Raw genomic sequence first — 109,291 nt, forward strand, 5'->3', positions numbered from 1 at the left:
GAGCTATGATCACACAGGCTACAACATATCTCATCACCTTACTGTTAGAGTGTCCCATGAAGCACTCAAGTGCCGGCTCATCACAAGCTGGGCCTCAGCTTAGAACAGATGTCAGCATAAAAGGTTTCTTTAGCTACTTATGCCTACCTACTGTGCCATCTCCTATTTTACTTGACCTGTGTTCTTCTCCCTTCCTCTTCTAAGGTCCCTTTGGGTCTATCCTATGCATGCATAAATTTGGCCACCATTTTGGACCCAGGTTTCCCATGAAAAGGATATCAATAGAAATCAAACCAAATAAAATATGGAAAAGAAAATAAGATGATACCTTTTTTATTGGACATAACTTAATACATTTCTTGATTAGCTTTCGAAGGTTGCCCTTCTTCCTCAGATTGGAAATAAGCAAATGTGCTAGCTGACAGTGTGTATCCGATCTGACGAAGAAGGGCAACCTTCGAAAGCTAATCAAGAAATGTATTAAGTTATGTCCAATAAAAAAGGTATCATCTTATTTTCTTTTCCATGTTTTATTTTGTTTGATTTCTATAGATTCTACATGGAATGTTGCTATTCCACTAGCAACATTCCATGTAGAAGTCGGCCCTTGTAGATCACCAATGTGGCCGCGCAGGCTTCTGCTTCTGTGAGTCTGACGTCCTGCACGTACGTGCAGGACGTCAGACTCACAGAAACAGAAGCCTGCGCAGGAATGTTGCTAGTGGAATAGCAACATTCCATGTAGAATGTCCAATAGTAGCAACATTCCATGCAGAATCTCCAATAGTAGCAACATTCCATGTAGAATCTCCAATAGTATCTATTTTACTGTCATAGTAATGCTTGAATGTTTTCACTTATATACACTGTCAGCTAGCACATTTGCTTATTTCCGATCTGAGGAAGAAGGGCAACCTTCGAAAGCTAATCAAGAAATGTATTAAGTTATGTCCAATAAAAAAGGTATCATCTTATTTTCTTTTCCATGTTTTATTTTGTTTGATTTCTATTGATAACCTTAAGAGTGGACTAACACGGCTACCACAATCCTCTACCATGAAAAGGAGTAATCCTGAAGGGATGTTCTTGAAATTCTGATGCAGTTGTGATTCATTTGCATAAATCTGCATAAAAGTTACATTATTTAAGAAATTTAACATTGCAGAAATAAATTTTCTAAATGTTCTGGATATTTTTCATTTTTAAATCATTGTTTTATTCCTTTCATTTTGCTATTTTTTTTTCACTTTACATTCCACTCTCCTCTTTCTTTCTACAGCAGTCTTTTCACTTGACTTCTAGCCCTCTATTGTTTTGTCCTTTTCCTCTCTATCCTGCATTTTTCACCCCTTACCTTTCCTCTCATGTAGTTTCACCGCCCAATCTCTCATCTCTCCCGATGTTACCCAGTTATCCCTTTCCTCATTTCATCTTTTCTGCACCGATCCTGGGACCTCTCTTCTTTGCCTCCCATCCACATATTTATTTTCTTCCACTCTTCCTCCCGTGTCCCAATCCCCCTTCCTCTCACCCAAATCCTTTCCTTCCAGCTGGCTTTACCCTCCTCCCTTCTTACCAGGACAGCCAGGCCATATAAATTGTCTGTCTCTTCCTGCCACCAGATGCAGACAGGGTTTGAGCTCTGTAGGGATAAACATATAGGTATTCTATGGTTCCAAACCCCCAAGTCTGGGCTAAGTAGCAAAAGGACAAGTCATGTAACCCTCGACGGCTTCAGGCACAAGCTTAGATTGTAAGCCCTCCAGGGAGAGGGAAATATCTATTGTACCTGAACCTTAATATAACTTGTGTAGAGCTACAACTGATATAAAAAAGGTGCAAACTAGATCTAAAATAAACAAACAAATAAATGGAGACAGATGTGGCATGGAGATGTTGCCCCTCTTCTCCTCTTCCTGAGATCAAGATATGATCAACAACAGGGCAGCGTGATCCATGTGGATAGGAGAAAATTCACACATGCATATAGGTCTGCCCTAGCCTGGATCCCTTTACCTTCCCACCTGCATTTGATTTCCTAGTTCACCTTAATTCTATAAATATTAAACCCCTGCAGCCCTTGACACATTACAAGAAGTCTGGTCCAGGTGTCCACCACTCTCTCAGTGAAAAAGTATTTCCTCACACCCCTTTTGGGTTTTCCCTCCCTTTATTTGCTGGTCCTCGTGTTATTTATTTGGATTTGCTCACACTTTTTTTTTCCAGTAGTAGCTCAAGGTGTACATTCAGGTAGATGCCTCCATCTCATTAATATCCTTCGATTGATGTAGAAAGTATCCAGAACTGAAAAGTCCTCAATGTGGGACCTTTCTTCATGTACCAAAGTAAATTATTAATTTTCTTAACTCCATCACAATTCTTCAGACATGAGGACCCCCAAAGGTCTTTCCTGTTTGGTGGCTGCTTTTAATTTACCTCAAAAAAAAAAAAAAAAAAAAAAGAATCTGACCTTTGGACTGCTGTATTTTAATCTGTATCCCATGTACATGATTTTACATTTTCATGAATTAAAGTAGTCGCTATGTTTTTGACCTTTTTTCCTATCTTTAAATATCAACTTTCATTTTATTTACTCTTTCTGGGATGTTGCTATGCTGCAAATGTTCATGCCACCTGAAAACAGGTACACTTGATCTTTGAACATGTCCTCAAAATTAAGGGGGCAGTCGATATTAAGGGCCAATTGTTCTGCAGTCATATGCTCAACCATTGACATATAGCTCGACTGTTTGCTTGTTCTGTTATTTCACCATCAGCAGCAGGCCTGAAGATGACATGGTTAGACGCTGGAACTCATTATTACCTCTCGCCTGGACTACGGCAACTTACTCCTCACTGGCCTCCCACTTAGCCATCTATCCCCCCTTCAATCTGTTCAGAACTCTGCTGCACGTCTCATATTCTGCCAGAACCGATATACTCATATCACCCCTCTCCTCAGGTCGCTTCACTGGCTTCCGATCAGATACCGCATTCAATTCAAGCTTCTCCTTCTTACCTACAAATGCACTGTCTGCTGCCCCTCACTATCTTTCTACCCTCATCTCCCCTTATGTTCCCGCCCGTAACCTCCGTTCACAGGATAAATCCCTCCTCTCAGTACCCTTCTCCACCACCGCCAATTCCTGGCTCCGCTCATTCTGCCTCGCCTCACCCTATGCTTGGAACAACCTTCCTGAGCCCTTACGCCAAGCCCCCTCCCTGCCCGTCTTCAAGTCTTTGCTTAAAGCCCACCTCTTCAATGCTGCGTTCGGCACCTAACCCTTACCGTTCAGTGAATCCAGACTGCCCCAATTTCTCTGCCCCTATCGGACCGACCGTTCACTTGTCTATTAGATTGTAAGCTCTTTGAGCAGGGACTGTCTCTCTTTGTTAAATTGTACAGCGCTGTGTAACCCTAGTAGCGCTCTAGAAATGTTAAGTAGTAGTAGAAGGTAGTGACAACAGCTGGCCTTGCTGAGTTTAAAGGGGGTCTGGACAGATTACTTAAGGAAAAGTCCATTGATCGTTATTAAATTTTGGGTTTTTGCCAGGTTCTTGGGGCCTAGATTGGCCGCTGTCGCAGACAGAGTGCTGGGCTTGATGGACCTTTGCTCTTTTCCCAGCGTGGCAGTGCTTATGTACTTATAGGAACCCCTCTACTTGTACAATATGCAGCATTTTTTATTTTTTGCATTACATTTCCACCACCTGTCATTTTTTTAAACTACAATATAACCAACTCTATGACTCATCATAATTGTAACCATATTTATTTTCTATACAATACATGCATATATTTTTGAGTAAAATTAATACTTTCCACTTTGCCGGATGGTATCATAACATACGACCTTCCAGTCATATTTCCTTAATGTTCAAATTGAAGAAACGTTTTCTTTATTTTGTTACAGCACATTGGAAATACTTTGTGAGCTTCACATTGTATTCTCTGTTCATTACCACTCTTCTAATTTCTCTCGCACTTGGTAAGTAGTTTAGCCACCTTCTGTCTTGATCTGAAGAAGTCTAAGTGCTGAAAGTTAATCAAGCAACAGATTTTGTCTAATAAAAAAAAAAAAGTAAGGCAATATCATTTCTTTGTTGAACTTTATTTCCACACATTTAAACAAGAGTATCAACACCAAGTCAGCTTCTAAAGCTATGTAAAGACCTAATGGAGGCTGAATAGATTTAAGATGGGCTGGACTGGAGCTTTTCAGGGGCTTTGACAACTTCAGAAATTTTAGAACAAGGCCAGTGCTGGGTAAACTTCTACAGTCTATGTCCTAAAAATGTCAAGGATAAATCAAGATCAGGTATACACATGATGTATCACATCATACCGAGTTTGTCTTGCTGGTCAGACTGGATGGACCATACAGGTCTTTATCTGCCGTCATCTTCTCTGTTACTTGTCCTTCACAATGAGTTTAGGGTTCACAAGACTGTAGGTCAATTTATTAAACCGGAGCTACTGTACAGTACCTTGGTTGAATCTCATCATAAAGGTGGTTAATAAATCCTAATAAAATTTGTGGCTTACAGCTTACCAGTCCCAAAACCTAAGCCATGGGTTTCAGGCAGCAACTACACTATCTCATGGGAGTAGGTTAATAATAATAAAAAAATGAATATATATTTTATTGAAATAAGAAAAAGAAAGCTAGTCAAAAATGTATTAATCTATTTTCTTCTGATTAATCCTTAAAGCGGACTAACATAGCAACTACACTACTTTACTCATGGGATTAGGGCTGCAGTAATATGATATCCTACCCATTAGGCTGCCCTTGTGTTTACCAAATATTTCCTTTGTTACAGCCCCTTAACAGTTCATCTTTTTTATCCAAGAAACATAACACACCTGGGCTTACAAAGAAAAGAAAAAAAGAGGCTAACGGAACTACTGAACTGTATTTCACAGTTCATTGGTCAGACACTAAATGAAAGCACTCTTACAACAATAAGATTCTTTTAGACCATCACGGACAGTAGAAAATTAAACCTGCGACATCTATTAATAAAAACAAAGATACCCAACAACATCCTTGGTATTTTCAATATCAGTCAACTGGGATGTCGGTTCTTTTCACATCAGGCTCTTGTACTTGATATTCTACCTTATGATAAAATAAACAAATTCAGAAATCATTCTCCATCCTAATAAACGACAAACTCACTGATTCACTACCTTTTTTTTTGTAGTGTGCTTGTTCTGAAGACAGATCTCAAAAAAGTGCTTCAAACATTAAAAAATTAACAAACCTATATATATGGTATTTCTGAACAGGGAAACAGAGGCAAATAATCCCAATTGTGCAGCCCCAAAGAAACAAAGTAGTCTTACAAGTCACTTCCAACCAACCTTGAGAGAAGATGAAACTACCAGAGAAAACTGATCCGACGACCACAAGGATCTCCCTGGTTGACAATTTGGACAGGCACAAAGCCCTTAAAAACTAGGATGTGTGACCACTGGGAGCCAGTGCAATTGATATAGAATGGGTGTGATGGAATCAAACTTCTTTGCTCCCGCAATCAGCCTTGCTGCCCTGTCCTGAACCATTTGAAGATCATGAAGATTAATACCTGACCTCCCTAGTACAATAATTCCCAATTTGGAAATGACCAAGGTCTGAACAACTTTCCCTTAGTTAGCCAGTCAAAAATGGTTGCAATTTGCTGAATCTAAGACGCTTTCAATTGTATTGAATTGTCTAGTATGTATAATCCCACTATTAATAATCATGTTATTGTGTATTTCCCAGTTTTGTTTTTATTATTTTTTGGATCAGTTACTCCACACAGAAATTTAAGACTGATGTTTCATTATGACACCAAATATATTTTACTGTCTTTGCATTATTACTTGGAGTTAGGAACACAGATGTTATTGACATGCTTTTTCTCTTAAACATCATTACAAATGTCATCTCCTGCACAGCACACAGGGTTGACTGGCCAGGCACTACACGTGTTTAGCTCTATGTTGTCATTGTTTACCTAAGCCCAATTAATTAGATGACTTCTAAAACTCATGACACTGGATACTGATGTCATTATCCACCTCAATTATGTCAGGCAGATGATTAGAAATTACCTTTATCTTCCTAGTCATTTTCATCTTTACAATTCTCAGACAGAACTTGAAGTAGATTAGAAAGCTCAGAGCTGCTCAGTAATTCATCAGAAAGCCACCCTATCCTGCCAGTGAAACTCAAGCACCTTCTTCATTCAGGCATGATACTCAATAAGCATGACTAGGTACTTGTCGTCTATCCATCATCTTAACATTTTATGTCGCCTTCTCAATTTGACACTGACATAAACAAGCTATCATTTTTATTCATATATGTGCCAGTTTTGTTTTTTTAAATGGCTGAAGCAGGTGGCACCTATTGTCATTTTTGGTAGCTCAGACTAACAGGCCTACCCCATTGAAACTTTTTTTTTTTTTAAGCAAAAGAACTTGTAGGTACTGCCTAAAGTAAATTTGCAACAAGAGGAATGAAGACAACCCCCTTTTCATTTTTTAAGCAGACCAAGAAAGTGAAAGCTTTAAGTTCTAGGGTTATTTAGCCTCTAAACCAGTGTCAGGCAGTCATATGGTAGCACTGATCAATGGCTGAACACCAAGATGGCAATGTTAGACTTCTCTTAGACAGAAAGGCCCTCTAGAATGCTGACCCAGCACTACTGTTTTATCTCAGACATTGGTGCTCACAGTCAAAATTACAAGTCACCGCAACTTAGCTTTTTGCGAAACATGTGTGGGTAACATCAGTGTCGGGCATCAACTCCAGAATCAACTCTCCGCAATAATGACTGAGTGGTGGTTAAGGTAATCTCATGGATGTTAACAGAGAAGGGTAATGGAGATCCTTTCTTTCTTCCCCCACGCCAAATTTTTGACTAATTGTTCTTTGAAAACTCCTGTTTATTTTGGTTATGCCCTTCTTCCCCCAATTTTCTGCATAATCTCAAAGTGTCTCTCCTGTTGATAGCTCTCTCTACACAAGTAACGCTTTCAAGATTACCTCTTTGGCTGATCAGTGATTTCCAATTCATATCAATTTCAGTTTCTATTAAAATCTGTCTTATTAGTGAACAGAGGAAAGATGCGAAGATCTAGATTTCTATACTTAGGCCAAAAAGCATAGTCAGAACCATGAAGACACTATATTTCATTCGAATTGTGGTGAAATTTCTATGATGAGGCGTTGCTAAGTCCTTGTTGTGTGCCCTGCATAATACTCAAAGTCCTCTCAATTCTTTTCATTGCTATAGTGTTCTTTTCTTTTAATTTAGTGGCATTTTGGATTCCTCACAAGATCTTTAGATTGTAAGCTCCTTTGAGCAGGGACCGTCCTTCTTGGTTTATTTTGTACAGCGCTGCGTAACCCTAGTAGCGCTCTAGAAATGTTAAGTAGTAGTAGTAGTAATATATCTTTCACATAGTGATGGATGTTTCTTTGTACAGGAAGGAATGTTGACACCCATAGTATGCAGAAGTAAGACTTTCTGACTGTAGAAGCCAACAAAATCTACCAGGTTTTTATTCAATGCTAATCACCAAACTATGTGAAAAATTCCCAGCAAACACACTATAACAACTTTTTATAATACAGAATAAAAGTGTAATGAGAACTAAGTTGAAGCAAAAAGCCCCATCTATCCCCGAATTGTAAGCATGTTCAACAGAATTAAAATCAGAGCAAGCTGATCATTCCAGAGTGACATTTAAACATTTATTGGAACGTGCTTTAGGTTATAAAGGATTGAAAATTGTTCTAAAAATTATATCATCTGTGTGGTAAATAGGTGCTAGTATAAATGACAAAGTTTAAAATAAGTATACCGCAGATTTTAAAAATAGAATACATAAACTGGATAGAAGGGGGAAAAATGACTGAAATCAGCAAGTTAATCCTCACTTACAACATCTGAAATTCACAAATAAATCCAAAAGCTGGAATAATCATTTTCCAATAGAACACAAACATAAAGCAATAATTTTTTTTATCCTGTAGCCAAAATTACTACAGTCAGAAATACAATAATTCACCAACGCATGACATTATCCAGTCCCTACATTAGAGATTACTGTTCAGAGACAGGGTTGGTATGAACACAAATGACACTGGTTCAGTCTTTCATCCGAGCTGATTGAGGTGCAACTTAAAAAAAAATAGAAATAAAAGTTGTTTGCTTCACATAATTTTCTGACAAAAAGTCTTTCGTGATGTGTTTTGTTCCTTGGTGACAAAGGACATTTGAGGCTCAGCAGTGTTGTGCTGTGCTGCTGGTCTTCAGAGCAAGGCAGCCTTGGCAGGGTTGGTCCTTATTCTGCTGTGGCCAGTGTGTTCTCTTTCTCTTCCCTGGTTTCTGCGCCACTTTCTTCATCCTCAATTTCACCCTCCTCTCCGCTAAACTTATCATGTGCCCATTTGGGGCTAGTACCAGGTTTTCGGTACAAGAAGCGACCTCGGCCCCGGGGAAAGGCACCACGGCCTCGTCCGCGGTTCACCCACTTCTCCTCATTTTCGCCCTCCCTGTCGTCATGCTATATAAAGAGAAGAATAAGAGGAGGAAAAGCCTGGAGGTGAGATGAAGGGAAACAGATGCTGACAAGTGCCACAAGCCAGACAGCATTTCAGCGTAAAAATCACTGATGACTTCATTAAAATTAATGTATGACTGGAAGCTTACATTCAGTTTAAAGATGGAACTGAAAGAAAAACATTTTTTCATCTTTCATGGGTGGTGTAACCATTTTTTGTTTTACCATTTACTATTTCCTTTCAGAAGCATTGTAAAGTGATGTGGTAGCCATGTTAGTCCACTTTTAAAAGTAATAAATAGAAATAAAATAAAAACAGAACAGAAAATAAGATGATACCTTTTTTATTGGACTAAATACATTTTGTGATTAGCTTTCGAAGGTAACCAGATCAGAAAAACATTGTAAAAATTAGTAGTATTGTTTCACTGGCATTTGCTTTCAATTGTGAATAAGAAACTTTTCTTTGTACACACAGCCTGTGCTCCACACACAGTTAACAAAAGTAAAATTTCCTTCCATTTCCAGAGGATAGAGAGGGTATGTGCAGTGTTGCTGTCTCTCGCCATGCTGCTATTACAGAAGTGTCTGGGGAAAGTTGGGGAGGGGAACCAGGTTCCGCAGTCTACAATCACAAAAGGTGCTGTGGAATATTAAGACTGAAAGCTGACTGCTTTAGACACTGACTCACAGGATAAAGCAGCCTCAAACATCATGCTGGTGCACTACTGCAGTGCAGGTGGCACAGTGATGATGCACCTTGAGCCCTCTGGTAAACTGGTCAATTCTACTTGCAAACATGAATGAGTGAAATTTAGTCTCTGAATCCACCTCTCTTCCAAGAAGTGGTGGTAGTAATGGGGGAGTGAGATGGAAAACAATGAAGCATGTACATAGAAACATTGGAAAACTATGAGGCAGGAATTTATGTACAGATGGGAAACGTCAGATCCACCTAATATACACTACGGATATTACTCAGCAGCACAAAAACCTCTGATGGCTATTAATGAAGAGTGACAAGCCCTAGCTAGCACACTGGAGTTATTTTCCATCTTATCACTGACTCTTGTACAATCAAGTAACTTTGAAGCTGTATAATATCAAAATCACATTATACAATGAAGAGCAAAATGATGCAGAGGAGGGCAATACACAGGATTTCGGCTTTAGGATAAGCATAAGTGATGAAGATAAATTAATTAGGCTTGACATTTTTAGCCAAAGTATGAGGACTTAAACTCAGAAAGGCAAGCAGCAGGATAATGAGACAAAGTTGCTTACCTGAAGTAGGTGTTTGAAGACAGAAGTTTAACATGGATGATATAATTTGAATGTGTCAATATAGAATGCATTTTCAAAGCTTTCCAGTGAAGACCCTCCCTTGGCATAAGCAACATTTCTTGCATTCTGTGGTGCACCTCAGTTTTGTAATGAAGCTAATGATCTGAACTCCTGAAGGGGAAAAAGTAAGGTGTGTGTGACTGGTGAATTGCTGTCTTCAAAGGACACCTTTTACAGGTACCGTGTTTCCCCGAAAATAAGACACATATTAATTTTTGCCCCCCAAAATGCGCTAGGTTTTATTTTCAGGGGCTGTCTTATTTATCAGGGAAACATCGGGGTTGGATCAGGGTTGGTCTGCCCGCCCTCCATCGCTCCCGGAACTAACCTTAAACGCCTCCTTTCACCTTCGCAGCAGCAGGGCAGGCCACTCCTTCCTTCCGTGTCCCGCCCTCGCCTGACGTAACGACCGTGAGGGCGGGGCAAGAAAGGAAGGAGAGGTCTGCCCTGCTGTTGCTTGCTGCGAAGGTGAAAGGAGGCGTTTAAGGTTAGTTCCAGGAGCGACGGAGGGAGGGGGGGCCCGGTGACCTTCGGTGGGGGGGGGGGGGGGGGGGGGGGGCCGCCTTGTCCGGCTCTCGGCGGCCCTGCTTTCAAACAAAAATTTGCTAGGTCTTACTTTCGGGGGAGGCCTTATATCTACCAATTCAGGAAAACCTCTACTAGGTCTTATTTTCGGGGGATGTCTTACTTTCGGGGAAACAGGGTAGGCAACCTTGTTTTCTCCATAGACAAGCAGTTCACTGTAGTCATACACACAGGATACCTTAAGGGTCATCGCTTAACATAAAAGGGGAATAAGAACTTTTAAAAGGACAGAAAAGAACAACTGTTTGTACCCCCCTTGAATAATGGCACAGAATTTGGCAGCTAAGATTTAATGCTATAAAATAAAGGGTCATGCATGTGGGCTGCAAACAGTGGCGTACCAAGGGGGGGGGGGGGGGGGGGCGCGCTGCGCGCCTGCCGGCTCTTCGTTTTCATGCTCCCTCTGCCCCGGAAAAGGAAGTAACCTGTTCCAGAGCAGAGGGAGCATGAAAACGAAGAGCCGGCAGGCGCGCGGCACCCCCCCTTCCCAGCAGCGTGCACCCGGGGGGGGGGGGGGGGGGGGGGGGCGCTGCACCCGGGGGGCGGGGCGAATCGTGTCAGCCCCCCTAGGAACGCCACTGGCTGCAAAAAAACAGAGAGAAGTACAGTACAGGGGATGAAGTACTTCTGTGCATGACAAAACAGCAGGATCTGGAGTGATGGTATCTGAGAATTTTAAGGAGGAAACAGGTAGAAAAAATGATTGCAATAACCAGCAGAATGCTTGGGTACATAGGGAGAGGAATGGCCAACAGGAAAGGTGATAACACCGCCGTGTAAGTCTCTGCTCAGACCTCATTTAGAGTACAATATACAAATTCTGGTGCCCACACCATCAAAAAGGTACAACAGAATGGAGTCAGTCCTGATGTCAGCAATTAAATGATCATGATAAAGCATGTAGAGAGAGACAGACTTAAAGATCTCAATACGTAATTTTGAAAGCGAAGCAGGAGAGGAGGGATATGACAGACATTTGAATTCCTTAAGAAGAGGCCCAGTAGAACAGAGTGCCCAAACATGGTATGTCAGAAGTTTCCATCCAAACAAGCGTAGTATGTAAATGTATGCACGGAAGTCCATGCTGTCACCCTCTTCAAAATAAGCTGACCTCAGATAAACCACCACTCCAGCCAAGGCTTTGACATCTCCTTCTCAGACCAAACCAAACTGGATGTAAGTGAAAAACATGTATTCTGCTATCCAACAGCATAGTCTTCCTGAAAACAGCAATTCCAAGCTTAAGGCACCCCACATTGTCCCTCAACTTGCAAATGAACAGGGATAGGACTTTCCCATAATTTGCACAAAATTAGAAGAACAGGTCCTCAGGTGGAAACATACTCCTAGCTTTTTGGGAGAGGGATACAAGGGGGATTTCAACTAAGTCTATCCTTGCAATAGATCTGGACATTTTCTCAAGTTGTTCACAATAGTAACACAATGGATGAGGTATAAAATACGGATACTTGATGCTGATTTTTCTTTGCCATTTTTGGGCCACAGACAGTTGAAGTCTGCCTGGCATTGCCCTTAAGTTCCAACTACTAGAATTGCTGTCAAAACTCTATCCAGGGTGTCCTGAGACTCTTCGTGCAGATGTGGATACTATTGAGGGACAACACACGACCCTCATCTGGATACTCAAAACATGCCTACCCAGTGGAAGCCAAAGTTATGTTTAAATCCTAACCTAACTCTGGCTTTTAAGATGTTTATTAGTTAATTTATTTGGTATAGGCTGCTAAACACATAAAATATCAAAGCAGTTGAAAAGGAAACCATAATAAAATTGCAAAATATGGATGGGCAGACTTGATGGAATGAGAACGAGTAGGATGAAGATGAAGAGGATATGCTCAGGAGTAATCTAAGAGAATATTTCTTATGGAAAGAGTGGTGGATATGTGGAATGGCCTCCCACTGAGGTCGTAAACATGAGGACTGTATATGAATTCAAGGACAAGAACAGAAGATCTCTAAGGGAGGGGAAAGGATTGTGTAGCTTATTAGTTGATATGGATGAGCAGAAAACAATTACAAAATAATAAAATTACAAATTATCAAAACAATTACAATAATAACAACAAATATCTTTACAAAGATTTCAATACAAAACAAAAAATAGAAATGAGATGAAATTAAACTGAAAATTGCTGTTACTCTAATTCATATCACCCCTCACTGCTAGAGCAAATCCCTATTACTTGCCCAAAGCTCATCTAAAGAGCCAGCATTAAGACTCTCTTAAAATGTGTACAAGTGTTTTCAGGTCTAAGATCTAAAGTGATCAATTTCATAAAGTGGTCACAGCCAAACCTTAATCTACAAGTGCTTGTGTGGGGGTGGGGAGGGCAACACTAAATATGCCCTGCTATCCCCCCCCCGCCTACCAATTCCCCAAAGACAAAAAAGGAGCATGCATGGAAAGGAGTTGGTGTGTTGGCAGCCCATGAAAAGTGCCGCCAACTACTAGGCTGCTGGTGGAGGACCTGGCTCCACTGGTGGGGCTTGGGTATAATAAATCTAAATGAAATGAAATGCCTTGTGACGGTCATCTACTGATCACAGTCTGGGCACTTCTTGAAATTGCTGGCCACCTTTTCTGCCATCATTTAAAAAATTGATGGCATAAATAAAAAGAAGAAATTATGATAGATTGCCCAAAGAGAAAGAGACCCCCCCCCCAACTAGATGCTGCCATAATAGGGGCCTAGTGACAAGCCATCAAAAAATATATTTATTTTTTGAAGATATCAAATCTTAAGTAGGAAGATTAAAGATAAAGAAACATTAAGGCACACTATTGTGAAAAGGCAGCTGCAAAACTGGAGAAAAATGCTAAAAATGATTGCAAACAGTCAAAATAACAGCAGAGCTATAAAATGCAATCATTAGGTCAGGGCTTTCCCAAACCTGTCCTGACTACCCCACTGCCAGCTGGATTTTCAGGAAATCCATAATGAATATGAATGAGATAAATGCATACATTGAAGACTTGATGTATGCAAATATCTCACGCAGAATCACTGTGTAGGTATCCTACAAACCCAACTGGCTATGGGGACCCCACCAGGGCAGGTTTGGGGAGCTCTGTATTAGTTCCAACATGAAAGGTCACAATGAGGCATACTCCTGAACATGCCCAGAAAAGTCTTCGAATATTTGCTGGAAAGCTCTGAAAAATGCATGCCATGTTGGCATTGTTAAACAACTTCAGCCAAGCATGTAACTAAGGTATATTACTAGTCGAGAGAAACTTAATGCATTAAGATGGAGAAAATATGCAGAGTTCATCAACAGAAGGTGAAGAAGACAACAAAGTCTTGATGCAAGATGGTTAAATTAGGTCTTACCTGCTAATTTTCTTTCCTTGAGTTCTCCAGTCCAGTCCAGACTCTTGGGTTTGTGCCATCCTACCAGCAGGTGGCGACTGAGATGCTAACAAATTGTGTATCACAGCTTAAGAACTCTGTGCGGCAGCTTGGCCACCCAGTAGTTGAACTACAAAGCAGTGGACAAGTATATAAAAGAAAGAATTTTTTTTTTTTTACTCCTCCCTCTTATCCCACAAGGAACTTAAACAAAAAAAACCACCTTTCAACAGCCAAGTATGAATCCTGAACCTTATAACCATCAGACAATATGTACAATTATTTTACTAGATGCAACAAACAAATCTTATGGGACCCATAAGAAAAAAAGAAAATACATACGACAACTTCAACTACGACTGGATTCTGGACTGCACACACAAAATTTTCTCTACCCCACCCTAACCTCACCTCAAAATATAAGTATTTTAGCTAATGAGGATCCCAATACTCTGTCAGTTAAAGGACTTTCTCTGAAGGTGGCCAGAACTCTTTTACCAAGCTTGGCAGGCAGCAGCGTTCCTAAGCCACTACTGCTGGCTGGCACCCCATGCATGCTTAGTTGTCGGTGGTCAAGGACTGCAGAGCTTGGTAGATATCCCCAGCTATACAGCAACGATGAAGACTGGTGTTAGACATGTTAGGGCCCAGGTCAGAAAATAAAAAATAAAGCAGGGCTCCCATTTCCAATTCCCCGTCTTCCTTGCCTCCCCTCCAATTTCCCACCTGCCATTACTATCACACCAACAGACCCTCACCAAGGGATCCTTTTACTAAGTGGTGGTAAGCAGCCCGGCGGTACTTCCCACCTCTAGTTTGCTGTCATTTCCAGTGTTACAAAATTTTTTAAATTTTTGTAGCGCTGGACTGTACCCGGTGGTAATCGGTTACCGCCGGGTTAACGCAGGAGCCCTTACCGCCACCTCAGTGGGTGGCAGTAAGGGGCCCCCCCCCCTCGAAATGGCCTCATGGTAAGTGCTTTACTTGCCGCCCAGCCATTTCCTGTCGGAAAGCGAGACTTCCCCCTTTTACCAGCTACAGTAAAAGAGGGCCTCGGCATGCATGTAAAACATGTGCAGACACCAGCGCTGGCCCCCTTTTGCCGCAGCTTGGTAAAAGGGGGCCCACATATAGAGTAAAGGATCATAAATTAGAAATAAAACTATTTAGACAAAAAAAAAATGCATTTCCTTCTCTACAGAACACAATACAAAGACATTTGCTATGCACATTTCCCACAGCTAGCATAGCCTATTTAAAATAAAATGCTTTTTTCTACCTTTTTGTCTGGACATTTTATTTTTCCATCACGTTGGTTCCAGGTTTTCTTTTCTGCTTTCCTGTCTGTCTGCTAATTCTCTTTCAAGCAACTGCTGTCCATTTGTCTTTTCTGCTCTTATCTATTCCCTCACTACACCTGCCTCTGACATATTGATCGCTCCTTTTTTTAGCTCTTTTCTTTTATTTTTTCTGCCTGTCAACTCAAATTTCACCCTCTTTTCAGCTATCAAATCTCCATCTTCTCTCATCCACTAGCTGTCGCATTCCCCATCTCATTCCTTCCTCAGCCCTCCATTCCCATATTTCTACCTTCTGTAAACACTATCCTCTCATTCATTTCCTTACCACCTCCCTTCCTGGCTTCTCCTACATGGTTCCACCATTCCCAGCATCTTCCCCCTCCACCCTTCTGCTCTCTCCCTCATAGTCCAACACTTCTCCTCCCGGATCCACCAGCTCCCTCTTTCTCTCCTCTCCACCTCCTGTGTATCTCTTTCCCTCTCATCCCCCCTTTTACCAACATCTCTCTCTCTCCCTTGTGCCCCAGGTCCAACATCTCTCCCTTGCTCCCCTCCATCATGCCCAATATTTCTCTCTCTCTCCCCCATGCACCATGTCTCCCTCTCTTTCTCACACTTCTCCACCCTTTTGCTGCATCTCTCACTTCTTCCCATCCACCTCATATCTAACAATTCTCCCTCTCTTGTGCCCCAGGTCCAACATCTCTCCCCTTCTTCCCCTACAACATGCCCAATACTTCTCCCTCTTTCGTACCCCCTCAGTGCAGTATCTCTCGCCTCCCATGCAACTCTCCTTCCCTCTCTCGCCTCCCCCAAAGCAACTCCTTCCATCTCTCGCCTTCCCCCTTGCAGCAATTCTCCTTCCATCTTGCCTTCCCCCTTGCAACTCTCCTCCCCTCTCTCACCTGTCCCCCCTGCAGCAACTCTCCTCCCCTCTCTCGCCTCCCCCCCCTGCAGCAACTCTCCTCCCCTCTCTCGCCTTCCCCCCCTGCAACTACTCTCCTCCCCTCTCTAGCCTTCCTCCTGCAACTCTCCTCCCCTCTCTCACCTTCCCCCCCTGCAGCAACTCTCCTTCCCTCTCTCGCCTCCCTCCCTGCAGCAACTCTCCTCCCCTCTCGCCTCCCACCCTGCAGCAACTATCCTTCCCTCTCTCGCCTCCCCCCCCCGCAGCAACTATCCTTCCCTCTCTCGCCTCCCCCCCCCCCCCGCAGCAACTTTCATTCCCTCTCCCCCCCCCCCCCTTTCAGCATCTCTTCTTCATTCCTTCCCTCACCTCACCCACCCCACTAATCTCCTTGCTTCAGCGGGTCCCTGACAGCAGCAGCAATTCCTGTATGCTGCCTGCAAATAACCCAGAAGCCTCCCCTCTGTCGCGTGCTGCCCAGGTAGAGAAACAGGAAGCTGCAGCAGAGGAGAGGCTTCCAGGTTAGCGGCAGGCAGTGTATAGGAATTGCTGCTACTTCTTGGGCCCCACCCAGTCTGTTCCGCCGGTGATGTTAAGATGCACCCGCTGCTGGGTGCAAACTACGTGGGCCCAGGCCCACCCGTGGCTATGCCCCTGGGGTCAGGAGGGACTCAAGGAAAGAAAATTAGCAGCTAAGACCTAATTTAACCTACCTGATTGTCTCACCATACCAGTCTAGATGCAGTGAATTATATAGGGAGGGACCTTACAACCCCCACCTTCAAAACTTTAGCCTCAAGGACTGCATCATCTCGTGTGTAAATCCAATCTGTAATGCGAGACAAAGAAATGCATGGAAGCCATAGTTGCTGATTTACAAATTTCATGAGGTGAAGCCAAGGAGATTCCATGACAGGAGACAGCATGGCATCAAAAAGTTGAAGCCGTCTTCCCCGCGCAACCACCATATTGCGACTTCAAACATTCACAGATGCTACTGAAAATAATAGCAAACTTGTGAGGTTTATGACTGCCATCAGATCTAGGACCAGCAGGCCAGACACCAGTTCCTCCCCTGAAACTGAAGGCACAGCGTCAGCTGCAAGAGCACATTTTCCTGCTGAAAGGATCACCATATGTGTTCCACACATAAAGTGAACCTTCTTCCCTTTTTCACGCAGTGCTGCCATTATGGCTTATGAACAACAAAACTCTGGCAGAACAAAAAATTCACATGCGTCCGTATAACAGTAATTTCAAATAAGGCTCAATTTTTTTTTCCCCTCCTAAAGCCAATGCTCACAAGCACACTGTTTAAGAGAGAGAGAAACAAATTGTCTACTGAACTGTATAAATAGGTTGGGCTCTCAAGGAAACGCTGTACAAGGGAACGTCAATGCACAAAAATTACCTATCCCTCAAAAGAAACAGAAGGTTGAGGAAAAAGTGTGTGTGTGTGGGGGGGGGGGGGGGGGGGGGTGGACCTGGAACCTCCAGGTGTGACATCCCAAACCACAGACACAGTAGGTTTTTTTTTTAATGTCTCTCAGTTTAAGCCCGTGGTTTTTTTTTAAGTCACCAATTGAACCCCAAAAACTTGCTTTCAAGAAAAGATAATATATATTCCTACCAGACCACTGCAGACTGCAAAGGATTCACTGATTTACCACCTGCTGGACACTGAGATATATTGGCTGGCCAAGCAGCTGCACTGGGCTCTTAAGCTATGACATCACAACTTGTTAGCTTCTCAGTATCCACTTGCTGGTAGGATGGCACAAATGGACTGGTCTGGTGGGATAAGGAAATAAATGCTTCAAGTTCCTGAATGCTCATCCCATCATTACCAATTTTCTTGGAGTTGATAAGACTGCTGTGGTAAAGACACAACGCTGACATATGGAAAACACGAACTGAACACAAAACTGAAAAGTGGAATGAACATTTTATAAATTAGAGGGTATGGGAATAATAAAAACTGCATTAGAATGAGAAAGGAAAAAAAACACACCAAAAGGAGAGACTTCAGAATAATCTCAAAAGCAAAAGAAATGAAGTTAAGACAAGATTTGATATCTTTAATAACCAACACAGAACTACTGAATTTGTAAATTATTTATATAAAAATCAATGGCAAATGCAAGATGATTTATCTGCAAAGGTTTCAGCAGGAGAAGGAAATTCTTTTCTTAGCCATTCTCAGGGACATACCAAGTAATATTTTTTGCTTTTGGGGGTGTACTCTGGGTCCCACTCTTCATCTCTGTTTCGCTTTTGGAAATCATTATTATTGTTGTTGTTGTTGCTGCTGGTTACAGGGAAGGTTCCTCTGCCCCATCCTCTCCCTCTCGCCCTGAATTGCTGTGGCAACGAAATTAAAAAAGACATCTTTAGATTCATGTTAAGTGCTCTCTTATTCAGGAACAAAACTTCAGTATTGGTCAGATCACAATCAATGAATGAATCAATTTAAAAAATAAATTCAGATTTAGAAAGGACTGGAAAAATTATAAATTTCCATTGAGCCTATGTAAAGATGGCAGTACTTTGCTCCAAATGGTTATTTTTCCAGAAAGCTCTCCTTACAGTAGGTGCTAAGGTTCAATCCAATTGAAAAGAAATAAAAGTAAGGTCCTCAAGGTTAGTTAGAAATCAAAGCTGTAATATGCTGTTGCTAAGAAAGCAGTACATATACACAATCAGGTTATGCAGAGATGAAAATATGCAAGCCACATGATCAGTATCAAATAAAGGCACAGTGCATTAAATTAAAATAAAAAAACGCAACAACAACTTACAAAGTTTCCTCTGGCTCTTCCTCGCTCATTCGGACCAACAAAGTCTTTGGTACCAAGGCGAGACTTATCGAAGCCTGTGACACCTTCCTCCTTCTCTTCACTTTCTGCAGTGGGGTACTCTTCTCCTCCACCTGCTCCTGCTGCTCCTCCTCCCACTCGACAGGAATGGGAAGACTGAGATGATGTGGAAGAGGATCTGGAACGAGCTCGTAACCTTCTATGCTTCCTATTCCATGGGGTAAAGACAACAAGTTGTATGTAACTGTAGCCTAATTGTGAAAGCAGAGAATGCTGAACCAAGTGCTAATCTTGGCTCTACTATTTCCTACTTCTGTGGTCCTCTACCTTATTTAACGGATCTGGATTTTAGGACATGCACAATGCACGAGATATTTGCATACACTGCAATGGCAGTGTGCCTCCAGGACTATAATAAGAACCATTGCCCTATCTGACTTCAAACAGATAGCTTATGGGGTAATCTATAAAGAGAGCACCAAGATTAAGGCAACAAGAATAAATATAAGTAGCCTGAATACTGGCACATGTCTAAATTCCAAAATTCTGCCCAGACTCCACGGCAGGCCAAGTATTCTTTAACAGGATTGAGGAATCCGTGCTTGCGTGTTGGATGGGAAGGCACCAGCCCATGCATAGTATGGACACTGTCTAGTGAAATGATTGTAAAACTTTCTAGCAGTGTCCCACCATGCATGGGCTGGTGCTTCCCACCCAACACACAACCGCGGGTTCCTCAATCCTGTAAAATAGCTAAAGAATACTTGGCCTGCTGTCCATGCAGAACACCTGGTACAGGTAACTTTGCTTTCTCCAAGGACAAGCAGGCCATCCGTATTCACTCATTTGGGAATCCTTCGCCACCAGTCTCACTGAAAACAACGCTAGAACAAAGAAACATCGGGGCCTCAAAAGTCAATTAACTTGAAACTATTCACATACTAGTTGTGAAGATGCAGCCTGGAAGAAAACTACTACTATTACTTATCATTTCTATAGCACTACTTGACGTACGCAGCGCTGTACACTTGAACATGAAGAGACAGTCCCTGCTCCACAGAGCTTACAATCTAATTAGGACAAACAGGACAAACGAGAGAGAGTTAAAAGCAGCCATCAAAAAGTTGGGCTTTTAGCTTAGATTTGAAGACGGCCAGAGATGGAGCTTGACATACCAGCTCAGGAAGTCTATTCCAGGCATATGGTGCAGCAAGATAAAAGGAATGGAGTCTGGAGTTAGCAGTGGAGGAGAAGGGTGCAGATAAGAGAGATTTACCCAGTGAACAGAGTTCCTGGGGAGGAATGTAGGGAGAGATGAGAGTGGAGAGGTAAAACTGGGCCTAGGGGGGTGGAGTTGGATTCCAGACACCAAATGAATTCTTTAGGACTGTCTGACCAAACTGGTTGTCATGTCGGGTATCTTGCTCAATGCAGTAATGATCTAAGAATATGTCGACAGAAGACCACATCGCTGCATTGCAAATCTCCTCTATGGAGGCTAACTTCATGTGAGCTACTGACGTCACCATGGCTCTGACATTATGAGTCTTGACATGACCCTCTACAGTCAACCCATAAGTGAAGGAAATGCAAACTGCTGGCCAATTAGAAATCGTGCACTTGCCGATGGCTACCCCCATCCAGTTTGGGTCAAAAGAAACAAAAAGCTGGGTGGATTGGCTTTAATTTGCTCCAGATAGAAGGCTAAAGCTTGCTTGCAATCTAAGGTATGCAGTACACTTTTATGAGGATGGGCATTGGTTCTGGGAAAAATGTTGGCAGAATGATTAACTGATTAAGATGGAACACCGACACTACCTTAGGAAGGAACTTAGGGTGCATGCGAAGAACTACTCTATTGTGGTGAAATTTAGTGTAACGTGGATCAGCTACTAGGACCTGAAGCTCACGTGACTGCCACCCAAACCACAACTTACCAGGTCAAATACTTCAGATGACAGGAATCAAATGGCTCAAAAGCTGCTTTCATCAGCTGAGTGATGACAACTTTGAGATCACATGGCACAGTTGGAGGCTTGATGGGGGGCCTTGTCAACATCAAACCTCTCATGAAGCGAACAACTAGAGGCTGTAGAGATGGGCTTACTTCCTATAAGGAGATGACAATGATTAATTGCACTGAGATGAACCCTTACAGAGTTAGCTTAGTGGAGTTTAAAAAAGGTTTGGATAAGCTTTCTAAAAGAGAAGTCCATAAGCCATTATTACGATGGACTTGGGGAAAATCCACTGCTTATTTCTAGGATAAGAAGCATAAAATGTATTATACTCTTCTGCGATCTTGCCAGGTACTTGTAACCTGGATTAGTCACTGCTGGAACAGAATGTTGGGCTTGACAGATCTTCGGTGTGTCTCAGTAAGGTAACACTTATGTACTTAGAGAGGTGCAGGAGGTATTCAAGCAGTTTTTGAGTAGGACAATTGAGGGGATCTAAGGTCTTGCCCTCACACCAGATAGCAAACCTCCTCCACTTAAATGAGTAACACTTCTTACTGGAGTTTTTCCTGCAAGTCAGCAAAATGTGAGACACATCCTTCATGGATCTTTGGAGGACAATTCTAGCAGAAGGCTGATTAGCGGCAATCAGGATCGTAGTTCCCTGGTCTTGCTTGAGGATACACATACAGAAGACTTGTCCCCCAGTGGAGGAGAAAGGCATCCAACAATAGTCTGCTGTGGGATTTGAGATGAGTCTGGAACAAAACTGGGGACCTTGTTGTTGAGATGAGTGGCAAAAAGATCCATCGAGGGGTTGTCCCACTCTCGGAAGATCTTGCGAGCTACGCCCATTTTGAAAGACCACTCGTACTTGCAAAACCCTGCTCAATCTGTCGGCCAGGCAGCTGTCCTTTCCTGCTAGGTACGTGGCTTAGAGGTGCAATTTCATAAAGGAGGGCCCACTACCACATTCTCACTGCCTCCTGACACAAGGGGTAGGATCCCATACCCTCCTGCTTGTTCACACAGAACATCGCGACCTGGTTGCCCGTTTTAATAAGAATAATTTGGTTCTGTAGAGCATTCCAAATGGCCCTGAGCTCGAGGAGGTTGATATGGTAAACTGTTTCATAAGCAGACCAAGTACCTTGGGTGTGAAACCCATCCACATGAACTCCCACCCCAAATTTGATACATCAATTGTTAACACCTTCTGAGGTGGTGGAATTTGGAATGGTAGTACCACAGTCAAATTCAGTTGAATTGTCCAACAGAGAAGGGCATGAGTCAACTATGGAGGCAACTAGATGACATCCACTTTCCAGCCGCCTGAGACCAATGGAAGCTAGGGTCCACTGGGCCTCCCTCAAATGGAGACAAATAGGAGTGACATGTACTGTTGGCCCATTAATTTCAACATTTGCTGAGCTATGACCTGCTTTGGGCCTATGAGATGAAAGTTATCAAAGCCTCTGCTCTCGTTTGGGGAAGGAAAGCCTGAGCCTGCAATGTAGTTTATAAATACTTGCTATACAGCCTAACCTAATTGGCAGACATAAGTGGTTTAACAGACTTTAAAAAATAAAATATAATAAAATATCAAATGTAGGAAAAGGAACTACAATATCGGTTAGGAAAGGGCTCTGCAAGGAACACTCATATCTACCAAGAAAAATAAGAAGGGGAAACAAAGAAGATAGTGGAAAAAGGAGAAAGCAGTGGACACAACCACAATACCTCTGTGAACTACCTAAGAAGAGGCAAATTCCTGCACAAATGTATTGAGCAGGGCTCCTATACACTCCAATCGCTGAACTGAGAGAAGGTGGGATTTGTGGTAGTTGATCACGAACCCTAGTAGCTCCAGCACTCGAACAGTTAGGCAAATTGATTCTGTCATTCCCTCCTGCAATGTCCTCTTGACCAGCCAATCATCCAGATAGGGAAACATACATACCCCCACAGTCTGTGCAAAAATGCTGCCAACTACCGCTAAACGCTTGGTGAATACTTTGGAAGCTCACCCGAGGCCAAACGGCAGAACGTGACACTGGCAGCAATGTTTCCCTATTTGGAATCTGAGATACTTCCTGGGACTGGGACGTATCGAAATGTGGGTATAAGCATCTTTTAGTTCAGACAGCATAGCCAATCTTTTTCCTGAATCATGGGAAGTAGGGTGCCCGGGGAAATCAACCTGAACATTTGAGAAGGAATTTTTTCAAGGCCCTTAGGTCTAGGATGAGACACAATCCCCCAGTCTTTTTGGGCACAAGGAAGCACCTGGAATAGAATCCCTTCCCCTTGTCCCCTAGTGGCATGGGTTCAACCAAATTGACCAGTACAAGGTGTAGATTTCCTCTACAAGAACTGCTTCTGCCGAGAGCTGATGAATGATGCTCCCAGTGAGCAATTTGGTGGTCTTTTACGCCAATGCAAGGCATAACCTAGATGGACAATTTGTAGAACCCACCTGTCAGAGGTTACTCCGCCTCCCTCTTACCGATAAAGTTGTCCAGGATGGTTACTTGGACTATGGCTATGCTCTCTGGGAGCCAGTCAAAAGCTCATCCCTTGCTTTGACTAGGGAGCTGGCTGGGACTCCAAATGAAACTGGAGAGTCATGGGATAGGAGGTAGTGTCCTATTGTGGATTAAAAACTAATTAAAAGATAGAAAACAGAGAGTAGGGTTAAATGGAGAAGGGTAGATAGTGGGGTTCCCCAGGGGTCTGTGCTAGGACCACTGCTTTTTAACATATTTATAAATGATCTAGAGATGGGAGTAACTAGTGAGGTAATTAAATATGCTGATGACACAAAGTTATTCAAAGTTGTTAATTCGCAACAGGATTGTGAAAAATTACAAGAGGACCTTATGAAACTGGGAGACTGGGCATCTAAATGGCAGATAATGATTAATGTGAGCAAATGCAAAGTGATGCATGTGGGAACGAGGAACCCGAATTATAGTATGTAATGCAAGGTTCCATATTAGGAGTCACCGATCAGGAAAGGGATCTAGGCGTCATCGTTGACGATACGTTGAAACCCTCTGCTCAGTGTGTGGCGGCGGCTAAGAAAGCAAATAGAGATACTGTATTATTAGGAAAGAAAATAGAAAACAAAAATGAGGACATTATAATGCCTTTGTATCACTCCATGGTGTGACCGCACCTCAAAGGTAAAATTATGTATCATACCTGATAATTTTCTTTCCATTAATCATAGCTGATCAATCCATAGACTGGTGGGTTGTGTCCATCTACCAGCAGGTGGAGATAGAGAGCAATCCTTTTGCCTCCCTATATGTGGTCATATGCTGCCGGAAACTCCTCAGTATGTCGATATCAAAGCTCCATCCGCAGGACTCAGCACTTAGAGAATTACACCCACAAAGGGACACTCTGCCCAGCTCACCACCGCCGAAACGGGGGAGGGGAATCCGTCCAGCTCATCCCCGCGGAGCGGGGGAGGGACACCACACCCGCCGATGCGGGGGGATCTGGCTTTTCCTGCAACCGCAACCGCGGGAGAAGCTGACTGACCCTAACACCGCCGAAGCCGGAGGGGTACAAAGCTGCCCTACAGCCGCACGAAGCGGGAGGGAGCGCCGGCAGAATTTAGGTCTCAATCCAGCCCCGTAAAACGGAGGGGAGAGGAATGCAGCAGCTCACTGTAACACAAAATCGTCTCAACTCCTGAAGAATCCAATTGAAAAAACTTGAACACGAAGTCCTCCTGAACAGGAACTGAAGACTAAACTTGAACCTGAAATGCAACCAGAATATAAACAGTACAGATATCTGGGAGGGGCTATGGATTGATCAGCTATGATTAACGGAAAGAAAATTATCAGGTATGATACATAATTTTACCTTCCATATCATCATGCTGATCAATCCATAGACTGATGGGATGTACCGAAGCAGTACTCACCCAGGGCGGGACACAGAATTCCCTGACCGCAACACTGAAGCTCCAAACCGGGCCTCCGCCCGAGCAGCCACAGTCAAGCGGTAATGTCTGGAGAAGGTATGAGCCGATGCTCAAGTTGCCGCCCTACAAATCTCTTCCAAGGAAACAGACCCGGCCTCTGCCATCGAGGCCGCCTGTGCTCTAGTGGAGTGAGCCTTCAGCTGGATAGGCGGCACCTTCCCTGCGGCCACATAAGCCGCTGCAATGGGTTCCTTGACCCATCGTGCCTTAGCAGCCTGCAGACCCTTACGAGGACCTGCAAACAGCACAAACAGATGATCCGACTTCCAGAATCATTGGTCACTTCCAAGCCGTGGCATTGTCCGACAGGACCCGTACTGGCTTCAGCGCCAGGCCCGGGAGAAACTCCAAAGGCGCCAACCGAATGGCTCTGAGTTCCGGGAGGTTGATAGACCACTCTGCCTCTGCAGGGGACCAGAGTCCCTGCGCTGTCCTTCCCAAGCAGTGGGCTCCCCAGCCCCACAAAGAGGCGTCCGCCGTGACGAAAACCCACTCCGGGGTCACAAGAGGCATTCCTGTGGACGGCTTGTCTGGCCTCAGCCACCAGCTCAGCGCCTTGCGCACCTCTGGATCCAAGGGAAGGCACACAGCGTAATCCTCCGAAGCTGGAGTCCATCGCTGCTGCAGAGAGAGCTGTATAGGTCTCATATGGGCCCTGACCCAGGGCACTACTTCCATCGTGGCCGCCATAGTGCCCAACAACTGCCCATAGTCCCGAGCCCGAAGAGAAGAGGCTGCTAGGAACTTGTCCACCTGAGCCTGAAGCTTGACAATCCGATTGTCTGGCAGGAACACTCTGCCCACTTGGGGGTCGAATCAAACTCCCAGATACTCCAGGGACTGATTAAGGCGCAGCTGGCTTTTCTCCCAGTTGATGATCCACCTCAGGGAGTTCAAAAGAGCAATCACCCAGTCTGAAGCTCTGCCGCACTCTGCATAAGAGGGGGCTCGGATCAACCAGTTGTCCCGATAAGGATGGACTTGTACTCCTTTCTTGCGTAGGAAGGCCGCGATGACCACCATAACTTGGAGAAGGTCCGCGGAGCAGTAGCCAACCCGAAAGGGAGGGCTCCGAACTGGGAGTGTCCTCAGAACTGCAAAACGCGGAAAGCGTTGAAGAGGAGGCCAGATGGGAATATGCAAGTAAGCTTCCTTGATGTCCAAGGATGCCAGGAACTCCCCTGCCTGCACTGCCGCTATAACAGAGCGGAGAGTCTCCATCCGGAAGTGCCGAACTTCCAAGGCCCGATGGACCCCTTTGAGGTCAAGGATAGGCCAGACAAAACCTCCTTTCTTAGGTACCACAAAGTAAATGGAGTAACGTCCCTTGCCGGGTGATCTTCTGGCACCTGAACGACCGCACCCAGGCGGATCAGATTGTCCAAAGTCTGCTGCACTGCCACAGCTTGACCGGAGACTTGCAGGGAGAGTGCACAAACCCGATTCTTAAGGGTCGGCAGAACTCTAGCTTGTAGCCGTCTCTGATGACTTCCAGCACTCAAGTGTCTGAAGTTACCCTGGTCCACTCGCCCAGTAACGAGGATAGGCGTCCTCCAATCTGCTCTGGGCCATGGACCAGCGACCCGTCATTGGGTACGAGACCCTGGGGGAGGACCGGAGGAGGCACCTCAGGGACGGCGGGCTCTGCGAAAGGAATGCTGCTTGGGGGAGAAATTCCTTTTGATGGAAGAGGGAGCAGAGGAGCTCGACTTGCCCGGGCAATACCGACGGGCTTCCTGAAACCGTCCTTTGGAGGAACCGGGGCGGGCACCAATGGCCCGAGCCCTGACCTCCGGTAACCTCTTGCCCTTAGACGTGCCGAGATCGGTCACAATCTTGTCCAGCTCGACCCCAAAGAGCAGCTTGCCTTTAAAAGGCAACTTAGCCAGGCGAGACTTAGAGGCGTGGTCAGCAGACCAATGCTTCAGCCAAAGCCACCGCCGTGCAGAGACTGTCTGAGCCATACCTTTAGCCGAGGCTCTCAAGACATCATACAGCCAGCCTGCCAAGTAGGCCAAGCCCGATTCCAGGGCTGGCCAATCAGCCCTCAAGGAAGGATCCGAGGGGGAAGCCCGCTGCGCGTCAGGCACGCCCTGGCCACATAGGAGCCACAAATTGAGGCCTGTAAACTTAAAGCAGCCGCCTCGAAGGACGACTTTAAAGCCGCCTCCAAACTCCTGTCTTGGGCGTCCTTTAGGGCCGTGCCACCTTCCACCGGCAACGCCGTTTTCTTAGTCACCGCAGTGATTAAAGAATCCACGGTAGGCCCAAGAAAGGCCTCCCGTTCACCTTCAGGCAGAGGATAGAGGCGGGACATAGCCCTAGCCACTTTAAGGCTCGCTTCTGGGAAATCCCCTTGAACCGAAATCAAGGTGTGCATTCATGCACGTGGAAGGTACTAGGCGGGCGCTTAGTCCCCCGCATAATGGCAGAGCCAACAGAGGCTGAGGGAGAGACGTCCTCCGGAGAGGAACTCTTCAAAGTGCTCATGGCCTGCACTAACAGGTTGGGCAAATCCTCTGAGCGAAAGATCCGTGCTGCAGAGGGGTCATCCGCTCCATCCGAGCGGGAATCCGTCTCTTCCAAGGAAGCCCCAAAGGACCGTTGGGAGAACTCAGATACGCTGCCCTCATCTACATCAGAGGAGACCGAGTCCTCTAGGGCCTGGAAGTCCACCCGAGGGCGATTGCTTCCGGAGGCCTCAGCCCCTTGATCAGAGGGGGGAGCCGGGGCAGCGTTTATCATAAGAAAAGCCTGATGCAGCAGCAAAATGAACTCAGGTGAGAAACCCTCTAGACTGTGCACTTCTGCCGCCTGGGCCACGGCCCTAGACGCACCCTCAACCGGCGCTTGCAAGAGCGGGGGAGAAACATGCTGCACATCCAAAATAGCGTCCGGCGCGAAACTACGAGAAGGAGCCGCGCGAGAAGAACGGCGCTTAACTTTGGTCGCTTTCTTGCCGTTGCCCGAATCAAGGGCGACCATAGCATTAACGTCTCCCAGTTCGAGGGCGGCCCAAGAAGAAGCCGTCCGAGCAGAGTGGCCGGCCAACATGGAGTGGGCGAGCAGCGGGGGATGGGCGCTTATGGCGGGAAAAACCGCCACACTGGAGGAAGAACCGGGACACCGACCGGACTCCAAACTGATGCCCAACAAAGACGATTCAGGCTTTGAAAACCCCCGCATCCCCGCTAGACGCACACACGCGGTCCGGGGAGCGAATCTTCGCACCCTCGCCCTCCGGCGCCATAAGCCACGTGGAGACCGAACGGGGAACCCCTTGCCTGCTATAAAAAGGTAAAATTACCTGCTTCTCGCTCCGAGCTGTAACGAACTGGTGTCCCAGTGAGCAGCTGCAATAAACGCTGATATAAACGTTGAAATAAACATTGAAATAAACGCCCTTAAAGGACGTTCACATTTTTTTTTTTTTTTAACGGAGCCAGCGGGAGGGGGGAGAAAAGGAGGGACCTGGCACCACCAGGTTTGCACTTGCTCAAGAAGAGCCCTCAACCCCAGGTACTCAACAAAACCTAAGAATTAGGCTTGGAGACCTAGCCAGAGCTGCTGTTGTGTGTGACCACCACCTGCTGAGATAGAGAACATACTGACGAGTTTCCGGCAGCACATGACCACATATAGGGAGGCAAAAGGATTGCTCTCTATCTCCACCTGCTGGTAGATGGACACAACCCACCAGTCTATGGATTGATCAGCATGATGATATGGAATACTGTGTTCAATTCTGGTCACTGCATCTCATAAAAGACATAATGGAATAAGAAAAGGTACAGAGAAGGGCAACAAAAATGATAAAGGGGATGAGACAACTTCCCTATGAGGAAAGGCTAAAGTGGCTAGGGCTCTTCAGCTTGGAGAAAAGACGCTCGAGGGGAGATATGATAGAGGTGGAGTGGAATGAGCAGACATGAATTGCTTGCTTACTCTTTCCAAAAATACTAGGACAAGGGGGAATGCAATGAAGCTACAAAGTAGTACATTTAAAATAAATTGAAGAAAATATTTCTTCACTCAACGTGTAATTAAACTCTGAAATTCATTGCCAGATAATGTAGTAAAAGCAGTTAGCTTAGTGGGGTTTAAAAAGGGTTTAGCTGGCTTCCTAAAGGAAAAGTCCATAGATCGTTATTAAAATAGACTTAGAGAAAATCCACTGCTTATTTCTAGAATAAGCTGTGTAAAATGTATTGTACTGTTTTGGGATCTTGCCAGGTATTTGTGACCTGGATTGGCCACTGTTGGAAACAGGATCTGGGCTTGATGAACCTTCAGTCTGTCCCAGTATGGCAATACTTATGAGTAGGTTGCATCTGGAGGTTGCAGAGACTGGGATGGTATTCATACTTTTTTAAAAGGTCAGCGACCTCCTCCACTTTGTCCCCAAAAAGATAGTCTCCTCGGCAAAGGTACATCTGACAAACCTCTCCTGAACCACTGGTTCCAGGTCAGACATGCAGTCATGAGAGTCTGCGCATCCCCACACCCATGGTGGAGAGTCTGGGCGCAATATCAAATGAATCGTACGTGGCCTTAGTAAGATACTTCCTGCACTCCAGCTGCTTACTAGCCAACTAGCAAAGCTCTGCGGCCTGCTCTTGCAGAAGAGAATCCACAAGACTAGGTATTACTGTGTAGCAAAGATTTCAAGTAAATACTCGTGTAGAGCTAGTAGGGCTGGATGCGAGCAGCCTCTCTGAGGAAGCCGAGGAATGAATCTGGAGCTCCTAGCTTGTTTGAGGGTGGATTCAACAACAAGAGATTGGTGAGGAGGTTGTGCCCTCTTGAATCCAGGAGCCTTCCAGTACTGCGTATCCATCTTCTTAGGTATGACACACTGCAGGTATGCACTGAGAGGGGGGATTCCCAGTTCTTCGTCAGTGCATCTTTAAGGATAGGGTGCAATGGTACTATGACCTTTTCCTTAAGAGACGACTCAGTCCAGAACAGGTAACATCTCTGCCCTGGGCTCCTCTTCCATCTCCAGCTTAATTGGGAATAGCCGAAGCCAACTCCTTGAAAAAAACAGCGAGAAACCCTCAGGAGAAGATTTACGTCTCTCTTGAGATGGGGAAGGATTAGAAGGGACTCCCCCCCCCCCCCCCAATAAGGCTCGTCCTCTGAGAAGTAATGAGGTTCTTCTTCCGAGTCCTATGGGCGGTTCCAGTCAGACTCCTCACCGTACTCAGGCTAGACTGAGTGAGTCTGTGCCTGCCTTGGCTCAGTGGAACCACATCCACACCCTGAAGGGTGCAGAGGTACAGTCCTACTTTCAAGACTCTGGGGAACCTTCCTCTCTGATGTTGAGAGCAGTACTGCATGGGTCGATGTGAGACCCTTCGAAATGCTGGCACCGAGGATCTCTCCAAAGGCATAATGTGAGCCTCAGGAAGAATCTGGGGCTGATCTGCAGTTGGCACAAGCGCCTTTGATGCCTGAGCAGAGTGCAACTGCAGTACCTGCGCCAGCGCCTCCCTGAGCGTGGCTAGGTACCGCTCATCGAAGGGAGACATTGGCAAAGGAGGAGGAGCCGGGACAGAGGCAGCCTGAAGAGGGTTCAGGAACCTGGCTGCTCTGAGACTTGCGCACCGGCACCTCTACCAAACAGGGGGAGAACTCCTCCCAGTGCCGGCACTTCTCGGGTACCAGCAAAGCCGATGCCCTAGTGCTCCTGGCATCGTGCATCTAAGAACACTGATGCTTGTGCTTCTCGGGCTTTCCCCAACACTCAGAATTGCAGTCCTTCGGTGCCGAGGACGATGTTGAATCCGTACAGGTCCTCGGTGTGTGGTCTGATGCTGACTACTCCTGGGGCATACTTTCAGCAACCAGCGTCGAGAGAGGTGGAGACATCATCGATTCCAGTGCACTTCCAATGGTAGTCGAAGTCTGAGCAGCCATCAGGTTGATGCTTCCGGTGCCAATGTTGATGGATCAGCCTTCGAGGAGTCAAAAAGTCTCTCTGTGTCCTCAACTGCATTTCCAAAAAAAGAGAACAAGAGCTAAGCCCGTGTCAGGCCCAAGGCACCTGATGCATCAAGAGTGCAGGTCCGACACAGAAATCACCAGATTATATTTGGTGCACCCTTTGAAGCCACTGGGTGTCTTCTTAGACATCGAAAAAAGAATCATGGCCAAATTAAACTTCTCAGTTGTGAACTGTAAAAAGGGGAAAAATAAACTGCAAAAACGTTCAAATTGAGGATGGTGCTCTGGCCTAAGCGGGCCTAGCAACTTGTGAAAAAGAAAGGAAACTTGAAGAGCTGAACATATTAAAAAAACTAAAAGGAAACAAAATAAACATTAAGGATAAAAACTGCAACAGGACAAAAAATACCCACATGGGAAGGCACTGCAATAGCAGAGGAAAAAAAATGCAGTGTGCAGAATACGAAGATGTGTCCTCCCTGCTCCACGGAAAAACGAAGACTGAGGAGCCTGTGCTCGCGCACTGGGCGGGAAGGTACCGGCACATGCATGGTGAGACGCTGCTAGAAATTTCCACAATCATCTCGCTAGTCAGCTTCCGTACCGGGCTAAATCGGATGACATCACTCAGATGTGAGAATACAGATGGCCTGCTTGACCTTGGAGTGACATGTTTATATTGCCCCATGCAGAACATCTTTACTTATTTCTCCTGTTCTACTAATTTTATTGGTGTTTCTTTCTGCCTATGATTTTATATATTTGTAAACTGCTTTGATGTGAACTACATTAATCACGGTATATTAAATCACAATAAACCATATCATCTTCATTAGCAAGTGCTGTTTATCCCAGCAGTGGACTAGTTAATACCTCTTGTAAAGAATAGTGCTCTTGGTTGTGCGCATGTGCAGATGTTAATTGTTAACATGCATGTATTAACTTACAAAGTAATTGTTTAAGGCGATATTCAATTTTTAATACATGGGGCAATTCCCTATAGCCTAAAGTTGGGTAACAGGATGATGCATGTTAAACACGAAATCTGTAACAGCAGCTGTCAGTGCAACTGTTATAGAAAATACTAGCACAACATTCAGCACAAGCACTTAGGCTAGCTCAATGGCTGGTGTACTTGTGCCTAACTGGTCCTCTGACCCACTCATGCCCCTCTCAGATCCACACCCCCACTTGAAGTTGCATGCTCTGGAATTTGAGCATCCAACTTGTAGAATACCTACTAAAGGCAGTTAGGCATGTAACTGCTAACTGGTGCCAATTAGAGTCTATTATTGCTCATTAACACCAACTATCAGCTCATTATTAAACTTTGTACATAACTGCCCTTATTCTATAACCTGCATACGTAAATTTGGGCATGCAACATTCTAGAATAAGGAGCGTTACTCCACAAAATTAAAAACAAAAAATTATTCTTGTGTGTCTTACTTGTGTTTTTTAGACCCTTTTCGGGACTTCTCTGGTTTCTCAGTTGATCTCTCCCGTGAATGACTCGAATCTCTGGAATCCAGAGAGTCTCGGGACCGATCTCGCTTGGAATCGCGGTCCTTATGTTTTTTACGGCGTTCATTATCAAGGCGCAGATCAACTGGGTCATCCTTAAATTTCCCTTCAGCCTAGAAAGGGCAGGGACATATACAAGATATTTTTATATATGTAGATTTAACTTATCTAGAATTTGATAAGTTTGGGTAAATGTAGTTTTGCCTCTTACTTTGTATTTAAAAATGCATATTTATAACCCTAAATAAAATGCAGTCTGATACCACCAACATACAGTATGTTTTTATGTATAAAAATGAAATATGCATATAAATCAGCATGCAACAATATTAATACATACTGTCACTCAACTAATACAGTAGATGTAAGGTGGAACATAACAACAGATTATAAAGGCCCAAGGTATAAAATTATTCTCAAACATGTTATTTTAAATGGAGATAAATATAACATATGTGACCACTTGAGGTCCATCCCCCTTTTCTCTTGTGCCACTAACTACTGTTTTGTACTCTCTCCTAGGACTATCCATACTCCTACCCTCAAGCAATGCAGTTTTCTTTGTAAACCTGCAACTTTTGCAAGCTGACAGATGGTTTGAAATAAGAGCAGAATCATATAATGTTTAAAAAAATTGGTGATTCTGAAAATATGCCCACACAAAAAAGTAATACAACTGATAAGACCATAGCCCCTTGTTAGTTCTCTAGTGTTCATTAAGGTGAAGTCGGTGATTTCAAGGGCATATTAATCTACAATTATGCATAGAAAGGTCACCCAAAGGGAAAAGGCTACAACATGGAAAAGTTAACAGCACCAGGGCCGAATTAAAGCATAAGCAAACTAGGCACATGCCTAGGAACCAAATGTTTAAAGGGACCCTCTCAAATATGCTTAGGACTCAGGAAGACTGTCAACTATCTGGATTTTTTTCAGGATACTACAGATTTACATATTAACTGTCTTGAAGCCAGAAGGATAACTAAGTGTCTGGATATTTTTCAAGTTAGCCCTCTATAGCTCTCCAATCCTTCCTCATTCTTATTATAGTAGGATCTAGCTAATTGGAAGGCTTCTAGTCACAGGAAAGAGAGACAAAGCTACAAGTGGTGGTGGGGAAGGGCGTGAAGGGAAGGGTGACTGAGCTCTGCATGGAATCTTGGAGCCAGCAAGTGAGGTGGGGTGTTGAAAGGGGAAGGAATCTAAGATGCATGGGGATAGCGTAATGGGTTTGCTGTGTGATGAGAAAAATAGGTAGAAAATGCAAGACCTTTATACAATGGTGGGCACAACTGGTTGAGCATATGAGCATAGCAGAGAGAGAGAGAGAGAAAATGCATGTGTTACTGAACAGCAAGACAGAGAATGTGTGCATGAAGGAATGCACACAGGTTTCTGAAGAGCAAGAACATGTGCGTATGTATGTTTGTGTGACTCTGGTGGGAACAGTCTCATAAAAGCTGGGTTGGGGTGGAGATGTCTACTGGTACAAATGTCCCTGTGTACCTATCAGGTGAAGGGAGATTTTCAGCCTGGAGAATTTACCATCAAACTATTAAGTTACCTGGGCAAAATCCTTTCAAAACACCTACCCTATACTGCCTTCATACTGTCTATATCCTTTTATAAGCGCACAGACACACACACAAAAAAGTTAAATATTTTCTTTTGCTTCTTCCATTAATGAAGATTTTTCAAATGTAAAACTTCCACCCTTGGCATCTGTGGTTTCTACTAGAGGCCATGGAGGGTGAAAAAGACTTGTTCAATTTCCCTGATTCTCAGCCCACTGCTCCAAAGCTGCCAAGTTACCCAGGAGGGAGACTTCTCAACCAGTCCTGTTTTTGAGCTAACATCCCAACTGTGTGCTATTTGTAGGCCCTTATTCTACCCACTGAAATTAGAACTATAAATCCCATAATGCTCCAGGATATGGTGGTCAGAAATCCAAAAATGGCTTAATATCTCTCTCCTGTCATTAGGTAACTTAGAAGCTCTCCAGCTCTAACAACTAAGCCTCGCCATTAGAAGTGTGTGCTTACTAAGTCTCCATGTTCACTCATAATTACTGGTGTCACACCAACAGATAGGCTCTGCACTTCTTGATGCTACATTTGGAGAGGTGGAATGTGTGTATGGGGGGAGGACATGAATGAAGAACTGTGAGGGGGTGAGGAAAGAAGAAATAGGGCTTCATGGTGGGGGAGGGACAAATGTATGTTTCCCTAGGGCCCAATACAGTGTTAGTTCAGCCCTGAATAGCAGTGTGTAGGAAGCAACTAGTTAGATTTAAGAAGATATGGGCACCATTTCAGAAGGCATATGCCTCTCCTATAGGGTTTTAGAAGCTTTGGGGTGGGGGGGGGGGGGGGGGGGAAGAATTCTCTATGGATTATACGAGTTCCACTTAATATTTATAAAGTAAAATAAAGTTGAGACTGGTACAATATGAAATCTTTAAGCTTGCAGAGTACTTGGTATATATGTAAAAAAAAAACAACAACACACATTTGACTCAAACGTTTTCATTTTTACAACATTTAAAGCTTAACTTTCCTGCTGGCATAAAGGAGCATTCCCTGTCTCACAGGGGGCACATTGTTTTCTACCACAGCAGTGCAGATAAGTACTTGTGCATTTTAACTGTTCATCAAAGAGCAAAAGATTAAATATCTTGGCATCAACAAATTTTTCAGCATTTTCCTATTTTTGTTGCATGGATTTCTTTTGTCATGTTGACATTTTAATGCTTTTTCTTTTCTCTACTACATCTTTGGTTGTATTTTGTTATATTTAATCAATGCAATTTATTTTCTACTGTGCTAAAGTATTGATTTGTGATATACTTTGTCCTAGGGTAGTTGCCAAAGGAGAAATTTAGTCACACCTGTTAATTTTCTTTCCTTTAGTCTGGCTGCCATATCCAGACTATTGGGTTGTATTCCCTGGATTTGACACTGCCTACTAGCAGACAGTGACCTCACTGGTATAATAGCTAGTGCTCTGTGGAAAACTCCAGTATGCCTCTGCCAAAGCTGCACAAGGTTCCTTAAACCACACCCATGCCCCATCAACTACTGCAGCTATAATTAACAATATAACTAGAAACTTCTGGAAATGTATTTTAAAACACCATTAGGAATTAACTATAAGTATACTGGGGAACTGGTTTCTACCAATCAATCCATATAAATACAGAAACCTAGTTTAACAGTAAGTAGGCATTAAATATTCATTTATAAGGAGGAAAAGCGCCTCAAGAAGCACCTCTGCATTAAAATAAATTAGCCGAGGGCTAGGACTTCATCATAGGCTAAAAAACCTCCTTTTTCAATATTCTCAACTGTTTAGCAAAATACAAAACAAAGCACTGCCTTCTACATTGAAAACTTTTTTTTTACTTAACTTAGGCAGGCTCGCTCTTCAGCTGGGATCGTGGTTAAAACACCATTACAGAGAAAGACACAGATCCGTGTGAGTCCCGTCAACTGAAGTGGGGTCTCAGGATGGTGTAGCCAGGCGAAAGGAAATGAAATTAACAGGTATGACTAAATTTCACCTTCCTTAGAGTTCAGACTGCACCATCCTGACTACTGGGATTTACCCTAGCGGAACTCACTGGGCAGGAGAAGAAAAGGCCCCCTGAACAACAGCTCTGCCAAAGTTCAAATACGGTTAATACTTTATTTTTATATACTGTGAGGCATATTTTCAAAACACTTAGCCTTCCAAAGTTCCATAGAAACCTATGGAACTTTGGAAGGCTAAGTGCTTTGAAAATGAGCCCCTATGCCAGCCATAAGCTCTGAGTGGATTACAGTAAGAAATCAGCAAATATAGCTAGAATAAAAAAATCAAACAACACTATAAAATAGAACCAATATAATATAAAAACAGAGTATCAAAAACAAGTTAGAGGGAATCCAAAGCACAACTGGCCTTCAGAATTGAGTTGGCATCAAAATATGTTTTATTGACAGGCCTGACACAGTCCGTGTTTTGGTGAAATACCTGCATCAGGGGTCTTAATAACTTTACTAAGCTGTCTCACAGAATATAACATGAATACAAAATAGAAAAACACTAATCAACAAATCAAAAACTTATTCGATAGCCACCAACCTATTGATAATTTTCAAATCTGTAGAAATCATTTTCCAAACATATTGAAAGTTCCAAAATCTCAGTGCCTTTTCCAAAAACAATTTCTGCAAAGTTTTCTTCCCAAAATGTCTCATAAATAGAATGAGAATGCTGTCTGCTTTGTAATGTTAAATAAATTGACAAATTTGAAGGAGAAAACCACAGAAACTCAAATGAAAGACAAATAAATTTAAACTCAATACACAAGCTGACTGGCAGCCAGTGTAAACACATAAGTAAGAGTGGCTGTATCATATTTTCCCTTATATAATGTTTCACTGCTCTATTTTGGAGCAATTGAAGCATATCCAGCTCTTTCTCTGGAAGATCCAGATAAAGATTACTACAATAATCCAAAAGAGCAGATATTAAAACTTCCATTACCAACTGTAGATTATCTAAAAAATAAGTGCCTGTATATAATATGTAAACCACTACGCTTGTAACCACAGAAAGTATATCAAGTCTCATCCCCTTATTCCCTAAAGAGAAATACTCACTAATCTGTCAAAGACATTCTAATGTATGTATTTAAAATAAGAGGAAACTGTTCAGTAAGTCTATTAACCATTTCTGTTATTATAGTTTGATGTTTTGCAAAATTTTATTAGAAATTGTATGCTACTTTATGCTATGACTAGATAGTTTTATTCTGTAATTTTATTTATAATTGTATATATGTTGATTTGTGCTCCGCTTAGATATATGTGGTATATAAGTTAATAAACTATAACCATAATTTACAGAAACTACCTTACCAACTGATTCACCTGTTGTTCAAATTCAAGATGTGAATCAATAAGAATTCCAAAACTGTAATGCTTCACAAGGAATGGAGCAATGACTGAGTCACCACCTGAATGATATCCTCTGGGGAAACTGCTCAGGCCTCCACCCAAGAAATCATCTACACCTGTTGAGTGTGCTCACAGTCAGTGAAGTACTTGTTGTTCCTATAAATGTAGGCAGCCTCAATCCAACAAGCAGTTGAGGTCTTGGATGATGCCTGGTCCTTATAGCGGCAATGGAAGAAACAAAACGGCCAGAGAGCCAAAAAGCTTTTGTCTCCTTCAAGTACCAAAGCAGGGTTCTGCGGATGCCCAGTCTGTGGAACTTCCTGGCTCTTGAATCTGAATCCTGGTCCACCAAGGAAAGCAAGCAGAGAACCTGATTTACACGGAACAGAGAGATCACATTAAGGAGAAAGGAAGGGACTATGCGGATACCTGTATACAATATGTAAAACCACTTTGTTGTATCACAGAAAGGCAGTATATCAAGAGATTTTTATGCTCATACACAGCTCTCACTGGAACACAAAAAAGCATACAATTATTAAGACCCCTGACGCAGGAATTTCGCCGAAACATAGACCATGTCAGGTCTGTCAATAAAACATATTTTGATGCCAACTCAATTCTGAAGGCCAACTGTGCTTTGGATTCTCTCTAACTTGTATGCGATACTCTGTTTTTATATTATATTGGTTCTGATTTATAGTATTTTTTTATTTTTTTTTCTAGCTGGGGGAAGAAGACATTTTTAGATATGTAAACGACAGGAGGAAGTGCCATAATAGCATTGTGAGGCTCAAGGCTGAGGTAGAGGAATATGTAGAAGCTGATAAGGGTAACACTGAACTGCTAAACAAAAATTTATATTCAGTGTTCACAGATGAAAGGCTGGGGGTGGGACCACAGAAGACAAATGCTAATGAGGATGGATGTATGGTAGACCTGGACCGATTCTCAGAAGACTGTGCTCATGAGAAGCTGGCTAAACTAAAAGTAGACAAAATGATGGGGCCTGAAGGTACATCTGAGGGTACTCAAGACACTTGGAGAAGTTCTGGTGGCTCCACTGTCTGACCTGTTCAATGCTTCCCTAGAATCTGGAGTGGTCCCAGAGAAATGGAGAAAGGCAGATGTGATCCCTCTGCACAAGAACGGAAGCAAGGAGGAGGTTGCGAATTACAGACCAGTCTGACCTCAATGGTGAGTAAACTAATGGAAACACTTCTAAAGAACAGGATTGTGAGGTTTCTCGAACTGAATGGACTACAGGACCCGAGGCAGCATGGTTTCACTAGAGGCAGATCTTGTCACACAAATCTGATTGACTTCTTTGAGTGGGTGACCAAACAGTTGGATGTGGGAGGGGAGCTAGATGCGGTTTACTTAAATTTTTAGCAAAGCCTTTGACATGGTTCTGCACATAAGAAAATTGAGTACACTCAGTAAAGGACCTAAAGTGACCGACTGGGTTAAAAACTGGTTAAACGGAAGGAAACAGAGGGGAGTTTGCTCTGAGGAAAAGGATGTTACAAGTGGTGTACCGCAGGAGTCGGTCCTTGAGGCGGCTCTTTTTAACATCTTTGTGAGTGATATTACGGAAGAGCTGTCTGGTAAGGTTTGTCTCTTTGTGGATGATACCAAACTCTGTAATAGGGTGGACACCACACAGACAGTGGATAGCATGAGGAAAAATCTGGTGAAGTTTGAAGAATGGTCTGAAAACTGGTAACTAAGATTTAATGCTAAGAAACGCAGGGTCATGCACTTAGGTCACAAACACCCGAGGGAAAGGTACAGTACAGGGAGTGAAGAGCTTCCGTGTAGGAATGAAGAGAGGGACTTGGGGGAGATTGTGTCTGATGACCTTAAGGTGGCCAAATAGGAAGAAAAGGTGATGGTCAAAGCCAGAAGGATGCTCGAGTGTATAAGGAGAGGGATGACCAGCAGGAAAAAAGAGGTGATAGTGCCCTTGCACAACTCTCTGGTGATGCCCAATTTAGAATACTGTGTGCAATTCTGAAGACCACACTGATGGAAAGATATAAACATGATGGAGCTGGTCCAGAGGGCGGCTACAAAATTGGTCAGCAGTCTCGGTCATAAAACATATAGGGACAGGCTCATGAACCTCAACACTAGAAGAGAGGCAGGAGAGAGGGGAAATGAGAGAGACGTTTAAATATCTCAGTGGTGTTAATGTACAGGAGGTGAGCCTTTTTCAAATGAAGGAAACCTCTGGAATGAGAAGGCATAAGATGAAGTTAAGAGGAAACAGACTAAGGACGAATCTCAAGAAATACTCTTTCACGGAAAGGGTGGTGGGACAGTCCCACCAGTCCGGGCTGTCAAGCCTTGAGAGGTAGAGAGCAGTTAAGTCCAGTGAGACTGGTGTCCCCCGAGACAAGAAGGCCACACGGAGAAGACGCATATGGGCCACTTCTAGGACTGCTGCCATAGAGGCCAAAGCTAGCGAGAGTCCCAAACCTGAGAGGCATGCAAACTGTACAAGCTGCAACTTCTGGACCTGCAACTTGCCTGTGCACTCTTCTGCTAGAAAGACTTCTCCCAGAGTTATAAGGAAGTGGACCCCTAGGTACTCCAAGGTCTGAGCAGGTAGATGGGTGACTTACCACCCAGTCCTCTAGGAGCAGGATGACCTGAGAGGAAACTGCTATGGAGTTTTGCAGAGTCAGCCCAGACTAGCCAATCTTCCAGATAGAGATGGAAATGAATGCCTGGCAGTGCAAGTGAGCCGCAACCACCACCATCACCTTGGAGAAGGTGCCAGGACAAACGGATGAACCCAAAACTGAAAATGTCATCCCAAGACACAAAAATTCAAGTAGTGCTTGTTGTCTGCCTTGTTTGGCATAAGGAAAAAGGGGCTCTGAAATATCCAGGGAGGTCAGGAGCTTGCCAGATAGACTGAGGCGATCCTGCTGTATAAAAACTGCATCAGGCTCTAAAATAGCAGATGTTCTCACCAAAGGCATTGAGACTGCTACCCCACTCCCACCTCATTGCCCCCCAGAAGCGTTTGCAAAATCGGAAATGGTCCGATAAGAAGGGCAGAGAGCTGGCAGCTATGTTCAACTGCCGAGTTCCAAAAGTCGTGCAATGCCAGCAGAATCTGCTGACCTGCCTAGGGCCAACCATAGTCCAGGACTCCAGAAATGCAAACCCTTCCTCCCCAGTTCTCTCGGGTGTGAGGGTTTGATATATATCTATATTTTTTACTTAGCTTTATTCCTTTGTACAAGGACAATAAGGATAAACCAGGCAGCCCAGACAATTTTTTTTAAAGGCTGCCTGGAGCTGCAGGAAGCCTGGGGGGGGGCACCCACAAGGAGGGCCAAATAGGGCTGGGCTGCAGAGGATACTCTCGGCCGCTGGGCTCGACCAAGCGTTGCAACCTTAGCCTGCACAGCTGGGAGCTGGTCCAGAGATCAGAAGAACCAGTCTCAACAACCTACCATCTGCTGAAGGTAGAGAAAATTGTAGTTTCCCCAAATATTCCTGCTATTATACCGGTGATGCCACTGGGGAAAGTCAGTTTGTCTATCTCCATCTGCTGGTAGGTGGAGAATACAACCCAAAAGTCAGGATGATGAAGCCTGGATGCTAAGGAATGGAAGAACATAGAGCAGCCTTAAAAAAAAAAAAAAAGTCATCAAGTGTCTTGGATTTTCCTTGAGTCTGAGATTTCCAACTTCTTCAGCACCCCACATATCTGATATATTCCTTCCCCCACTTCTCCCCGGAGCTGCACGTTTCTGAGCAGCAGAGCACTGGGGTTTATTTGTATATCTGACTGGGCATATAGATTAAAGGAGCGCAAGAACAATGTGTTTCAATGAGTATTCTGTGATGCTTTAACATCATCATGCTAAAAGTTTTATTTTTACCTTTACAGTTAATTTGTTCTATGGTCAACATGCTTTGTAACATTGTTATTTTTCTCCCCTAAGGGCCTATTTTCTAAATGTTAAACATCCATAGCTATCCCAGTACATTGATGATACTGTATTGTAATATTGGATTCTTACAACAAATTACTTTTGTATGCATTATCCTTTGTTATGCATCCTGTACTGTTTATTGTAAGCCACACTGAACTCAAACTTGTTTGGGATAATGTGGGATATAAATATCACAAATAAATACATAAATTTTTATTTTCCCTGCTTCATCTCTGTCAAGCACAGCAAGTTATGGAAAATCCTCAACTGGCTGTAAGGGAAGTTTCTTGCAAAGCTGAACCCTTCTGTACACCTCTCAATCCAGGGCCCAAAGCATACTGTATTGCATTCTTCTGGCCTATAGCACAAAGCATCACCATAAACCCATACGATCTGGTAGCTACAGGAAGGATAATTTTATAGTGAATACAACCAGTTCTACAGTATATTTTTAAAGAAAAGCAATTACAAAAGTGTATATAAATGTGCATGAATGTAAGATTTCTAATAACAATTACAAATATACAATTCCATCCCAGAAATTCTGCTTTGTCAAATAGCTATAAACAAATGAAAACTGGAAGAACGATCTATAAGAAGGCTATTTCATTTAGGTAAGCAGTCTGAATGGTTTCATTTTTCTTCCTGTGACATGCAGCTTGGTGATAACATGGCATAGATACAAGTGATGTAATCATACTTACTAGCAGAAACATAAATCACAACACGCTTCTTCTCTCATCAGGGTCACTCGTCATGGAAAATTCCTCTCTTATTTTTTTTCAAGCTCACCTCAATTGACTTTGGTTTTGTTTCTCATTTTTACCATATTTCTAACCACTTCACAAAGGTTGATGATATATTTTATTAAAAATTAACCTTTTGTAGTTCATTTTTAGAATTATGCACATCCTTGAAAGAAAAACACAGACTTAAGTAGAGAGTAACAAAAGCACCACTCAAAGTTTATACCCAATGCACGAATTTCTCCTGCATGTGCTAGTCAAATCAATAGTTCACCTTGTGGCTGGACTCTTTGGCAGGTTTTGTTTCCTCCTGGACAAATCCGTGTTTTCTAAAAGCACTTGGAGAAATATCAATGATCCTGAAATACATAAAAGAAAACAGGACAATTATAACTGTGGCACGACATGCATGTCTCCTTGGCTCCCACATCATTGACAGGAAATTAAATCCACCAGAAATCCACATGAACAGGGTTTATGTTATAAATTCTGAAAAGATGCCTACTGGTGTGAAAGTAGATTCATTATCTATATATGACTTGTCGTCATACTTTCATTCATTTCAGGAATATAATGTCTTACATGCCTATTTTGCTTGCTTTTTATCAGCACTCAGGTTGTCAAGCACTGAAGAAATGAAATTAATCAAGACTATATGGTGTAGAAAGCAGCTGTTTCATGTGGATTATTCCCTTTACCAATTACAAGAATTCTGATTAAATTGTTATATTATTAATAATCTGCATTTGTTAAGACTCTGATTTCAAAGCATTAGTTAAAATGTAAAATAATTCTGGTTTTGTAATGAGACCTTTCTGAGACCCTTGAGGCACCTCTATCTTTTCTTTTTAAAGTAATACAAAGCTCAGTTTAGACAGAGAAACTCTAAAGTCCACTAAGATAAGAGTTAAAACAAAACAACTTACCGATGAATTTCAGGGCTCTTTTTACTTTTAGCAGATTCTTGATCTGTTCCACTTCGCTTCAGGTACTTTGTAAAGCGCTCATTCAGCGTCATCCCTGAAGACCCAAAATGATGTTCTGTTGGAATTTTAAGGGAGAAACATCAACCAATTAGTATCACTCACATTTCACAAGCATACACTCCTTTACTGAAAGGCATTACAAGGTCTATAATGGACTCAAACAAGCCCACGTAAGAAGAACAGAAGAGAAATCTGTACTGTCAGCATCACAAACATTAAATGCTGCAAGATGTTAACAATTACCTTTCACAGCAAGAATCAATATTTGTGGTGGATTTAATTTGCTTTTTATTGAAGTTGCCAAAACATTACCATATAGGAAAAGGAATACAGTATGATTCCAGTCAATGATTTTTCTTCTCTTTTTTTTGTATAGTACTGCACCAAAACTTGAAAGGGGACAGGACATTTAGAAATGTCTAGACCTCAACCCAGTTTTTACACTGGATACAGCCTTAAATCACAAACATTTTTCAATTTTGAAGCAAAGAAGAACTTCATAATTTTCTGGTCTGAGAGAAGTCAGGATAAGTATGAATACCTATTTAACGGATCGGAACTCCATCAGGACAAATTAAGTAGCTGTGCTTTCCACAAGAATATTCTCATCAAGGTTTCTTGTGAAGACATTTGATTATATACAACACTGGGCAACTGAATAAAGTGCACTGAAAAACTGACTCTGACAGTTACCCAAAAAAGTTAAGCTCGGGAACTTATCATACAAAAAGTTAAAGTTCACTTTTGAGAAAAAGCACCCATTGTATGAAGGCGTGCACAACCCCATCAGTCACATTCTGGGCCAGTCCGGACGGACGCTAAGGAAGCACCCATTGTATATGCAGCATTCTCCAAATACATAGCATGTCACTACAGTTCCAAAATTGGGGATGGTTTTAAATATATTTTTTTCAATCAAATCCCTGGGAAAGTTGCTGTTGGTGACTCACGATTTTTTGCTTGTTTGATGAAGATGCACCTCCTTTAAACTCTCACAAACCAAGAGTGGTTGCCCTTAAAATGGTAATCATCTTTTCACAAACTCTGGGACTTCAGCACCTCTTTTACACAATATGCTTGATTGTGCCACCTCTACTGGACAGAACCTTAAATATGGGTATTTCATGTGGTAATGAGCAGCACCACTACTAAGCCAAAAGGAACCAAGAATTGTCACTTTTAAAGCTGAAGTATTTGTACCCTACCCATGACTCACAGGAGTAGACACCAGGGTGGGGGTGGGGACAACGACCAAAAACAGCACAACAAGCCATGCATCTAGATTAATTATTTACAACTACATGAATTTCTCAGCAGTGGTGTGTTTGATGATATAATGATGAAATAATTTAGGAAGTTACTTTTACAGTAAGTATTGTGGAGAACAAATGTTGTTCTTAATATGTAAAATATGCAGTTGCTTCCTCCTAATCACACCATATGATATATTACCGGTAATAAGTACTGATGTTCTGGGGGCACCCTTTGTACAAGAGACTTCAAAAAATCCTTCCCACACTAAGCCAGCACTGAAATCATTATCCATACAAGGAGACACTCTTCTCAAAATAAATTGAAAGCAGAAGCATGAAAAGAGCTAAGAATTCAAGCCTTTCACTCCTCCACCAAAAATCACTGCTTTCCACAATAAGCAACACCACATCTGCTGCTTCTCCTATGAAATCCAAAAGAATGACCAGCTTCTGATTTTTAAAAAAAATGCCGATTCAAATGAAAAATACTAAAATAGCAAAATACTAAAATAGTGAAGTTGTGGGTATCCATCTGCTTAGCTATGAACATGAAATTTGTGCCAGTAGTTTTGTGCTCCTCAGCTTCTGAACCAGTGGAGGTCTCCAAAATTTTTTGTGTTGCACCTCAGTTGTGATGCTTTCTTTGAATGCTCTAGAAAAACATTTGCTGAGTCTTCATAGACAGTTTTAAATACAGACCACAGAAGTCAGAGACTTCTCTTAAAGGTGACCAATACCTGAATTCTCATCTCAGTGCACCTTATAGGTAAGCTATTTATTATGACCATCCACTTTTTAAACATCATCAAAGTTTCAAGATTTTTTTTTTTACTTTGTGTTTGCTGTTTTCTCTTATTTGTCTCTGTTCTGGTTTGTCTACAACACACTGTGTGGTTCAGTATTACAGCAATGAAGTTACATGACAACCAGACTTGCTCTGCAAACAGATTAAAGCAGACAGCATTTACTATTGACATATTAAAAAGAAAAAAATGGTGTTTTGGTGCATTTATAAATATCACTTAATACAATAACTAAAAAAGGCTGAACTTGGCTCAAAACCAGCTGTAAAGCGATGCCTTTATTACTGTTGATATTGTTTTGGAGTACAGATCAGGAGTACTTTCTGCTGTAGTCACTCAATGAAAGGCCAGCCTTGCTGTGGATGGATTGTCAAATTCTGTATGATCATAGTAAATGAACCAGGAGGATTTGTATTCACTTACACATGGTAATCAGAAACAGAGAGTGCAGATCACTTTCTATTTCATTATGCAAAAATGCATAAGTTAAAAAAAACAAGCCAAAAAACACCCAACAAACAAAAAAAACAAAACACAGTTGTACCCAACAATGACATAATCTTCTCTATACTTTGACTAAGCATATAAAAGCTCCCTTACTGTGGATATGGGTGTCCACTAATGATCTGCAAATCTTGGAAATACATTGTTTTCCCTAAAGAATCCCAAGTAAAGCAGGAACTAAAGAAGGTTGGTTAGAATAACGGGACAAATCTATTCTACTTTATCAAACTGTACTCAACCACTCAGAAAAGCCTCTACATTTTTAGTTTTTTCTACATAAATTTGAAGGTGAGAATTCTGTTTTAGGCTTTTCCTGCACAGTGATGTGTTTTCTTTGTAAAATACACTAACAAGATATTAACTACTTCCCTATTCACCTTTGTTACTACTTTTGAAAGGGTCCCAAAGGGAGATGTGGTTGGAAAGAATAGATATTTACCTCTCACATGATGAACTATTGTCACTATGTGCTGGGCAAACAATTCAGAAGGACTGCGTTGAGGCTGAGCAGACTTTATATGCTGAAAAATGGAGCGAAACTCCTGATCCTTTTTGTTACTATGAACAAGATCACGACATAGCTTGCGTTCATGTGCCAATATCCCACTGGGTCTGCAAGACAGAAGAAATAAGAAATATTAAGCAACAACTGGAATGGGCAAGTTCTCTTTACAATCATATTACAATATCTAACTTAAAGGAGGTAGTATAACATTAATACACAATATTCATTTAGGCGTTACGGTAGATCAATCAGAAAGATCCAACACGTCTTTATAACTTTAATATAAGCTTCTACGCCAGTCAATATTGCAATGGTAATATTTATATGGGTATTCATGCATACTGAAGTTATGTTAAGCATTCTTTCTTCAGAAAACGAGCGGGAACTCCATATCTGCTTACCGTGCTAAATCCTCATCAAAAGAGTCTATTCTAAGATTAGCACCCATCTCTCGGTTAACGCAAAATGTTGATTTTCCGAGGGCCGCATCTTCTCGCACAGCCATTTTTTCCCTCTCCCTGCCTTCAGAGGTCTTTCTCTGAGGCGATGAGGAATTCTTTTCTTGGATGGCCTTAAAACTGGTCACTCTGAAATTCTTTTCAGGAAAGAACCCTCTGTGCCCGCCCTCAGCTCTCTTGGACACCATTCTCTCCTCCTTTTTGTACCTCTCCAAGTACATTTCCTCCTCCTCCTCCTCCATCTCATCTGATTTTCTATGCTTCTCCTTGGAGCTAGATATAAACGAGATCTCCTCCCATTTAGCTGGATCATAGGGATCCTGATTTTTGCTGGAAGAAGCCATGGCTTTAGATAAGCCCTTTGGCTCATTATCAAAATCAGAATCTTTCCGACTTCTTATTAAGCCTTTCTTTTCTGGTTCATCATTCTCTTCTTTACTATAGCGGCCTTCCTTGTGGAATTCTGTCATCTTCATCTTCTCAAAGTCCTCCCGAAATTTATACTTTTTGGGTGACTGACTCCTGCGGTAAGCCTTCTCCAGCTCATTCATAGCAAAGTCATTGGGACTAATTCTGTCTCTCATTTTTTCTAGGCTTAACTTTTCTTTTCCATTCTCCTTGTCCTGTTCAGATCCTTTGCTCTTCTCCTCCATGTATCTGTTTATAAAGAAGAGATTTTAGCAGATTCATTAAAATCAATATTTTATCAAGAAAAATAGCTGTCTTGATTACTGTAACAGAAGGCTTTGCTCAGCCTTGATGATTATTTTCTCTCTTAATTATGGAGCATTATTAACGTGATAGCAAGTGTTTGTGGTATATCATGCATTCTGTAATGCTTAACTACTGCAGTGTTAATAGTATATGCAATATTAAGTAAAAATACACCTAGGATTGTAGATACTCACCTGTAGCAGATGTTCTCTAAGGACAGCAGGACACAGTCTCACGTATGGGTGACATCAATGAAGGAGCCTGGCTGGCATGGAGAGACTACCCAGCGTTTTTTTATTTCCAGAAGCTTTTGGCAGTGTCCACAACACGTGTGTGTGTCTCCTGCCCGCTGTTTTTGTGTGGGACCAAGGCAGTCTAAAGAAATAGCTGATAGAAAACAACTCCCAACTAAAATGTGACAGACTGTCTGACTAAACTGGCTGTTGTGTCAAGAATCCTGCTCAACACAGTAATGAGATATGAATATGTGGACAAATGACAAATCTCCTCAATGAAGGCTGAACTCAGATGGGCTGCTGACACGGTCATTGCTCTGACATTGTGAGCTGTGACGTGACCCCCTAGAGTCAGACCACTTTGAACGTAAGTGAAAGAGTAAGACTCAAAAAGGTGTTAAGGGTAATCAAGCAGTTTTTGTGTAGAAGAAAAGATCTAGGGCCTTGCTCTCACACCAGATGGCAAATCACCTTCACTTAAAATTATAGGACCTCTTAATGGAATCTTTTCTGGGGGCAAGCAGAACACAAGAGACACCCTCATCCAGTTGAAGCGAGTCAACTTCTAGCCTCTTAATATCTAAGCTGTGAAAGCTTAGGGACTGAAGGTTGAGATATAGAAGAGACCCCTCATTCTGAGTGATGAGAGTCAGAAAGCACTCGAGTCTCAATGGGTCTCTGAAGGCTAATTCCAGAAGTAGAAGGAACTAGGATCTGTCACAATCAATAAGGGGCAATGAGAATCATGGATCTCTAGTCCTGCTTGAGTTAGAGTTTCAGGAGAAATGAGAGGTACTGGAGGGTATGCATACAGAAGTCCCTTTCCAAACAAGGAGAAAGGTACCCAAAGCTAGTTTGTCATGTGAGCCAAGTTTGTAGCAGTACTGAGGGACCTTATTTTTCAGGTGAGTGACGTAGAGGGGCATTTTCGATATGACGTCTAAGTCCGACTTTGGACGTTTTGCAAAAAAAAAAAAAACGTCCAAAATCTAAATAGGAAAGAAGGTCATTTTCAAAAAAGAAAAATGTTTATCTTTCATTTTCGAAAATACTGATTTGAACAAGGTTTTGTGATTTGGAAGTTTTGTTTTTTGGTCCATTTTCAAACAAAAAAACATCCAAGTGCAAAACGTACAAAACCAAGTCATTGGGATTTAGGAGGAGCCAGCATTATTATTAGACTGGTCCCCCAGACATCCCAGGAAAGCAAAAGGGCACCCAGGTACACATCTCACCATTGCTCCCTTGTCTGCTGAGCTCCCCAAAACCCACTACCCCCAACTGTACACCACTACTATAGCCCTTACGGGTGAAGGGGGCACCTATATGAGGGTACAGTGGGTTTCTGGTGAGTTTTGGATGGTTCAGTTTCCTCCACAAGTGTAACAGGTAGGGAGAGGAATGGGCCTGGGTCCACCTGTCTGTAGTGCACTGCACCCACCACTAGAGTATTCCAGGGGCCTGCATGCTGTTCTAATGGGCCTCAGTATAATATCTGATGTTGGCATAGAGGCTGGCAAGTAATGTTTTTAATCCCATTTTGGGGGGTGGGAGTTAGTGACCACTGGGGAGTAGAGGAAGTCACCCCTGATTCCCTCCAGTGGTCATCTGGTCATTTAGGGCACCTTTTTGTGCCTTATTCGTTATAAAAACAGGTCTTTAGCGCAAAACGTCTCAGTGTTAGTACTGGACGGTTTTGTTCTGTTTCATTATAGCTGAAAAACGTCTAAGTTCTTGGAACGCCCAAATCCCACTCTTAACATGCCCCTGACACGCCCCCTTGTGATCTGAATGCACGTCTGATGGACTTCATAGAAAAACATCTAAAGATTGGTTTTGAAAATACCAATTTGGACGTTTGTGTGAGAAAAATGTCCAAATGCAGATTTATGCCACTTTTTGGACTTTTCTCTTTTGAAAATGAGCCCAAAAGAGATCTATTGAGGAGGCGTCCCACTCTCAAAAGATCTTTCAGGCTACGCCCATGCTGACAGATCACTCATATGGTTTCATTATCCTACTCAGTCTATCAGCCAGACAGCTGTTCTTCCCTGCCAGATATGTGGTCTTGAACACCATGCCATTGCTGGATGCCCAGTGCCACATTCTGACTGCTTCCTGTAACAGAAAGTATGACCCCGTGCCTCGCTGCTTGTTGACATAATGCATTCCAACCTGATTGTCTCTTTGAATGAGGATAATTTGGTACATTAGCCAATCTCTACAAGCCTTTTGAGTGCTCCAAATGGTCCATAGTTCCATGAAGTTGATATGATGTTGAGCCTGCTGGGGTGACCATTGACTCTGGATGTGGAGCCCATTATCATGAGCACCCCAACCCAGGATGGATGCATTTGTCATCAAAGACTTGTGGGGCAGAGGAATCTGGAACGGTAGTTCCATGGTCAAATTGTCCAAGATACTTCTCTAGAAATGGAGTAACAGAGATGGCATCCACTATGTTCCCTGTGGCTTGGGACCACTGAGACGCTAGAGTCCTATGGGTCGGTCTCAAAATCTCAACATCTGCCGAGCTGAAACCTGCTGGCTCTGAAGAACTTGCACTGCTATAGAGACCAAATCTCTGCTCACTGCTCTGGAAGATAAGTTCAGGCCTGAACCATGTCTAGAAGGTGTCCGATGAATTCTAATTGTTGTACAGGAAGGAGATGGGACTTAGGGTGTATATAACTAATCCTAGTAGGTCTAGCAACTGAACAGTTTGTAGCATTCATTCTTGAGTTCCTTCCTTTGATGTGCTCTTTACTAGCCAATTGTCTAGGTAAGGAAACATATGTACTCTCAGTCTATGTAGCGATGCTGTAACTACAGCAAGACATGTTGTGAATACTCTGGGAGCCCATGCAAGGGCAAAATGTGATACTGGTAGTGGTGTTTCCTTTCTCAAAATCTTAGATACTTCCTGTGACTGGGATGCATCTAAATGGGTGTAGGCATTCTTTAAATCCCAAGAGCCTAGCCAACTGTATTTCTAAATCAAGGGAACCAGGGTGCTTAGGGAAACCATCCTGAACTTTTGTTTTGTCAGATATTTGTTCAGGGCCCTTAGGTCAAAGATGGGACAAAACCCCCGTCTCTGGAGGGACCAGGAAGTACTTGGAGTAAAATCCCCTCCTCTTCTGCCCTGACAGTATGGGCTCGACCACATTGGTCTGTAAAAGGAAAGAGGGCTCCCATGTAAGTAATTCCTGATGCTGATAGCTTAACTTTGATGGTCTTGGTAGGCAATCAGGATGCTTTTGAATTGCAAAGTGTAGCCTGTTCTGACTATTTTGAGGACCCACTGGTCTGAGGTTACAAGGGGCCACCTTTATTGGAAAGAATTCAGTCTCTCTCCTACTGATAGTTTGTCTGGAACAGCAACTTTCACTGCGGCTACACTACCGTGGAGCCAATCAAAAAAGCCCATTCCCTGTTTTGATTGGGGAGCTGATTGGGAATTGGGTCTCTGCTGCCACTGGCGGGAGCGAGAACGCTGGGCTGATTTGGATGGATATGAGAGTGGAGGGACTCTACACCTTTGAGAGTAGTAGGCCCTCCAATGACCTCCACCGAAGTACCTCCTAGAAGGCTACACAGAGAGGTTGATCTAGGAGTGGGCTGAGATAGTGACTTGATTGTATCAGTTCTTTCTTGATGAGGTCAGTGACCTCCTTGTCACCAAAAAGAATGTCTTCCCGGCATGGGACATCCACTAGTTCTAGATCCGAGACATGCAGCCAGACAAGTCTGCTCATCCCAGTACCCATAGTGGAGGCCATGGAAGACATCATAGGTTGCCTGAACCATGTGCTTTTGATTCTCCTGCTGCTTGGTTACTAACTGGCAGAATTCTGCAGCCTACTCAGGTGGTAGAATGTCTGCAAATTCTGCCACACTGTGTACTAAGGGGCCAATGCTCAAAGCTGGACACTAAAAGGCACAATACAAAACCCACAATGGAACAACAGTGCAGAAAAATAGCTAAGTGATGACCAAAGGAAATTATATGTAAATATGTGCAGTTAATTTGTGCTAACAAACCGAAAGGAAGGGGAAGAATGTGCGTGGCTCTTGTGCGCTTATCCAGACAAAAACAAAGTGAAAGAACGCATTGGTGCTGTTCTTCTGAACTTTTAAATATGAGCCTTTCAAAAATAGTTTGCACGTACAATTTTTGAAAGGCTCATGTTTAAGCGCAGAAAAACAGGCATCACCAATGTGTGTGTTTTCACTTTTGGTTTTGCTCAGACTCACACACACACTTGTTTCTCACTGTCAGCGCTTAAAGTTGCACAGATTTGTGCTTGAGAAATTCACAAGAAATTTTTTCCTGAAAACCTCTATGCTGCCCCTGATCTGGTGGTAAATTTTCGGCATTATGGGGCAGCATTTCCTTCTGTGAGTTGCAGAGCTTTTGTTTGTTCATTGGAAAGGAATATTTATTGACCTCATTAACAGCCATTAAACACAAATTGCGGCCATCTTTAGCACACGTTAACACCAGCGCTCAAGCCCTTTGAGCGTTCAGTGCTGTATAATGTGCAAGCAAAGCCAGTGTTAACCGCATGTTAACACTGGCAGTAGTTTTTAGCATCGGCCCCTAAGTTCTGCAAGTGCATGCTCATGAAGAGCTGGTAAGAATGTGGGACAGTAGCATAGCATTCTGAAATGTTCCCCCCCCCCCTCCCAAACGACTCCAAGGTCTGAGCCTCTGTCCCCAGTGGCAACGAAGGGTGGGTCTTGGAGCTCTTGGCTCTTTTGAGAGCAGATTCGACAACTATGGATTGTGGAAGCTGGAGCTTCTCGAATCCAGGAGCCTTCTGGCCTCTACACAGAGGTCAACCTTCTTATGAATGGATTGCAGAGAGGGGGGTCTTCCAGTACTTTCTGTACAGCCTGAAGGATTCTGTGCCGCTACATCAATGGCTGGCGGTAAGGTCTCAGACCCGAAATGGACACACGGCAATTTTCATTTTGCCGCAAGTCCATTTTTGGAAATTTTTTTTAAAAAGGCTTTTTTTTTACAGGTGCGCTGAAAAATGATTCTGCACACGCCCAAAACCCACAGGCCATTTTTCAGCGCACCTTAGTAAAATGACCCCTCAAAGAGCTGAAATGATCAAAAAAGGAAGGAAAAGCCTCACAGAGCTCAAACTCAAAAGATTTAGAGAGCTGAAATAATCAAAACAATCTCTCCATCATTGGCAAAAACCTTCCAAAATATTATTGTTTTTTTGTTTCTTTCATCACTTTTTATCATTATAATACAGTCCTTGCTGTCCCTCAGCATTCAATGTCAACATTATTAGTTATTATTACAAATATGGAAAAGCACATCTCTGATAGACTCTTATAATTGTCAAATTCTTCAAACTTTCCACATGCCCCCCCCCCCCCCCCGGTCAACGATGGCCAGCATTTCGCTTAGCTGCTTCAGGGTCTCAGACGGCAGGGCATGTTTCTGTTGACAGCACTCCTAATCCTTCTCAACTGTCATGATCAGGATTAGGAGTGCTGTCAACAGAAAAATGTCCCGCCGTCTGGGACCCTGAAGCAGCTAAGCGAAACGCTGGCCATCGTTGACCCGGGGGGGGGGGGGGGGGGGATGTGGAAAGTTTGAACAATTTGACTTGATTATTAGAGTCTCTCAAAGATAAGTTCTTTTTTATATTGTACAGGGGGAGCAGTGTTCCCTTTACACTGTACTAACTGTCCAGTAACTGAGTAAAATTCAGAGTAGCTATAAACATACAGTTAAACTACAGATGAACAAGTAGGAAATCATGTAAAACATGCCTCATGGAATTCTTTCCAATCTCCCTGTGTTTTTTTTTTTTGTACATGTGCACATGCCTGTGTTTATATCGAAGTGCTCACAGATTAATGAAATGTAATGTAATTAGAGAGAACATTGGATGTCACCCATATATGAGTATGTGCTCTCCTGCATGTCCTTGGAGGAAGCTAGAACCACAGAAGAATGCTTTCAATCTAAGCATAACCCACAAACTCAAAAATATTTAATTAGGAATAAAATCAAAGAAGAAAGAGATACGTACTGTTGGGGGGGGGGGGGGGGGGGGGGGGGGGAGAACCCTGTCTTGTATTGTATTCTAGCAATGGTCCTTTCTTTAGGGTCCCACAATATGAGCTGAAAACTGTTCACATTAGCCAAATGAACCCTCTTCCCCACCACTAATGCCAGGAAGTACCTGTTGGTCAAAACTGTGTAAGTGTTAAAGTATATTATTATTAAATTTACCTAGCCAAGATTTTAACATATCTTCTAACTCAACTTTTATCCTCTCAAAATATACCCATGAAGATAACGCTGGAACTGTATGCATGAAGGTAGTGATGTTTGAAGGAAGGTTCTAGTAATAAAGAACATACAGTTTTGTCTCCCAGCTGAAGAACATGAAACCCTTATATAGTATTAGCCATCTTCAGAGGAAGTAATACTGCCCTCTTCCATAGGCAAGAGTTGATTTTAAATAGTACATGCAACAACAATAAGTTAGAATAACTTTCCCGTTGATGAATGGGTGATGAAATTCTTACAGTGCATATTTAGAGCGGTGCAGTGTGTTTAGTGATGAGATTTTGGGGGTGGGCAGCCAGAGAGGAACTATGATAGCTGTTTTGGTGCAATTAGGAAATGAAGCTACTTACCCGCTGGTTGTCTGTTATAGTTCAGGGGTAAAAATTAAGGTCTTGGCCAAACTGCTCAGCCACTTACAGACCTGCTTTCAGCAGAACATTTTTACAGACCAGAGCTGTCTCCTTGGGAGCAATTAGTTTTAAAACCAATACAAACTGGAAATACAAAGCCTCAAAATCTATTTCAAGTTTTGTTTTTTTAGGTTTTTTTTTTTTTTGAGGCAAATGTCCAAGAAGATCTAAAAACAAATCTCTTTCCACTGTAAACAAACACAAAATAAACATAAAAATAGCAAAACGAACTGTGTTAAGTTTTGAAATGGGTAAAGGACTGCTTATGAAAGAAAAGATAATTACTGGTTATGCCAATTGATTTTTATGAGAATCAAACAGCTTTGTTCAGAATTAGTTGCAGCATTGCTAAAATGAGCAGTGAAAGCATCCCGTACACCATTTGCATTTCAACGTGTCTTCCACATCTGCTATGCAGAGGTTAAGTTGACTGTTCTTTCTGTGATGGTGCAAAGAGACAGAAATGACAGATTCCCAGGGGTGCTCTTCCCTCACCCTGGAATGCAACTGTTATTTCTCATATATGTTTTTAATACTTAAGGGAACAAGTAGAAAAAAAAACATATTACTTTAAAAAGTGCTCTTTAATGTAGCTAGCTCAAAAGCCAGCAAAGCTCAAATAACTCCTGTGGGAGCGTTACGATTAAAAATAATAGTGCTTTACACTCTCAGGACAAATAAAGTTATTCCTTCTCAAGGCAGGGCTTGGTTTGTTTATTCCCACCTTTCTGAGAGATAACGCCAATCTTCTGGTGGGTTAGTATATTTAAACAAGCTCTCAGCTTAAGTAAAAACCATGCACAGGGTCTTAGCCATGAGTTAAGAAGTTCCTTCATGGCCACTTGGCTGAAATTGAGAACCTGCACAATATGGGGGATTAATGTATTTATTGTTACCCAAACCAGTAGGGACACGATAATGTACTATCCATTACCAAATGAAGATTAAATCACCTGATTAGAAAAGAAAGAAAGGAGAAATTAAACAGCTACCTGTTAAATTTTTTCCATTAGTCCTTCCCACTATTTCAGAACCTGGGGGATAGTTGTGTCCATCAACCAGCAGGTGGAGACAGAGAACAGAAAATGAGCTGAGATATCTCTTTCCTGGCATCCAGTTCAGCTCCTCAGTATTTATGTAGACAAGCAGTAAGGATAAACTTGGAATAAACACAATAACCTTAAGCAACTTACTAACCTAACACTAACCAGACGAGCAAACGTGAGAACCTCTCTCATCTCTGGACAACTTGTACAGAACAAGAGCTATGCAGGAAGCACCATGCAAAGTAATAGTCATTATCTAACCCATTACTTTGCACCGACTAAACAACTCAGAAACCTTTGGAGGGCCTCTAGAATACTAGGAAGGGCTAATGGAAAGAAAATTATCAGTTAAGACCTAATATTTCCTTCCACTACGTAGCTTCCCACTATTCCAGAACCTATGGGATGTTCAAAAGCAGCCCTTAGAGTGGGTGGGATCCTGGCGCCACTGCCCTGAGGACTGAAGACCCAAAACTGGCTCCAAAGCACATTGCAATGTTCACTCTGTAGTGCTTGGCAAAGGTATTATTATTATTTATTTAGATTTTGCTCACATCTTTTTCAGTAGTAGCTCAAGGTGAGTTACATTCAGGTACTCTGGATATTTCTCTGTCCCAGAAGGGCTCACAATCTAAGTTTCTACCTGAGGCAATGGAGGGTTAAAGTGACTTGCCCAAGATCACAAGGAGCAGCAGTGGGATTTGAACCAGCCACCTCTGGTTTGCAAGACCGGTGCTCTAACCACTAGGCCACGCCTCCAGCGTCGACCAAACCTCCAACTTGCAAATATCAGCCGGAGACAATAAGGTAGTCTCCACTCAGGATGTCACTGTATGCCTCATAGAATGAGCCCATAAGGCCTGAGGAGCCTGCTTCCCCATAAGCAAATAAGCTGACATGATAGTCTCCTCTAGCCATCTAGCAATCATGGGCTTAGAAGCCATGAGGCCAAGCCTCTGTTTACCAAAAAGCACAGTCTGTCTGATATGCAAAACTCATTTGTGACTTCCAGATATCTAATGAGGACTCTACACACATTGAGAAGCTTCAAGGAAGAATACTGAGCCTCTTTGTCCTCTGCAAAAGGATGGTAACTCCACAGATTGGTTGAGATGAAATGCTGATATCACTTTCGGAAGAAAGGAAGGAACTGTGCACAGGGAGACCCCCCACCTCTGAAAAGTGAAGAAAGGAATCCCGACAAGAGAGAGCCTGAAGCTCTGAAACCCCATGTGCTGACACCACCATCACCAAGAATGCTGTTTTTAGCATAAAATCTTTCAAGGAAGCCTTCTGGAGTAGCTCAAAAGAAGACTTCTGAAGAGCCCGAAGGACTAAATTAAGATTCTCTGGACACAGGGTATGGAAAGGGAGGCTGCATGCGGCCCGCTCCCCATAAGAACTGCACAATATCCAGGTGAGCTGCAAGAGACGTCTTCTGTAGTTGGCCCTGAAGCAGTTGAAACAGGTCCGTTCCAGGGCCAAGCTGGAGCTGGTCAGACCAATGGTCCATCTAGCCCAGTATCCTGCTTCTAACAGTGGCCAATCCATGTCAAAAGTACCTGGCAGAAAACCAAATAGTAGAAATATTCCATGCTACCAATCCCAGGGCAAGCAGTGCCTTCCCCATGTCTATCTCAATAGCAGACAATTGAGGCATATTTTCAAAGCACTTAGCCTTCCAAAGTTCCATAGAAACCTATGGAACTTTGGAAGGGTAAGTGCTTTGAAAATATGCCTCTATGGACCTTTCCTCCAGAAACTCGTTCAAACCTTTTTTTAAAACCCAGATAAGCTAACTGCTGTTACCACATCCTCTGGCATAGAATTTCAGAGATTAACTATTTGTTGAGTGACAAAATATTTCCTCCTATTTGCTTACAAGTATTTCCATGTAACTTGAGTGTCCCCTAGTCTTTGTAGTTTTTGAAACAGTCGATTCACTTCTACTCGTTCTATACCACTCAGGATTTTTAGACCTCAATCATATCTCCCCTCAGCTGTCTCTTTTCCAAGAGCCCTAACCTCTTTAGCCTTTCCACATTTGAGAGGAGTACCATCATCTTTATCATTTGTCGCTCTTCATTGAACCTTTTCTAATTCCAATATATCTTTTCTGAGATACAGCGACCAGAAGTGAATGCAATTCTGAAGGTGAGGTCGCACCATAGAACAATACAGAGGCATTATAATATTCTCGGTCTTATTTACCATCCCATTCCCAATCATCCCTAGCCTGGGGAAATGGAATAATGTCCCAAAGCGCCAGCAAGGAACCTATGGTGACCTGAACCTTGACCACCTTGGCAAGAAGAGAGGAGCAACCAGATGGGAGAACTCCAACTTGTAACCTTCTGTAAGAATATCCAGAACCCACTGGTCTGATGTGATTTTGGCCAACACCTCCCGAAACTCCTAAAGACATCCTCCCACCGGAGGAAGAGAATAATGGACCAGCCTTGTATCAATGCGAAGCTCTGGAGGCATGGGGCACTCTAGCTGACTGAAAAAGGGACTTCATATCTGCAAGAAAGGAAGATTACCATGCCTGAAAGCAGGACTTCTGACGACCAGGCCGGTGCTGTCTGATATCTCCAAATCAAGATCGAGAGTCCCCTGAAGACAGATGACCAGAGGTGTTTGGCTTGTCCACTGGCAACCGCTGTGGCTTTGTTTCCCCCAGTTCTTTCACCAAGTTACTGAGATATTCTCCAAATGGCCACTTTAACTAGACATGACAATGACGCTGCATCCACTGCCCAGTACCACAACCAGAGTTGCCGAAGTGCCATGACCGCCAAAGACACACTGTGGGCCGTAATCCTGTAAGATGTCATACATAGCATCTGCCAAATAGGTCAGCCCCGCTTCCAGCTGGGCCGTTATGGTGCCCGTCTTGTGTTGCCAACTGCAGATGCCACTTCAGGCATGTTCTTGCCATGAACAAGTTGCACACTGTCTCTTGAAGGCCCAAAGAGGCCACTTCAAAGGCTTGTTTCGACGACTCTTCTAGCTTCCTATTCTGTAGGTCTTTTAAGGCAATGCCCCATTCCACCATCAAAGGTGGTCTTCTTAGTCACAGCCATAACCAGGGAGCCCACCCTAGGAACATAAGAATATCCATACTGGGTCAGACCAATTGTCCATCTAGCACAGTACATAAGTACATAAGTAATGCCATACTGGGACAATACCAAGGGTCCATCGAGCCCAGCATCTTGTCCACGACAGCGGCCAATCTAGGCCAAGGGCACCTGGCAAGCTTCCCAAACATACAAACATTCTATACATGTTATTCCTGGGATTTTGGATTTTTCCAAGTCCGTTTAGTAGCGGTTTATGGACTTGTCCTTTAGGAAACCGTCCAACCCCTTTTTAAACTCTGCTAAGCTAACCGCCTTCACCACATTTTCCGGCAATGAATTCCAGAGTTTAATTACACGTTGGGTGAAGAAAAATTTTCTCCGATTTGTTTTAAATTTACTGCACTGTAGTTTAATCGCATGCCCCCTAGTCCTAGTATTTTTGGAAAGCGTGAACAGACGCTTCACATCCACCTGTTCCACTCCACTCATTATTTTATATACCTCTATCATGTCTCCCCTCAGCCGTCTCTTCTCCAAGCTGAATAGCTCTAGCCTCCTTAGTCTTTCTTCATAGGGAAGTCGTCCCATCCCCGGTATTCTTCTACCAGTAGCCAATTCAGGTCACAAGTATCTGACAGAATACCAAATAGTAGAAAGATTCATGCTACTGATCTCAGAGACAGTGACTTTTCCCATGCCTATCTCAATAGCAGAGTATGGACCTTTCCTCCAAGAACTTGTCCAAACCTTTTTTTAAATCCAGATACACTAACTGCTGTTACCACATCTTCTAGCAATGAGCTCTAGAGCTTAACTATTCAATGAATGAAAAAATATTTCCTCCTGCTCGTTTTAACAGTATTTCCATTTAATTTCCTTGAGTGTCCCCTGGTCTTTGTTCTTTTTGAAAGAGTAAAAAAATAGATTTACTTTTACCCGTTCTATACCACTACATATTTTGTAGACCTATGTCACCTAGATCTCTTCCTTGGGTGGTGACTTCTAAGATGGATCTTAGGAGCTCTCCCTCCACTAATGGCTCCTCTGAATAGACCGAGGCCACATCAGATAAGGAGGGAGAAGCAGAGATAACCTCATCTGCCCACTCCTGGAGGTCTAGATGAGATCTCAAGAGCTGGAGGGGTAGCAAGGTAAAAAACTGAAGAATCTTGCAGCAAGTCTGTCCCTGCTTCAGTAAATAGGCCTAGTGTAAGACCAATATAAACTCCCACGAAAAGAAACATCCCAATGCAGCCAAATGCTCTGTTGGGCCCTGAGGCTGTAAAATGGCAGCTATGCTCTACGTGTGATTAGCTAGAGCCTGTTCCTCAATGCCAGTTGGCCACAACAAAATAGCGCCCGTTCCTGTACTCTTCTGCATCAAACTGCACACTGGCCCTGCCAGAGAGCCCAAAGACACCAGCATATTAGGATGCTGAGGTGAATCCGAAGATGTGCTGCCGCAGACCATTTCAGCTGCATCCTGTGGGATTCCCAGCTTGCGTACACTGCAACGTCACAACACCGGCCAGGTCCCACAGCAGGAACACAGCTTAACTGTCTCCACAGGAGTCGCCATTCACCCCGACTGTCACCAGTTCAGCACAATGTGTTCCAAGTGGTGAGTCAAGATTCCTCCCCTTGCAGCCCTCCAAGAGCTTCTGAATCAAACTTTAGTCGGACTTACCACAGACAGGAAAGGCTCAGGACTGACACTTTGTCCCGACACTCTGTCCCATGCTCTCCAGCAAACCTCTTTCCTTCTCCTTTCATTTTTTTTTAAAGTTGTTGTGCTGGAAAAGGAGAGCTCCATAGGAAACGGGGAGAGGTGAAGAGACAGAAGTAAATTTGCAGGGCACCACAGATAGGGATCTGAAGACCTCCAGATATGACTCTGCAGAATCAAGCCACCTCACAAAACTCAACTGGGGACCAGTTGACCAACTGGACCAGAAGCAAGTCACTCAGAACCAGAGGCTGAAAAGTGTATCCATTTAGCAGCTGGAGATGGAAAATACTGGACTGGATGCCAAGAGAGGTATGTCTCAGCTCAGTTTTTAGTTCTCTACCTCCACCTGCTGGTTGATGGACAAAAGTATCCCACAGATTCTGGAACAGTAAGAAGCTACGTAATGGAAAAAAATTTACATAGGCCAACAGGATTACTGGGAGCTCAGAAAGCATGCAAGAACACAGTACTAGGATAAAGTACTTCAGTGAAAATCACTCTTTATTAATTAGGTCTTTTCCAAGGAGTATGTAGTAGCACTATATTTGAGAACCGTGTGTCAATGGAGACCAGTCTAACTTTGGTGTTTCTCTGATTCAAATTTAAAACATTCAAAACTCTGGCTGAAAATTTAGCTTTACTGGAAAACTGTTGGTGTTGAGACATTAGAATATTTAATTTCTAATGTTCCCAGTGGCAGTTTAAGTGTCAAATTTTTTGGAATAAATTATTAAATACACACATTGAACAGAATGCATCTATATTTTCTGGCAAACGACAACAATGTGTTAACATTTTTGTAGCTTTTGTGCTCCTACAAAACACGACAACCCAATAAAGGCTCAATAGTGGCACTTTTTCTCCCCATCTACAGGTTCTAATAGCCCAGGTCTTATTTTTCACAATAGGAATCTGTCATGTAATTTGCCTTTAATGAGGAAAATTTACCATACACATTCATGACACATCTGAAACAGTTAATCTGATTGTTATAAGTAACAGATAAGATAACCAGTAAATTTTAAAGAAGCTAAATACGTCTAATATCTGATTAAATTCTGAAAAGCATATTGCTGACAACATGCAGTGTATTCACCATTTAACTTTCTTAAACAAGGAGCCTAGAAACTGTTTGAAAACTTATCTTTTTAAAGTTCAAAGGTCAAGTAATGCACTAAACAGGACTTGACAAATTCCAGAAGCCAGGTCACTATGAGTGACTACACATTTACTTCTGGCACCTAAGATTTCTATGGCTCGTTTAAAAACAAAAACAAAGGCGTTTTTTTCAGCTGGCTGAGCAGGCACTTCTTCCTCCGTGGGCCATGCAGCTCTGTGCTAAACTCTTGCGCTGCTCACAAGACCAAAATGAGAGTTCCTAGTCATGCAATGCAGGGAAGAAGCTCCTACTGCAGTAGCCAGACAACAGGGTAAGTGCATCTGAGAGCTAGCTGGGGAGGGGTCTTGGATCACTAACAGACTTGCAGGTACAGGCTGAGAGAAGGGAATCACTGTAGCTTGAGGGATGATAAGTGCTGGGAGGGTGGGCTGACTGGCTAACTGGGGTACAAAAGCTCAAGGGGGTCTGATGTTTGCAGAGGTGAGGACAGGGGTTATGGGGTGACTGGCATACTGGGGTAAGATTGACCGCCTTTCTGGGGTAAAAGCTGTATGGGAGTTTGACTGGCTTGTGGGAGTAGAGGCTAGGGAACCACTGGCTAGCTTGCTGGATGGGTAACTGTCTTGTGAGGGGGGGGGGGGGGGAGTGCCTGTCTTGCTGGGTGGTAAAGGCAAGCTTGAGGTGGGGAGGGGGACTGATTTCCTGGGTGCTGAGAGCTGGCTGGGTTGGCAGCCAATTACTGGAAGGAGGGAGATAGTGGGATTAGGGAGAGGGATGGACTAAGAGAGTCTAGGCGATGACGGGGGGGAGGGGGGGGGGCTGCTGGATGTATATCTTTGCAAGTGGCCTGCAAGGGTGCATCAAGGTTCTGCTTTTACTAGGTTTTCATTTATTCCTTGGGGCCTTAGTAAATCAGGAACTAAAGAGGGAAGAGAGAAACAGTGGGAGAGAGGGAGGAGGGCTGAGCCGTTAGCTCACACATTTTTGGGCCGACTCCTAAATCCAAAGAAAATTTTCCAGGCCCTGCACTAAAATCTGTTTTGCAAATAGTTTCAAATTCATTGCAAGAAAGTTCCATGAGGCCGAAATGTTTGAATCACTCTAGTAATATCACTAAGAGGAGTAGTTTGCCTCAATCACGCATGTATAAACTACCTATGCAGCCCTAAGAAACTAGATATATGAAGAGATTTCTCTCAGTTTAGTAGTGTGGTAATTTGAATCCAATGTCAGAGCATCACATAATTGGCACAGCACACATCATGAAGTGAGCGGGACACAGAGCTTATTTGTACTGGTGTGATATTCGGCAAAGAAAACATAACATACCTTTTAGAATAAGTGATCCCTCCTAGCCCAGATGATTCACCAGATCTCCCTTCCTCTTTCTGATTACCACCATAGATTGAACTTAGTATTGGTGGACTTTTAGTTAAGGGGCTCTTCTTTGGAGGACTTAGGCTATGCTCAAAGGGACTCTGCCGAGACATCACCCGAAATGATGTGCCACTCTGCAAGGCTGAACCTTGAGGTGAAGGGCTGGAGCGGGGAGAGCAGCGCCTCACCACCACAGACTGGACAGAACTTTTTAGTGTGGGTCCACGCTCCGTCGAGCTGTGCTGTGCTGTGGGGCTAGTGTCATAGGTCATGTCCTCCCAAGCCTTAGATCCCTCTGCTGCTTTAGTGTTACCATCTGCACTAGATGGATCCTTGGAATCATCTTCCATAGAAGTCTGGAGAGACCCTCGCTTGTCTTTGGACTGTGTCTTTTTTTCCTTTCTAGACTTGCGCTTGGAAATCTCCACACTGGAGGAAGACCTGGAAGATGATGACCTTGTTCTGTCTGATGAAGACTTATCAGAGTTTCTTGAACGACTTCTAGATCGAGAAGGGGACCTCCTCTTTGGGGTTCTGGAGCGTGATCGAGCCCTCCGAGGGCTGTAGGGCTGACGGTTATAGTTTTGCCAGTTAGGCCGGTAGTTCCCATAACCTCCTCGGTTATGTTGGCCCCGTGGGTAAAATCCTCTTCCCCAACCACGGAAATTATAATAAGGTCTCCGGTATCCTCGATTATGCCCACGAAAATCTCGGTTCTGGTACACTCTAGGGAGATTCCTTTCCCTGTTGTGAGCTGGAGAGTAGGACCTTGAACGAGATCTAGAACTGAAAAGAACAAAGAAAAGCCAATTCAGTTAGGCGGAAATGAGATTACACATCCAAAGTCCTCTAACCAACTGCCTAGTAAGATTAGTTTTAAAATTCTTAAGAAGCAATATTTATGACAGTAAGGGAAGTACCTTCAACTGATCAAAGAAACTAGCAAGAAATTACAAACAAAGAATAATGATAAAGCAGCACTGATCAGAGTGCATAATTTTCCAAATGCGGAGTAAATATCACAATAGTTAAGGATCTTTAGATGTATTACAGTAAGAAAATTCCAAGAAGTACAGAAACAAGCAGCATATTGGTCAGAGAATGTATGGATAAGGGGATAATTTTAAAGCGGAACACCTAAGTAAAAGTTTCAAAAAGATATCCGTTGCATAAAGGCAACAGAGGCACCTATGTGTCTTTATAAAATAAGCACTGCAAACTATCCCTGGTAACAAGTTTACATCTGCTTTGAAGGTGTACATGTGCACCACGTTCCCTTTGCATGTACTTACGTATTGCACAAAAAATGCACGTATGCTGCAGCTCCACCCCAGGAACATCTAAACATCATGCACATTTAAGAACATGCAGTTTTGATCACTGTGATTGTTCGGGCTGTGCCACATCCAGTAAGTGAAACCTACATTTCAGGCATCATGCTGTGGCTCTCTTCACTTACCTGGACACAGCACAACCCAGCCAGCTACAAAGATCTTGACACCAGCCGTGGAAGCCTAAGAAAACATGCCAATTTGTTGGTATGCATGATTGTACCTTGGTATTTGGCTCCACAATTTTATAAAAGCCTCTTTCCGCACATAAAGCAGAAAATGCTTTATAAGATTACTCTCTCAGTGTTCAAAAGGTGAATTTATTTTGTTCTATAGAAATATTTTTGTGGTTGGGGGAATAGTGTGGGAAGGAGTATACTTGGGCAACACTTTATTATTATCCAGATGGTCAAAGAGCGTCACATTCCCAATTTTCAACAACTTCACATTCTTTTGATTCCTGGAATCATGGTAACAGTTAAACTTGATAACCAATGCAGCAGTAAATTCAAGATTTCAACCTAGCTATCCATATAAACCAGTTAAGTGTGCCTTAAAACCATTTTGTGAAAAACTAAAGAATTTGCATATTCAATCTTCTCACACAAGAGGGCGCCATTAAATAAATTATACTAAACAAACATGGGAGATGACGGCAGAGAATTGATTGGTCTCTTTTACGGTACCCAGTTCTCATCTTCTCTGGCTCTCAATTACTTTGGATGGGTGAGCAAATAAATTCCCAATATTACTACTACTTATTTCTAAAGCACTACTAGACGTACGCAGCGCTGTACACTTGAACAATATTAAACCAATACCATCTTTCCCCTTTATATCTTGTACTGAGCCTCTCAAACCTCGTTCCAATCACTGCCCTCTCTCTATATCTGTCTTGAGCATATTTAAAACGTTACTGGTGTAGCTTCCTCTAGTTCTGCTGGTAGGCTACTACAGAAGCCTCGCTAGCCTCTTATTTGATTCTTACAAGACTGACCCATGTTTCCTCTTATTTCTTCCCACCAAGACTCGCAACACCAAACATGACCACCAAAAAAAAAGAAAATATGAAGCATCTGAAGAAAAAATCCTTTAGAAAATCAGGGCCAGCACACAACAGAATTCCTGTTCTGTTACTGTGGCTTTTCATTTTAACCCCACCGTTAACCATTTGTTTTAGCACTGCTAAATTACAGCGCTGCGTATGCCTTGTAGCGCTATAGAAATGCTAAATAGTAGTAGTAGTAGTAAATGTATCATTTCAAAATCATTCAAAAATCCCTCAAAAAGGGTCTTCCAGTCAACTGCTTTTTAGCTGAAATTCTCATAAGTTTCTGAGATAAAACACGAACAGTACAAAAACAAAGTGAAAGATACAAGAAAAGCCAGACAAGGGGTGAAAAAGTGCTATTTTTCCACTGCATATCTAATAAACATCTATTTTAATTTTTGTTGCATCAGGGGTGTTTTATCTATGTTTATCAATTAAAACCTAAAATAGACACCCTGAATATACTACTCTTGAGCATTAGCGTCAGTGTAATTTGGAACAGATCTAAACTTTTCCAATATACATCGCTTACCTTCTTAAAGAGAGATTTCAGTTACTTTAAAAATAATACAGAAACATAAGCTCAGACTTACCTTATATATGTTTTCATTCGAAAATAATACTGAGAATATCAGAGAGAAGTAGTAGCGCTGAGATCAGCCACAAAGCTAAATCTGAGCAGACTACAATCGGTGATCCAAGCTGCACTATAATTCTTTCAGGTGTCCCCAGGAGATTATTGAATTTCTGTTACCACTTACTAGATAGGGACCTACTGCCTCCAAATGGCTTTAATTCTCCCCTCTCTCTCATAGCACATTTAAACAACTGATGAGTTTTAAGTAATTCCAAAAGGTTCTTTAGATACAGGGCTGGATCATTCACTTTTAATCTGTCCCATGTAGGCTGCTAAGCTACTCCACCACAAGATTTGGCTTCCAAATTTTTAACATTCCAAGCGCCTCAGAGGGAAATATCAGGCAACAGATAAAGGGAAAAATATACAGATGACACCAGAATAAGGTGGTAGTGGCTCCCGAAAACAAAACTGAAGTAAACAAGATTAAAAACAATGGCAACCTGTGTCTATCCCAGTGGGAATCACAATGACTAGTTGCAGCAAACACAGTATACTGTTCAAAAACAAGATGTGCAATGAACAAAGACAAAACCAGCTCTCAAATCAGTCTCTCATTAGCTCATGGGGCGATTTCTGCACTTCTTTTCCAGATGTGTTTCAGATCTAAAATCCTACAGGGAAACAAGCTCCCACCTTACCATGACTGCGAAAACCCCACTTGCCAGCACAGTCCTTTGAATCTGACCTATACTTTGTGCCGTCTGGCCGCCAAAGTAATGAACACCAATAATATTTAAGCAGAGAGCTATTATGAGATCAAGGCAGGGTTAGCTACTGCCCCGTCACAAGAAGATCAAATCTCACTGAAATTCTCAATCTCCAGGGTACAGCTACTGATTATTATGCCATCACCTCTATTTTTCCAGCGTGAGCTTCTATCATTTCCCTTTTTATACCCCATCCTCAAATCCCTATGTCCCACTTTCCACTTCACAGATTCCCTTAACAGCCCTACTTTACAAGAAAAGATCCGATGGGCCCTCGTTTGATCACAGTATTTCCAAAACATTTGGACTCTTTGCTAAAATAGCACAGGAGCACACCGCCATATCAATGGGTGGTGGTAAGGGCTCCCCACTGAAATGGCCATGCGGTTAAGTGGTTCACTTACCGCACAGCCATTTCTTTTTCCCAAAAATGGGCAGCCTTTTACCCGATACAGTAAAAGGGGGCCTCAGTGTGAGTCAAAAACACACATTGACACAAGCGCAGGCCTCCTTTCACCACAGCTTAGAAAGAGGACCCCTATGTTAAAATGTGACATTTTCACACATTACATGGACCAATGTATTTTCTGTTTCTATTGCTATTATGAATTACCAACAAGCTCTGTTATGGAAATCACCAATGACAGTGGCTAAGACTGGTAATGAAAACAAGACTGATGATTCAGAGCAGGTAATCAAGGATGACATAACATATAAGCATAGCCATACTGTTCAGATCAGAAAGATGGGGGCCAGAACATTAGGCTACAGGAGAATGGATTGCATAGAACAAAACTAAACACACTCTTCATCAACCAAATGTTCAATCATGAAAATCTTCACTTTTTGGATTCAAGTTTCAAAAGTAGTTTATCTTTCTATGCCTACAAGAAAAGCGAAGATACTTACCTGTAGCAGGTATGCTTCGAGGACAGCAGGCTTCATATTCTCACAAGTGGGGTGACACTGATACACAAAGCCTGGCATTTTGCCAAAGTAAAAAGCAGAGCTTTGCTCAACCGCTCATGCGCAAGTGCCTTCCCGCCTGTTGCACAAATGTGCTCTCCTAAGTTCAATACAAAAGCAAAAATAAAACAAGAATAACCAAAGAGACAACTCCAAGAGGGGTGGGCAGGATTGTAAGAGAATGTGAAGCCTGCTGTCCTCAGAGAATACCTGCTACAGGTAAGTATCTTCGCTTTCTCCGAGGACAAGCAGTCTCCAATATTCTCACAAGTGGGGAATCTCTAGCATCCAGGCTCACTCAAAACAATAAAAATGGCAAGGACGTAAAGCATATTAACCTGTAACTATATACAGTCTGTATGAATGGAATAAAACGGGCCTGGAAGGGTGGAGTTGGATTCTAGACCCCAAACAGATTCTGCAACACTGACTGCCCGACCCGACTGTCACCACGGGTATCCTGGTTCAAGGCAGGACTGAAGACCACATCGCAGCCTTGCAAATGACTTCAGTGAAGGCTGCCTTCAAGTGTGCTACCGACGCAGCCATGGCTCTGAAATTATGAGCTGTGACATGACATTCCAAGGCCAGCCCAGCCTTTGCATAAGTGAAGGAAATGCAATCTGCCAGCCAAACTGAAATGGTGCATTTGCCGATGGCGACCCCCATCCTATTGGGATCAAAAGAAACAAAAAGCTGGGTGGACTGTCTGTGGGGCCTTGTCTGCTCCATATAATAGGCCAGTGCTCTCTTGCAATCCAAATTGTGCAAGTTGCTTTCGCCAGGACGGCGTGAAGTCGTGGAAAGAATGTTGGCAAGACAACTGACTGATTCAGATGGAACTCCAACACCATCTTTGGCAGGAACTTAGGGTGTGTGCAGAGGAATACTGCATTGTGATGGAACTTAATGTAAGGTGCATCCACCACTAAGACTTGAAGCTCACTGACCCTATGAGCTGAAGTAACAACCACCAAGAAAATGACCTTCCAGGTCAAGTATTTAAGATAGCAGGAATTCAGTTGCTCAAAAGGAGCTTTCATCAGCTAGGTGCGATTGACACTGAGATTCCATGACACCGGTGGAAGTTTGACAGGGGACTTTGACAAAAGCAAACCTCTCATGAAAAGAATAACTAAAGGCTGTCCAGAGATGGGCTTACCTTCTACAAGTTGATAAGCACTACTTGCACTAAGGCGAACCCTTACAGAGTTGGTCTTGAGACCAGACTCTAATAAGTGTAGAAGGATATTCAAGCAGGATCTGTGTAGGGCAAGTAACGGGATCTAAGGCCTTGCTCTCACACCAGACAGCAAACTTTCTCAATTTAAAAGAGTAACACCTCTTAGAGGAATCTTTCCTGGAAGCCAGCAAGACTCGGGAGACACCCTTCAAAAGACCCAAGGAAGCAAATTCTAGGCTCTCAACATCCAAGCTGCAAGAGCCAGAGACTGGAGGTTGGGATGTAGAAGAGACCTCTCAATTCTGTGTGATGAGGGTCGGAAAACACTCCACGGTTCTTCAGAGGATAATTCCAGAAGAAGAGGAAACCATATCTGTCACGGCCAGGACGGCACAATCAGAATCGTGATTCAATGGTCTTGCCTGAGTTTCAACAAAGTCTTTCCCACTAGAAGTTTGGGGCCTTAGGCGAACGCTGTTGACAGGAATGAGCGTGCTGGGGTTAAGTAGGTTGACGAGCCAAAGGAGTGTACCTACGCCTAGAATAGCAGTAGGGACCGCTCCGTGGATTGCCAAAAACCCTCCTAGATGAGGAGGTGACGCAGAAGGCACCCGGCGGGAGAGAGAAGAGATGGTATTCAGTGTGTTTCTTGATTTGATCAGTGACCTCTTCAACTTTCTCTCTAAAAAGGTTATCCCCTCGGCAAGGGACATCCGCCAACCTCTGCTGAATAGAATGTTCCAAGTCAGAAACACGTAGCCATGAGAGTCTGTGCATTGCTATACTTTGAGCAGAGATCCTGGATGCCACATCAAAAGTGTTGTAAGTTCCCCTGGCCAAGAACTTTCGAAACGCCTTCTGCAGCTTGACCAACTGGTGAAAAGGGTCAGCCTGCTCCGGAGGGAGCGTATCCGCCAAGTCTGACAGCTGTCTCATTGAGATTTGCAAGTAAATTCTAGTGAAGAGCTGATAAGACTGTATATGGCAGATATGCATTGAAGCCTGGTACATCTTCCTCCCAAAAGAATCCAGGGTTCTAGATTCTCTGCCTAGGGGTGCCGCAGAATAGTCCCTAGTACTCCTGACTCTTGAGAGCTGACTCCACCACCAAGGAATCATGAGGCAACTGAGGCCTTACAAAACCAGGTTCAATGTGGATCCGATACTGGGTGTCTATCTTCTTGGGCACGACAGGGACCGACAGAGGGACGCCTAGTTCCTGGTGAGGACTTCCTTCAGTACCTTGTGGAGGGGTGCAGTCACAGCCTCCTTAGACAAGATGCATCTTGGCCCTGGACTCATCCTCCACCTGTAAAGGAAATGGAATGGCATCAGCCATTTCCTTGACAAAAGATGGGAATGAAAGGATCTCTGGCGGAGACTGTCTCCTTTCAGATGGTGGAGAGGTTCAGAGGGGATCCCATAAGACTCATCTGAAGCCACTGGGAATCTTTGTGGACATGGATGGGAAAACCTCGTCGGCCAAAATAAACGACTTAATGGTGCCTAAAAAGGGGCAAGGCACAGAAAAAAAGAAAGGAAGGCGATGGGATGACTTCCCTATGAGGAAAGGCTAAAGCGATTAGGGCTCTTCAGCTTGGAGAAAAGACAGCTGAGGGGAGATATGATAGAGGTCTATAAAATAATGGGTGAAGTGGAATGGGTAGACGTGAATCGCTAGTTTACTCTTTCAAAAAATACTAGGACTATGGGGTACATAATGAAGCTACAAAGCAGCAAATTTAAAACGAATCGGAGAAAATATTTCTTCAATGTGTAATTAAACTTTGGAATTCGTTGCCAGAGAATGTAGTAAAAGTGGTTAGTTTAGCAGGGTTTAAAAAAAGTTTGGATGGCTTCCTAAAGGAAAAGTCTATAGACCATTATTAAAATGGACGGGGAAAATCCACTGCTTATTTCTAGAATAAGCAGAATAAAATATATTGTACTGTTTTGGGATCTTGCCAGGTAATTGTGACCTGAATTGGCCACTATTGGAAACAGGATAGTGGGCTTGATGGACCTTCGGTCTGTCTCAGTATGGCAATACTTATGTACGGCAGTCAAGGCCTAAAAAAATAGGCCCTATGATATCAAAAATAAGGAAACTTAAACCTGGGCAAAATACAACTAAGAAAACAAAGAACGGGTTTAAAGGAAGAAAACAAGAAAACCACAACGGAAAATTAGGAAAAAATAGCCGAAAGGCACCAAAAGCTCTTTTTGAACTGGGCGATTGATGAGAGACTGAAAACGCTCACCTTCTCTTCACACAGAAAAAAGAGGAGACCGCGTTCGCGCGATAGCTCGCACGCAGAATAAATGATTTTTTATTTTAGGAGCATACTTCTCAAATGCAGCCATGAAAGATTTTCTCTACAACCGGCAGAGATGAAGAAGTCAACAACTGATCATTTTAGAAAAAAATGATCAATGTGGCCACTAGCAAAAGTCATCAGCCATGCTTCAAGTACATCAAAAATTTTATAAGAAGCCATGCTCTGGGAATTCAGCCTAGTCTAAGCACAGAAACTTGTTATCACTTAATTTCTAGGAGAGACGCTGCTGAGAGATAGTTAAGAGGAACTTCTAGAGGCAAAGAGAAAATGCAGGTGACAAGAAAGAATCTGGGCCATGTCTAGAAACGAGTAAAATTAGTCCTCCTGGAGAAAACTATGTAAGGAATACAAGGTTTGCAATTAAAGCTAAAACTTACTAAGTGAAGCATATTGGTGGTTCCAAAATTAGCATTAGAAAGCTCTACTCCTTAGTTAATTCCATGCTAAATACTCATTCAGGAGCCAAAATCAATGTACTTATCCTATCTACAGACCAACTTGCAAGTTATTTTGAGCAGAAAATTATTAAAATTAGAAACAAGCTAGATGGTACTAATATTACCTTAGCCGACCAACTTAGTTCTTCAAATATTTCTTCCCTAGGTTCACCTGCAGATGGTCTTCCTTTCTCCACCAACTCTTAATTCAGTTAAATTCTATCACTCCAAACATTCATCTTTGCATTGCTTGTTCAATGCGTGCCCTACCTATTTACTGAAGTCGGCACCTGACCTGTTCATTAGCTGTCTTATTTTATGTTGTCTCAAAGCTTATTCCCTAAAGACAAAGGCAAACTAATTCTCAACCCCATTCCTAAGAACCCCAAGTCTAGCATGAATGAAGTATCCAATTACAGACTGGTGGCCTCCATACCACTGTTAGTAAAAAATCTATTTTTCTGTACAGTTCACATAAAAATATATAACAGTTATGTAAGCCATTTTGGGTCACACTGACCTAGCATCATTTTTTCAGGGAGGATAGGATCATTTAAATTAAGGGTAGATTCATTCCTAGAGGTTAATGGCATTAATAGGTGTTCAGATTTAGTGTAATTCTAACTAAGAGCAGCATACTAAAGAATCTGCATTAATTTAATTTTTGGATGTCCTAGAGGAATTAATGTATTACTTGTGAAATATAAATGGTGGAAGTTCTATAAACAATTGTCTGGAGGTAGATGATTGAAGAGGGCTAAGCTCAATGAGCTGATACATTTGTAGAACCAAATTAAGTTGAGTATATTGATCTCAAAACTTTTTTATATTTTAATTTAGGTCTAATTTATTTTTCTACACTTGACCTACACAGACCACTTGGTTTTGTTTTATTTTTTCTCTTCACCTAATCAGGATTACATGAGCAAACATAATATTTTCTTAAAGACATTATGGCTGTGCTAAGACTTGCGTCAAAACAGTAAATTCAGAAAGCAAATGATCATATGCTCCTAATTAGAAGTGGACAAACTTCAATTACTAAAGACATCCACCTAAGCAAAAACTGAATGCTGGGACACAAACTGACAACAAGGCAAATATAGCCATGTGCTTCAAAATTACAGAAAGAAGCCCTTATTAAAGTGTATGCAGGAGGAGGGCTTTAGTCAGAGATGTTGGTAGAACACAAATTACTATTCTGACACAATCCATTAGCAACATAGCAAACGTATAAACACCTCAGACATGACAAATTATGTGATTTTCAATTCAGAAAACGAAAGTAAACCAAACCCCTGCCTGATTAATATTTGGATGAAGAACTAATATTAAATTTATCTCTACAGTTTTTAAGTGCTGACATACACCTGGCCATTGAAATGACCATATGTGATTCTTATGCTGATACCAAAGAAATCAGTGAATGCAGGGATAGTCTCCATCTGAAGCAGTTCTGAACTACTAGAAATAAACCTTGCAGAATACCAGGCACATTAAGTGAAATCTTTATGCCCTGAAGCGTGTCTATTTTTATTCATGAGAATTCTTATAGGTCCTGTCACTAGAAGATTAATGCAATCCATAAGTGAACAATAATTCCTTATTCTACAGCTACAACATGTACAATTTTATACTTTAAAAAACTGTTTCTGTGGGGAGAACAAATTAATAAATTAAATAAACACAGAAGACTGACCGTGCAGAAGAGTACTTACCTGTGCTTGCGTTTCTTTGGGTGTGAAATAGACCTGGAGCGTGATCGTGACTTGGAAAATGAACGAGAACGAGATCTGGATACCGATCTGGATCGGGATGAGCGGGACCCCGACTTCGATTTGTTTGTTTTTGACATTTTGAAGGAAGCCGATTTCTTGTTCAACCAGAGAACCTGCTGGAGGACAGGAGAACATCACCTTTCCACTTCACAGTACATGGAAATTTCAGCACACTTCGAGATATTTTAGAAGTACTGATGTCTTTCTTTTCCTAAAGTAGTATAAAAAATAGAAATCCCAATATTAAACAAAGAGAAATCTATGCTATTAAATGAAACTGTGCGCCTCTTTGATTTTCATCCCTAGTCTTAAGATATGCTGAAGAAAGCAAACAAGCAGCAGAGTGGAAGCAATGAAAGTTATCCCAAAAGCTTAGTCCTTTAAACATACGGATCACGTCCTGCCAGCCATATGTGCTGCTGGCCTCTGAAATGGCTGCAGACAACATACAAGCTATGCCATTGCCGAAAGTAACCCGTGCAGCTGCTATAATCAGATTTAAATGGCACATTAGTCATTTGGACAGTCCAGCTGCTGCCAAAATAATTTAGAAGTCCTTTTAAGTAACTGTACAAGTGATTCAAAAATTGATGAGGGACAGCATATTGTGTCGCTGTTGAATGAATTAAGTGGACTACTACCCTGCTTTTTTATCTGTTGTATGCCAGTGACATGTACAGAGAGAGGTAACCACTAACTAAATTTCTACAAGTAAAACAAAGGGCCTGTTTATTAAAGCGAGTTAAGTGGTTAGTGCATGAATTAGCACACACTGTTAATACACGAGTGTGCTAACAATTACCACACTGATGTAACAGTGTGCATTAATTCACAAGCTAACTGCATAGTCTGTTATAGGGTGATGGGTGGGTTTATGGGCGTAGACTGTGCATTCCACTTAGCACACCGTACTCTGTCATGCCCTGCTGCTGTTGCAGTTCGCGTGGATACACTTACCATCTCCTAAAATAGAGGCAATAAGTGCATTACATCAACTGTGAATAAAATTAATTTTTAATTTATTTATTGCATTTGTATCCCACATTTTCCCACCTTTTTGCAGGCTCAACGTGGCTTACAATACATCATGAGTAGTGGAAATATATTAAAAAGACATTTATTTTTATTTTTTGTTACATTTGTACCCCGCGCTTTCCCACTCATGGCAGGCTCAATGCGGCTTACATGGGGCAATGGAGGGTTAAGTGACTTGCCCAGAGTCACAAGGAGCTGCCGGGAATCGAACTCAGTTCCTCAGTTCCCCAGGACCAAAGTCCACCACCCTAACCACTAGGCCAGTACAGAAGGATCTTGTACAACATGATAATGATAAAACATAATAATAGGATAACAAGCAGATATTAAAATACATTTCTAGATATATGTGGGGGAGTTATGTATATTCATATTGGTTGATCTTTGTGGCATGCTTTGTTAAAGAGATGGGTCTTCAGTAGTTTGCGGAAGTTCGTTATTTCGTAGATCGTTTTTAAGTTGCACAGTAGTGCGTTCCATAACTGTGTGCTCAGGTAGGTAAAGTTTGTCGCGTGCATTAGTTTGTATTTTAGACCTTTACAGTTCGGGAAATGCAAATCAAGGAATGTTCGGGATGATCTTTTGGCAGTAAAGAACTTTTCTATATGGTAACTGTATGGGAACATGCTGACAACACCTCCAACAGTCAGTGCACAGGCTCTGCACCTACCACACATTCATTTTTGCCTTTAACATGCAGTAAGTGCAAAACTTTACCTCACTTTAGTAAACACGACCCAAAGCTGGTAATCAATAAATCTGATGTGTCCAAAACATATTAATTTAAAAATCTTACATACCAATCACAAGCCTCATAGCAGTCACTTGTAGCAGTTAACAATTAGCATCAACACCAAAATAGAACCCATCTCCCTCCCAAACCCCCCAATCAACAATATTTATACACAAAACTATAAATAGAAACCCCTCTCATAAATAACCACCACCCTCTTTCTTGTCCCATAGAAGTATAGAAGGAGCAGACCCCTCTCCTGCACAGCCACCTCCCCATTTAGGAAAGAGACAATTTCTTCCAGAATACCCCATAATTCCTCTCCAATCAGAACTCCATGGTAAGGTGTCCTGTATAATGGGAACCACCCTAGAGAAAACTTCCTCTAGCCCCTTGACTAGATCTTAACTGCCTAACTTGAACACATCAGCTCAAGATTCTATGCTAAACACTTGGATCCCTCATCCCCCAAAGCCCTGCAATGCAATGCAAATACAGAGCAAGTTAAAATATATTCTCACACCAGTAACCAGTGCAACTCTCTTAATAACAAGGTCACCACAACCCATCTCGATTTCTGTAAAATGAGTCCTGTCATTGCATTCTGGTCCACCTATATGCATGTAACAAATGTCCCATGAGACCCGTATATATCCCAATGGGGGCCTGTACCACTACCCAAACAGTTCCAACTCCAAAGTACAACTTCCACATAATCCTTAGCTTTCCATACACAGACCATATTGATCATGACCTACCTCTCTCCTGACCACCTTAAAAAAAAAAACAAAAAAAACCCCAGGTCTCTCACTTCTTCTTCCCTTGTATCACCACCTGAATCCCTACCTCCTCCTCCTCCTTTCCTATAAAAAAGTATCTCAGTTTTTTTGAGCATTCAATACTAACAACTGTGTGACAGTCACCAGACCCTCATCCAACTTCTCTAGGGTCTGTACCCAATCTCTTTACAATGGGGAAACCAACTGTACATTATCTGCATACAAAAATCATTTAAAAACCAACTGCTATTATCAACTCCTCCAGTTGATTGTAAAAAGATGTTAAAAAGCAGGTGTGACAAACGCAATCCCTGTGAAACACTACAAGAAAACCTGATGGGAGCCAACAACTTATTATTCATAGCTACCCATGCAGTCCTATCTGAAGAAAGGACTTAAACTACTCCATGGTTTACCCTACTGTTCCCATAACGACCACTTTCTCACCCCTATCCATATACTGTAAAACATCATCATAAACAGCCTACAGTACTATGTCAGTGTTGTGACTGTATCAGAACCCTGCTAGAATTTCTGCTAGACCATCAGATTCCTCCAAAAAAGTATTTGGTTGGTACAATATAGTGTTTTCCAAAATCTTGGTCCAAACTGACCTATAACTCTCATGCAGTCCTGTGGGTCCAACTCTGATTTCTTCAAAACGAGTTAGATGATTGACTGTCACAATTTATTGGGAACTATCTCCTCCTGTAAAGGCCACCTAACCAAATCCACTGCAAGTGCCAATGCTTCCCCAGGGAGAGCCTTCACTAGCATTATACAACACAGATGTAGTCAACAAAATGTGGGCCTTAATCCCCTCAGGATCTTAAGAAGACCCTCAACCAATGAACATACAAGCTGTTCCAATACATCTCCTTTATTACTTTCCCCTTCACCCACCTCGACTCCTGATTTTGTTTCCAGAACCCACAACCCTCCACTTTATGTACAAAAAATTGTGAGTGATGTCCCCATTGGGGAAGTTTCGACATTGTAAACGTACTTTTTCTTATCAACCAATCCAGTGTAGAGAACAACTCTTTTCACTTTCAGAACCTTTAATAAGAGTAGAAAAATATCCCCTTACCTAGCTAATATCTCTACTACAACCAACTACCTTTCTTCCTCCACTCTCTCCTATTAGTCAGGGAGAGATCCTTCCTCCACTTCCATTCTAATCTTTGCACCTCCAACATTCACATCTTCTCTGTAAACCAAGGTGGTCTCACTTTCTTTCTCACCTATACCTCCCTTCATGGGAACCAACATATACAATACCTATATAACTCTCTCATACCATTCATCCACAACCACATCCATAGAATACCTCACCTTCTCCCATTCTAACACACTCACCGTTCACTTTCCCACATCTCTTCATCTGCTTCCCCATCTAAACACCCTCCTCTCCACTACCCATCTGAATGGAAAACTAAATGGAAAATAATTGACCAGGATATATCGCTGTTTTTTGGTCTGTTAATAAATACTACTTTAGGTATATTTATTCACTTCTGTAGTTTGTTGGATTGGTCTTCCCTACTCCCTTTCCCTGAGACTTGCATACATTCATAGGGGTTTTTCTCCTTTTGCTTTTTCCCTGTCTTCCTATTGACACACACATTACTGCTTTCCTCTCCCTTCACAATAGCATACACAATCTGTAGTCAGAAATTTCAGAGTTACAGAAAAAGCCAACACAGAATATGAAAATATTCTATTAAGTGGACGGTAGGAGGGATGTATTGACCTAATGTAATTTATTACCATTGATAATTTATATTAAACTGGAGGGAGTAGAAACCATGAGAAGGAATCTTCAAATGTTAGAAGAATGGTCAAGGGTCTGGCAGTTAACATGAAGTGCAGAGTGATGCACTTGGGGTTCAGAAACCCAAAAGAGATATACCGGATAGGAGGGGAGAGATTGGTAAGCTCAACTCAGGAGAGAGACCCTAGGGTGATGGTAATCAAGGATCTGAAGGTGATGAAACTTTTAGTTTTAACCCACCTCTTTAACGCTGCTTTTGACTCCTAACCACTACTCACTTGCCCTGTACCCTTTTATCTCCACCTCTTTAATTCCCTTACCTCTTAGTTGTTCCGTCTGTCTGTCCTATTTAGATTGTGAGCTCTTTGAGCAGGGACTGTCTTTTTTTTTTTTGTTACATTTGTACCCCGCGCTTTCTCACTCATGGCAGGCTCAATGCGGCTTACATATACAGGTACTTATTTGTATGGTGTACAGCGCTGCGTATGCCTTGTAGTGCTATAGAAGTAATAAGTAGTAGTAGTTTGTTACTATACTATAGGTGTTATGTAATTTATTACTGTTGGTAGAGCTGGATGATGTTGTAAACCACTTTGATTTGATTACCCAAGATACTATATCAAATCTTTTTTTAAACAATTAACCTAAGCCAACAAGCTTTGCTATAACATATTATGCTAATTGATTTATTGACAGTTGCTGCAATATGCTTTTTATCAATGGCTTCTTTGTTCTTTACATAGATTTTCCAGTTTTATATAACTCTATACTTCTCTAAGTTGCCTACTTTGTAATTTTACTTAACTTTCTGTAAGCCACATTGTGCCTGCATGAGTGGGAAAATGTGGGATATAAGCGTACAATAAATAAATAAATAAAACCTCAACAAAATATTTATAAGCCCTACTGATTAAAAAAAAAAAGAGGGGGGAGTGGTGGTCTTCTGTCCCAGTTCCCCATCAGTAATTGTGACAAGCTGATAATCGAGGAAAAGGCTGTTTCAGTCTTTTGCTGTTAGCCTAATTTATCATTTTTTAAATGTTTGATTTAGTGATCAAACCCTCACAACCCCAGAATTCTTCAAATGTGTGCAGAACCCCTTAAATGCAATGCCAGGTAGCTCAATGGTTCTTCTCTCTCTATTTATTAACAAAGTTCCCGTCAAGAAAAGATTTGCAGTTACCTAGCTCAACAAAGCTGAGAACTTTCATTATTCTTTCCAATCCATACAAAATGTTTCCTTGGGTCTTCTCTTTTCAAGTGATATTTAACTGATGATGAATTATGAGGACACTCTGCAGCAAAGGTTTAATTTCTGAATTATTACTGCTAATGCTGTTACGCATGAAGCAATAAATACACAACATTGCCTGAGAGTTCACTGCCTTACGAGGCTACTACTGATAAGTCCTCATTTTAAACTGGACTTTGCTCTTTTGCTAAATGTTAAAAATGGCCAGTAAACTTAAATAAACTGCTATGGAACAAAAACAAAACCACAATAACTGTCAGGTATTAAGTTGTATGTGTTGTGCACGACAATGCAAATTCAAGTTCACCAATAATAATTTCATCTTGCACAGTACAATAAACCACAAAATGGAGTTCAGACAGCTGCACTTCATGACCTGTCAGTGTGAGCTGAGCTGCAGTTAATATAGAATGTCTTCTTAATAGCTAATCCTTGCATGAAACCTTAGAATGTGAAGATCATACAGCAAGAGGTAGGCCTGGCAGTTGCCAAAGACATTCTGTAAGGAAACAAGACCTTAATTTAAATCACGGATGGTCTGCTTCCATCGTATTATAGGCTGACCTAACCTAACTCTTTTTTTAACCAAGATCAGATTAGCTTGACAACCTCCCAGACTCCCCACATGGTGGATGAAATGACAAGTCCTCAGCTTTGTTACAAGTTAGTTAAAGAGGGTGCCTCAATTAATCCATAAACATAAGATTTTAATTCTCATCTTAATGCGTTTTGTAATTTGCTGTTCAATTTTTTTCAGTTTGGTTAAAAGCATTACAAAAATACAGAGTGCTAAAATTAAGAACCAAATGAAAACATGACAGGGATGACAGAATCAGTGGCCCATCCCAAGCTAAACTGTTCAGAGATCACATCCGGGTTGAGGCCTTCTGGTTAGGTATGGAAACCAAGTTCAATCTCTCGTCTTTTAGTCCTGGCACCACCTTCGGCAGGAACTTGATGAAACTTGATATAAGGTGCATGCACTACCAAGGCCTGAAGCTCACTAACCCTACGAGCTGAAGTAACAGCCACCAAGAAAACGACCTTCCAGGTCAAGTACTTCAGATGGCAGGAATTCAGTGGCTCAAAAGGAGCTTTCATCAGCTGGGTGAGAACGATGTTGAGATCCCATGACACTGGTGGAGACTTGACTGGGGGCTTTGACAAAAGAAAACCTCTCACGAAGCAAACTAAAGGCTGTCCAGAGATAGGCTTACCTTCTACACGGCGATGCTAAGCACTAATCGCACTAAGGTGAACTCTTACGGAGTTGGTCTTGAGACCAGACTCTGATAAGTGCAGAAGGTATTCAAGCAGGGTCTGTGTAGGACAAGAAAGAGGATCTAGGGCCTTGCTGTCACACCAGACAGCAAACCTCCTCAGAGTAAGACCTCTTCGTGGAATCTTTCCTAGAAGCAAGCAAAACTCGGGAGACACTCTCTGAAAGACCCAAGGAGGCGAATTCTAAGCTCTCAACATCCAGGCCGTGAGAGTCAGAGACTGGAGGTTGGGATGCAGAAGCGACCCCTCATTCTGGGTGATAAGGGTTGGAAAACACTCCAATCTCCATGGTTCTTCAGAGGACAACTCCAGATGAAGAGGGAACCAAATCTGATGGGGCCAGAAGGGTGCAATCAGGATCATGGTTCCGTAGTCTTGCTTGAGTTTCAGCAAAGTCCTCCCCACCAGAGGTATGGGAGGATATGCATACAGAAAGCTTGTCCCCCAATGCAGGAGAAAAGCATCTGACGCTAGTCTGTCATGCGCCTGAAGCCTGGAACAGAACTGAGGGACCTTGTGACTGATCTGAGTGGCAAAAAGATCCACTGAGGGGGTGCCCCACACTCGGAAGATCTTGCGGACTACGCCCATGTTCAGTGATCACTCGTGAGGTTGCATTATCCTGCTCAACCTGTCGGCCAGACTATTGTTTACGACTGCCAGATAAGTGGCTTGGAGAAACATGCCATGACGGCGAGCCCAAAGCCACATCTGGACGGCTTCCTGACACAGAGGGCGAGATCTGGTGCCCCCCCCCCCCTGCTTGTTGGTGCAGTACATGGCAACCTGATTGTCTGTCTGAATTAATATAATTTGGTTGGACAGCTGATCTCTGAAAGCCTTTAGAGCGCTCCAGATTGCCCGCAATTCCAGGAGATTGATCCGAAGACCTTTTTCCCGAAAGGACCAGGCTCCTTGAGTGTGAAGTCCATCTACATGGGCTCCCCACCCCAAGAGGGATGCATCCGTTGTCAGCACTTTTTGTGACTGAGGAATTTGGAATGGACATCCCAAGGTCAAATTGGATCGAATCATCCACCAATGAAGAGAAATGCAAAAGTCGGTGGACAGTTGGATTACATCCTCTAGACTCCCCGCAGCTTGGTACCACTGGGAAGCTAGGGTCCATTGAGCCGATCTCATGTGTAGGCGTGCCATGGGAGTCACATGAACTGTGGAGGCCATGTGGCCCAGAAGCCTCAACATCTGCCGAGCCGTGAACTGTTGAGACGCTCAAGCTATGGACACCAGGGGCAGGAGGTTGTCTGCCCTTGCCTTGGGAAGATAAGCTCGAACTGTCTGTGTGTTCAACAGGGCTCCAATGAATTCCAACTTTTGGCCTGGAGTGAGATGGGACTTGGGGTAATTGATTACGAACCGCAGTAGTTCTAGCACCTGAATAGTCATTCGCATGGACTGCTGAGCGCCTGCCTTCGAGGTGCTCTTCACCAGCCAATCGTCGAGATAAGGGAACATATGTACTCCCAGTCTGCGTAGTGACGCTGCAACTACCGCTAGACACTGTGAATACTCTGGGTGCAGACGCCAGACCAAAAGGCAGCACACAGCACTGAAAGTGCTGAGTTCCCAACCGAAATCGAAGATACTTCCTGTGAGCTGGAAGTATTGAGATGTGCAAGCATCCTTTAAGTCCAGAGAGCATAGCCAATCTTTCTCTTGAATCATGGGAAGAAGTGTGCCCAGGGAAATCATCCTGAACTTTTCTCGAACTAAAAATTTGTTCAGGCCTCTTAGGTCTAGGATGGGACACATCCCCCCATGTTTTCTTTTGCACAAGGATGTACCTGGAATAGAATCCCAGCCCTTCTTCCCCTGGTGGAACAGGTTCAACCACTTGGGCCTGTAGAACGGCGGAGAGTTCCTCTGCAACTACCTGCTTGTGCTGGGAACTGTAAGACTGAGCTCCCGGTGGGCAATTTGGAGGTTCGGATTCCAGATTGAGAGTGTATCCTAACTGGACTATTTAAAAAACCCACCGGTCGGTTATGAGAGGCCACCTTCAGTGAAAAAAACATCAACCTCCGCCCTACTGGTGAGTCGTCCGGAATGTACACTTTTACTGAGGCTATGCTGAACTGGAGCCAGTCAAAAGCCTGTCCCTTGCTTTTGCTGGTGAGCAGAATGGCCCTTAGTCGCACGCTGTTGACGAGAACGAGCACGCTGGGGTTGAGCCTAGGCAGGCTGCCGAGAAGCAGGAGTGTACCTACGTCTAGAGTAGGTATAGGGGGCACTCCTCCTTCTTCCAAAAAACCTCCTAGATGAAGAGGCAGTAGCAGAAGGCGCCCAGTGAGAGAGAGAATCCATAGCATCATTATGCTTCTTGATTTGATCAACTAGATCCTCTACTTTTTCTCCAAAAAGATTGTACCCCCGGCAAGGAACATCCGCCATCCGCTGCTGGACAGAATGATCCAGGTCAGAGCCATGAGAGTCTGCGCATCACTATACCTTGAGCAGTGATTCTGGATGTCACATCAAAAGTACCCCTGGCCAGGAACTTGAGACACACCTTCTGCTGCCTGACCACCTGGTGGAAAAGGCTCAGCCACCTCCGTAGGGAGTGTCTCAACCAAGCTGGACAGTTGACGTATCGAGTCCCGCAAGTGTACGCTCTTGAAGAGCTGGTATGACTGGATCTTGGCAGCGAGCATAGCAGCCTGATACGTCTTCCTCCCAAAAGAATCAAGAGTTCTAGCTTCTCTGCCTGGGGGCGCCGAAGCATAGCCTCTAGTACTCCTGGCACTCTTGAGGACGGAGTCCACCACCATGGAATTGTGGGGTAACTGAGACCTCATCAACTCAAGTTCACCGTGGATCCGATACTGGGATTCAGCTTTTTTCAGGACCACGGGGCCAGAGGGGCTGACCAGTTTCGCATAAGGACTTCCTTCAGTACCTTATGCAGAGGAACTGTCACAGCCTCTTTAGGTGGAGAAGAATAATCCAAGACTTCGAGCATCTCAGTCCTGGGCTCATCCTCAACCTCCACAGGGAAGGGAATAGCTGTAGCCATTTCCAGGACAAAAGAGGAAAAGGACAGACTCTCGGGTGGAGACAGTCTCCTTTCTAGTGGTGGGGAAGGATCAGAGGGAATCCCAAAAGGACTCATCAGAAGAGAAGTACCTGGGATCCTCATCTGACTCCCACGAACGCTCCTGCTCAGTGTCGGATAAAACCTGAGTTAAGGTGCTTCGACACTGGGCCTGCCTCGACGCCGAGGAACAATGTTCTCTCTGGCGATGTTGAGGTCGATGCCCTGTCCAACTACGGTGAAGCTCCCTCCACCGATGTCGAAGGGGAGTCGACCTGGGTGGCAGGCGGCATCGTGGTCGGGGACCTCACCACAGGTAAAGGGCCAGACACCGCTGCAGCAGATGGTAGAGAAGGCGCAAGCACCCCTGACACCAAAGCTGACTGACGCAGCAGTCCCTCCAGAAGTTCTGGAAACAAGGCCAGGATGCGCTCGTCGAGAGCCGCCATCGGAGAAGGCTGCGGGGTTGGTGGGACAGGCGGTGTCAGAATCCGTGGAGGTTCGGGAGCAGGCATTGGGCTGCTAGGAGACCAATGTATCAGCACCTCCTGTATCGAGGGTGAGCGATCCTCTCAGCGCCGACATTCTCGGGTGCAGACTCTCTCGACGTCCCGGAGCTCCTGGTACCGTGCGTCGAAGGAGAACAATGACTGTGCTTCTTAGCCTTCGCTCAACGCCCGTCATCGAGACTCCTCGGTACTGATGATGAGGATGTGGAATCCTCACAGCTCCTCGGGGCCGGGTCCGACAAAGGCTGGTCCCGGGGGGCCTGCATAACAGGAGGCCTCGAAGCAGGTGGAGACCCACTTGACGCCTCACTGCTCCCAGCACAAGTTGGTCTCATAGCAGCCATTACCTCTCTCCCCGACGTCGATGCTCCCTTCAATGTCGACGCCCTCAGTACCAATGTCGATGTCGAAGGACCAGACTGAGCCCCAAAAAGTTTTTCACGTTGGGCCTCTCGAGATGCTTGGGTCCGTTTCTTTACACGAAGACAAAGTCTACAGGCGGCTGGGCTATGGTCGGGCCCAGGCGTGGGTATCGGTACCCAAGATAGTCCAGTTGCACCACGTACAACGCTTGAAGCCACTGGGAGTCTTCGATGACATGGAAGGAAAAACAGTTTTGGAAAAATCAAAAGACGCAATTGTGCCTAAAAATCAGAAAAAGGCACAAAAGAGAAAAGGGGAGAACCCGGCCGCGACGAAAAAGAAAGAAACTTGAAATAGGGAAAAAAAACTAAAGGGAAACTACAGGAACCTTATTTTATTTTTTTTATCTTGTGAGAAAAAGCAGAAAAAACAGAAGTGAACAAAGTGCAAATGAAGAAGACTCTTCCTGGGCCTAAGAGGAGCAGAAAACGAATGCTGCCGCACCTCAACGTGGAGAAAGAAAAACTGAGAAGTGCTCACGCGATGGGCGGGAAATCAGTCCACGCATGCGCTGTGCACCAGAAGACTCTGGCAAAACTTTTTTAAATATTTTGCTTGCAAAATGCTGATTCCTGGGCCGACGTGGACATCGACTAACATGTGAGAACAAGCAGCCTGCTTGTCCTCGGAGAAATAGACGTTACCTAAGAAAGTGAAAGCACTACTGTGTAATGGCACACTTATCTTACATAGCATGCAGATGTAAGGGAGGTACACCTGAGCCGGTCTCCCCAGCTCTATGGATGGTGTGTAAAAGTTAGGTTAGGTGTGCCTATAGAGGGTTATGCTAGTATTCTAGAACAGAACCTGAGCGCTAAAGTGTTGTTGTAGAACAGACTCCTACCGAACAGTCTTAGAGTATCTAAACTACTACTACTACTTGACATTTCTAACAGAGGCACCTAGTTGTACAACTGCCCCCATGATTTTTATCTGCCATTTCCTCATTTTACATACATAGGAAGATCCTTATTCTATAGCGTCTCGAGTGGCAGAGAAATTCAAGAGCTGTTAAAAGCTGGGAAATTTTAACTTTGGTCTAGGCATTTTCTAAGAACTCTTCACATTGAACAAAGTCACAGGTGATACACAAAGCTATGCCTCATCTTGAGCCACAAGAGGTTTCATCTCTAATCCCAATCCACTGAAGACAGGATCAGAATTAACAGCTTGGAGACATCCTCAGATGCTATTAGTTCTATCTTGGGACTGGAAAAGATACAAAACTACACATTAAAAAGAAAATCTCAGATTACAACATCTAGGATTGCTCAGCTTGCATCAGCTCAAATAAATCATTAAAAGCATGTCTTAACAATATTGAACACTAAGAACTTACAAAATATTTATATAAAAGTTTCAGATGAGAACCGTTAAAGAATATTTTGTCAGTTTGTACCAATGAACAAATCTCATCATAAAATAAACCCTCATCTTACAGACATTAATATAGTGAGTTTTGCAAAACTAAAACAAGTGAGAAAATCAAACATACTATTCTTTCTAAGCCCTGTGTATGTAAATCATGTGTGTGTGTGAACATGAGGGGTACATATTTATGTGTGTCTGTGAGATCAGAAGAGATAAGAGGGGAAGGCAATTTAAAAGGGAGGAGGTGTGTCAGGGGCAGAGAATGGGTGTGGAAGTGCTATTTAGCTAGCGTTCTAATTGGTTAATGCATCCATTAAGTGCCCTTAGCACTTCCCTTGTTAAGTTTTTTTTTTAAATAGATATGTTCTAATGTTAACATAAGTGTGTGGCCAAATATCCAACAAATGGAAAAACTCCTCCTTTACGGCTGCACTGGAAACATGCTTAGTGCACGGTAAACTCCCACATTAGGTCGCACTAAGCCCATTTACTAGCACAACTTAGTAAAAGGGCCTCAAAATGTTGATAGCAGCATTTTTGGATAGTTGGTTTAATCATGAATTGACAATGGATGTGACTATGCTGCAGACAAAATACAAATCCATTCTTCCTGTGGCTGGTATTGGAGCAAATTGCCAAATGTTCTGTCTGTGATATCAGTATTTAATCATGAAAGAATGTAACCTGAACACAGTGGCAGTTATGGCTCTGGCCAACTTGATAGGTAGACTGGATGGACCATGCAAGTCTTAATCTATGACATTTATAATGTTTCTATGTATGTTACTATGTTAGATGCTCTCCCATAACTCAGGGAAACCATCAGACCCCCCCCCCCCCCCACTCCGAGCATATGCAGGTGTTCCCATACTGGTAGACACTATCCCCGCTCCTATGTCTGTAATATAGCTATTGAGTTCAGGAAAGAGGAAAAGTGTGGCTGCATTGCCCGGCTGTCTACAGAGAACCACCTTCACAGGGGTGTCTGATGACAAACAAGGGGAATGCAAGCAGACTATACGGTGAATGCATAGCTGAGGGTTGCCATGTAGTTTATTCAGTGGGCAAGTTTGACAGAGTGACTCCATTACTAATTAAAGCACATTGGTTGCCGGTTTTAAAATATTGCAAGGCATAGCACCATAATATATGGTATCTTTGATAGCTTTTCCCAATCCTAATAATGTCAGGCAGCTAAGAGATACTTCGTTGTTATATCTACTCTCCTCTCAGTCTATTAGATATAAGAAAGTTCTTCAGTCATCTTTTCTTTTTGAGGTACTAAATTAACGAACAAGCTTCCTTCCAAGATTAGGTATTCTAATAGCCTTATTTTATTTTGGAAATTATTGAAAACAGCTATTTGAGAAGTAAGAATTATGATGAATTTGTTTTTTTCCATTTGTTTTTAATTGTATTTTCCACGTATGCCTGGTCTCTTTTCTATGTAAACTGCATAGAACTTTACAATATTAATGTTAATATCAATGTTAAACTCCCCTCAACACCTAAAAATATGTTCGGAGTGGATTCAAAATAAACCAGTCTACAAAACTGGGAGATCACAATATAATAATCAAGTTGACGTAAAGAAGAAACATAGCATTGACTAATTGGAAGGCACATATTTTTTAAACAGATCCATCTTTAAAAGCTTGCGAAAAGGTAGATGTGATTGAGATTTCACCAAGATTGGCTAAGAATTCCAAGTTTGACAAGCTTGATAAGAAAATAAAGCCATAAAATAGGTGCATTTATACCCCGCATTATCCCACAAGAGCGGGCTCATGTGGCTTACAATGTTTCAAAAAGGTTACAATTCAGGGAGGATACAGAGTCAAGCGAACAACGGGTGAGATAAGAACATGAGGATAGGACAGGGGTGATGTAGACAGTGTTTAGGCGGGTACAGACGATTTGAGGAAAGTTAGGGCTTAGTGTTGTTAGAACATAAACCTCTGTAAGAGGGGAATGATAAATTTAAATTATTATTACAAGTATCATACTTGGAAATCAATACATTCAACATGTAAATATAACAAGTGGCCACTCTCTATAATATCTTATAGGCAAACCAGCAAAGCTTAAAAATAACCCTAGCCTCAACTGGCAATCAGTGAAGCTTTTTAACATGGAGAAAATCAAATCTATCTATCTAAACCACAAATAAGACGGTTCCCAGTATTTTGGATGGTTCTAAGTTTTCTCAATAAATATTTGGAACAACACAAATATATAATGCTACAATAATCAAGCTTCGAAAGAATCGGGGCTTGTACTAACAATTGAAAAGATTCCAGAGAAAAATATTTCCAAATATGTCTTAAATTACTCACCATCCAGAAACATTTTTTTACAACACAGTTAATCTGAGAATCCAAGGACATATTATGTTCTAACAGTACTCCAAACATTTGCAAAGATTTATCCAATTTATAATTTAAACCATTCAAACATAAGAAGGCTTTAATGAAACATCTCAATTATCAATCAAAATAAACTTAGTTTTTCAACTGTTAACTTTGAGATGATAGTTGGAAATCCATGTTATTATCATTGCCATACAATTCTCTATTTGCGGAACTCTTTCACCATATCTGTATCTATAGGAAACTTCTAATTTATTAGCCAATGATACCATAAGGACATTAAACAGAATTGGAGACAAAAGGGAACCCTGAGGGAACCCCACAGACCACATTCCAGCTCTGTGAATATTTTCCTTCCAATTTCACAGAATAAGATCTTCCAGACAAAAACCCTTGAAACCAATTTAAGACATTCCCTGTTAAACCAATATTACTCAAGATGATTAATAGCAGAGTGTGATCTACAAGGTCAAATGCGCTTGACAAATGAAGCTGTATTATAAGAGCTTTTTTCCCTTACTCAACAAAGTGCATATATATATTGAATATTAGGGTACATAATAAGTCTCCATGCTAAAGTCAGATCGAAAACCTGATTGTGAGGAATGTAGAATATTTATCCAGGTATGTTGTCAATTGTAAAGTGACAATGACATCCATAAGTTTGACAAAAAAAGGAATTGAAGCAACTGGTCTATAGTTACTAATTGGTGCTCAACATTTTGATTTATTTTTAGGTATTTGCAGTATAGAACTATTTTTTTTACATTAGATTAGCTTAGATGTCTGGAGTGTGCAACACAGGAGGATAAAAATGGGAGATCAGATATAAAGTTGACAAGAAAATTAAAGAGATTCTGGAAAACAGCTTGTCTAAAAGATACTGTCCTTTAGGAAGGCTGACTCTAGGCAGTAGTGTTTAGCGAAGGTGTTACGAGGACCACACTGCAGCTCTACAGATGTCCATGAGTAGTCAAGCAAGGACTGGCTACTCATGGTTGCCTGTACCAGCAAACGGAGACACCAACTCTCCCAGGTGGTATGTTCGTTTTATGGCATCAAAATTCAATGCAGTCCACTACCAAATTTTAAAAAAACAACAACTTAATTTGGCAACCCATGTGACTAAGATGTTTGGTTTAAAAGTCATGAATAACTGTCAGTATCTGTGAATATCCTACAGCAGTGAAGCTAGTAGAAAAGAGAACATCTGCAGTCTAGTGTATGTGTAGAGTTTCCTCTGCTTAACTGGAGTTAGGCTTGAGGAAGAAGGCTGGAAGGATGCTGGACTGGCTGAGGGGGAATTCTGGGATCCTTTTGGACAGGAACTTAGGGTGAGTGTGGAAGACTACATGGTTGAGGTAGAAGTGCGTATATGGAGGATAATGCTTGTAGCTGACTGACCCTGCGTGCCAACTTTATAACAGCAAGGAATATCTTCCCAGTAAGATACTTAAGCAGTAAGCCTCAAGAAACTGGCTAAGGATGATGTTTGAGGCCCCGTGCTGGAGGTGGTGCCGACAAAAGCAGCTGTGTTCATGATGCTTCTCATAAAACAAGTGGATGAAAAAAAATACAGACTTGCCGTCAACCTGGTGGAGGTATGCATTAATGACCAAGAGATGGAGACTCACCGAGGAGGTTCTGAGGCCCAATTCTGAGCAGGATAAAAAGCACGACAAAATGGCAAGGACCAAGAAATAATGCTAGGCTGACCCTTAGCCTGGCACCAGTGGGAGAAGCACAACCATTTTATTTTTGTAGGATTTCTTGGCTGAAAACTTTCTAGAGCCTAGCAGTGTTGCTCATGAAGTTGGTTTGATTATTTGGTGCTCAATATCCAAGAAGAAATCCGCCAGAAGACGGAGAACTCAAAACGCCCCACAGTAGATACAACAAAAAACGTTGGAGAGCGACCAAGGAAGCCAGACAGGAAGACGTGCTCAGTATCCATGCAGTTAGGGATAGGGATAGAGATGAGACTGGGATGCAGGAGGAGGCCTTCCTGTTTGGAAAGAAAGGATAGCCCAGATTCCCAGGAGACTGGCTGATCCCTTGACTAGTGAGAGAATCTAAGCGAACTAGATTTGTCTTGAGGCCACAATAATTCTGGTGGTATCCCTTCTTGACAGCAAAACCTCCACCTTCTCGACTTTTAAAGGACATTGCAGAAGGAACTGTACAAACTGAAAAATTCTTAAGTGGCAGCTGTTTTCACAGATCAGCTTTCACAGCTCAGTTTATATGATCTTCTACATCTGATCCTTTTCCTCAGATGGCACAGAGGGTCAATTAGCAATATAATCAAACAAAGTTTGGGAACGAATAGTTATAGATTTTAAGTTACTATAAAATATTAACGAAGGGTGATTATGTTTACCTCAAACAATATCTAAATATAGATAACCAAATATGAACTTAGTACTATATATTTGTGAATACCAAGATAACATGAGCATGAATTTCAGAAAAGTGTATTTTGGGATTCAAATACTTTTACCCTCATCTGCATATCATTTTATACTTTCTTAAGAAAAACATTCAAAATCAAGCTATATGAAGTCAGTGTACAGTTCAGTTATTGCTTGCAATACTCTGAAATTTTTAATATATCATCCCACAGTCTAGAAAGGTGCTTCTGGGAAAAATAATTCTTCCCAAACCCTTAGCCCCAAGTACATAAGCACTGGTGAAAAGCAGTCTCAAAGTCATATTAAAAAAAAAAAGGATCATCATTACAGAGCTACTGTAATAACTTGAAAACACCAGCTGCTTTCATTTCATGATATCAGGTTACAGAATTGAATACTCACCCAATGTTAATCCACTGGTTAATAATAGACAAGTACAAAAAATCCTCTCAGATAAGCTAATGTTTTTGCATAGTTTTAAACCTAGCGAGAGGCTTTAACAGTGAAGAAAACTTTTGAATATAGTTAAACACAGTATCTTTAATAAGGTGGACCAAAATGGCCAGTGAACAACAAGCACCAGAGAGGCAATTTTGCTCTGCACCAAGACGATGCGAAAGAAATCAGTTTCCAAATAAAGTCCTCCAAAGATATTTTAATAGTCTTTGGAGGACTTTGTTTGGTTGGGATCTGCTTTCTTTCGTGCCAACATGGCCAGTGGCTGCACTAACACCATCAGGCCAGGCTGTTTTCTACTGGGAAGGTCCAAACAGATGGATCCAAACAGCTGAGAAAAGAGCAGAAGCGGAATCCAATCTATGGAAGCACATTCCAACTAGAGACTATAGTGTCCAGCACTTGAAGCTACTCCCAAGGCTCCAGGACATGGAAAAGAAAGTAGATCCGTACTTGGGTTTAAAAAAAAACAACCCTGTGCCGATGAGCAACAGGAAGAAGGTCCGAACGCAGCCAAAGCAGAATAGTTGAGATTTGTGTTGAAAACCATGGACACTTGGTGAAATTGTATACGCCTCCAAAAGACTAAAGAAGCATAGCTCCCTCAGAGGAAACTTACAGCCTCTCTTGATAGGATGAGTCGCAAAGCAGCCAATTGGCGGGGAATGGATGCACCTGCAACAAAGACCTTTGAAGGAAGACTGCCACTACTACCATGCCATTGAGATAAATAGCCTTGAAGATGGGGACAGGGTGAAAGACATATCCATAAAAAAATAATGAGCTCTAAAGACTGAAAATCCCAGAAAATATCTGTGGAGAGGTCAAACGAGAACATCAATGAATGCTGTCCGAAGATTCAGGGACGTTAGAAACTCTGTCTGCAGAACCAACTAGGACAGACTGCAATGTTCCCATTGCAATCTGTTGCACCTTTAACACTCTGTTAACATTGTGACATCCAAACCTAGGGGAAGGAAACTCCTGTCTTGGGAACTACAATGGAAATGGAAGAACTTCCCGTTCTCCAAGCACAAAAGGAGTGTCTCCATTGTGTCTAAAGAAGAAGCATTTGCAAGGCAGTGAACCGTTAGATAAGTGGACTGAAGCTTGCATAGAGATACCAAATAAATCTACAATGGAAAGGGAGGTCCAGTTCACAATCCTGCTCTAGCATGTCTTGGGATGAATACAGAGTAATTTGAAAACCATCTAGCAGTGAAGACGGAGGACACCTCTCTTGGTTCCAGGAGAAGTGGGTCATTTCCATCTGTTTTTAAGCTCAGGATTCCAATATGGTTAACATACAGCACAATGGCTAAAATATGAGACCAATCAAGAAGTCTGGCAAAAAAATAAACAAATAAATATACACACAAACATGTATGTATATATATCAGTGGATGCATGCAACTTCCAGATGACAGTTTCAAAAACCTCACCTATTATAGAAGCCAAAGCACATGACAAACTGCAGTTTCTTGTCCTTGATTTACTAATTTTTAAAAATATTTATTTTTTTTATCATTATTGCATTTCAAGCCAGACTTTCAAATACAAAGTTAAAAAAAAAAAACTGTGAAAGCAAGACAAATAGTTTCAAAATTTTGCAAGTAAAATAAAACGGAGTCGGGATAGGTGTCCTGCTTGTCTGGGCAGCAGTTCTAATCTGAGTTATGCTCACAAATACTATATGGAAGTGTAAGGTGCTCAAGAAGCATTCCTGACGTAATAATCAGATGAACAGTAAGTATTCTGCAACGAGTTTGCTTTGTGAGGGCATCTGAAGGTTTGCACAATACAATAATGTAAATGGCTTCATTATAAGGAAATTGAGTTTCTTCAGAGAATATGACACGGTATACAGCAAAAAACGAAGTACTATGAGATCATAAAATTGTTGGATTTAATTAATTTATGCATTCTTAGATCCCACTGTTATTCAAAAACAGGTTTTGGTTTCAAATTGGCTTACAATTTACATTCTGGCTGAGAATTATGATGGTTTGCAGTTTACATTTTGGTTGAAAATTACATGATAGTTTTCAATTGTGAAGCGGAAAGGACAACGATAACCTTTTTAGTTAATTGTAGAATTTTTTTGAAAAGGTATGTTTTAATTTTTTTTATTAACTTTATACACCATGTTTCTTAGCAAAGGTGCCTGGCTGAGAAGTAGTTCAGCATGGTATGTAATGTTTTATTGTTTATTACGCTGATACTCAAATGCTTCTGGAGCACCTTATACTTTATGCCTTTTTTTTAAAATTTTGGGAAGAGTAGACTTCACCCTCTTTGGCAGCACATTAGCTTGCTGCTGGGCTAGGCTTGCCTATCCACTGACAGACCTGGCACTGGGTTCAAATAGAGGCAGCCTTTAGATTTTCGCATGCTAGTCCCAATAATACAGATGTAAGTAATTGTTCTACTATATATAAGATAAGTAGGTCTAGGTTTCTCAGTCATATTCAAAGAAAAATTCTTTGTATTTCACTTACCCTTATATGAATGTCAAGTCACAGCTTACTACAGATAATCCAAATTTGAGTAGTCAACTGACACAGCCTGAACTGTCTTCAATGCAAGTCAGAAAACAATGCTAAAAAACACAAAAGACAATATTGGAGTTTTCAATAGCTTCCTCTTTGACAGAAACATACTGCCCTGTTTACTAAGCCCCGCTACCAACTGCTGTGCACTAATGCCAACCCAGCCATTCATTATGGGCTATGTCGGAATTGCCATGCTGCTTAGTAAACAGGGGGGGGGGGGGGGATAATGAGACAGGATTTAGATTAACTAGAGAAGTCTTGCACATTTTTCAGATTTAAAAAAAAATACTTTCAGTCCATCAGGTGTTATTTATAAACATGGCAAAGAAAACGTGCAACATTTACAAATGAAATAATTAAAGCATCAAAACTGATAACTAAATTTCCATGCTTTTTGGTACAGAAGAGATACAGCTATTAATAAAAGAAAAATGTCCACCACATGTTCAGCAATCCTGGCCTTAAATTAAGAAGAAGAAACCCTCTAGCAGATGCAGCAGAGTGAATATGAAACCTCGTTTCTTAATAAAGTGTCAGGATCACATCACAAGTCAAGTATGTGAAAAGCTAGAGAATTTACTGTCCCAAGCTATTTAACTAAACACTCCTCCAGGAGTATAGGAAACATGTCATAAAGCAAGTGCTTCTGTCCTTGTATCCATTATTAGGACATGATTCCTTTGTTTTCTTCAATTTTGACTGGGTCACTAACCTGAGAAAATATGCTTTTTAAGTGTACATTATGTGTTTGTATTTGCTGTACCTCACCTGGAGCTCCTGTAGGAAAGGAGACATAAATGGTGCCCACAATTTTTAGTCAAAAAATTTAAGAGACATATGTGTTAGATTTACAAAAGTGTGTTACCGTGTGCTAACTCAACATGTGTTAATATATTGGTGAGGAATACCGCACATTAGTGCATGTTGGCACTTTCGGTGCCTTTTAATAGATCTGGTCCTAAGACTGTAAGCCTTCTGGGGATAGGGAAATGCTTTATACCTGAATATAACTCACTTTGAGCCACTAATGAAAAGGTGTGAACTAAATTTAAATAAGTAAAATAAATAAGAAATACAGATTAGAAAAGTGATCTTTAAAGAAAAGAAATATGTAGGTTTGCTTTAAAGCTAATTTAATGAAACCAGAATACCATAACAAACTTACAGACATGTACCATAAAACACAAAGTATCATAGCAGGGACTCTCACACAGAATCAAAGTGTTGTAAAATGGCTAGCCAAGAACCACATATATAAAAGCTTAAACCAGTGGTTCCCAAACCTGGTCCTGGAGGCACCCCAGCCAGTCAGGTTTTCAGGATACCCACAGTGAATATTTATGAGAGATTTGTATGCTGTCTCCAGTGCATGCAAATCTATCTTATAAATAGTCACTGTGGGTATCCCGAAAATCTGACTAGCTGGGGTGCCTCCAGGACCAGGTTTAAACCATTAAACTACTCAGCAGAGTGCTTTTTCACAAAACCACACATTCTCTCTGTAACATGCTTTTTTTTTTAGTGCTGTGCTCTGAACAATCTTGGTCAAAGTTCAAGACGGCATTAAAAACACTGCTTTTTACCCAGACTTTTGGAGGCCAGGATTAGTGTGAATGATGTGTGACCTATCACTCACTGTTCTACTCATTCCTTCCCTCTTCTATACATATCCTGTCAATTCTATGGAGTTCCTTTTTATTTCTGATTTTATTACTGTAAACTGCCTTGGTGGCTCGTCTGGAAAGGTGGTATATCAAGGTAACAAACAAACTGGGAATCATAACACATCTTATGGGTATCTTTTTACTAAGATGCATTAGTTTTCTATTTCTGTTGATGGCTCTCTCATTCTCCCTGTCTCCTCAGCTCGAAACCTTGGGGTCATCTTTGACTCTTCTCTCTCCTTCTCTGCTCATATCCAGCAGATTGCCAAGACCTGTCGTTTCTTTCTTTACAACATCCGTAAAATCCGCCCCTTTCTTTCCGAGCACTCTACCAAAACCCTCATCCACACCCTTGTCACCTCTCGTTTAGACTACTGCAATCTGCTTCTTGCTGGCCTCCCACTTAGTCACCTCTCCCCTCTCCAGTTGGTTCAAAACTCTGCTGCCCGTCTCATCTTCCGCCAGGGTCGCTTTACTCATACTACCCCTCTCCTCAAGACCCTTCACTGGCTCCCTATCCGTTTTCGCATCCTGTTCAAACTTCTTCTACTAACCTAAAAAATGTACTCACTCTGCTGCTCCCCAGTATCTCTCCACACTCGTCCTTCCCTACACCCCTTCCCTTGCACTCCGCTCCATGGATAAATCCTTCTGGTCTGTTCCCTTCTCCACTACTGCCAACTCCAGACTTCGCGCCTTCTGTCTCACTGCACCCTACGCCTGGAATAAACTTCCTGAGCCCCTATGTCTTGCCCCATCCTTGGCCACCTTTAAATCTAGACTGAAAGCCCACCTCTTTAACATTGCTTTTGACTCGTAACCACTTGTAACCACTCGCCTCCACCTACCCTCCTCTCTTCCTTCCCGCTCACATTAATTGATTTGATTACTTTATTTATTTTTTGTCTATTAGATTGTAAGCTCTTTGAGCAGGGACTGTCTTTCTTCTATGTTTGTGCAGCGCTGCGTATGCCTTGTAGCGCTATAGAAATGCTAAATAGTAGTAGTAGTAGGTGTTAACATGCGCCTAACACAGCAAAAATGGCCTAAAGCAGGACACGCTAAAGCACCCTGTATTAATTTTAATGCCTGCACACACTAAGCACACAGTATTTTGGGGGGCGGGGGAGGAAAGGGAATGGGTGGAAAGTGGGCATGAAAACAGTAACGAACGGTGATTACGTATTATTTTTTTAATGGCTGCATACTAATGGTAACATTAACAAATGGACAGAAATGAAACAAACAGAAAAGAGGCTAAGCTTATTTCTTAGCACAGCTTAGTAAAAGAGCCCCATTATTAGGTAATACAAACAAAAGTTACAGAAAATAAGAATAGGAAAATGAAAGCATTTCTAAACAGCCATGTGCAAATTATTTTGTAAAGGTTAAGTAACTGGCAGATGGACTTCTTTCTGTAACTGAATCCATCATGACTAAGAAGGCATCTTCTGAAACAGCAGAGATTTGTGAATTCATTGATGAAAACAATCTACAATTCCAGGCTGCTGAAAGAGTAGGGACTACTGCCACCAGTTATATTCCAAACTTAGAAGTATCAGGGTCGTGCCAGCAAATTATTTAAGAACATTTCTTAATTTATTTAGGCTCATATTATGAGAAGCATCCAACATATTGATATTTTGTGTATTTTTACAACAGATACATATTTAAAAATATAAAACCCATTTACAAAGCACAATGAATAATTTTATGAAACTGGAAACATATTTCAAATGATCTATTTAAGAAATGATGGGGTCTTCTACACAGCTACATACAAATAAAACTATATTCAAAATTAGTGTCAAATCATTCAACTACAATCATCTTAACATATATGTTTTACACTGTACGGTTTAATATGGATTTAATACCAGGTAGAACTTTTTGTTTACTGTCAAAGAAATATGGAATTATGGGTAGGTTTTCCGTTAAGTTAGCTCATAGTGTGGTTGTTAGTGATTATCAGTATAAAGTGATTCATAGAGCATATTTTCCTCAATCTCAGTTATTTCAGGCAGGGGTTTTAGAGTGTTCAAGGGTTTCTAGAAATTGTGCTTCACCAGAGTATTCCTTTGGACCCCAGGATTTGTTAGATGATTTGGTTATCAATAGGAGTTAAAATGTTTGTACAGAAGGCATATCTTACAGGGGAAAAATGCATCCTTTCCTCTTGGATATTGTCAATTCCTCCATCCTATGGAGGAATCAATTACATCAGTTGGTCTGGGAGTCTAGTGGGGTTTCCTTTACTGTTCGACACAAAAAATACTTTTTGCTTATTCATTTGCAATCACTGTTCCCACGGGCTTGAAGCTTTGTCCTTAATTCCCTAAAATAGTTGCTTTATTTAATACTTAGGTGTTTTGTTCCCTATGCTTCAGTATTTTTGAGATTAAAGGGAGAAGGTTTTTTCTTAATGGGATAGGGAGGGGGAGTTATGGGGGTGGGGCTGTACTGAATAGAAGAGGGATTTTTGAAATGGGTTTCATAGGAAGGTGAAAGGTTATAAGAAAACAGACTTCTCGTTCTTGAAGTGTGGGGGGGGGGGGAATACCTATGGAGTTGGGAAGGGAATGGGTTGGTATATTTTTGTAAAACTACAGAAGATTCTGTTGCACTGCTTGTTTCTTTATATTCTATTCTATTCTCAATAAAAAAAAGCAAGACTGAAAAATACAAATACTGAAATAAATTTCTCTAACAGATCAGTACCTCAAACAGCAGAGCTGGACCAGTTCAATAGTACTATTGCTTAAAAGCTGGTTTTCCTAAAAAACAAAAAAAATACAATATTGCAATAATCTTTCATGTGTTTGTAATGCAACAACATACAAAAACGGATTACATATACACCTCAGTAATTAGTATAAAACATGGTTACAGTAAAAACCTGGTCAACTACTTATATAGGGTTCAGATGTACTAAAAAGGTGCTTCCCCCCCCCCCCCCCCTTATTTTGGGACTATGCAAAAATGTTTATGCCTAGCTATAAGCCAGTTATGGCTCTCAATTATGACTTTAGAAGTTTTTGAAGCCATAAGGTACACTTGTTTGGTATAGATTGCACATCCTCACTGGGAGAGCAGAGAAACTGCTCTGGATAACTAGGAGTATTTTAATTTAAGCAAGTGTCAGTAAAACAAATCCGTGTTAAACATGATAAGAGTGGAGTGGAGGAGTGGCCTAGTGGTTAGGGTGGTGGACTTTGGTCCTGGGGAACTGAGGAACTGAGTTTGATTCCCGGCACAGGCAGCTCCTTGTGACTCTGGGCAAGTCACTTAACCCTCCATTGCCCCATGTAAGCCGCATTGAGCCTGCCATGAGTGGGAAAGCGCGGGATACAAAATGTAACAAAAATAATAAATCTCAGGAAAGGTAGGTACAGTACAGAGAACAAAAATTAGTAAAGAACGTGCTTCAGAGATCAGGGCTTTCTGGCTTGAAGACAACTTGAGAAATGTGATATAGTACAAGTAAACAGAAAATGGCCAATATTAGGCCACATTAAAATCAGATTCTATGCAAAATATATTTTTCAGCCAGTGGGCAGTTAAGATACAGACCCTCCTATTTACAAAGCCACATGGCAATGCCGACACAGCCCATTCAAAGTGAATGGGCGTCGGCATTAGAGCATGGCTTTGTAAACAAGGGGGAGAATTTGTTGCCAAGACGTCTAGCAGGAACTGAGTAAAAAACCTGATTTTCTGGTCAATTGTACCTTAAAATGGCCTGTGGCCTGCCAGATCTGAAAATCTGGTTTTCCCTTTTCCAGCAGCATGCATGGGTTGGGTTGGGGTGGGGGAGGGAGAAAATAAGAATTGCACTAATATGAAACCACCATGTCAGAGTCAACAGATCTCAGGGAAATGTCTGAATCCCCAGATCTGGAAGTGAAAAAATGAACCATGCAGAGATAATGAACCTTTCTACAGGAAAAAAAAAAAAAAAAGCTTCTTATAGAGCTAATGTACAGTTTCAGAAGATCTGGAGAACGTTGTATACTATCTATGTGATGTGGCCATCATAGGTGTAGCCACAAGTGGGCATGGGGCAGGATCCCTCCACATTTACTCTCCCTCCCTCCAATACACCACTGCAATAGCCGTCAGAGATCCCCAAGCCCCAACTAAAGAAATCAAGAGGCAAATTACATGAGCAGCAATGAAGCATGGAAGTCAGTGGCAGCACTTTGTGGTTCTGATGCCAGCCTCAGAATTGGGCAGTGTTAGCCTGCCAGGTATTCAATATGTCTGCATGGGTTGAAACGCTACCAGACTGAAGTACTTCTTCAGTGGTCTGCTAATTTGTCTCCAGAGTTCTTCAGCTGATGGAACTTGGGAAACCCCCCACCAGCTCAGATATTTTTAATTTCAATTTTGGAGGGTAATTGGGGGGGGGGGGGGAAGAGAGACAGGGAAAAGGAAATACAAGGGAAGCTGAGGAAATGGGGTGCTCAATGCCTAGTGCCCCCCTCCCCTTCAAATTCAAGTCTGATACTATTAGCATCAGCATTATCTACTCCACTCTGTTTTCCAAACTATTATCAGTCCGTGTGTGTGTGTGTGTTTTTCTCCTTAAATAAAATCTGCTCGATTGGTTGGCTGGCTTTTCCTTGCACAGACCACTTGTTTGAACTGATTGCTTACACAGCCCCCAATCAGTAGTTCAAAAAACATGAGAGATCCAGCGAACCCACTTGATACGTTATTTACCATCTACCATGGCTGGCTATTTTAATACATTTCCACTACTATCCATGATGTATTGTAAGCCACATTGAGCCTGCAAAGAGATGGGAAAATGTGGGATACAAATGCAATAAATAAAATAAATAAAACAATTCTGTGCAATGATTCTGGAAGCCTGATCCATAAATAACCATTAGCCAGGGTAGCCTTGGGTGTTTCATTACATGATACAGCTGGCATTAAGCAATTGTGAAGTAGAGAGGAGTGTGGTAGCCGTGTCAGTCCACTCTTAAAGGTTATCAATAGAAATCAAACAAAAGAAAACATGGAAAAGAAAATAAGATGATACCTTTTTTATTGGACATAACTTAATACGTTTCTTGATTAGATTTTTTTTTATGTCCAATAAAAAAAGGTCTCATCTCATTTTCTTTTCCATGTTTTATTTTGCCTGATTTCTATTGATAACCTTTAAGAGTGGACTAACACGGCTAACACACCTCTCTACTTAAGATGGAAGGTTATCAATAGAAATCAAAGAAAATAAAACATGGAAAAGAAAATAAGATGATACCTTTTTTATTGGACATAACTTAATACATTTCTTGATTAGCTTTCGAAGGTTGCCCTTCTTCCTCAGATCGGAAATAAGCAAATGTGCTAGCTGACAGTGTATATAAGTGAAAACATTCAAGCATTACTATGACAGTAAAATAGATACTATTGGAGATTCTACATGGAATGTTGCTACTATTGGAGATTCTACGTGGAATGTTGCTACTATTGAGATTCTGTTGCTACTATTGGAGGTTCTACATGGAATGTTGCTACTATTTGAGATTCTACATGGAATGTTGCTATTCCACTAGCAACATTCCATGTAGAAGGCTGCGCAGGCTTCTGTTTCTGTGAGTCTGACGTCCTGCACGTACGTGCAGGACGTCAGACTCACAGAAGCAGAAGCCTGCGCGGCCACATTGGTGATCTACAAGGGCCGACTTCTACATGGAATGTTGCTAGTGGAATAGCAACATTCCATGTAGAATCTATAGAAATCAAACAAAATAAAACATGGAAAAGAAAATAAGACGATACCTTTTTTATTGGACATAACTTAATACATTTCTTGATTAGCTTTCGAAGGTTGCCCTTCTTCCTCAGATCGGAAATAAGCAAATGTGCTAGCTGACAGTGTATATAAGTGAAACATCCGACCATTACTTTGACTGTCTGACAGAGTGGGAGGGTGGGGGTACGCATGGGGACATCTTATTTTCTTTTCCATGTTTTATTTTGTTTGATTTTTATTGATAACCTTTAAGAGTGGACTAACATGGCTACCACACCTCTCTACTTAAGATGGAAGGTTATCAATAGAAATCAAACCAAATAAAACATGGAAACGAAAATGAGATGAGACCTTTTTTTATTGGACATAATACGTTTCTTGATTAGATTTTTTTTTATGTCCAATAAAAAAAGGTCTCATCTCATTTTCGTTTCCATGTTTTATTTGGTTTGATTTCTATTGATGGCGATTGCGAATAAACCTCCCTCTGCCGAGTACTTCACGTAATGCCGGGCCCGACAGACCCCCCCCCCCCCCCCGGTCTAAGCCAGCTCAGCATATATTTTCCCGGCTCCTCCGCACACCACGGCACAGGAGCGGTGTCTGTGGTTCTAGAGGTGGGGGGGAAACAAATGAAGCCCGTACGCAGACGTGGCGGATGTTGTGCGTCTTCCTGCTTCTAGTGGTAGCAGCAGGGCCTAACCGCAAACGAGTCTTAACGAGCGGCCGGAGGAGGACGAGGTACAGCTCACTCTGCCCTGCCTATATCAAGGTGACGGGAGGGCCCGGCTCCCTTCACCACAGACACACCGAGAGCACAAGGGGAGGCCGCGGCCTTGCGGGATGATGAAACCCTGCGGCTGAGGAGAAGCTTTGGCGCTCGGCCCGACGAGTTTCTTTTTTTTTTTTTTTCATTTTAATCCCCCTCCATCTGTTGTTGTTTTTATTAATATTATTTTCCCATTTTCGCGTTTGTTTTTTTTGGTTTTCTGTCACGGAAGCAAAGCGCGAGCTTACCTGCTGCCTGCCAGGGCGGGAGAACTCGCCATTTACCAACGGCAGCATCTGAGTAGTCGCCAGGCGCCGAGTGCAACCGCCGCGCGCCAGGCATGCTGGAAGTCGTGGTCCCGCCGCAGCCTGGCGCCTTGCCGCTAGAGTGGGACGCAGACTACATTTCCCAGAGAGCGTTGCGGTGGCGTGGCTCGCTGCGTCGCTGACGGGCCACAACCACCACCACGCGACGCCTTTCTTCTTAGTTACTACTTTACTTCTCCTCCTGCTGCAAAAGTGCAAAATTATCCCCCCTCGGTGCCACGAAAATCTTCTTTGGATTCACTCTGACGCAGAAGGCCTCTGCGCCCCCCAGTTGTTTGGTTTATGCATTCCTAAAAATAAGTGGTATCCTTGAAGAGTAGACGTGTAATAATACCTAGGCCATTTTTGGGGGGGAATCTGTAAATAGTTTAGGTCACCTTTAGCCAGGTGAGTGGTTGATGCGTTTGATAAGGGGCTCATTTTTTTTTTTATTATTCCTTGTCTCACTTGTACTGTATGTGAGCAGCCAGGCTCCAGAGCACTGGTGGGTCCCTTTCCAATTAGTAGCTGAACACCTGCTGTGCCTGGGAGGTGACTTAATAGCCCTCACTACCTTGGGAGGATATGATTACCTGCAGGCTGGGGAGGGGCGTGCTTTCTCCAAACAATGGTGGTACAAAGCAATAGATGGGTTAAAATATTGTTTATTGCAAGGCACAGCTACTCATGGCAACCTTGTAATAACTGTCAGGTATTAACACAGCAAAACTTGTGTAGAAAGGGGACCTCTGAGGCTAAAACACTTATACCGAGGCACCCTCTGGACAAATGCCACAGCCAAGTTTATACTTTAAAAGCTGAAATTTGAGGGATTTAATTCTTACCTTAAACCCTGCACAATAGAAAACATTACTATCTGAGTATTGCTTTACGATTCATAAAGCTTATGCTTTTTTTTTGGTGCTATCTTAGGCCAGCTTATGAAAATGTGAGGCAATACATTTGACTCTTCACGTTTGCTACTGACCTGTGTACTAGGCAACAGGTAGGGACCATCTTAACATACTTATTTTATGGCTAATTACTGGAAACATTGCAAGTTTCTCAGAAGGTGGTGCTTCCATGCAGGCAGCTGTACTCTACTCTGCACTGTGTGCTATATAGAAACCAGAAATAAAATAACGGACTGACATTTGAGCCATACAGCAAGATGGTATACAGTAAACAAGTACAATAAACGAAATGACCCATGCCAGGCACATGTCACCTTCAACAGACATATAGAATTACAAGATTTGCAGCAACACAGAATATAGATAGGATGGCTAATGTCAAACACAAGAGAAAACAGAACAAGTTGCAAACAACACAAGTGAAAACATCATCTTATAGAACAAGACATACAACAGACCAGGGAAGAGGTGCAAAGAAAAGCTACGGGAATGGTATGGGATTTGCGTAACAAGACGTATGAGAGACTTGCTGACCTGAACATGTATACCCTGGAGGAAAGGAGAAACAGGGGTGATGTGATACAGACGTTCAAATATTTGAAAGGTATTAATCCACAAACAAACCTTTTCCGGAGATACGAAGGCGGTAGAACGAGAAGACATGAAATGAGATTGAAGGAGGGCAGACTCAAGAAAAATGTCAGGACGTATTTCTTCACGAAGAGAGTGGTGGATGCTTGGAATGCCCTCCCGCGGGAGGTGGTGGAGAGGAAAACGGTAACGGAATTCAAACATGCATGGGATAAACATAAAGGAATCCTGTTCAGAAGGAAAGGATCCTCAGGAGCTTAACCGAGATTGGATAGCAGAGCCGGTAGTGGGAGGCGGGGCTGGTGGTTGGGAGGCGGGGATAGTGCTGGGCAGACTTATACGGTCTGTGCCGGGGCTGGTGGTTGGGAGGCGGGGATAGTGCTGGGCAGACTTATACGGTCTGTGCCAGAGCCAGTGGTGGGAGGCGGGGATATTGCTGGGCAGACTTATACGGTCTGTGCCCTGAAGAGCACAGGTACAAATCAAAGTAGGGTATACACAAAAGTAGCACACATGAGTTGTCTTGTTGGGCAGACTGGATGGACCGTGCAGGTCTTTTTCTGCCATCATCTACTTTGTTACTATGTATCTACTCAATGTACCAGAGTTGCTAGGTAATGTACAATAAGAGTAGAGAAAGTTAATATAAATGTCAAGATAGCTAAGTACCAAGTTTGCAATCTTGCCATGAACTTGGAGGAAAACAATTGAAGCCAAAGTTGCTCTGGGAGTTTCAAAGAGAAGGATCTAAATCAGTGTTTCCTAAGTTAGTCCTGGAGTACCCCCCTTTGCCAGGCAGGTGTTCAGGATATCCACAATGAATGGGCGTGAAATAGATTTACATATAATTGAGGCAGTGTATGCAAATCTAGTTCATGAATAATCATGGATATCCCAAAAACCTAATGGTTAATATCAGTTTTTACCATTGCCCTTCACTTGACTAAACTTCAGTGTTGCTTATTTTATGATGTACAACTTGTATTCATATTCCATTGTATAAATTTAACAGTCTTTCACTATGGTAAGCCACATTGAACCAAATAATTTTTTTTTTTTTTTTTTTTTTGGGGGGGGGGGGGGCGCTAATGTAGGATATAAGCTTCAAATAAATAAATACTGTAGACCAACTTAGGAAACACTGAGCTAAATAAATGTTGTCTTGCATGTAACTTCTAAAGTAGTGTTTCCCTAGTCTGGTCCTAGAGTACCCCTTGCCGGTCAGGTTTTCAGGATATCCACAATGAATATGCATGAAAGATTTGCATATAGTAGAAGCAGTGTCTGCAAATCTTTCATGCTTATTGTGGATATCCTGAAAACCCGACTGGCAAGGGGTGGGGGATTCCAGGACAGACTTGGGAAGCACTATTTTAGAACAGGGGTGGTAACCACAGTTATCCAGTGCCAGTCAGGTTTTCACAAGGAATATGCATAAGATCATTTGTATACAATAGAAGCAGTACATGCAAATGAATTTCATGCATAGTCATTGTGGAAACCTTGAAAACCCGATCAGGTTGTGTCGGTCAAGGACCACAGTTGCCTACCCCCGTTCTGATCTGAGCAGGGGTTCTCAACCCAGTCTTTAGGGCACACCATGCCAGTCTGGTTTTTATAATTTCCACAATGAATATGCATGAGAGCTGCATGCAAATTTCTCATGCATATTCATTGTGGAAATTATAAAAACCAGACTGGCATGGTGTGTGTTGAGAACTGCTGATCTAGAGAAATACAAATCTTGAGAGGGAACTGGCGGATCCCTGTGAGTCACGAGTAGAACTGATTGTCTTCTTGCCTACAGCTTTGACAGCTGTTCTTTCCCTGCCCAAATGGAGGGAGAAGTAAAATCACAGAGGGGCGGATGCAGCAAGGCTCACAGGACAGTCAAGGGCATATGTCTGAGCACCCGGATTCTATTTCAAGCATAATACCGTGACATACAGAAAGTTAAATATCTTCCAATATGTACAGAAAACTTGTGGCTAGGGGAGGGGGAGGGGGGAAGCATGCTGGACATGTGTGCTTGCTGTAAAACCTCTTTAAAAGTTCTTGAGAAAATGAAAATGCCACCAGCACACATCAGCACCTTTTCTTCTGCACCAAAATTTGAGCCTTGCACCAGTCTACATGCAAGCAATTTTTGCAAGTCTCATATTTAGGGCTTAAAACTTACTTTTTTAAAATTTGGCATTTGAAGGTTTTCCAAAGAACAGATCCTAGATTTTATGAATGTTCGGACGGGGTTGTGTGTGTTAGGGATGTTCTTGCACAGTTGTTGCAGAATATATTTGCTAGTGTGATTTGATATTTCATTTTTAACTGTCCTATTTGAGTAGTTTTATCGTATCCCACCTTGATTTACTTTTGTGACGGGTGTTTTTAACAAATGATGATGATGTGTGATTTCACTTTGTTTTGTTCAGACACCCACATATGTTTGTTAGGGAAAGGGACTTGATAAACCACTTTGTAACCACAGAAAGGCAGTATATGTATTTATTTATATATATTATATATAAAATTAGAGGATATGAAATTAAGCTACAAGGAGGTAAACTTAAAAGCAACATTAGGAGAGGTTTGTTTTTTTTAAACAGCAGGGGTGGTGGATGTCTGAAATGTCCTTGCAGTGGAAGTGGTAGGGACAAAATCAGTGGAAGAATGCCTCAAAATAACATATATAAGTACATAAGTATTGCCATACTGGGACAGACCAAAGGTCCATCAAAGCCCAGCATCCTGTTTCCAACAGTGGCCAATCCAGGACATAAAGACCTGGCAAATTCCCAAAAAAGTACAAAACATTTTATGCTGCTTATCCCAGAAATAAGCGGTGGAGTTTCCCCAAGTACATTTTAATAATGGTCTATGGACTTCTCCTTTAGGAAGCCTTACAAATCTTTTTAAAAACCCCGCTAAGCTAACCGCCTTTACCACATTCTCTGGCAACGCATTCCAGAGTTTAATTACACATTGAGTGAAGAAACATTTTCTCCGATTCACTTTAAATTTACTACATTGTAGCTTCATCGCAGGCCCCCTAGTCCTAGTATTTTTGGAAAGCGTGAACAGATGCTTCACATCTACCTGTTCAACTCCACTCATTATTTTATAGACCTATATCATATCTCCCCTCAGCCGTCTTCTTTCCAAGCGGAAGAGCCCTAGCCACTTTAGCCTTTCCTCATAGGGAAGTTGTCCCATCCCCTTTATCATTTTTATCACCCTTCTATGCACCTTTTTTTAATTCCACTATATCTTTTTTGAGATGCGGTGACCAGAATTGAACACAATATTCGAGGTGCGGTTACACCTTACGGCGATAGAAAGGCATTATAACATTCATTTTTGTTTTCCATTCCTTTCCTAATACCACCTAACATTCTATTTGCTTTCCTAGCCGCTGCAGCACACTGAACAGAAGGTTTCAATGTATCATCAACGACGACACCTAGATATAGCTATTCTACAAAAGACGCTTAAAGTTAGGCATAGGTTGTAGACTAGCATTTATGCCCAGGAATCAACCATTTTCACTAAGTAAAACGTGTTGCAAATACTTGTGTGTAAATTTAAGCTCGCCTAACTGAAACCAACAGCTGGAGCAACTAGTCCTAAGTTTCAAACTCCTACAGTTCAACCCATATGTGTATTATTTATTTATTTATTGCATTTGTATCCCACATTTTCCCACCTCTTTGCAGGCTCAATGTGGCTTACAATACATCATGGATAGTGGAAATGAGAAGAGAATAGACATTTGGTGTTACAGAAGGATTTTGGGTTGCATAGTAATGGAATACAGGATAGTGATATAACATGTCAATATCAAAAAAAAAAAAAATCCAGCAATTTTACAATATTCTAAAGACCTAGAAGTGTCTGAATTACACTCTAAGCCTGTAGAAAGAACCACTTTTTTACATTTCAGTAGTCATCATCCATATCGGCTTAAGTACAATCTCCCTCCGAGTCAATATTTGTGGCTCTGGTGAATATACTTGGGATTGGCCAGTTTCAAATATCGAGCTTAACTACTCAACTTAGCGTTTTTTTAGTTAGGGGATATCCTAAGAGAGCTCTGTGACAAGCCTATTTGCAAGCTAGCTTTGCCCAGCGAGAACATTTATTGCAGGATGAACAATTGGTGACTGACATCTTAAACTCGTCTATTGCCGTATTTTCAAAATTCAGCTAAATTTGTGATGATCATGAAGACTCGCTGGCCTTTGCTACAGCCGATTTTTGATACTTTTCCAGTTGTCGCCTCTACTTGGGGTTGGACAATTGTTAACTAAGCAAAGCTATGGGGAGACTACTATTCATCAAGGTACTCGTGATGGTTGTGGAAAATGAAAACGCCAGTGGTGTTCATCTTCTATAGTGGGCCCCACTTGGTTAGAGGGCCAAACTCTCAACGTTTTATAAGAGTGAAATGTACTGTGCATTATTGAATGTCCCTGTAAACTTATTGATGTATGACAAAGTGGTAGAGCAGTAAAGCTAAGGCTTACAGAGCATAAATCCAGGATTGTTACTAAAAATGAGCAAGCCCCTTTGATGCATCACTAGTTGGAGAAGGCTCACAGAATTAAAGACATTTGATGGAGTTATAGATCAGGTCTTGGTGGGAAGGAGGAGATTATGAAAGGCTTTTGAACTTTAAGGAACAGGAGTGGATTTAGTCTTGAAATACACTAGCCCCTAGGGGGCTCAACACCGAGGTTGAATGGATGACCTTAATTTAACAGGCTCCTGTAAGTGGTGAGGGCATATCAACAGTGTAGTGTAAATCTGAATGTTTAAGATGGGGCCGCTCTCTTGGCTACCATCTGCACAGTGGTTCACAAAATTATCTACGGTGAAGCACCGGGATACATGACAGACTTGATCGACCTACCAACCAGAAACACATCCAAATCAACACGAACGTACCTAAAACTGCACTACCCAAGCTGCAAAGGACTCAAATACAAATCAACTTACGCACCCAGCTTTTCTTACATCAGCACACAACTATGGAACGCATTACCAAAAGCCTTAATCTACGTACGACCACTTGGCATACCCTACCGATCCAACATAAATGCCTGAGCTCTGCTACACAACAATACTAAAGTTCATAATGGATATTACACAACTCTTCCGTTGTACGATTCCTTTATGTGGTCCTACCACATCACTTTGTATTTGTTTATGCCGGAGTCTGCAAACGCCTCTCCGGTACTATGTAAGCCACGTTGAGCCTACAAATAGGTAGGAAAATGTGGGATACAAATGTTAAATAAATAAATAAATTGCATTTAGTCGTCAGGATAAGCGAGAGATAATATAAGGTATTTGTCTTATTTTTAGAGTGCATCTGTAGTACTGATTTTTTTTTTTGTAGGGGATATCCTCGAGGAAGTGATCAGTGAAACGTGCCATATCAAATGTTAAGTTCCCCTAAGCCATCACTGTAGAAAATGCCAATGTTAGATGAGAGGTTTTTCATGTTTTAAATAAGCTAAAGTAAGATAAAGTAGAGATTGATTAAAGGGGTAAGGAGGTGGTGCACACCAGTTACGATCTTAGTGTGTAATTTGTTGTAGGACAAGTGTAATACCATGGCGTGACACTTCTGAGGTCTTCACACCACATTCCTTGAACACTGTAGATCGCTGGATTTTTTTTTGATATTGTGTCACTAGAGAATCCAGAATACAATAAAAAAACTAAGTGAACAGTACTACTACTACTATTTAGCATTTCTATAGCGCTACAAGGCGTACGCAGCGCTGCACAAACATAGAAGAAAGACAGTCCCTGCTCAAAGAGCTATGTAATAAAAGTGAGCCAAGTATAGGACAATCAAGCCATTGTGACATCACTGATGAGGTTGGCTCTTATTGGTGGCCTGAGGCATTATGACATCACAATATTAGCTCTGGTTACAAGAGACTACTACTATTTAGCATTTCTATAGCGCTACAAGGCATACGCAGCGCTGCACAAACATAGAAGAAAGACAGTCCCTGCTCAAAGAGCTTACAATCTAATAGACAAAAAATAAATAAAGTAAGCAAATCAAATCAATTAATGTGAACGGGAAGGAAGAGAGGAGGGTAGGTGGAGGCGAGTGGTTACGAGTCAAAAGCAATGTTAAAGAGGTGGGCTTTCAGTCTATATTTAAAGGTGGCCAAGGATGGGGCAAGACGTAGGGGCTCAGGAAGTTTATTCCAGGCGTAGGGTGCATGCAGCGAGACAGAAGGCGCGAAGTCTGGAGTTGGCAGTAGCGGAGAAAGGAACAGATAAGAAGGATTTATCCATGGAGAACAGCCATTGATCAGCAGTATAA

General features: G+C 42.3%; 1 protein-coding gene across 5 annotated transcripts; it reads right to left on the reverse strand.

Annotated features, from left to right (window-relative positions):
* Positions 1-3,781: 3,781 nt before the first annotated feature.
* Positions 3,782-101,474, reverse strand: THRAP3 (thyroid hormone receptor associated protein 3). 5 transcript variants are annotated; one of them, XM_030218092.1, is made up of 13 exons: positions 101,387-101,474; positions 97,321-97,376; positions 92,885-92,985; positions 72,882-73,054; positions 62,462-63,295; positions 46,410-47,123; positions 45,943-46,115; positions 42,884-42,998; positions 42,232-42,316; positions 32,241-32,428; positions 18,870-19,095; positions 18,283-18,432; positions 3,782-4,036 (listed from the first exon to the last, which is right to left on the reverse strand). In XM_030218092.1, the coding sequence occupies exons 4-13, from the start codon at positions 73,016-73,018 to the stop codon at positions 3,971-3,973; spliced, it is 2,688 nt and encodes an 895-aa protein (XP_030073952.1). In that variant the 5' UTR covers positions 73,019-73,054; positions 92,885-92,985; positions 97,321-97,376; positions 101,387-101,474; the 3' UTR covers positions 3,782-3,970. The 5 variants fall into 5 exon arrangements, with proteins under 5 accessions (XP_030073952.1, XP_030073954.1, XP_030073950.1 ...); XM_030218094.1 differs by having other exon boundaries at positions 3,977-4,065; XM_030218090.1 differs by lacking the exon at positions 3,782-4,036 and adding an exon at positions 4,344-8,566 and having other exon boundaries at positions 101,387-101,473.
* Between the last annotated feature and the right edge of the window lie 7,817 nt (positions 101,475-109,291).

This window comes from Microcaecilia unicolor, chromosome 11 (genome assembly GCF_901765095.1).
Source record: "Microcaecilia unicolor chromosome 11, aMicUni1.1, whole genome shotgun sequence".
NCBI classification, from domain to species: domain Eukaryota; kingdom Metazoa; phylum Chordata; class Amphibia; order Gymnophiona; family Siphonopidae; genus Microcaecilia; species Microcaecilia unicolor.

Coding starts and splice junctions, on each gene's coding strand:
- THRAP3 (XM_030218090.1), bottom strand. CDS start 73,018: ATGTCAAAAACAAACAAATCGAAGTCGGGGTCCCGCTCATCCCGATCC. Junction 63,296..72,881: donor CCAAAGAAACGCAAGCACAG/GTAAGTACTCTT, acceptor TGTTCTTTTCAG/TTCTAGATCTCGTTCAAGGT. Junction 42,317..42,883: donor AAGAGCCCTGAAATTCATCG/GTAAGTTGTTTT, acceptor TATGTATTTCAG/GATCATTGATATTTCTCCAA.